The sequence below is a fragment of the Pholcus phalangioides genome, unplaced genomic scaffold, assembly GCF_987345545.1.
Source record: "Pholcus phalangioides strain wild (caught in Gottingen) unplaced genomic scaffold, Ppha-v1.0 ptg000007l_1, whole genome shotgun sequence".
Classification (NCBI taxonomy): domain Eukaryota; kingdom Metazoa; phylum Arthropoda; class Arachnida; order Araneae; family Pholcidae; genus Pholcus; species Pholcus phalangioides.
The window spans coordinates 46372711-46516889 of record NW_028301600.1 but is presented as its reverse complement, the minus strand read 5'-3'; the positions used below and the strand labels follow the sequence as shown (position 1 = coordinate 46516889).

Sequence of the window (144179 nt, the reverse complement as noted above, 5' to 3'; positions counted from 1 at the left end):
TGAATAACATTGAAAACTTTATGTTAAAAACTGACAAAAATCTAAATAAACATAATATCAAATCTCTCGGGTTTTTACATTCTATATCGTAGTACATATCAAAAACAGAAATATTTTGTGTAATGCATCGGAAAAAATTTTAATTATATGAAAACAAATGTGTTAGTTAAAAAACGAATATATAAATATTTTGATACTGTAATAATATTAAAAAAAACAGAATTTTGATGAATTTTTCAGAAATCGGTGTAATCAGTGGTTGCAAGACCGGCGCTGTATAAAGTGATTATATATATAATCACTGAGACAGACGTTTCAACAAAATAAATAGGGGAAAAAAGGGAAAAGTAGGAAAGTATTTTTAAAAAAGAAAATGCTGCTATAATCGAAAAGGATTCTAGAAATGTTGTGTCTGTGAGAAGCCAGAAAATTGCATTAAAAAGGTGAAATAAAAGAGATCATTTCAATAGAGTTCTAGAATTACAAAAATAGCCAGGATCTCTAGAGCAGAACTCTGATATAACTTAGTTTTACGTATTTTATTTATTTATTTGATGGAATCCAGAATTCAATAGATAAAGGTATCTAGACATGTTTTTTATTTTTCTCGACAGTTCCCCCCCCTTTTTTTAAAGCAGCGGCATTTAAGCTTTTTACTCGACCACGCCAGCAGTGAACCTCAATTCACATTCTTGCACTTTCTTGAACAATGTTCCGAACATCCTAGGAGATAAAATTAATTTCGAAACTATTAGTTGCACAATGCAAGTACATATTGACAAAAAATTCGAATAAACCTAGTTTTGGTGATGAATCTGGTGCGGTTTTGTCGTAATATAATTCAAGTTTCTGTTTCCATAAGTAAAAGTGACAGTGAATGATAAGAGCAGCAATGCTGCCTTTCTGTACAAATAAAAAACATTGCTGAAATTGTGAAATTGTCAACTGAAAATGAATTCTTTTTCAAATTTCATTTTCATACTTTCACACAAAATCACATATTCTCATGGGTCATCACTATAGCATCTGTTTCGTTTGGGTGCAGACATGAGCGCAAGCGAATTGTAATTTATTGGATACATTTTTAATGCGATAGTTTTAAATTTATTAAAAATATAACAAATAGGTGAATAACTATAATCAGTTTCAAATAACTATGAATCAGTTGAAAATTATGAATAACTTATGTAATATAACTTAGTTTACAAAAGTTACTTTCACCTATTGAACATAGTAAATAGGTTTCAAATAAAATTAGTCAATATATCATGAAATATTTTCTAGCTCGTGCAGCCTAAAATTGCGTTCGTGTATTTCTGGTCAAAAGCCACTGTTTTATAGCATCGTTATTTGAAATTTATGTTATAGAATTTAACATACAAGAAGTAGGTGGACGAATGAAAATTGTTCTAGTCGTTGGTCAAATCCGAACAGTTTATAGGGCATTCATCGAGTTATTCACAGAGTTTGATAGTTCGAAGTTTTGAGAAATGTTTCAGTAAGTATGTAAAATATTACTTCAAGAGACTTACTGAATACGGATATTATTATTAGAATATGAGTTAGAACAGGTCTTTGGTTAGGTTTGCGTCTCTTCAAGTGGCAAAACAGTAACAATTTTACGATTTAAAAAAATCGGCATTCTTTCTAGAATGTCAGAATCATGATGGGGGAATCCATACAGTACACCCATAACGAAGAACATAGCATAAGTCTATTGGAAATTCGAAGTTATTAAAGAAGTCTATTTTGCAACTGACGAAGAAGATCTCGAAATCGTTCTATAAACGTTATTTGACCATTTTATAAGTAACGTAAAAACACACACGAGATTTACCACGACAACCATTTTTACTATTACAATCGCGCGATTATCGATCAAAGTTATTAAGATCATGTACAAAAAGTAAAGTTATCATAGAATGAATGGTTTCTAATCTACAATTTATTTTATCTCCATGTATAAGATGTTGTTCAAACGGACAAACCTAAGTTTTCAGAACACCGCATAACACTATAGAAAGAGATGTCTGTAGTCATAGATCTAACTATATATTTCGCGTATTTCGACTAACTATTTTCCACTTTCCTTGGAACTTCTTCGAGGTTTTTTTCAAAGTTAGGGAGCTTGGCATATTACGAGAAACTCTTGGCCAAGCTGAGCATCTGTAACCGATTTTATGAAATATGTCGAAATTCACATCTGTTGGACTGAGAAGGTTCTAAAAAAATGTTCAATATTTCATCTTTCAAGAAATGTTTGATTTGATTCGGAATCGAAAAATCAAAAATCAAATCGGATTGTCTCATCATCCAAGTTTGGAACTTTTGTTTCTTCCTGATTATTTATATATCTCTCTCTCTCTCTCGGTTCACAAATACTTTTAGTCATGGACCCCTAGAAAATTTTGATTTCTACCATGTGTAAACCCCCCCCCCCCTATTTATATCAGCAAAAAACTACTGTTATCTATCAGCAAGAATGGTCTCAAACAATAGAGGACATTCATTCTATCCAGTACTAGTAAATGTGATGCGATAGCAATGTCATCTATTGGACTGCAAAAGAACTAAAACAACGTTTCCTACTCCTATCGAGAGAGCAATTTCACAAAAGTCTTGATTTTTTTAGTGATTGTGTTAAGGGTTTCAATATTCAGTATGAAAGGTATATAGACTGAGTCCTCAATATTTTTCCTCTCGTACCATTTTAATTTTTAATATCAAGAATGAAAATGCCTGGGTTTCCGGGTAGTAATGAAACATCAATGCAGTAATTAATTTTTTATAGGTATTGCTTATTCTCTTGAAAGGCTTTCAAGACACGCTGAACATTTCTATAGGTCAATGTCAAGATCCGATAGCGTGTCATGAGCATCACTGTCTTTAGTGAGTAAGATGGGCATTTAATTTAAAGGGCTTCACAACTATTAGGCCGTGTTTACTTTTTCTTTGGAAAGTTGACATTTTTGTCGAAAATGACAACTGAATAAACATAACGGAATAAAATATTTCGAATCAACTGCTTAGATTTTTCACAACAATATCTTCTTAAAATATCTTAGAAAAAATCTATTTCCATAACTTGCTTAAGGGTTTTATACATTTCAAATTTTCCAAACGTTTTGTAATATCGAAATTTATCAAAGCAATGTTATTTTAGAAATAAATTTATTAATTTAATTCAAACAATTTTACAAATTAGGGTTCCTTTTTTTTAGTGAGATAAATTTGTTTTTCCCCGACTTTTCATGACCGAATCTTTTTGCCACTTGGTGTTCTCTTTGCGTATTACCATAAGTTAAACTAAAAAATTAGAAGCTTTTGAAAGAACGTATCCTAATGAAAAAAAACTTTCCAAGTAATGAGTTTCTTTTTCTTTAGAACCTAAGTAATTCTATTGTAAATACAGTGTTTTGTTATTACTTTCTGTGGTATTAATGATAAGCCAGAAAGAAACACCCACATATTAACCAATGTCCCATCTCGCTTTAGACTTAAATATTCATTTCTTGTATCTTTTACTTAGAAAACCAACGAATTAAACACGCACCTAGAAAAAGCTGTGCGAAAAAAAATGCTATTTGTTGTTAAAGTCTGTAATTAATGTGCAAACTCGCATCTGCTTGTTACCCACTAAAGTAGTAATTTAATGGCCGTTCTACATTTGTTTGTTTATATTGACTGCGAGTTTAGCCATCGCTAATTTCGTTTAATGCGAAGGATAATCATAATTAACGTTACTTAAAATGCTTCCGTACCGATCAAGAAAATGAAAAATTTTATCCAGATAAATAATCTGTATTCTTCTACAGTAGAGAGTCGTTCATTTGTATCATCAGTTTTTTGTTGGTTTTTTTTTTTTTTTGCATTTATAAAATTTGATAAAATATAATCGACATACCAAATACTTAAGTTATATCTTAGAAAAAGTAATAGTAGTTTTCCTAATGTTAGCTAAGAAAAACAAATTATCCAATGCAAATGACATTAGCGCATTTATTCGCTAATGTCGTTCGAAGAACGTTCATTCTTAATAAATCACATAAATACGATGTCAACTCCTTGGTGCTAATGCCTTAGTGTAGCTCATGCACTGGTCGCTGACAAATTTTCTAATACTGGTTGGACTTTTCGGTTCGGTATTACAATTAGAATGTCACGGTAAATGTGATAAATATGCATAATCACCAGCAATCTTGGTAAGTTTGATAAATTTCATGACATGCATCACTTTCACCAGTGATAATTCTAATAAATCAGGGAAAAAATCATGTGGAAATATCACTTAAATTCAAGCATTTACCAGTATCTCCCGTACGCGACGGGTGCACTACACGCATTTGGCCACAAAAATTAAATTAAATGCAAATGAGTGTGAAGATGTTGAGGAGCTTATTTTCAAAGGGAAACATTTCCGCTTTTGCTACAGACGTAGAAAATAGCGCTACATAGGAATGTGGTATAGAAGAATATTTAAATATTATCTTATATTTATATATGAATATATTATAAATAAATAAAACAGCGTTAAATGTGTGGGTAAAACTATTTTAGAACTGTTTTTTTCCCAACTTTGCTCCGTTTTTCGAATTCCAATATCTCAATGAATATTGCATCTAGAAACGTACAAGTTTTTTTGCTGGCGTATCAAAGCCAGGGCAACAATTTTCTAATTGGGTTTTTTGAGCACATGATGATCGTATAAAACGTTACTTTTTTTATTTTAATAACTATATAACCCCTTGCAACATGAATGACATATCTGAGTACTACACGTTGTTCGGAAACTTTTTCTAATTGGAAGTATACCTCTACGATCAACGGTTCGCCAATGAAGTGTCATACCCCCTGTTTGCCATGCACCCTGTATACAGTATATACGTCATTTAGGGGTTGTGCAGTCATTAAAATATAAAAATAAACTTTTTATTCGGACACCCTGTCATCAAAAATCCAATTAAAAAGTTGTTGCCCTGTCTGTTCTGAGGCTAACAAAACAATTCCATCTTTCTAAGTGTAATATTCGCTGAGATATTTGAATTCAAAAATTGGAAAAAAGGTTGCGAAAGAACAGCATAAACGAGGGAAAGAAGCATTGTCCGTTATTGCTGTTCTTTCTCCGATTTTTTAATTCAAATATTTCAGCGAATATTCTACTTGGAAATGTGGAATTTTTTTTTTTTTCTTTGGCCTCAGGAGAGACAGGGCAACATCTTTCTGATTGAGTTTATGAGGACAGGGTATCCGTATAAAAAGTTAATTTTTTTATTTTAATAACTGAAGTACTCTTTGCAACATAAATGACGTATCTGGTATCTGAATTCGACGTTATTTTGACACTTTTTCTTATTGGAATTATTGCTCTAGGCATGGCCCCCACATCCTGGAGCAGGGCCGCTAGGCTAGGATCTTTTGCAGCGCCGCCCCCTTTCCTTAGACCAAACTTACACGGGCTCTTTTATGATGAATTTATAGCGTGAGAAAACAAAGAAAGATGAAAATCTTCCCGGGTCACAGGTGGGGGGCCATGCATCTAGGATCAACGGTTCGCCATTTAAATGCGGCCAGGGGGAATTATGGAATCTCATTGTATATGTGTGATGTATAATGCATTGTATTGATATCCAAAATAAGTATCGTAATAAATATAGTTTTTGAAATACAGTATCACAATAAGTATAACGTATACTGCAATCGTAAATATAAGAATAACGATACAATATAACTTGTCTAATCAGTATAAAAGCTGTGTGTGTGTGTCATCTGAACCATATTCGAGATTTTAGCACCTTTAGACTTGCTAAAAGATTTGTCAAAGTCCCTTGGGGTTACGAAGTGTATACGTTATATGTTTGTATGTATGTATGTGTTTGTATTTGTGTATTATATGTATGTTTGTAATGTGCTTTGTGATTCGTTTGTATTGGAAAAATATCTTACCGAAATGTTCGTTGTTTATGCATAATGACCAGCGATTATGCATAATCACCGAATTCATCCCATTTACCGTAACAAAAATATTTGGTGACTGCGAAAATATGCCGGATTCATTTAAGAAGTTTGATAAAAAATGTTGAAAGAAACACCAAATTTCTCGAATCATAATGGACATACCGCTATGAAAGCTTATACACGCATGAAATTATTTTATTTTATTTCAAACGAAACAAAAAAATTACATATAAACAACTATAACAACGCCCTTCGATTAGGTAGCGATAGACAGCAGCAGTCAGTCAAATTACTGAATCACCCGGTACTTGGAATTTTTTCCATTATACAATCCCATTGTTTTAATGCTTACTTTTGTGTCTACAATATTTCATCTTTTAAAATATTCTGTAAATTGTTTTCATGTGCAAATATAAAATTGAATGGAATTGAATACGGAGCATATTGAATCATTTACGGAGCTGCAAACGTACCACAGAGGCAGCATGAATGTACGGTGAGCGTTTCTTCCTCTCCCCCCCCCCCCCAGGTGGTTGTCCAATCCGAAAACATTTGCGCGCTTGCATCGGCAGCTGTGCGAAACGGGATCCTTTCTTGTTTCCCGGTCTGATGCACTGTGACGCAGATTTGCATACGGTTTCTTCTTCTTCCCCAGGTTACATTTGCATGCATGATGTTCTCTTTCTCCCAATAAATTTCAAGGAATGCCGTTTTAACGTTAGCGGCCATTTCGAAACGAGCTAGCGCGTTTGCGTTTCATGAAATATGGTTCCTACGGGATTTAGACCGTTTTGCGTGTTCGTAAACTGGGATTGGTTCGTAAACCAAATATTTTTTTGTTGTTCATAAACCGAATTGTTCACAAACCGAAACGTTCGTAAATCAAGGGCCGACTAGTTTAAAACGTATAGAATTCCCAGTCAAATATTGAATATCATGCAACAAAATGAATATCTTTATATATTTGTATAATAATGAGGGTGTTCGGTAAAGAGATATTGCGCCTGATGGTTATTATCTCAACTCAGTATGAAGCTTATTTGTTTTCCATGATGAATTCATTACATGTTTTCTGAAATTGTATTATTTTGATAGTTCCTATTTCCATTTTAATAATGTTAATGCAATGAACCATTGTATGTGTGTGAAATCGCGCCAACTCGCGAAAGTACGCAATGTACTTGTAGAATTATCCTTCAAGAGAAGTCGAGAGAAAATTTTAATACAACTTTGTTTTCCTTTCTCGCTCCACGAAATATGTTCTACACTCTAAACTGAGTATAAAGAAAAATATTTTTCGCCTCATTTTTTCTTCCAGTAGAACAATTCACAAGTGGTTTCAATTCCTGTATATTGATTCTATTTTAGAATCTGCAGAACTATATTTTCATTTTATGAAAAAATAAAATGCGAATTCAACGTCAGGTAGATTAAATTTAATAGTTTTGCTTATAGATTTTAATATAATCCATGTATTCGCTGAAGAAAAAAAAATATGGCTTAATGTTGATACCCTTCTTGCTCCCGTATTTAAATCATAGCAATTCAATAGCGTTTTCAAAAAAGTGAAGCATATTTCGGTGGATTTCTCAAAGTACGTTTATTGAAACTCTACAGAGTAAAAAATATATATAAACTCTTAAAATAGGTATTTGAGAAATGTAAGGAATGTTGCATATTTTCAACGAATTCTGAAGGAAATATAGAGGTGTGCGATAGGAATATTTTCTCTTCCTTTCTTCCGGAGGCGCCTGTTTTTCTGTGTTGACAGAGAAACAGCATTTGCTTAAATTCTGTGCCTTTTCCGCCTGTCTGTCATTTCTTAGTAGGCTTAAAAAGAAATATCTTTATATCCAAGGTATATTTTTTTTAAGCAAACACCATCTTCCTACACGTTATGTTATCCAGGTCTGATTTCTATGCAGAAAAGAAATGGAAAAAAACAAACAATTTTTTTTTGTGACATTATATTGTTTCAGAATGTTTTGACAGCTGGTCACAGTAAAATCGATTTTCTGCCAGGGGTGTCCGGTATTAAAGGCTGATACTGTCAGCGACTGATGTTAAAATACAGAGTCCATATGGAGACATCGATGCATTGGTGAAATGAACTGTCACATTTTGCGGGACAAAAAAAAGAGAACGTTACATTTTACTGAGGACAATAGTCTTAGCAATCTCACTCATAATAACATCCACCACGAGCTTTTGAACATTTTGTAGACGTAAATTGGGTTTTTGAGAGGTGGAGTAAATCAGAGAAAAAGCGTTTCACATATCCGAATTTTATCATTGGTTTTGAATAACACACCTACATTTTCTATTATAATATCTAATAAGTTTTCTCTTTTTATATACGCAATAAAAAATAAATAAATAAATAAAACCGAGAAAAATATGGCTTATGATTTTTTTTTATCAGCAATGACTTTCTTATGTTCAGCATTAGTACGCAATAGTACGGTAGGACCTCTTAAATTCAGACTCCACAGGACCTAAGTGATTCCAGATTAGGGAATATTCTGCATTATTGATCAACATTTGTTCATTTCCCAAGTTTTCATATTTAAAACAGTAATGAAAGGACAAAAACTGGTGAGGAATTTGAAGATAAATTGAATTTGATTTTGAGTGAAAAATAAAGAATATCATTATAGTGGTTTCGAAATATCCTAAAAAAAATATCGTTATAGAGAGGTTTATCGTGGTAAAGGATATCGTTGTATCGAGAGGAGTTTAACATTAGACTATAGGCAATTCCAAACAAGGTCTGAAAAATATCGTTGTGGCGAGGTTTCACTGTGAAATGGCCAATGTATTAGAAAAGGTCGAAACAGAATTTAGGTAAAGAAAACATCAGAAGTCCCCACTGAAAAAAAAAAATCGGCCGAAGTGTCCGGATTTTTTAGAAGTCTTATTGTATATTTTTCCATGTGAGTTTTTAGTTGTTTATTGATAAAATGGACAAAGTTATTGTCAATACATTTTAACTCTTTATTGATTTCACATATTTAGCGCATTCCCATTGTTTTGTCCCCGTTGTGTTTCGCTATCTGATAATTTTTCTCTCTTTGCCCACGATTCATCAATAATATTAATTTTCAATATCAGACAAATCTAAAACTTCTCTCGTATGAATTAAAATGCCGACTCTAAGTTGTACGTAGGCCCGGTGAAATTTTCTTTCCAATCGACTTTTGCACGATTCTCATCTCAAGCGATTCGCTTAAATTTCTGCTCACGGATACCTTATTGAACATATTGAATAAAACCGAAATATTATGTAAAAGAAAAAGAACTGGCATAAATTTAGCGAAATCTTCCGGTTTAAATTCGATATCGTAAGATTCAGAGTCATACAAAATGATCCAACTTTCGAAGGCAAAAAGAAAAAAAAACAAAATAAAGGATTCGTTGCTTCCATTTTTCGTTCACTTTGTCGGATTTATCACGAATACGTGACCGAAGAAGAGAAATATTTGGATGCGTTTTATTCCATTGCATGATATATCACAAATGTGTGAGGGAGGCTACTAAACTGCGATAAAACTGCACTTGATCCTAAGACAACGATTTATGCCGTAGATTCGTGAGTAATCGAACACAGAGAGCAAAGCCATTTAATACTTTCAAATGGATTACGTGACATCCGTTTAAAAGGAAGAATATTTGATTAAAAGCAAATTATGTAATAAATCCCATCATACGTAGCACAATCAATATCGACACTTAAGGAGCTACTCGTATGGAAAAAAAACCTTCGTTGCGAATAATAAACGTGAAGACGTTAAAACAAACAACAACTAAATGTAAATTTCTGTCTGGTTAAAATCGCTATTTATATACATGGGCACGAGCTTCATATTTTTATTTTTATTTTATTTTTTGCTGTTTGAAGGGAAATTATTTGCAAATACAAACAGAGAGAAATTCTTCTGACCCCAACTGTTGCTTGTCGTTTCAGCACCCATAAACTCTTCTGGGTTTGTTTTTTGAAAAGACGTAAACTGGGAGAGAAGAGATTTCTATGCGATTTGCCAAGGGAATCAAATTAGATGCATTTGCATGTATAATTGGAATGGAATTCGAACCAAGAAAGGTTGTTCTTCTATCGCAATGCAATGAAATCCGAGTATTTTAAAATTTGTCCCTTTAAATACGCGTCCTCTACATTTACGGGTTCTTCATAAAATAAATATACAAGGTGCCCTGTAAGTCCCAATTCGGATTTTACCTCATCAACCATTCGTCGTGGAAGTATGGTTCGAATTTAAAAAATGCTCAAAATGTGTTCAAGAATCACTATGTACCAGTATCGAGAATGAAAATGCATTGCGTCATAAAATAAAAATTCTCAATTTGTATACGATCTCCCTGTCCTCTTACTTCCAGTTAGAAAATTGTTGCCCTGTCTCTCCTGAAGCCAAAAAAATTCCATGTTTCTAAGTCCAATATTCGCTAAAATATTTGAATTCGAAAATTGGAGAAAAGGTGAAAAAGAACCGTTGTCCGTTACTTTATGCTGTTCCTTCCCAACGTTTCTCCGATTTTTGAATTCAAACATCTCAGTTAATATTTCGTCAAAGAACATGGAATTTTTTATTGGCCTCAGAACAAACAGTGCAACAACTTTATAATTGGAAGTTAGAGGACAGAGAAACCTGATAAAAATTCATATGTTTTATTTCATGACACCTTATTTCACTCTTGAAACTGGTACAGATTGATTTTTGAACACATTTTGAGAATTTCTTAAATCAGAACCATACCCCTCTACGATGAGCTATTGATGAGATAAAGGCTGAATTAGGACTTACAGTACACCCTGTATACAGTACATGTTATGGTAAAAGCTCGAATACAAGTAAAACCTAGGATTCACCGGAGCGAATAAGTAAAACCCCGAAGTGTAAAAATTAATAAACATTGTTATTGCTGATTAATAATTAATCAAATTTTTGGAACATATGGGCTTTATCATTCAGAGAATATATTATCAACTAGCGATTATATAATTTATCAATAATATCAACTGAGAGATAATATCAATATTTATTATTAAATAGTGATAGTTAGTGGGGATGATTTATTAACAGATTCGTAAAAATGCGAGCTAGTTGTCAAAACCACCAATATAACAAAATAAGCTTTCACCATGGGCGGCGATACGGGGCCAGACTTCCAAGTCTATCTCCGCCTATGGCTTTCACCGATAGGTTTCGCTAGTTGGTTTAGTAAAACCACAAGAATAAGATCGTTTACGAGCATTTTTTAGACTTTCACTAGTTTGCTTCGGTAAATTCTAGGTTTTACCGGTAAAATTTAGGATTTATCGTTCTTTGGGATTTTACCGTAACACACATGGTTAGAATCAACGGTTCACTAGTAAAATGTGGCAAGGGGAATTAAGTAATCACCATGTATATATTAATATATTTGTTTTCCAACTATGATAATCGACCATGAAATAATTTGGCTGTTAAACCAAATATATACTGATGCTTAATGCATGTATAATTAAACAGAATCTCGTTAATTTAAAAAAAAACACTGGATGTTTGAAGTAAAATAAAAGATTTTCAAAAATATATGAATATTTCATCATTTCTATTTCACAGTTATTCACACCTTCTTCTTTTACTTTAGTCCTTCTGACGCACACTTTTTCTACTTTAAATTCTTTTGTGAATTTCTTTTTCATAAATTTCAGAATCTCTAATCTTGCCCCGTAAAGTTACTCATCCTTAAATAAGAACTGTAAATATCGTCCCTGACCCCCATGAATTCGAAACTCACTGGTCCCAATAATGGAAATCAGTCATTTTATGTAAATTTCAAAATACACTGGATTTTTTTTATCTCATTCAAAATAACATAAAACGCTGTCGAATTCAATTTGTTTTCTCGAAAAGTTAACACGTTTCTCTTTCTTCATCCTGTTTCATCCATATACACTTCTGACGAAACGTATCGTTTCATTTCTTGTGTGTATGCTTTTTTTTCATACAGTAATACCACTGACAAAATTTCTGTTGACTTAAAAAAAAAATTCAGTTTATTGTTTTTCGCAATTTTTTTTTTCATTTTTTGGCTCCAACTAAACAAAAAATGAAAATTTAAGACTTTTCGGACATCTATTTTCCAGAAATGAATCACTTGTATGTATTTCCCAATTGAACTGTCAAATATCTCTCGTATCTCTCAAATATCTTACTTGGTATTTATTTTGAGATATTGCTGTCTCAACTCTCCGTATTTCATTTGCACTATTTGTTGAATCAAATACCGAAACATCCTTCCATATTGTTTTTCCCCCTTCAAAAGAAATATATAAAACCTGCAATATTTTTTTTCACTAGCATAAAAATGATAACTTAATGCTTGCATTCTGCGGGATTTCGATCTCAAAAATCTGTCTTAATAAAGCCTTCCTTCTAAGGAAGGCTTTATTTATAATGAAGGCTTATGATTTATAAATTTGAAACTAGTGTTTTAATGAGTTTATACTGGTATGAAAGAGTATATCAACGCTTTGCGTAAGTACAGGGCGTCTATAATTAAAAGACCCTATTTTAAAGTAGCCTACAGGCAAAACCAGCCATCAGAAAATCCGCACGCTATCTTAGAGGTTCCGTTGCATTCACCAAAAGTGAAGGTATGGTGTGGATTTACTGCATCATTTATTCTCGGTCCCTACTTCTACGAGGAGTTACGTTCAACACACACACACACACACAGGTACAGTAACATGTACAATCACCGGGGCATTGCTGTTACAGAACGAAATTGTTCTGCCTCTGCAAGAACGTCACTGCTTTGCAGACACAATCTTTATTCAAGACGGAGCTCCTCCACACGTTGCAGTATCGGTTAAGAATGTTCTTAAAACACATTTTACAGAAGAACGTGTCATCAGTCGGCACTTCTTTAATCTACGGCCTCCCCGATCCTCGGACCTTAATCCACGCGATTTTTGGCTTCGGGGGCATTAGAAACGTCTGGTAAGTCGTGACAATCCAAGAACTTTACCTGACCTTAAAGTCAGCATTCCACGCCACGTGCTGATCATTTCCCCGCACGCACTTCAGTCAGTTGTGGAACATGCCATCTTGCGATTTCACATGGTATCTGAAATGACGGCTATCATGTGGAACACGTTTTGTTGCAGTAACAATTGTAAAAGTGTTTAACAGTTGTTAAAATTGTAAACGTTTGCCAATGTGACATTTCTTAATAAAACGGCCTCTGGTGGCGACATGTGTAACTAATTTTTCCCCCCGGAACAAATTCCCATCACTTCCTGAAGTCCTCCACAAAATTTCACAATTTTCTGATGACTGGTTTCGCCTGTAGGCTACTTTAATATAGCGTCTTTCAAGTATGGACGCCCTGTATATTAAAGAAGTCACTAAAAAATAAGGCAAATACATGAAAAATACAAAAACTCGTAATGCATTTCGACACACAATGGGTGTCGTCTTCAGAGGGAAAATATTTAACCATCAATCACACACACACGCTGACCGAGGATCCCACTTGGGTTGGATACAAAATTTTAACTCTCGGTTGCTCAGCGGAAAAAAGTACGTCTGTTCACTTCAAATGTCGTGGTCAGAATGAAGCTGAGAACCTGCGTGTAAGACTAATGCAGCGACTTGATTGGACGCTTGCTGAATGGAGCTGCCCAATTAGTCTATTCGAATTTCCTTAGAATTCTTAGAATTAAAATTTGGGAAAGAAAAGCGTTAAATGAAGAAAAACCATTTCACTGCATATAAAGCTATTTTTTTCCGAATTTCCTTTGTTTTTCGAATTCGAATATCTCTAAATATTGCACATAGAAACATGGAATTTTTTTTTTTTTTTTTTTTTTTGGCATCAAGAAAGACAGAGCAACAACTTTTTAATTGGAAGTTAGAGCAGAAGGAGAATGTAGAACGTATAAAAATTTACATTTTTTTATTTTGTGACACACTGTCGCACTCGTAAAACTGGTACAGGGCAATTTTTGAAGACTTGTTGAGCATTTTTTAAATCGGAATCATACCTCTACGACGGACGGTTGATGAGATAAAGGCCTTGCTAGCACTTACAGGACACCCAGTATATGAAATAATACATGTAATAAAAAAATGTAAAAATACTAAATATACAGAAAAATATATATATAAATACACAAAATTTTGAAAAATTGCCCAATAAAATAAAAGATGTGCAAGGTATGACTCCATAATTCATTTAAAATTTTATATGTAATGTACACATAAATACATGAAGAATACTATGTACAGTGGCACACCGCGTGACAAATACTGAGGAAGAGTGTTATTTTTCGTTGTACAGTGAAACCTCCTTTAATGGTCACCTGCAAACAACGGTAACCTCTGAACAACGGCCACACTTTCATGGATCGCGACGCATCTCTGGATTTCCATTGAGGTCATTCTCCGAATAAGGATTTCCCAATAACGACCACTTTTTGACATGAAAATGAAAAGATTATGCATATTATAAGAAAAATAAGGCGCATTTGCGCCTTGAAGTTGGGAACCACAGAAAACCAACTTCAGCCGACCACCACTGTGGGGTTCGAACCCGGATCCTCGCATCGCGAGTCCGTCACTATAACCACTCGACCACCACAGCGGCATGATAGACATCTTCCAAAGAACTTAACCTATATTTAATAGACATCTTGAAGAATCTTTATTAAGCAAAATGGAATAGATACCGCCACATAGCAAAAAAAGATAAGCAAAAGAAAAAAGATGCTCCTTACGGCAATTGTAGTCAGTTACGAAAAGTGTTCGTTCTGCTGGATGTAAAGACAGATATGAGTTCGTTAGTATGAAGTGCGACCTCGTCGGACGCTGATGCACATTTAGCATCTGTAGTGCACACTGTCCACCAAATTGTTGAAAAGAGCTTGGATTTTGTCCCATTTATCCTTCAAGGTGATTTTGACTTCCTGTATGGTTCGAGGAAGAAAACGGAAGGTGAAAGTGTCTCGAACCATTCAACAACACCTCGAACACCTGAAGAGGAAAAATGTGTCAGCCCACTGAGAAAAGAAACAGAAATTCCACTCATGGTCTGGCCAGATAGCCGCAGACCTTGATAACGGTGCTGGTACTCGCGAATTTGCGAGAACCATTTCTCGATGATCAAATAATGCTCTCTTATATGCAAGAAAGTCTGCAAAATGCATTCTGCTACGAGCACATTATCGTCGAAAAAGATTACGTTTTTGTGGTGAGTATATTTGCTGGAAACAGCAACAGTGGTCCAGAGTCATGTTCTCGGACGAATGGCGCTTCAGTATCAACAGTGATTTTGGACACCAGCTACTATGGAGTAATGCTTTACTTATCGAGCCTGAGGCGACCACCAATAGATGGCGCCTTCATTTCCCACCCAACTTCACCATTTGGAAATTGTCATATGGCGATATATGACTGGAGTTGGTGTACGGTAAAGCAGCTACTATGGAGGGAGCCGGGAACTCGTTACCATCAGCAGCATGTTTTGGAAATTTATCGCTATGGCCAAATGTGTAATGGTGTGTTTGGTTATCATGACATGGCAGAACTTCACTTCATATCTTTTATGGAGGTATAGTAAAATCACAGCAGTGGACCACCGACTTTCTCCTGGGTCATGTCACCTGAGATGCATTCGGCAGACGTATTGCTCAAAGACGCAACCCTCCTTGATCCATGCAGGAACTCAAAACCACCTTGAAGGACGAATGGGGTAAAATTCCTCCAGCTCTCCTCAACAATTTAGTGGACAGCATGTGTGAGTGTGCACAACAGGTGCCAAATGTGCATTAGTGTGCGCAACAGATGCCAAATGTGCATTAGTGTGCGCAACAGATGCCAAATGTGCATCAGTGTGCACAACAGATGCTAAATGTGCATCAGTGTCCGAAGAGGTCACACTTCATACTCTCTCTGACGAACTCATATCTATCCTTATTTCCAGCAGAACGAGCACTTTTCGTAACTGTTTACAATTACTGTAAAGAGCATATTTTTTGTGTGTTTTGCTTATCTTGTTACCCCACGTGGCGATATCTGTTTAATTTTGCATAAAGAGATACTTCAAGATATCTACTAAACAGGTGCCGAGTTTGATTTCTTTTTGAAGAATGTCTACCATTAGATATGATGAAAAATAATACGGTTTCTTAGCATTTGTCAAGCAGTGTATAAATTTAAAATAAAACTTGATATATACTGTGTGAAAATAGACGCGTATATGTTCTATAAATATTTCACGAATTAATAACTTGGACAAAATCAAAAGCACTATTTAAGCTGTTACCTTTCTTTGTCTCCTCATTTAATTTGATAAATTGTTTTAATATAGCGTATGAATCGTGTCTCATAAATTCTTATCATATTTCCCATTCTGTTGATATTTCAAGCTTTCAATTAAACGATTTGATTTCCCTTCTGTTCAGATGACTTTGATTAAATTTATCCTTGCATGTTAACGTATTTTCTCGATAATAAAAAAAACAACAAAACGCTTCATATCTTTTTGTTCATAATTTCCTATTTCATGTTCGAACAATATAATAATACCACACAAACACATAACACGGACAGCTCTTCTGGAACTTCCAATTTATTTCCCCCGTAAAATTTTACAAAACTTCATTATCTTTCAAATCATTATTTCCATTAAACAAATCGGTTTAATTTACGACATTATTGCATGCTACATCTGTTCGTGATATGCAAATTCGACATGAAGTAATTACGTAATTTAAAAAACGTTTATTTTATTTTTATTTTTTCTCTCTTTCGATCCCGTCTGAAGCACGGAGGAAGGCAAAAGAAGATCGTGAATTAAATGAATAAATACGGCTCATGAGACGAAAGAGCTCATATGGAGAGACGTAATATCGCTCATTTAATAAACGAGGCCTCAGTTATTTCAAATATTGAAGAGCCGCATTTTTACGTTTCGGGGTTTTTTTTCTTTTCAAATATTCGTGAAATGATCACTACGTTTATAACTAAGCGAAGTAATATTTTCAATTGCCGGCATTCGGAACCTGTAAATTTAATACTACTTCCATTGTAGACTTAAACAAACATTTCAGTTTTTAGTCATAAAAAGAAAGGTCCCTTTGTTCTATTTTCAATTATTTCTCAGATACTGCATATTTGCCAGTTTTGTCGTTTTTTTCTGATACTGATACAAATTCCTTTCCATACCAGGCAAATCACCCGATAAAATGATGGAAAGAAATTATATCCGAGGATGATGTCACTCTCCGCTATCCATACGAAGGTTTTTTAACAGCTGGCTGATGCGAAGATATATTTTTTGGAAAGATAGAAAATTCGACTGCCCCTGCGGGGAATCGAACCCACGTCTTTGCATTTTCCGGGTGAACGCACTAGACTACAGACGCAACGAATATCTCAATCTTTCCTTGGAGCTCGTGTGCACTGAACGGGACCGTACATGGACGGTCGGACCTAACTCGGGTCAAAGCTCACAATTGCTGACAATGCCACCAGACGGTGACTTATCCGAGGATGATGTCACTCTCCGCTATCCATACGAAGATTTTTTAACAGCTGACTGATACAAAGAGTAACTCACCCAGAAAGTGAATGGACGTGAGTTTGATTCCCCGCAGGGCAGGTGAATTTTCTCTCTTTCCAAAAAATATATCTTCGCATCAGCGAGTTATTAAAAAACTTTCGTAAGAAATTATATAACTGCAGTAACAATTAATATAATTACAGCAACCCCAAAATAGAAATAAAACAAATGAGAAACTAAAAAATAAAATAAAAGGAAATATACAATGGAGACCATTAAAAATGTGGTAGTCGATTAAAAATGAATAGTTCTCGATTGTTCCCCCACATACATTGTAGACCTATTTCTTTTTGAAAGCGTCAATCGTAGTAGAATTCATGACAATTGAGGGTAAGCTATTCGAACTAAGTAATCTACAAATACTAACATAGTAATGACTATAAAACCGATTTCAGTTAAATTTGGAAAAATATTCTAATGCCTTGGTTTATCTCTGTACGCGAATTATCTTTTTCATATATACAAATACAAATAGAAAGGCCACAACCTTGCAAAATGTCCAACGAGGTGGCCGAAGAAAGAGGCCCATAGATGTCAAATACGTATAACTAAAATACAGCAACCCAAAATAAGAGCGATTACCACATATTATTTACTTGTATCAAAATATTTCAGTTAATTTTTTAAATCAATGCAGTAAATAGCTTTTAATATTTAAAGGGAGAAAATGTTTTGTATGTAAACAATATGTATCATTTGCGTAGGCTAACAAGTAATAACTGAGTGAGCAGAATATGTTAAATCAGAGTAATATTACGGGTACATATTACTGCAGCCTACCTGTGTTCAAGACCGAAATGTTTCGTATCAACTTGATTTATTTCCCTCTCTTACGAACTTCTCCAGCCCTAAAGCTATTTTTCACGGATTTGATACTGAATTTCATATGATCCTTATAATAGTTTATCCATGATAACAGTTTATAATATAGTTGAAGATTCATTGAGTAATTAAACCGTATGGCTTCGTTTCCTGCTCTATGAAGCTTCGTCGTTGAAGTCAAGAATATCCTAGAAAATTACGCATTCCTTAATTGGAGTTTGCCTTGAGCTAGAATGCGTTATACATAATGAAGCAGTTCGATATACCTGCAGCCAGCGCAATGACCATAATGTGATTAAATAAGGTAAGCAATGCATTGTATGGGAACGATGGCTTCCATGTGTTACCCTATATCTTTGCTGGTTTGTTGCGTCTCCGTTTCCGATATGAGAAGAATAGAAAATACAATGCATCATTCCTGTATTCACGTTAACATGTCGAAGCAGGAAACAGACGTGATACAATCGGACCCCGATTTAACGAACACACTCCAATTCAATAAATTTTTCGATTTAACGAATTTTTTCTTAAATTCTGGTAAAAATAGAGGTCAAACCCCTATTTAACGAATAGAAGCCTTGATATAACGAATATTTGTTGAACTATCCAAAAAAATTATTTTTCGTCACCCAAAACCACAACCCAAAGATTTGACTTCCCAGGAATTAACCTTAGCCCTTCTTTAAAGACAAACATTATAAACGGGGAATAGGAATCTATTCTTTTTTGAGTAAAAGAGACAATCAACCCATTCACAATACAAGTGGGGAGGTTTCAGTGGACAATCGGTGTGTACACCAATACCATAGAACAGTGTTTCTTAACCTTTTTCAGCTCATGGCCCCCTATGGATCACATTTTTTTTTCTCGTAGCTCCCCTGTCCTATCCAGGGCCCCCTCTACCCTCATCTAAGAGTGAGATACTTTCTATTTTTTTATTATGAATGAAATTTTAATAAATTACATCAATCTCTGGAATCCTGGCTAGGCACGGATTCAAATGGTGAATTATCATCTCTCCCAGGAGTCAAATTGTATTTCAAAAAACGGTCTGTGGGGGGTATATTGTCCCGTATTTGTCTCTGTCAAATACGGGACGATCCAACGAACATGCACGATAAATCGACCCTCTCAACACATCAATCGTTGTGCTGGCGGCCTTCCATACTTAGCTGGAAGTAACAGCTTACATATGAAAATCACAGTACCAGATCCCATATATAGTGCAGTCCCCCTCCCTCCATTATAGACATGAAGACCCGGGTCATGCCCCACATAGACCCAAAGGTTAAGATGCTCCTGATTGTATGGATGGATCTGATGAATTCTGAAAGTAGTAATATTTTTCAACCATGTTTCACTTTTAAAGCTTTTCTCTTCACAGCTCTCTATGACTCCCTTCACCACCTGTCGTGGGGATCACCTTTCTTCTGATTTTCTACCGTGGCCCCCCTAGAATATCCTAGGATCGCAAGGGGGCCATATGGCCCCAGGTTGAGAACCACTGCCATAGAACATAGAGTACTGTCCACATCTTTAAATTTCAATAAAAAAATAAAGTTTTTCGATTAGCGAAAAAATGATAATATCGACTGAATTAGATAAAAATGTTGAACGTATCAGACACACTTATATCAAGTAATTTTTCCAGGCATCCTGGCTTTAATCTTAAGTTTATGTTGTTGTTTTTTTTTCAATTGTTTTCAGAAATAAGTACTAACAACAACCCCCAAAGTAAGTAGCTTTTAAAATTTACCGTTTTGAATATGTTTATGCTCCTGATCAATTTGACCCCGATTTAGCGATTTGCTCGATTTAATGAGTAAAATTGTCGATTTCTTCCAGATCGCGGTTCGACTGTATATTATCCTCAATCTTGAAATACACTTCAAATTTTTTTACGTTTATTTTTAACTATAAAAAACCACATAAAATTAGTTTCTGTAAGCAAATCATTATGAATTAAACAGCTACCAAATGTTGACAACATCTAGAAATAATTTCGAGGTCTCTGTGAGCATTTTTCATTTAGCTAAGTGTAATTTTAAAAATGTGCTGTCTAATGTCTCCTGCAGGCGACGCAACGCATGACTGAGGAGGATGTGCTATCAATCTGATTTACTTTTATAGGAAATATAGCCAGCTAAGATTTTTCGGACTGATCTATATTAAAATAGTAATTTCAAATACTTTCCGCCCGAGACCTTATTTATTTATTTTATTTGTTTTTTTCTATATCATTTTTTCAATCGAGATTCTTCTGAAAATTTAACGACATCTTAAATTACCAGAAGAATATGGTTAATTACATTTCTCTTATCCACAGCTTTAAAACAAAGACTATGTCTTTATAAATAAAATTGTTCGGATTCTTAGCAAAAGAAATAACTTTTGAATTACTTCCAGAATTATTCACCCTCAGTTTCTTCTTGAAAAGATTTCACACCATCGAAATCATTTATACAGAAGCGGATACAAATTGCTTTAGCACAAAACACATCTAATCCTTTGAGTGATTTGGGGGTTTTTTTTTTTTTCTTATTTAATTTCTTTTTTCTATGTTCTTTGAGTTTTTATTGTCAGAAGCAGAAACTTCATTTCTGAGACGAAAAAATACGGGGATAAAGAAAGAGTGGATGAAATGTTTTTTTCAGAGCTATCAATCGATTACAGTTAGCCGAACGGAAAAGGGGAAATTTAATTTTCGCTAAGCTTCTTTCGTACTTGATACAAAACCACACAAGGAAAAACCTACAAAACCTCTTGGCCATAATGAGATTGCACCTCATCATTCGTGAGGGATATTTTACGGAGAAAATGAGTTATTATCCAAAAAGGAGTGCAGTGAGAGAGGGGTATAGACCGAATATTCGCACTGTGAAACATTCGATCAACTCACGAAAGCATTTATCAACTCCATGCTAGTGCAAAAAACAGCAATCAACGGATTTCCGCAATGACGTTTAGATTGATAGCTATCAATAAATAGATTCACAATTTCTGTTTGATCATAATGCACTCACTTGATCATAATGCCTTGATGTATCCGCTCCACCCACCTAAAATCATTGCGGCACGAGAAAGATTCAGAACATGTCCTGGCTTTCGTCGTACAACTCATAATGGTTTTCATTCGAAAATACCGGAACGCCCTGAAGGAAATTGTGAATGTCATTGACTGTTGGGACCATTAAAATCTGAAATTATAAACCCACTCTGACTAAAGCCTTGAACGAGTGGGTATAAAATGTGATTTTCTTTTTAAAACTAATAATCTGTAACAACAACAACGAAAAAAAAGACGAAAGTAGTTCGATTAATTAATACACGGGTGTTTTAAAAATTATTGGTCAAACACCGAGCTCTGAAAAAAAGGATTCGCTCAAGACAAAGTTAGATTTCCTGATATTATAAAACTTTAACTATCTAACTTTCTGATAAGTTCGTAAGTATCGAACATTTTTTACATACTGGAATTTTTGTTTTTACGGGCCCTTGGAAGGTTTCTCTAATATCTTCATTCGAAATTTTGTTTACAAGTACAATGGAGAGTAATTTTTGTCTGAGAGCTAATGATAGCTTGACAACTTAACAGAAGACAAATCATTCCGTGTTCATTATGTCATCGGTTTTGTTGCAAGACATATTCAGCAGCCATTATATTTATCGGGTAAAACTTTATGGTCTCGCAATCACAGAATTTCAATATAAAGGCTTCTTTTGTTATTTTTCTTCTGCCACTTAAAGATGGTTTACATATCTAATTATCGGTAAAATAGTGAAAAGTATATCCTATACTATCTAATGTTTTCCTTTGCTACTAAGGTTTCAAACACAACACAAAAACTATTTTAAAACACCTTCAACGTTACGTAATTAAAAACTTGATAATTAAAAAACTGACAAACTGAAATATTGAATTTAATATTTTTAGAATTTTTGTTTTAAGTGATGAAAAATCTTCCGCGTTCAAGATCTGAATTATTTAAAATTTAACACACACACACAGTGAGATAATCTATATATATACATATAAAAGAACATGTCCTGACTGATTCATCATCTCCGAACCGAAACCACAGAAGCTATGAATATCAAATTTGGTCAATATTTGTGCTTGATGACGTAAAGACTAAGAAGGGGCTTTTTCGAAATTCAACCCCTAACGGGTCATAAGAGGTTCAAATGCAACATAGAGAAATCACGCCAAGCCGAAACCGCTGAATGAAGTCATGCTGAATAGTCATGAAATTTGGTCAGAACCATGGGCGGAGATACGGGGGGCATGAGGGTCATTGCTTCCCCCCCCCCCAGCGTCGAAGGTGGAGTCGTCTGATCTAATATATATGTGTATATATGAATTGACATCATCATCATCGTGGCTTCCCCAGCAATAATGACCGTGCACCCTCCAGATTTTCAAGTCTATCTCCGCCTATGGTCAGAACTTTCACTTTATAACGTGAAACAAAGACTATGTCTTTATAAATAAAATTGTTCGGATTCTTTGCAAAAGAAATAACTTTTGAATTACTTCCAGAATTATTCACCCTCAGTTTCTTCTTGAAAAGATTTCACACCATCGAAATCATTTATACAGAAGCGGATACAAATTGCTTTAGCACAAAACACATCTAATCCTTTGAGTGATTTGAGTGATAGAATATTTTGATAGATAGATAAAGATAGATATTTTGAGTGATAGAAGACCAACTAAGAAGGGGTTTTTCAAAATTTGACCCTAAGGGGGTTCAAATGTAACAGAGGAATCACACCAAGCCGAAACCGCTGAAACTACGTGTAGTCATGAAATTTGGTCAGAAGTTTAATTTCAAAACGTTAAGAGCAACTAAGAAGGGACTTTTTTCGAAATTCGACCGGTTCGAAATTCGGGGTCAAAAGGGGGTTCAAAGGTAACAAATCCCGCGAAGCCGAAATCGATGAATCTATAATCATGAAATTTATCTGAAGTTTTATTTTATGGTGTAGAATGTAAGAAAGGGTTTTCGTTATTCTCACCCCTGAGGGGGGGGGGGGGTTTAACGGGTATCAGGGGTTAGCATTCATGAAATTTGTTCAGAAGTTTTATTTCATGACGTAAATACTAAGTAGGGGTTTATCTATATCCCTGATTCTCAATTGCCCCATCGTGGAGCCTAAGCCCCACGATGGGGCAATATGGTTTTGAGGAGGGCAATTTGATTTTTTAGTGGGAGCAGTAAGGATTTATGAAAAGTCATATTTAATGGAAAAATAATTTCTCAGAGTTGAAGAATTCATATTTAATAAGGAAAAATTTAAGAATCGACAAATTTTCATATTCAATGAAAAAATAGTTTCAGATTAATGAAAATTCATGTTTATAATGATCTCAGAATAAAAAAGTTATCCAATAGTATATGGCTCCCTATTCGGCCCACACTGTCTCAAAGGTTGAAAACCCCCTACTTTAGACCAGGTTGATAAATTTTTTTGCTTCCCCCACGTGTGTGTATAGGAGATTCATTTTCGAATAACAAAACTACGATAAAACCTCCCTCAACAAACACTCTCTTTAGCGGACACCTCCTGATAACGGACCGTTTTTTTACTTACGTCGACGGGCCTCAGTGTATTTTACTATCCGTTAACGGACAATCTTCGTTAGTGGACAAAACCTATGTGTGTCCGTTATCGAGGGGTTCAATTGTGTATGTCACAGAAAGGAGCGTAAGTAGGACCTACTTTAGGGGGGTGGGGAGCAACACAATCTAATTTGACGTTTGAGGGGAGTAGAGAGAAATGTTGAGTTTTTAACCTTGAAAACGCATTTAAAAATCATAGAAAATGATTAAAACAGCATTTAAAGTTGTTGTTTTTTTCAATAGCTTAACGTTTATACTTTTTTCTTCAATTTCTGATTGTCTTTGCACCCCCCCCCCCCTGTATGTCTCCTAAAAAAATGTGGCAGATGGATTTTACAAGATGCATAGGTGGGGCATGGCAAAAAAGAGGTTGGGAATCACTGATCTAAACTAACATAAAGGGGGTTCAATGGGGGGTCATATGGAGGAATCACGCCTTACTGAAACCACTGTAGCTATAAATATGAAATTTTGTCAGTATTTTTGTGATGTAGAGACTCGCAGAGAAGGGATTTTTCAAAATTCAACCACCTAATGGGGCCGGGGGAGGGGTTCAAAGGTTATACGGAGCAATCAATCATCACTGAGCCGAAAACGCTGAAACTCAGTATTATATTTTATAATGTAGATATACTCACTAAGAGAGGGTATTTCTGAAAATTCATTCCCCAAAGGGGTCATAATGGGTTCAAATGTTTTATGAGTAATCATCGCTGAGTCATTTTCAGATTACCAAATCCAGGCGAATGAAGCTGCGGGTAACAGCTAGTTATTTTATATAACAAAAACCATCGCTGACTTATGACTTGTCACGCATATATGAATTGTTTTAAGAGAAAATCGTTCAACATATCCTAAATCTATTCATAGCATGGCATTTTCTTACAGTTGAATATGATTACTTTCAAACACTACGTTGCTATGACTACTACTAAACCACGCATGTACCTCGTCCATATTCCTCTGCGGAACTTCTAACGAATTGGTACATGTTGGAATGTCCGTGTACGTGTTGTGAACCTAATCGTAAAGTTGCTTTTGTGTAATGCTTGTTATGTGCAGTGCCAACACCATCTATAGCAGAAGGCCTCCGCTCGAAGCTCTTGACGTCACTGAAGAAGGTCATTTCACCTATAGCCATTGGATACTGTAATCCGCAATCTTTACCCTTTTTTGTAGTATATCCAATAGCTATAGATGAGACGACCTTCTTCAGTGACGTCATGAGCTTCGCGCGGAAGCCTTTTTCTATAGATGGTGTTTGTAGTGCTGCCACTACACATATAACAAGCACTATACACGTCGCTATGACCGCAAAATATTTATTTTGGCTAATTATTTTCCATTTGTGTCATTAAACAGTTCGAATACAGCAAAACTGTAGTTTAACCTGCAACTTCAGCAAATCATTAAGGAATACACGTATATCGATCAAAAATCCGATATCAATATGCATGAATGCGAATTTTTCTTCTACTTATTGAAGATTAGAACCTCTCAACTGCTTTCTTCTGACTTTACGCTAGGCCCTTGGGCTCAAGTCATGTTGGCCAAAACTAAAAATTTTGTTATTCAGGAATATGTAATAATAGTTATTTAGATTAAAAATAGACCGATGGCTCGCGAAGTTGATGTGTGTTTGATTCTGGATTGTAGCTGAAAAAAGTTAAGAACCCCTGCTTTACGCAGAGCAAATTACCATCTGACACATTTTTGACTAACCACAATAAGAACAAAGATATTCTGAGGTATATTCATTAATGTTGCAACTATTCGCTGTTTTAAAAATACACGTATCCCAAATTAATCATTCTAAAAATTTCGCATTATCTAATTTACTATTAATGTTTCTAGAATTTTATCAATAAACATCAAAGGAAGTAGAAGACGTCTTCTGCAAAGAAGTAGAGTTGAAAATGCACGTATTCTTCTCTTCCTATTATCATTTCCGCTGATTTCTCTGATTCTTGAATTACATTGAAAAAAAATCTCTGAACCGAAAATTATTATTTGACATCAATTTCGGTTACATTCTTGTAAACTCTAAAATAAAAAAATTCTCGATCATTTTTGGGAAAGAATCATCAACTAACCAAAATGCGTTAAAACTTTTGCGAAAATGCCCTTGAAAAAGACGTTGAATGAGATTTACTCGAGAAGCTCTTGCCTCGGTAGGCTTCTAGAAGACAAAGTACCATTAAAAATGGAAGCTCATAATAAAAGTGATGCTTCTGGTAATTAGCATCATTAAACTCTAAAGTTATTCTAGCTTGGTTTTTTTCCCCAGGCTTCATTATTCAAATTATTCCTCCATCAGCAAAAAAAAGAGAGAAGAATTATACTAAAATAAGATATTGTGTCGGGAAGTGGTAAGTTCTTGCTCTGTCTTGAATATTAAGTTTCGGTTGGCGGACAAAAAGAAACTCGAGAAACACTTTATTCTAAAGATCCTGCTTCTCTTGAGAATTTTTTTTTTCATTGTTCCTATCGAAGAAAGGATCAAAAGAAAGCTATCGAATTCCATTTTAAATAGTAAGTTCAATTTAGTGCATTTAATTTTGCTTTTTTGTATAACAAAAATTACACAGAGGAAAATGCTTCGTGAAATTGTGTTCACTTTTACTCTGGATTCATCGTTTTTATGTTCTGTTTGAACATTAAATTTGAACATTATATATATATATATATAACATGATCCCCAAGGAATCAGCATGATCCGTCCAGGCAATTTGTTAATGTTAGTAGACATCCATGCCCGAACTGGGATTCGAACCCAGACCTGCACAGTGAGAGGGTAGCTCCCTAATCACTCGACTGCCAGGCGGCATTTTTACCCTAATTAATTCCTTTTTACTGAACTTAATTCAAACGATGCAATTTTTTTGATTGAGCGATTCATTATTTTTGAATACTTCAAGTCTTTTGAATTTCATTATTCACAGACAATAAAAATGAATGTTGAAATTTCAAATTTTTAAATTCAAAATACCTATTTCTTCGAATGTGGCATCTATTTTTTTGGATTTGTAACTTTCGAATGTTTCCTTTAGTTTCGTTTACAAATAGACTGCAAAACATGAAGACGGTTTGTATATGGAACATTTTACTAAAAATTCAAAATCTCCGTGAGTGAGATAAAATAAGCAACGGCAAATAGTACAGCAGTTAGCTTCGATTTTTTTAAATCTATTTTCTAACTTTTTAATGTTAAATAATCTTTTGATCAAGCTGAAGTCGTTACATTTGCAACAATCTACTGAAATATTACTTGAAGTGAAAAAAAAAAAAACTAACATTTTTTCTCCAATTTCGCTCATTCTGTATCTGTTTGCTTCGATTAGATCCTAACACTGCAGATACGTGACGGATACCCGATATGCCCATTATATTTGCTCAATGCCTTTTACGATTTTTCCCACGTCACCTTTAATTCTTGTTTTTTCTTGATAACCCAGTTTTCCCTGGAACCAAGTCATCGCAAATTTTACTGCTACGGAAGTCATGATCCACTTTTTCCAGCGCAGTTAACCGGAAGCCATACGATTCAATTCCGAAATTCAATTTATGTTCACCAAAATGAGAACATTTATCTGCTATTCTGAGACGATCGAATCCACGGGCGAAATTCGATAACAGGACCACTGCTTTGGAAATACTCATGATTTGGAAGCCAGAAGACTAATGAAAAGTTTAAATCACTGCATATTTCCTGAACACAATAGTTTGCTAAATGTTACTCAATCAGACGTAGTAAAAATCTACTTCAATCGACACAACAATATACGTCCCAAATTTTTTTTTCAAAAAAAAGAGCATAAGCTTCGCTGGTCATTCCCATGAAACATGTATGACTAACCTTTTTTCTTTCTCATTTTGAGTGGACATTAATGGCAAAATGTTACTGTTTGATAAATAATACGGATCTTACGAATGGTTTAAATTTTGTGTGTTTTATCCATAAAATATCTTTCGCAGTTTTACTATATCAAACATATATAATTTTTACTGCTCTTGTCACATGAATATGTACTTATAACTAGTACGCGATGTTAAGAAGTTCAACAAATATTGGAGAGAATCCCAACGTATGTACAGGGTGAATACCTAATAGTGAGCACCGGAAATTAATGATGAACCGTTGATCCAGAGGCATACTTCTAATTAGAAAAAGTATACAAATAACGTGTAGTACTCAGCTATGTCATTCATGTTACGAAGGGTTGTATAGTTACTAAAATAAAAATGTCAACTTTTATACGGAAACTGTTCAAATACCCGATTGCAAAGTTGTTGCCCTCTCTCTCTCTCTCTCTCTCTGTCTCCTGATGCCAACAAAAAAAATTCCACGTTTCTAAGTGCAATATTCACCGAGATTCGAAAAATGGAGGAAAGTTGGGAAAAAACAACATTAAATGCGAGTGAACCGTTTTACCCGCATTTAATTCTTTGTGGTCCAAAGTGTAGTAAGAAAAACATTCAGATTGCAAATTTCAAGGAAGGTAAAAAAATAGTAATAAAAGCAAACAAAACATTTTAACAAATTAGTGGAATCACAGCTATACATACAATGTAGCAAACAAAGAGTTTTCTTTACATATTTGCGACATCTACCACACCAAATTCAAAATATAAAATAGAAAGAATTATGACTCCTCATCTTATGTGTGAAAGCGACTCTGAAATTTTATGTTTAAACTGGCTAAAGTAATGAACGTTCGAAGAACCCCCTCCTTTGCAAATATACAAAATCTATGCATTTTGGTTGAATCCTTATGAAAATTTCATTAGAGAACTGAAACAACATTCATACCGATATCAAGCTGACAACGAAATTAAAAGTATGAACGTATCGTCTCCCCTCACACCAGAAACATCAATGTGTAAATTTCAGAAAATTGGGAAATGAAGTTTGAATGTTTACTCTATCCATGTTAATCTATAGATGTCATTTTCCTAAAATATTTTGTAACATGCTTTTCAATAGCGATACGCATTCGTGTTTTTGACAAAATTTAAATAGCAAAATAAGTTATCCAACCAGCTGATAAACCCAAAAAGTAAAAATTTGCATATTCATGTCATAAGGGGGACAATATACCATGCAATGATTAAAATTATTTACCTTTAGAAATAAATCATGAAAAAAATGTAAGATTACTATTTCTTTTTATTAAAAGCATTTCACCAAAATTTTGCATGACGAGGTATAAAATAAATCAAACATATGTGAAATACTCTTGCAAATTTTCCAAGTCATAAACGTGTTTTAGATGTCTTTGAGCACGATCAATCTTCTCACCACTGTTCTTTTACGACGTCAGCTTTTCCCAACAAACCTATCCGGTATCCAACTCCAATGCAGGTCTGGTTATGGATAGCTAACGAACAAACTTGGCAGCAAGAAATATCGACTACAAATTGAGTCAAAAATTTGACTATAACATACTTTATAGAAAGAAACGTAAATGCTTACAATTAGACACATAATAACGGTGCGTTCGATAGTGATAAATCTCTGGAGAAATTAATGGAGCAGAACTTGATCTCCAGCGAGGGTGAATAAATAGCAATTAAGTACAATAGATGCATTGCATGACAGCTGCAGCCATTACGAGAAAGCGACAAAGTAAAAGATAACGATTACTAATAGTCTGTCAAGCAAAAGGTTAAATAACGTTGTGCGTACAAAAAGAAATCCTTTCAATGGAACACGGCATCGCATTAGAAAACGCAAACCTCAGGGGAAGCAAATATAAATTAATTCAAACGAACCGTAACCTCTAATGAATTCTGCCAAAAGTTCGTGTTTTCTCTACAATTCAATGCAGATTTTTTTTCCTAAATAGACACAAATACATAGTCCTCTTGATACTTGTGTGTGTGATTTTCAAGTAAAAATATAATTTCACTAGCAAACAGCATCTGTTCTATATCAATTGATATATCAATCGTTTCTAAATACATTATCAGAATACAAAAACGTATTTTTCATATCAACATTTTAACAAACTATACTCTCTTTTTTTAAACTAAATTTCACTATAAAAAACAGTTGGGTTTTTCATTTTATATTGAAATTTTATGCACTATACCGGATGGTGTATGTCAAATAAGCAAACTAATCGTATTTAAAGTTTGATCAACATTAAATTTTGATCCGATTCATATCGAGCATACAAATTTGGTCTTTCAAACATTCGCTCAGATCACACACACGGATATCATAAAATTCCATTCCAAGATTCTTTCTCTTAAATTTCCAGTCTAAAGTTGTATTACTAGAGTTTATTATCGCGACGGGATCTCTTTTATTCGATTATATCTTTTCCGCAGTTTTCGGTATCACTTGGAAATGAAAATCAAACTACTTCACTACGTTTAATCGGCATTTTGAAGAAGGAATAATGCATCACTTGGGAATGCGCTTTATTCTTCAATACTATAATCATCTCGATTTGAGAGAGTTTTCATTTGATGAAGATGTATCAATCTCTCTTTTCACCGAAATAAAGTTTCGAGTAAAACGAGAGACATTTTTCCTGCTTCTACCTTTTCTCTCTCTCTCTCTCTCTCTCTTCGCCTCTTTAATTTTATTCGAGAGTCGAACTACTTTAGAAATGCTATTAATCGCTATATCAGGGTGGGGAAACGGAGAGAGTTCTTATCAATTTCCTCTAAAGAACCTAAAAACGAGCCGCGGCTCTTTCTGGATACACTAGAGGGCAATTAAGTGACGACCGAGCCATTAAGCCATCCGTAAATGAGCTATCAGTTGCAATTAAAATGATCTGTTCACTTTGTCACTTCGATAGGTAATCTGCCGAAGATCGACTCTTTCCTCGCTCTAACTGAAAGATGAACCTCAAAATAAAGTAAAATCGCGTTATACGCACACCACATCATGGGCCATCATGAATAGGACTTCATGCCCATTAGATGCGTAAGTGCGACCAGCAGGCAAAGATACTTTGACGATTGATCACTTTGCATTGCCGGTAACTATGCTAAAACGTACTGCTACGTATCTCCTATTACCCCCTTATATATCAAGCTCTTCCTAATGATTTTCAGAAATGGTTGAAAACTGATCCGACGATTGAAAAAATGCCCCTCTACTTATTATTTTAATCTATTATTTTCGATTGATAACTGTAGAATAGTTTTTTGACCCCTTACCATTTTCATATTTATTGTAAAATAATGTTGAACCTGCTAATTAATTTAAATTTCTATTGGGATATTTTACCATAAATGAATAACACCTGAAGGTAAGAAATTCATCTATATACAGTAAAACCTTCTTTAACGGCCACCTCCGAACAACGGTCACATTTTGTTGGAACCGAACACGTCCCATAGACTTAACACGACAGGTAACCTCCAAACAACGGTCACTTTGACCACGGAGTCGGAAGAAAAAATACGCATATCGCTATGAGAAAAATAATTTTCAAGGGAGTTTTTTCCCTGAACTCTATGGGAGGAGGGGAAATTATGTATGCTTTCTTTTCCTGGGTATAAATGATAGATGGGTATATATTGAAGGCAGTGGAGAGGGGAAAAAGCCACTGAAGTGATCTGTAGCTGTACGGAGGGCCATTTACGTGATCTTTAAATGTGCCACGGGTCACTTAAGTGATCTGGAACAGCGGTCCAGGTCACTGATGTGATTTGAGAATGTGCAGCTTAGTTCATTCTTGCAAAATTAGGTTTGAAATCCAGGCCACATCATATGACTCCGAGGGTCATATTTGGTCCGCGCGTCATGAGCATAGGAGAAATTTGCAGCCCTGTTGGTATTATAATATTACAGTGTCGATATAATCATACTTTCAAGCATAATAAATTATATAATTATCGATTATCGTAATCAGTTATAGAACGGATTATCATTTTACATGTTACATAGATCGCAAGGTGTTTGTTGTTCAGAAATTTGTTGTTCTATTTCCAAAAACGGTCACCTCCCAATAGCGGCCACATTTTCTCAGTCCCGTTAGTGGCCGTTATTGGGAGATTTTACTGTATATATATATATATTTATTTATTTATATTTATATAAATATAATAGCATGTCCGGACGGACTGATTCATCATCGCCGAGCCAAAACTCGAAGCAATAAATATGAAAATAGGTCAGTAATTTCATTTCATGATGTAAAGACACACTAAGAATGGGTTTCTAAAATTCGACCCCTAAGAGCTTCATAAAGGGGTTCAAAGGTCATATAGAGAAATCACGCGGGGCCGAAACCGCTGAAGCTATAAATATATAATTTGGTTTGTAGTTTCATTTTGTAATATAGGGACACACTAAGGAGGGGTTTTTCAAAATTTATCCTCTGTGGGGGGGGGTCAAGGGTTATATGGGCAATGTTCGTTGAGCCCATATCGCTGAAGCTGTAAATATGCAATTTGGTCAGCATTATATTTTATTATAGATGAATAAACAATCTTTTGCTTAATATATGAGAGGTTACCAAATCCTAACTTCATATTTCTTACCGGAAAATTTGCGTCCATGTGAATCGGATGTTGTGATCTGATTGGAACTGAAAGCCTGCATGTGTAAGTCTGTTGCAGTGCTGGAAATATTGCCAAAAACTGGCATGCCCTTGTCGGTTATTTAAAAATCTGATTTATTTGCATGAAACATAAAAGGTTAAAAATTTTCAAAAAACTTGAAACTTTATAAGAATTACAAAAATAAAAGAAAGTAATGCGTTCATTCAAAAATCTAAAATCAATCAAAGCGCCAATTATGTAAAACTTTCACGCTGTTGACGTCTGAAAAGGATACTTTCATATAATCAAAACCGATTTTATGGTACTGACTTAGACTAGTGCGTTGGGCGCAGCCGCACCCACGGTCATGCCCCCATATCCTGCAGCAGGGCCCTTAGGCTAGTATCACTTTGGCAGGCCCACACTAGGGCCTGCCAAAGTTCACGGCCCCCCCCCCCCATAGTGAATTTATAGCGTGAAAAAAACAAAAAATGTCAAAAATCCTCCCGGATCCCGGGGCTGGAGAATTTTTTGCTCACTCTTGAATCTCTCTCTTATCAGTTTTTTCCGTGAAAACCCTATCCCGAAGCCCACCAAACATCCTAGACTATGGGGTCCAGTTGCGGGATCCGATGCGACCACGGCCGTAAAAATAAATCAAAGTTGACTAAACACTGCATCATGAATACTTAACAAAGACTTTCTACGGAAATTCACTCGTTCGGCATGTAGTCGAAAAAATATATAAAGCTAGTCAAAATTTTTACATACCCCTTTCGTGTGTGGCAATAGATTTTTCCCTTCCCTGGTCTGTAGCAACGGTTACTTGCAAAATTTATTTATTTGTGTAATTCAAAATTTTGGGTGAATTTGTTAAACAACCCAAGTTGGATCCCCGGTCAGTGTGATGGCACCAAGGCTTTAGCCAGAGGTGCGGAACCGTCCACGAAATGTTAGAAAATGACTGCCATGTATGGAATCACATGGTTAACCTTCGGTCGGCACATCTAATCTGCGAGAATAAGTAACCATATGTTTTCGTGCCTAAGAGTGGGATTCACCGAGAAGCCGGTGGGGCCTTTAGTAGATTCCTGACTCCCCCCCCCCCCTAACACAAGGGCATCGTGAATTCTGTCTTTTCCGGGACGCTGTTGGTTTCGGTGAGGGGCACGTTAATCTGGTGGATGAGTTGTACCTAATTGCGTAAATATTTTTGATTTCCGAATTTTCAAAGTTTTTACGTCAATATTTTTTTCATATACCTGCAATAGTTCGTATACCTATGTTCCATCCCCCTGATTTATCATTATCTGAACAGGAGATAATTATATCGATCATTATTTCCTATATAATCTGTGAGATGAATTGCGCCTGATCATGTTCCTGAAAGAAATTGTGAAAACTCAAAATTTTGTTATTGGAAATTGCCAGGAAATATAAGTTACTTAAAAACGCAAATATATAATTTTGTTTGAGTAAAAAGGTTTAGTTTGATAAACTTTCCCTTAAGCCTCAGCAAAAATTTTATTTTCAATTTCACAGAGGAGTTTCGCTCGAACATTTTAGGATTTGTATTGCGCGGAGATACGGGGGAGGGCCACGAGGGGCATTCCCCACCCCCTCGCGTCAAAGGTGGAGTCGTCTGATCTAATGTATATGTGAATATATGAACTGACATCAGCATCATCGTTCCCCCAGCAATAATGACCATGCCCCCCCCCCGATTTTCAAGTCTATCTCCGCCTGTGATTGCGCCCGACCGAAGGTTAAGTCTATTGTACTGTTAGTTTGGTCATTCCTTTAAAATACCAGTTGTTCTCTTCCCAAAAACATTTTTGGCTACGACCGCTTAATGGCATCCAAATTAGTCATTTGCGAAAAAAAATTTCACCATGCACAAGTAGTTTTTCCCTTTTCATTCGTTAATCTAATCGTAAACATTTTCAAAAATTCTTACCTACACCTAGTCGTAGATGTTTCATACCTTTTAACAGGCTATGACCTCTCATGAGAGCCAGTTCACTCAACTGTGTGTGTGTGTGTGTGTGTGTGTGTGTGTGTTTTACCCAAAAAATATTAACCGTAATTGATCTTTTTCAAACTAGCGAACAATATTTTTAAAGTACGATATATGTAAACTGTTCAAGTTTTGTGAAATTTTAATATGAAAGTGTGTGTGTGTTATTAGGCAATACGTGATAATTAATTGTATGTCTGACCATATGTCATCAAGAAAAATACGGGAGACTATAGAGCACTGTCAATTCTCACCAAAAAAGACATCAAACGTTGAAAAAGTTGCTAATCATGGCTAAATTTGCTTTAAAAAAGGGAAATAAAGGGCTTTAGCGAATTGCTGTGATTTAAAATGTATTTGATGAAAAAAACGTTGAATATAACAAATATATGTGGGCTGGATATTTATACAGTGGAACTTCGGTTAACTAGTATCTCGGTTAACGAGCGAATAGCATAACGAGCAAAAAATTTGCACTTGGTTTACTCTGCCTGAGGAAAATCGGGCTAATCGTATTTTTAAACGTGCTTTTGAGTACCTTTTTAAAGTCACACGAAAAGAAAACGATTGCAGCGAGCCAGCAGATAACAGCAAGTAATTATTGACTAAATATCGTTTTTATCAGTCGTCTTTATGTGAATAACTGTGGAACGAATCATCCGAGTTTACATTATTTCCTATAGTGAAGTTTGGTTCGATACACGAGTGATTCGGATAACGAGCACGTACACTGAACGTAATATGCTCATTAACCGAAGATAACAGTGGCGTATTAAAGTCGGTCGAGGCCTCGGACTCAAAAGAAAATACTAGGGCCCCTTAAATTATAAAAAAGTGTGAAGTTTGGGTTTTTCGTTGCCCTCTAGAAATCGGGGTCCAGGGCGCTTTCCTGGTGCGCCCGTCGTTAAATCTGCCTCTGGAAGTTAAGCTGTATTATACTCAATATCACAATGTAACTTTGTAAATATATTAACATTATCATCCTTAGTTTCAATAAAGAATGTAAATTCAAATGAGCTTCTTAGAAAAACGAGAGGTATACTTTTTATAAAAACGTCGTGACGGCAGGAAAACACAGAAAGATCACGTTAAAATGTGGATCATATGGTCAAGGAGTATTTTATTCCGTTTTATTTCGCTTTCAGCCAGCTGCTGCCATCTTTTATTGACGAAATTGAAAAAAAAATGTGGGAAAAGGTTCCAAATTAATCCAAAAAAATATATGTACTTCTTTTTCTATTCATATGTTTAAAAAAATAACAAAGTATTATTAATTTTTAAAATGTTTTATTTCTGTTTACAAGTAAATTGACGTTTACATGTTCGGTGTTTAGTTGTAAATCTTTACATTTATACAACCTCTGCTTCGGCATTGAAAATGTACTTAATTTTTTTAATTTGATATTTTTGATCAATTTGAATACACTCAAAAAAAATAATGAAATACTGTGATTGGATATTCAAAGTGTGATAATTAAGATTGCAAGATTCAAAAACTTTGAAAGGAGGATGTGTATCTCTGTGCATCCTTAGTAATTTTTTTTATTTCCACAACAGATGGTGCCACTGTTCTAACCAATGAAACTGTGGCCACAACAATAATTTCCCCCAACTAAAACAGAACCACTATCTATAAAAAAGCAAAAAGAAAGAGAAAAATTCTGGGCATTTCGACAACTATTGGTCAATGCCTGTAGGGAAAAAAACGAAAACACTCATATCAATGAAGGAATGTTTCAAAGTGGCAAAAAAAAATTTCCCCAGGAAAAAAAAGATAAATGGTTCCTGAAACCCCTTCAAAGGAGCAAAAGGGGGAATTTTCCGAAACGTAGGAGGAAACTTGAAATAACATCAAAAAGGAGGAGATGTCCTCCTAGAAGAGGAATTCTGGTAACCCTAGTGATAATGGAATTTAAATATTATATATTTTTTAACTATTCTATTCTTTTCTCTAAAAAAACAGTGAAACTTATTATTTACTCGCATTTTTCTCAATACGTAATTGGGATTAAACTAAATTTTCGATGAACTTTTTCCTGTTCAAGAGTCACCCCGTGAAACTATATTTTTTTCACCTTTAGAGTCAAATAAATGCGCTTTCATTGAAAAAAAAATTCATAAAATATATATAAAGTTATTATGTGATTCCTCTCTCTCTCTCTCTCTCTCTCTCTCTCTTTCTCTCTCTAATAGGCTTACAATCCGTCCTTCTTTTTGGTGTCATTTCAAGTGTCCTCCTACGTTTTAGAAAATTCGTCTTTTTGTTCTCCTTTTTAGGTTTCCGGAATCATCCTTTTTTTCAGGGGATGTTTTTTTTTCACTCTCTGAAACGTGTTTCTTCATTCGCATGCGCGCGCGCGTGTGTGTGTGTGTGTGTGTTTCCCCCCTTCCCCCACACACACATTTTTTACACTCTTTGGCCAACGCCCTCGAAATTCCCAGACGAATCCAAGTTGCATTCAAGCAGGACAGATACTATTCTAACAGTGGCCCAGCTTGCCCTTGACAACATGAAAAAGACAGTCGGAAAAACAGTTCTGGAAGAAGAAAACCCGCAATATTCATTTTGAGAATACCATTATCTGTTCACCAACAGCAGATGCCGTGTACTAAAGTGAGGAGGGAGGGGGTTGCTTATACCATTCGGAAATGAAGAAAATAGGATGCAAACAGCACTCAATGCTTCTTCCTCTGGCAAAAAAAAATACTCCCAGAAGAGAAAAATCTTTTGAGTTTATAGAAAGGAAACCCCCCCCCCTCCTTGCTTCAGGCGAAGTAATAAAACTGACCAGGAGGTGGGTACAATTCATTAAAGGCGAGGGGAGACGGATCGTTATTATTTTTCTTCTTTTTTTGCTCCAACTTATAATCTCAAAATGTCAAGACGTTTTAAGTCCAAGACTATAGTATAGCTTTTTGGCCGTCATCATCCTACTCTTCTTTCGCCTGGTCTCAAATTCTAAAGGGAAAAAAATTAACCGTTGGAGGTAACATTAAATAAGCTCAATTATGCTCAATAAACTCATAACCACCGATCGTTTCCGTAAGTTTGATATATTTCTCTAAATTTGTCACTTTTACCGGTAATTGTGCTGAATTCCGATTGAAGTTAGTAAGTATGAAGTACAGTGGAACCTCCCCTACCTCTCGATATAGCGGACAATAAAATCGGGCAAACCACCTTTTTTTTTATGTACGGTAGAAATAACAAATATATATATTTTTTTATTTATTTATTTATTTATATATGTGTGTGTGTGCAAGCTCATAGAGAGATAAGAACATGTTTCTTTCTTTTTTTGAGTGACTGACAAAGATATATATGGGAAGCCCATTCAAGAGTCATAGAAAAGGGTGCCATCCTTTGTTAATTTGTTGGCGCATCTGACAAAAATTACCACCCGGTGTCTGGTTGTAGAGACAGTAGTTTTGCCATTCTCTGATGATTATCTGCGATTACTCACGAAAATAAGATGTTCTACACTCCCCCTCCTCACCTCATGGCGTTCATTTTCGCCCACCCTACTACAATGCGAGCGCATACAGTCTTGCCACCGAAAGGAAAACCAATCCATATGGCCATATTGTATTCAAACTGTCTTTTGACTGAGTTTAGAACAGCAGAGGCCTCCAAACAAGGTCATAAAAATTTAGCTAGATGGGAAAAGAGACTAACTGTATTCATTTATTTCAGTTTTTCTAGAAGCATCTTCATTTTTTTCCTGACGTGTACCCAAGTCATTTAGCAGTAACTTGGTGTCACTTAAAATGTCAGGTTCAACCTGAAAACAGCTTACTTTAAAAGACAAAATTGAAGTCATCCGTTCCGCAGAAGGGGAAAAAGTGAGTCTTCTTATTGCAAACAGATTGAAAATTCACACTCAGAGAAACATCACATACGTCAAACAAGTGAAACAAATTCATTTGACCGCTATTTTTAATTAATTTTTGGTCGTTTTAAAAATTATATATTCGGTAGTTATATATGATCACTGACCATTTTGTTAATTAATTAACTTTTGTTCACATAAACCGATAATTTATCATACTAAACGGTGATTATACATAATCCAAGATCATATTGGTAATTATGATAAATCGTCAATTAACTGCTAAAGTGAATGAACATAACTATGGTCCACGATGATGAAGTCAAATGGTAATGTTGGTTGTGTTCACACATGGTTGATGCGTGTGAAAGAAAGCCCACATTACCAGACTGATAATTATGGTTTTTATATTTTTTAATCTTCTTCATGCTTAATTTAAATTGTTTTTTTTTAATTTAACTTAATTTGCCGCTTTAACTTAATTTAACTAAATTTAATTAATTGGTTTAATGAAGAGACGAAAGATTATGTATACATTTTTCCATATTTATCAAGCTTTCCACCTTTGTTTGGGAATTAGGCACAATCACCGGTAAAAGTAATAAATGTAATGAAATTTAATCAAACTTTTTTATCGACACGATTAGTGATTACGTATAATCATCAGTGCATCACTTTTACAGTAACATATGCATTTCAATATTAAAACAAATTGCGACCGAATCCAAACGTCGTATAACTACGAAAGTCGTATAAAGGGGGTTTAGTTTATCACACCTCCCCATTAGCGGCCGAAATTTTTGGTCCCAAGAGTGTCCGTTATCGGGAGGTTCTGCTGTATGATAAATATGGCAGAAATCATGCGAAAATATCGCTTTAATTCAACCACATATCAGTTTCACCAGTACGTGATGGGTGCACTACACATATTTCGCCATAAAAACTAAATTACCGTATTTTAACGTGTATAGGAACTCCCTGATTTTTTGGGCTTAAAATTTTTAAAAAAAAGTTCAAAAGATATATCTATATATAATACTTTCCATGTATAAGAAACCCCCTCCTATCTTTCGGACCCAATTTTTGGCAGAAGGGTTCCTTATATTAAAATACGGTAAATGAAAATAAGTGTTACGAGAAAACGTAAATTATATTATTAGCAATTGTAATGTTACCTTTCTTCACATTTGTCAACATTTTTAAATATAAGCAACATCGTTGATCGGATCCATTTTCTCAGACTGAAATTGGAGCAAAATTTTCGGTAAATTTAAATAATTTATTGACGATTTATCATATGATATAAATCGTCAATATACATTTACTTTATATATATATTTTTTACCAATACGATCTGGGGACAGGGCCGTCTTAATGGGCCTCCGGGCAGTGCCCGGATAGGCCCATGCGTTAAGACGGCACTGGCTGAGGATACTCCATGGGGGGGGGGGGGCACCCCCCCCCCCAGCGTCAAAGGTGAAGTTGACTGATCTAATGTATATATGCATATATGAATTGACATCATCATCATCGTGCCCCCCCCCCCCAGAAATAATGACCGTGCCCTCCCCCAGACTTCCAAGTCTATCTCTGCCTATAGGATAATCACCGGTAAAGGTGAAAAACAAAATTTATTAAACTTACAACATTAGTTTGTAACTATGCATAATAGCCGGATTTATCAAATTTACGTAACATATACATAGCGGTTCTGTTTTATTTGGAAAAATTATTGCGGTGGCATTGAGAGATTGAGAGAGAGACGGTATATAAACCTCGTCTAGCAAAATTTCCCTTTTGACTAAATTTTTCCCACACATTTCAAAAATTGTGCTGTCATCTATCGGTAGAAGTTTGTAGTCAAATATTTTTCACAAGGAAAGTATTGTGTGTTTTTTTGTTTTGCATTTATATATTTTTTTCAATAAATTTCTTTTTTTTGATGAACTCAAAATTTCCCACAAACGCCATGAAATTTCCCATGTGGACCAATTTTTCCCACGAATAAGGGAAATTTCCATGGCCCCACGGGCCTTCATTTCAACTTTTTCCAGGGGGGGGGGGGGGGGGCAAAGTACATGTACTGAATGTATGTATATATATATTTGTAGATATATATACCATTTTCAGTGTATTTTCAAAAGCCGGGGGGGGGGCGCAACGGTCCCCCCCCCCAAACGACGGGCCTGGGCTCCCACAAAGGTGGGGCTGACAGGGCTCTAGCCCTGGGGTCCGGAACAGTTCTCATCATTTTTTGCTTTTCACGCTATAAGTTAACTACAGAAGGGGCCCGTGAAAAGTCTGACCGGGGCCCGCAAACGATTCCCCTATCCTGGGGGCCCCTCTCCAGGATGAGGGGGGCCCATGGAAATTTCCCACGAGTTACCGTCACTGTGTGGCAAAGCCGCTTGAAAGATACTCTTAAGAAAGAAACTCTTAATGCAGCTTTGCTTGAAAGTGACTCTTAATGCAGCTTTGCTGTGTGGTGGTGAGAATTGTTGTTGCGGAGGCAAAGTGGAGCTATCTGTTGTAAGAATTAAGGGAAATGACGTCATCAAAGGTTCGTGCACAAGATTCCTCCATTCTGTTTTCGAATATCGTGACCCTACTCTACAAGAAATGCTGAATATTGTACCGCCATCTATATGTCACATAAAAAACAAATCTCTTTGAGATATATACTTTTCCACACTTTTCGATTCTCTCTCTCGCTATAAACTCATGTTCACAAAAAAGTCTAAAGAAGTTCAAATATTTTTTTAATACTTCCAATTTTTTGCTTACTAAAATACATTTATGTGTCTGAGAGAGATATTCTTTCATTTTCTTATTCCTACAGCCTACGTAAATAAATACATGGAGATAAAATTCAGCACATTGCACTGAATATTTATTGAGGAAAAATTTAATTATATATTCTCAAGTACAAAAATGCTTTAGTCTACTGAAGCTGGTGTTGACGCAGCAGTTATTGTTGGTTGTTCACATAGTGTAAATTTTACTCTGTAATATTAAAGATCTTCAGTATCTCATCTTCCTATAAATTCCAATTTATCCAATTGTGAAGCTGTTCAATTTGTTCTTCACTTTTTTAATATATATAGCGCTCCTTGATGTTTTAAAAAGCCATCTTTATATTTTGGGCAGTAGCTGGAACGAATGAAATGATTTTCCATAGAAAAATAACTATGGAAAATCGCGTTTCCGCAAACGAACGTGATTCCGGAAAGAATTATCTTCGTTAGCAGAGGTATGACTGTACAGTACAATAATATCCCGACTCACGTCAAACCACATTTACGTCTCGTCACGTCCTAAAATTTTTTTCATTATTATTAGACGCATTTTGAGCAAAGATTGAAGTTCTTTGACGTCGTGTTCTTACAAAGAAAGGGTCCCGAGGTAACGTGTTCAAAAAGTTTTGAGAAAATTACTACTGGTTTTCTACTCATTTAAATATGCACAAAAATATAAAAAACCGTCGGAAGTATTTTGGGTCGGTCAAAAAAATCTGTAAATGTTGATATTTTGAACGCCAATAGAGGCCAATAATGACTTCAAAAATCCCGCAAACCTAGAGTGTTATTGTGACATCATTCAAACAGCGCAAGATCATGTACAGCACAGACAAAGAAAGAGAAATCTAGTAGTTTTTAGAACAGAGAAACTGGAGGAAAACAAGTTTTTTATAGATATCGCCAAGAAGTGCGAGAGGCGATGAGTAGCCATTTGTTATCATTTTTAATAACTTGTTTCGAATTTATTAACTGCATTCCGCCATTAGCTTTTTTGTTTTTGTGTTTCTAGGTGCAATTAATGTATTTAATTTTTTTCAAATTTTTTGAAGACGACACCTTGGGACCCTTTTCTTGTTAGAGGGAAATGTTTTCCCCACCCCGACTTTTTTGAGTCGTTATTTAATCGAAGTTTTCTTGAATTCGTTATTTAATCAAAAACGTTTATACAGGTAATTTTCAACGGATTGATTGAATACGACATTATCATACAGAAGTTCCGAAAATTTCATGAACTATCACATTTCGCTTGGGGGGGGGGGGGATCATCCAGTCTATCTTATATACCAAGGCTGTAGCGGGGACCAACTTGGGGGGGCCCCCCCCCGAAATGTGAGAAAATGCCTAAAAAGAGGGGAAAAGATGGCCCCTCGAAATGAAAGTGGTCCTCCCCTCCGAATGAAATTTCTGGATACGGGCCTGGTACATACTTTGTATGAGCAGCGGAATGACATCGTTTCTCTCTACCGGAAAAATGTACATAAAGCTACTTTTCTTTGAAAACAGAAGCTTATGTTTTTTTGATCAATCATAAGATACTATTTATTCGCGAACCGTATAATTGAAACAAAACAGTTTTTGATTGGTTGTCGTATCCACGCTGTCATCAGCGGGCAGAGCAGATAAATCTAGCTTTTGAAGAAAGAACATTTCATCGCGCGGGACGTCCGTCGGTTCGCGCCTGTGTGTTAACCGTAACCGTATAACGAGGATTATTGATGTTTATGTTGTCCACCAGCAGGTCGATGTAGATGTCAAGTGCTAATATTGAGATTTGTGTTATTAAATCATATTATTTAATAACTTTGAGCTCGTAAAAAAATACAAAGTTTTCCTTTATTTCTTTTACAATTTAAAGGTCTATTTCTTATTAGGTAAGTGAACAGTTTCAATCTCCTTATGTTTGTTCGGCAATGCAAAGTTGGAAATTTTTAAATTTGAAGTCATTTTACATAATTTATTATTTGCCTAGTAATAATCGAGTTCTTATAACGGCGAATGGAACTGAACATTTTTGAATATATGATCACTTTGAAGATTCAACATAAATCCTGATTTAAGTCTTTCAATTCAGAATTTCGGTTATGTTTAAAAAAAAAAAAAAGAGAAGTAAATTTAAATCATTTACAGCTGTTATAGACCTCCATAAGTTCATGTCTTAATAGATTTTAATGTTTCTTTTATTTCTATGCATGTCTACTTATTTGGTTGACTGATTTTTAAAATGGTATATTAATTACTTTCAATAATTACATGTAACTTGCTGTATTTGAAGGTGCATGGTTACACTGCAACCAACCCTGTGTGTGGTTACATTGCAAATACACTTTATTTTTTGTTTGCATTAATTCCAGTCAAAATTAAAGAACATCTTTTATTCTTATATGTGTTTGATTCCAACTTTGGAATAAGCGTATCTAATTCTACAATATGGATATGACTATTTTTATAATTAAACATATGTATTTTGTCAAATTCAATCTTACAGTAATTCAGTTTTGGCATTATTGTAAGTTTTTTTTATATTTAATGATAATAACAGTATGAAAAACATTAGACTTTATACTTTGTTCTTGATTCTTTTTTTAATCTGATATCATGAAGACAAATAATGTAAAAAATGTATATGCTTTGTCTTTTTTTAACACTTTCAAAATTTTTAGATTTATTCAATAAAATTTGCTACTGAGGTTAGAATGTATTTCAGAAGTAATTGTTTTCAGTATTATTTTTTGTTCTTATCACACATTATTCTTACTGAAAATCCAGTAGTTTTAGTTATTATTCCTGAAAGAAACAAAAATTTATTTCAATCATGGGCATGGTTATGTTTATTTAAAATGATTTTACACAGCATGTTTTTTAAAAAATCTTCTGATTTTGTCTTTGTTTCATATTGTTTTGCTCTAGGTTCATTAATCAATTCTTATGAAGTCAAATTAAGGTCTTTCACACAAAAAAATACTCTGTAATAGTCACAGTGAATTTGATGACGAGTCAAGATGTCAAAACGAAGAAAGGTAATTTATTTTTTAAAATTTGTTTGTCGAAAAAAAAAGTTCCTCTTCTGAGTTAAAAATTAACACTTTTGCAAACTTTTCTTGTCTTGAGTGTTAGGAACAAATCTATATTTTGCTGAGATACCGAGTTTTTGTCATTTTTAATTCTTGCATAAACAGTTTTCTTTACATATGAGTTTATAAGGAAAGAATAATAAAATATAAAAGTGATTTTTTAGATTTCTTATTTTTGAGAAATATAATTTAAAAAATTGGATCAAATGTCAAATCAACACAGGAATTGCTAACTATGAATATTTGTCTTGAAGTTCTGTGAAAATGATGTATTCAATAAAACTCAATTTAAAAACAACTGCAGATAATATTTTAAAATACAGTGAAATCTGTCCTTTCAGAGTTTTCTTTTTTCTCAGTACATTTCTCACAGAATTAAATAAATATAATTGCACAACAAAAAAGACGTTAAACTTTTTTTCATACTAATATTAAAATGTTATCAATTGTTTTTTATACACACCATATCACTTTGAGACTGATGAACTTGAATATTTCACAATTGGAATGAGGTTTCCCTTTTGAAAAAAAACTAAAAGAAATTTCTAATGCTAACAATAAAATGACTTAACCATGATAAGAAAACAAGCTTGATACAAAATTCAATTATTTCAGGTGAAGGGTTTTGACCTTAAAGAGAATCATTTCATCTGTCTTTTATCAATCTGGTTAATTCTGAATGGTCTACTACTATCTGTATCCTAATGACATTGGGCTGCATACAAACTCTGTTGTATTGATCTTCATTTTAGAAATTATTTCACACACTGTTGTTCAAACTTTATATTAATTTTCTGCATAACATTAAAGATTGTATTTCTTTTTCTTATTCCAAACTGGTCATGTGTGATCCGTCTTCATATAATACTGAATTGTTCACACACATTGTTTTTCCTTGACTCTAACTATTATTTTTGCTATAACCAACTAATTTTATTTTAAGAAATCTGTTATTTGTTAAATATCATAAAATAAATGTTATGAATATAATAGGTGTTTGTAAATACAGGAGATAGACTCACCTCAGTCTATATACCTATATTGGATATATTGGTGATATATTGGACCGATTTAATTTTTTCACAACTAATGTCTCAGATTTATTACTTTTTTGATATTTATAACCAAACAAGTATGCATCAATGCTGGCTGGGATCATGAAAAAGATGAGAGACAAAAAAAATGAGTGGGATGTGCTGATATATAACTATGAATGCTAAAATTCGGAATCGGTGATTTTCCGAACCTAGACAGCATTCGAAATCACTAGTGGTCCGCTGGTCCAAAACTACTGATTAAACGATCGGACCACCGAAAAAACAAATGTAGCGGGACGCGGGACCGGTAGCTGAAAATCCCCGAGTGGCGTAGTAGTAAGATGTTCGTCTACCACTGTGAAGGTTGCTGTCGTGGTTCCAAGTTCAAACTCCGAAGGAGGATATAGATAAGATATTTTCCCTAACGAGCTTGAGGCGACCACCCATAGACACAGCTCCTTCATTTCCAACCCACTCATTAATGGCAGTAAATTGCATTATAGTGATGTGGCCAGAGTTGTGTTTGTTGTAGTAGTAGCTGAAAATCCCCCTCGCCCCGTGATACATTGATCGCGGAAGAATCTCCAAGGGGAGAATCGCCGATCCTCAGTCGTTTTATGTTGTCGCAGCCATTTAAATGTCGAATGATAATCGTTTATTTGCTGTAAAAAATATTTAGTACACCGTGTCTGCCGGAATTAAAAATTTATGAGTGAAACTGATTTTGATAATCTGTGCATTTTACAGTGTGTGTACTAAGTAGGGCATGAACCCCGTAGCATCCATTCGACGAATCAATATTTTTCCGTCATCTGCACGCCATCCTAATCTCTTATGCCCTCATAGATTAAATTGAATTTTTGTTTAAAAAATATCATCCTACTAGAATATCCTTTGAGTTGTGAATATCAACTGATTCTCAATCCTTTAGGATCTATCTGATTAATTTTTTATCATTTCTGTATGACAAAAATGTAGGCGGTTCCTTTCGCCCCTTATTCCTGGGGGTGCATAGATAACACATTCCATAGTCCTTTTTTGTTTGTCTTGGCAACCCTGACACCTGAAAATGTCTTATTTTTTTGCTGAATATGCTAAAAAGTAAAGACGTGCATTTATGAAGATATTTTGTTCCAATTATGTCTTAAAATTAATGTTGCTGTTTGAATCTTAGCAAACCATTTAGTATATATCTTCTTTGAATTATATAGATTAGAATTATAGATATCTTAGATTATTATATCTTCTTAGAAGAGAATATCTTTTGCAGAATGTTTTCTGAAAATGCAATTTAAAAAAGAATGCATCTTTAAACTTCCACACTTGTTTTTCAATAAAGCCACAACACAAAATCAACTGTTGTAGTTTATCGGACCATTCATGATGTCTGCAAACCATTAGGTTCTCATATTCACTGGTCCGCGGAACCAGTGACTTTAATTTTTAATTCTAACGCTACTAGATGATAAAAGTAAAAAAAATACAATTTTGCTGTGTATGAAACTTGAAAAGATTTTGTGTCAGCTCCCCGCCTATAATTCATAGCAAACTTTATTCAAATCTTATCATATCTTATTTTGTGTTTTAGAATCAAGACATTTTGAAATTAGTTCCTGTTATTGGCAAAATTAAATAATTAAAAAAATTTTCTTATCATTTATTTATTTTCCATCGTATCACCAGTGCTAGAACTAGAGGGGGGCGCAACTACCCCGGGAGAAAAATTTCGCGGGAAAACAAAAAAAATCTTGTAAAAATTATAGAATTTTACAGTGGAGGCATTGGGAAAATCACATTTGCCCCTCCCTCACAAAGGTTCTAATTATCACCCTGGTATCACCGAATACAGTTTTCAAATGTGTGTGCAATTCACCCATACATCGGTATGCCGTGATTTCCTGCATAAAATCCGTGCATGCAAATTTCTGTACTTTGAGAAAAAAATGCCTATTTTTCCACTTACACTCATACGCCTTTTTTTCATCTTCCAACCTTCTGAGAAAAAAAGTGCAGAAAATACGCACCACTAAATTCGGATATTTTTTAACATACAATCCGCGGATTATACGCACTAAATTATGGTACATAACATGCATTATAACCTTTTTTTTCGCCAAGCATTTTCATTTTCTTATCGCGCATGGCCATTTACATGTATACAGTGGTTTATGAACTGGTTATATGTTTTCTCTTTTATATGTCGTTTGAGATAGACCCCGATTTATCTTTACACTATAATTATTAGTGTAAAACTTTTCGTTCGTTTATACTTTTTTTTTCATCGTTTACATCAATTTTTTTCAATGTGGGCAATATCGCCCTTTTGGTGGGAAAGCAATGAAACGGATTAGGAGAGGGGCGATAGAAGCAGCAGAAAAGACGTGGTATCCTATGGGGTGTCTTAGCAATAGGGAAAAGTATTTTCTGAGGAGGGTGAGACAAATAATTCTAGAAGACTACTGTGGTTTACATCATGACCGAGCCTCCGTATAATAAAGTTGTTTCTTGTTATCAAAAAATTCGTTATGGAAAAATGATTTTCAGTGTAGCGTAAATTAGCGAAAATTTTAGTGTTGCGGTAAAAAAAATTCTTTCAATTGAAGTTCGTTATATAGATATTTCATATACAGATTTGCACCCTGTATTAAACATACCATATGTATCAACCTAAAGTGCACAAATTATCAGGGCCGGTTCTGGACATTTTTCAAGTTGAAGCGAATAATGTGTTGGTGATAAAAAGTCTTCCCTCCCTTTAAGTTGACGCCCTAAAAAATCGGCCCCCCCTTCAGTTGGCGTTTCTGCTACCGCTGATTTCGCAAGATTCAAGATCCGGCTCTAGCTATTTTTGGAAAAAAAATTATTTCAATGTTATATTATTCATGAACGTGCCATGTTCATTTACTACATTGATATTTCACATTAGTATTAGTGGATTTGAACTACATTTCGTACGTAATTCAGATTTACGCGAAATTTTAGGTAAAACTTAAATTGTCCTTTTTTTAAAATGCAGAGGCATACGTAGGAAGGGTGGTCAAAAATTTAGATAAAGTTTTTGTTTTTCAATGAAAATGCTAAAAGAAGCTATGTTTATACACTGTTTTTCAATAAATTTTCTTCAGCTAATGCCAGAAAACTTCTTCAAAATAAGTGCATATGATATTTTATTAACTAGTTTAGAACAAATAAATAACTATTATAGCATTTTTTTAGAATTTGGTCTATAATGAATTATTCCTACCCAGGGTCGGAACTAGAGGGGGGGGGCAACTGCCCCGGTCGGGAAAATTTAGGGGCGGCAGTTTTAGGTGAAAGCAAAGAACACCGTTATAAAATTATCGAATGTTAAAGTTGTGGTGGCGGCAAAATCATGTTTGCCCCGGGCATCAAAACTCCTAGTTACGGCCCTGTTCCTATCACAATCACAGTTTCGCGTCTTTATCATTTCCATATTTACTTTTTTCAAAACGGTCCCTTTAAAAAACATAAATTTCAATCACGTAAATTCCACTCTATTTCAATCGCGATTTTCGTACAATGCAAAAACGATTTTTTTCTTCCCTAAATAAGTTTAAAATTTGAAGCAGAGAGAGAGAGAGATTAAAGTTCCCTCCTCCCTCCAAAAAAAGAAACTCTTCGCGGCGTTCATTTTTATAATTTACTGCATTATTATTTTTATTATTTTCCAGTCTCAAAAACCTTTTAAAACCTTATAACATCAATCTCAACTTCAGAACATCTTAATGAAGGGATTGTGAATTTTTGAAGACCGAAAATCTCCGCAATCTTTCATTGCAGTCTACATTTTATGATTTATTACCTTTTTAAGCCAGTTTGAGGATTATCCATGATTTTGTTATCCGCGAACCTCAAGAAAGTCTACTTCATGGATAATCGGGAGTCCATTGTATTCCACAAAAAGAGAAACCGAGACGGTTTCTTTTATTTAGTGGCAATGGTTCTCAACCTGGGGCCATTTGGTCCCTTTGCAGTCCTGAAATATTCTAAGGGGACCGACCCACGGGTGAGAAAATCAGATGGAAGGCGGGCCACGACAAGTAGTGAAGGGGCCATAGAGAGCTGAAGTGAAGTATGGTTGGGAAAAAATGGGACTACAATCAGAATTCAGCAGAGTTATCCATAGAACCAGGGCTATCTTAAACTTTGGCTCCGTGTAGACATGTCCCGGGGCCTCATATCCATTGGGGGGGGGGGTCTATATGATGAGATCTGGTACTATGATTTTCAAAAGTAAATATATATATAGGCTGTCACTTCCATCCGAGAATAAGGCCCCAGAATATCACTTTGCCCCGGGACCTCTGATGTTAAGATGGCTATGCATAAAACCCCACAAGAACGAAGCTTACTGAACTCAAGCCCAAGGTAGGACAGACTCGAGGGTGATTGGTCGATTCGATGGATAGTCCCGTATTTTACAGACCTATTTTTTCAATATAATTCGGTTCTTGGGAACAATGATCACCTATCTTCTAGATGGCCAGAGCCTTGGGCCAGGCACGGCCCAAGATCGATCTCTAGAGCCAGGCACGGCCTGGCCCAAGGCTCTAGAGATCGATCTTTTTTTTTTTTTTTTTTTAAATTGTTCATTGTAAATTTCGTTTTGACTAAATTAAATTCAATAAGCTGAAATAGTCTGGCTCTTAAATAAGGGTTGGGGGACCACGAGAAGAAAATGGGATCCAAAGTGGGCCCATGGACTAAAAAAAAGGTTGAAAAACACTGATTTATTGCTGCACATGTGGGTTTCTTTCATTGATGGGAATAAACATTAGAGAGAACCTAGCTAGTTCCATATTATAGTAGTTTTGAATTATAAAATCAGAAATCTGATGTTTTTGTCATGTGCTCATCGATGCGTTTTGTAGCAAATACATTTTTCATAAATATCTATCCATATTTTCATTTTATTTATTTTATTTTTTTGGCCTCAAAGTTCACTGAACCGGCTTCTATGTTACTTTTATTATAACTTTGTGTTGAGGGGGGGGGGATATTTAACGGCATAATCGTCCCTCCTTTTTTGCACCATCTTTGAATCTGAATGTCTCATTTTTTACGTCCTTCTACAATTTTTGTGTTGTCAGTATGGTTGTTGTTGTCGCCCAGTAGCATTGAATGGGTTTGATTATGTCAATCTACTTGATTGCTGTGTGTGCCCTACGGTGCCGGTGTGCTATTGCTTATTTCAGACTCACGCACATATGTATGTATTTATGAGTTGCCCCCAAAACCTGGCGACTCTATTGTCCGCTGACACTGATTCACCGAGTTTCGTTTGTTAAATGATGAGGGATGGCCGTCGATCACATGACCCAACCTGTTGGGACCATTTCTCTTGCCGCCTAGCTGAAAATAGATGTGTTGTGTTTGTTTGTTTCGCTCCGTTTGCGGCGAAGGCATGCTAAAATTGATGCGGCGGCTTTACCCTGTCGTGCGATTCCTTTTTCAGCCGGCTATGTTTCTCCACAGTAAGTGATTTTTATCCCTTTCACTTGAGCTCTTTTCAAGATGCGTTTATCTGGATTTAAATTTTATAGAAATGATATACTAGTAATCGCCTTTTTAATACGTTCACCGGTTAATTTTTTCACCCCTTTACATAAGAAATTATGTTTAGTTAAATTAACTGATCTTGCATGAAATGCTATTTTAATGCTCAATTTTTTTTCGCGCTGATAATTTTTTACATAGTTAATGACACGTATTGAAAGCCGGAAAAATCATTAAAAAAATCTATTTGGAATTGTACTACTTATACAGGAACCTTATTGAAGACGTACAAAGCCTCAAAAATCGCGTATGAAATAAATGTATTAAAGCATTGGCGTACGCAGGATTTTCTCGGGGGGGGGGGGGGATTTTTTCTTCTGAAGGGGGTTTTTCCATTTTCTCCTGCAAAATAACACTATAATCTTGGCTGGGGGGGGGGGCATATAACCCCAACCCCTTCCTGTGTACGCCAATGTATTTGAAGTAAGTATTATTACTTTCCAAATATATAACTACCTTCTTTGTGATTCAAACTATAGCATGAAAAAAAAAATTCGAATCGCAATCTTTAAGGTAAACAAAAAATCAATGCAAACAAAACATTTTAACAAATTAGTGAAATCACAGCCACACATGCTCTGTAAAAAACAAAGAGTTGTTGTTTTATTTGGGACACATCCACTAGCAAAAATATAAAATGGAAAGAATATGACCTCACACACCTTATATGCAAAAATTATTCCGAATTTTTATCTTCACACTGGCTGCAGTAATGAACGTTTAAAGAACCCTTTTTTCACATATGCAAAGCTACGCATTTAAGGGTTAAAAACTGCGTGATAAATACAAAAATGTTTCAGGCGTAACTTCATCTACGTTTGATGAAATAGTTCTGAGGTGAGAAAAAATTAATAAATCAAGTTCACTTAATTTGGTAATATAATTTTTTTTAAAAAGCGAATAACACTTTGTACTCAATTTTTTTTCAGTTTTTGATACATGTTACAGTATAAGGCTATCTCAAATATGTGTAGGTCACGCATATACACACGACACTTTCCGGCGTACACCGGTTCGTTAGAAATTCCCAAGAGGAATGTTTACTAATACAAATACAAAGCCACAATACTCAAAATGACCAACGAGGTGGCTGAGAAAAAGATGCCCATAACAAATATGGCTGTCATATATATTTCTAAAATACAGCAACCCAATTAAAAATGCAATTAGAAAAACTATATATACATGATAAAATATCATGCAAAATGCCCATAAAAAATATTTATGGTTGTCTTATTCTTCTAAGTGCGTCAATTGTTCCGCATTAGTATTAAGTCGTGCTGAAAGTTCCGATCATTTTTGTAGGTGAATTCAGCTATTGAAACAAACATTTTGTTGCCACACGGGGGAATTAAAATTCATTTTGTTTGACTCAATCATCACAATGTGTTTTAGTATTTATACAGGGTGTTCATTGTGGCTGACCATACATATTTTAATGAAGGGGTAATGTTTCTCAAACTTATATAAATATTTATTGAGTGTGTGTAGAAGGTACTAAAGAGAATTTCTGTCTGGAGCAGAGTTTACGAAATTTTTGTTCTACCCTTTTCAGATTTTTTTCCCTTCTCGCCCCGCCCCCGAACTCAAGTCAACCTATAGGATCCTACATTATATCCAAAAAGCTTCTACCATCTCCCTGATTTGTTCCATTGCCCTTCTCTGGAGTAGGAGCGATATTGCCCACTTTGGGAAACACTGGGTTAAAGCAGTAGGCCCCAACCGGTGTTTCACGGAGCAATCAAGGCTCCGTGTGCACTTTCGAGGGGCTCCGTGGCCGCTTCAGGAAATAAAATATATAGCATTGAATAAATAAAAAAAAGAGGCCTAGCTCCGTGTGTAAAGTATAAAGCAGTGTTTCCCAAAGTGGGTAATATCACTTCCTGGGGGCTGTAGAAGCCACAAAAATAGCATAGAATCCTATGGGTTGCCTCGAATTGGGGGCGATGAGAGAAAAAAATGTTAAAGAAGGGGGCGATAGAACAAAAAGTTTGGGAAACTCTGGTCCGAACAGTTTTTCCTTTTCCCCAACCCAATACGTATATATTTGAAGTTTGCTTTGAGATTACTGCGTGATTTTTTTTTTCTTCTTGGTGTACTATAAATACTGGTGTAATACGAAAAACTTATGGCATTCAATTAAATATCAAATAGAGTCAAAAACTTTTTGGTAAATTACTAACACTAGGCTACCCTATAGCTAACGGCGTAGTAGTCTAAAGTGTACGACAGACAGTCAGACATGAAGGCCACCAAAGAAATAGATCAGCTGATGAAGTGTCTGTCCTTGAGAAAACTTTCTTTTTCATTTGTCGATCAATGACCGTAATTTATCGTTTACGATAAGCAATCACTGATATCTGTTGAAATAAATATCAGCGTGATAGCTTGTATCTATATTAGTTAACCAGCTTGAGTTTATTTATTTTTCTTATTAAATCAGTGACAATCTCTCATTCATTCAAATTTTTGATTGTGTGAAATAAGTGTTCTGAGTAATCAAAGTAGTAATTTTTCTTTGCTATTTCCCGTTAATTCTCAGTGCTATAAACACGTCATTGTTATTGTTACAGAAGCACCATGAAATCAAAAATTTACGATATCATATTTATATTTCAGATTGCTTTATTCATTACTTAGAAAATAGTTGACCCTGAAATCCTTCGTTGTTTCAAACTTTTTTTGCATTGCCGGTCTTTCATTGAAGAAAATACGTTTCTCTACATATTTTCTTTTTCGCTTCGAACTTCAGTGATAGGTATTCCGAAGTGCTTCTCTCTTTTATAAAATTAAATAATAAATATACATGTTGCCGCGCTAAAGGTATCCAAAAGTAAGAGCTTACGGAAGAGTAGATGACTTTGCTTAATAATCCTCAAAAAATCGTCAGCGAATAAGGCAACTACCAGGAAATACTAAAAAATCCCTAATGCATTTCGACACGCTATGGGTGCGTCTTCAGAGAATAAGAGTATCACGCTGACCGAGTTTCCCACTTGGATTGAGTACCAAATCGTCAATCTCGGTTGCTCAGCGGAACGAAAAAACAATACGTCTGTTCAAGTCAAACATCGTAAACTGAGCAACCGAGATTGAAGATTTGGTACTCAATCCAAGTGGGAAACTCGGTCAGCGTGATACTCTTATCCTCTGAAGACGACACCCATAGCGTCTCGAAATGCATTAGGAATTTTTTAGTATTTCCTGGTATTTGCCTTATTCGTCGACAATTTTTTTGAGTAGTAAGAGCTTATACTGAGAACACCACTCATGCTTACTTATGAAAATGCTGCGCCATTAATAGGAAATTGCTCTAAGATTTTTATACCCAAGTTTTCTACCACAGTCAGCTGCTTTGAGACGCTTTTCACAGCAGCCGCGCCTTGACTACCATTCAGTATGTGGACGCCACAACGTAAGGTTCAGTGCGTTTTTTAGCTAACTGAATCAATGACGCATGTTGCTTCCCACAAAATTAATGAGGCTTTTCATAAAAATAAGGAAAATTTTCGCAATACATTACCCTAGAAAAAATGTCTGGACAGACCCCTGCTTCAAGAGTTGTCCTCTTTAATGCAACTAATATTTTCGATTTATTATGGATGATTCTCTCACTATAAGTGATTACTTTCGGATACCTTCAGCCCGAACACCCTTTAGTATTGAATGTATTGTTTCTAGAAATATCTGAATCAAAATGCGATAGTGATTTGCGTATGACAAAAAAATATTGCTTGTATGCTCAAATAGGGTGATTCGGATATGATTTATTATATTAAAAAAGTATTTATTTTTTTCAACTATTCTATCGTGCTGCGATTCCGTCATTTTTTTTTCCATCATCAATTAGCCTCTGATGACCATGGAGGGCACTGTAGGTGTTGTGCGATTTAGAACACACCGAATTAAAGAGTGATGTCCCGCAGTATATCTATCAACTGACCTTAGTTGCATTATGGGCTCCAGAAAAAAAGAGTGCAGGTGCTGTAACAACATTCACGCATTTCCGTGTGAGTTGTGTGTATTCAGCTTCGGATGGCATACGCATTTATTTTTCCGCGGGATTTACGCAATTATTTAATGCATGCAACTTCCGTTGCTTCTGCTGGGATGATATGAATCTTTGATATCTCTGTAATAGAAGGTCGAAATATCTTGCTTCAATGTTATTTGTGAAAGAATATTCATTTAGCAAGGATATAAGCAGTTTGAACTACTCTCTAGTAGTAGTACTTTTTCTTTCTTTCAGCGAAATCTATTTTTTTACCCTCACCTGTTGCTTAGATTAAGTATTTTTTGCTTCTTTTTATTATTCAGTTGGCGGTTCGTTTGTGGCTTATGACAGCGTGACGAAATGAGGTGTCGATGTTATATGAACGAGGAGGGGCTGGGCAATCCGCGCAAATCATTTCGACGGCCCAGTATATTTTGGGCTTTCCTTCATAGAACAATGTGTTGATAGGATTTAATGTTTAATGCTTGCTGAGTGGTTTATTTATACTACGAATGCGATTTATTTCGAGGATTTCTCATTTTCCTGGTCTTGTTCATATCAATTCACCTTCTTATTTATCTTTAACGATTCTTAGCACCCGCGAATCGTTTCCCGGTGTGCACTAGTCCGTAATGGAAAGTCTTTATTTCTAATACTTCCTTGTTTATAGTGTTTATCCTTTCCCATTCTTCTGTGATTGTCTCCTAAAAGTCATAAAAAGTTGAATTCTGATAGCCAGTGTGTCTTGCCATGTTAGGAGTAAAACTTCACTTGAAAATGGGGATACTGCGATAATTTAACTATTCTTGAATCCATTGTACAGCAGCTTCAATGAGATGTTTAATCGTTTTCGGTATTTCTCCCCCACCAACCTATACTAAAGATATACAGTGCAACCCTCCCATATTTGCAACGACTAGAATAATTTTTGCATGTGAATATTCAAAGATATGTGAGAACTGAGAGTACTAATTTCTTGTAAGGTCAGGTAAATGTCCTTTCATTGTGTTATGAAATTCATAATAGTGTTTGTAAGTCATGTGGAATATTTGGGGAATGGATCCACGATAAATTCGTATCAACTGGGTAATTAGTTGTAAAATGAAAATAAATCGCCAAGAAAAGTCATATTGTTCATGACGATGATTGATAATGACAGGACTGGAAATTTTTGTTCCCTAATTTTACCAGCTTGATGCAACCATTGGACCAAGGCCTTTAATTTTAATATCTATAAAAATTCTTATGCAACCTTGCGGAGATACTTATTCATAACCCAATATTTTTTTTATCCGAAATGTGGTTTCAACTTCGTTTATTTCAGATAGAAAGGTAGAGGATAGTAGATGGAACGACTCAATTACAATATATCTTAACTTGTGTTATTTTATTCAATATTTGTTTTCTCATGATGCGGAGTGATTTAGTGACGTATACAGGGTGGTAACTATCGACCTCCTAATAATTACACTCGTGATTACTTGTGAAAAACTAATATAGAAAAGTATTTTTTGTTTTAAGGATCGGACGAATATTAAGGGAGCTATAACGTTTTGAAATTTTGTGACGAGTCATTTTTTAACAGTCAGTTACGCGCCAAATACCGAACGAAAGTAAATTTCTCTCTCAGCAGGGTTCGAAAAATGAACTGAAATATTCAATCCCGTTAGAAGTCGAGTTCGCTAAAGCTAAGTTTCCTTGTGACTGAAATTTATTTTGATCGCTCTGAAATGTTAATAAATTTACTTTAAATTTTTAGAAAAAAAATTTTGGTACGACTTCGATATTTATTTCCAGTCTACATGATTCGCTCGCAGAACTTTGTCATTTTTTTTCAGATAAATTTTCATTCTGGGACGTATTTATAAGGGGACGGTTGCCCGGGCGCCTCTTAGCAGAAACGGGCTTCAGGCTCTTGCTACCCTAGGCACTACTAATTTTATCGTCCCTTTAAATTTCTAATTTTTTTTTTCAGAAAAATTATAATCTCTACCCCCCCCCCCCTCCTCCTTAGTTCTCAATTTTCAAAATGAAAGCCATCTCTTTACTGTTTATTTTTCTAAATATAGTTTTGAATATTGTTTCATACACGCACTCATAACATAAATGAGATGCAACAAAAATTTTAAACTGTAATTGCTTTATAAACAATTTGTAACTGTGATTGATTTCATTCAACAAGCTTATTGTGTTAATCGAGTTAATTATGTTGCAGAAGTACAATCATAAGCTGTGATGCAGCATATAAATCTTCAAAAATTTCTGAACTGGAATTGGAAAAAGAATCTCATCTCAAAATTATTGGTGATACTTTATTCATTTAAGAGATGTCACGACTCCTGAAAAGTCGATTTTTTACACATTTTTTAAAAATATTTTATTAAATTTAAAATCAAATGCGAAAAATTTTGAGTCAATCCGGCTATTTTTTTTTTTATTTTTGGTACAAAATAAAATAAAAAATTAATGAATTTTTGAGAAAATATATTTTGTACGCGATTTTCTCAAATTTCAGTTTTTGAGCTCAAATACTTCCCATCGGTTAATTTCTAAAACAAAATCTGAGGTTCATTTTACTAATACGTGGCGAGTAAACATTTTTGCAAAATTTCACAATTTGTGCGGCAGTATTATTTTTTAAATCTCGCGAATAAACTCAAAAACTGCAATCTGTGAAAATTGTAACCGCGTAAAAATTTGAAAAGTAGGTAAAAAAAACACACACACACAACTAGAGAAGAAGAAAAAAATGGTTTTTGCTTTCTCGATTTTCTCTCAGGGTTAATAGAATATTACCACCTTCAAAAACGCCAAGTTATTCCTTTGGTGAATTTGACAGGATTATGAAGTAACGTCATCAGTTTTTAAAGCATAATTAATAATATAATAAATAATATAATTCGTAAAATCAAAAAACTGAAAGCACTTACATTCTAGTTTTTCACAAGGAATCACGTGTATTATTATTGGGCGATCGATAGTTACCTCCCTGTATAAGTCATTATTTAAGCCTAATATGTGTGTGTAGATGCCACAATTTCTTAGGAGCCAAGCATGGTTTTTGCTTAAGAAAAATGATCCTAAATAGTCTGGTTTTTAGCCTTTCTTACAACTTGATAACTTTTTCCCATGTTAAATGACTGACTGTGATGAAATCATAAAATTTTGTAAGCAATCATTTTCAAAAAAAGGTGCCAATACCGATTTTCTAGTCGCCATGTTGACCTGGCGTCTGGGATTTTTCAAGCCTTGTCTCAGAGGTTCAAACCTTGGAAACAGAAAAAATTTCAACTCCAGCATTTATTCAATTCTTTTCTCTCTTTCATGGGAATGGGTGTCTGCCACCCAAATATTTATATAAACTGTATATATCTGTTTATACGTGAAATTAGGACGTGAATGTCTTACGCTGATTTTAGAAAATCTCTTAAGATTTTGCACGTCCCTATATACGATGGAAAAATATTTTTCCCCTCACCTTGAATGCTATCCCAATTGAAATGTGGCCCATCCACCCTTCCTTAGATATCCTTGTTAACTGTCACTTTGACCACGGTTCACTGATTGTAGAGACGGCAGATCCTATGTTGTTTTTTTTTAAATATAGTATATATTCACGATAAAATGAACGAAACGTAATCCTGATACCACAGAGTATGTTTAGTCCAAATTTTTACAACTTCACTGAAAAAATAACACTGAAAGCAACTGAATCGTTTATTTTTTCCCTTTTTTTTCGGTCTGTAGCTCTTAAAATACCAAAACTGTCGCAACATTAAATGCGTAAACCACAAAATATTGTAAAGGAAAAAGATCAAGGGGACGGATGGCTTTAGGACGCTGTAAATGGAGCAGAATTCCGTTACCTCTAGCTACTAAAGTTTTTGTGAAACCAAATCCGTGGTTTGGTTTAACACGGTTTATGTTTTGTTTGGGTTGAATCAAGAGATATATATTAATTTGGCTGTTTAATTTAGCAGTCCTTGAGGGAGTAAAATCACCGTGATGTGGGTCTTGAAATTAAGTGAGTTCAGTCATCCTTGATCGTGAAAAATAAGATATCGTTATATGCATAACCGTATCCACGTGACTGGTTTTCTTACTGACATACTTAAAAGAATTTTGCGGAAAGAAACTTTGTGGGTTTTTTTTTAAAGTTTTATAAATTTATTTTTCATTGATGTACGAAAGAGTTTCCCTTCAAAAATAGCAAGATTAATAATTTTGAGAAAAATAAAGGGAAGAACCATGGAACGGAGGTTAGTCTTCTCTAATTGAAACACACAACGAATGGTACTGATAAGAAAGCCGAATTGAATGAACCTTCATATACAATATATAGGTACATGTATATATCTCGTGTATTTTGAGACTCCGTGAACGTTCTTGTGCTGTTGTTCATCGTTTTGTTATTCCGTCTTCTCAATTAGCGAAATCCCGGTGAAGATCATTACTCGAAAACAATATGAATGAATTGAATTTTATCATCTTAAGTGTTCGCATCACACACGCTTTTTCTTATTAATGTTGAACACCCCAGAAAGCTATTGTTGTTGGTTTTTTTTTTTTGTTTTTGTTTGTTAAAAACATGTGGGACAACCAAGAGCTGAGATAAAATCACGCGGCAAATGCATCTGTCACGCCAGTGTCACTTTTAGAGCAAAGTAGTTTTATGTAGGACAACGTGATTGAATTTTTGAGACAACACAGAAAATAAGGTAAATTTGTATGTATGCATACATATGAGTATGAATGTCATCGGGACAATGTACTCGTATGCACCATCGGCGCGATGTCACGAAAATAAAAACATCTTGCTTTTCCAGTCGCAAAGGAACGACGAATGAAATAAAGAAAATAAATGTGTTTTCCATTTTTTTTTATTATTATTATTTACTTAGTTTGGTGGTTTTACTGTTGTATTGATTTTTTTCCTTTTATTTTGGCTTAAAATAGCATTGAGAAAAAAAAACCCAAGACGAAGAAGTACAGATTTCAAATATATGTGCCATTACAGAAGCAGTTATAAAATATTAACCCTATTCCTTAGCCTATTCGCCGCGGCTATGCTTCGGTTTTTAAGAACATAATTTTCAAGGTTTGCGGCGGCTACGTTTTTATTTCAAAAAACAGTTTTCAAAAAATGTACTATGAAAATTATAGTACTGTGAAACTTCGATTAACCGTCACTCGTTTAACCGTGAATTTCTGTTATCCGTCGTCATCTAAAAAAACACGGGAAAACAGCCAAGTTTTACGGTCCAAAAAGATCAGATTACTGCTATGGTCTGTGCAAATGTCACCGGCAATCGCAGACTGCCCTTGCTTGTAATTGGTAAATCCAGAAAACCACGTGCTTTCAGAAATTTAAATATGAACACATTGCCTGTGAAGTATTATGCCCAAAAAAGTGCTTGGATGGACCAAACAATTTTTTCAGAATGTTTCCACAACGTTTTCGTGCCTCAAGTTAGAACTCATATGACCAAAAAGCAGTATATAAAAGCAGTTTGCCGCAGAGCGAAATTGCTGTTAATGGACAATGCCCCAACTTATCCCTCTTGTGAACTCAGAAGTGATGATGGAAAAATAGCATGTCTCTTTCTCCCAGCTAGTACAACTCCACTTATCCAGCCTATGGACCAGGGCATAATTTAAAATATGAAGCGACGTCACAGAATAGCTTTTATCGAAGGCTTGCTTTCATATGATGATGAATGATATGACTGTCAAAGAATTTTGGAAGAGATACAACGCAAAGGAAGCTATTTTCAATGCCGCCTGGCCTTATACTGACGTTAATGTTGATCGTTTTGTGTAAAATTAAATGCAATATGTATGTATTAATAACTTTTAAAGGATTTCATTTTCGTCTCAATGCCGCAGTGAAATCACGTTACTGTACATATGTATTAAGAGATTTCTGTTATCCCTGTTCGATTATCTGTCACAGCCGTGGTTCAGACGGTGATGGTTAACCGAAGTTTTACTATACAACATTCAAATATCAATTATAATTAAATAGTATTTTAAATGCTCAAAATTGACTTTGGACGTTAGCAAGCATTTTTTAGCAAATGTTTATTTGTAGAATACAAGTTGATACATACAAGTATGATGACCCTTTATGATCTGGTGTATATTTAAATGTACATGACAAATTGCATAGTCGAAAAACTTGCATCAATTTCTTTGGTATTATAGAAAGTACACCTTTTAGAGTTCGAAAATACGGCTATATAAGTACAATTCTTTTTTATCTAGAAAGTGTTTATTCCTTATAGGTGTCATTTTTTGAGAGCTGCTTTACGTCTTTAGAAATTTTTAAAATCGCACCAGATTGACGGGGAATTGGAAATAAAATTCAAGAAAACAAATATTCAATTTTACTAAGCAAGATTTTATCTGTTTTTAGATGACAGTAAAATAAAGGAAAACTATATTTTATCCTTAATTGGTCATTGTAACTAATTAACAAAGCCACTATAATCAAATTGTGGTGTTGATGTATTATTCCAATTAAAAATGACTAATAGAGCAACCATTTACATCCGTATTTGAAAAAAAAAATGCAAATACGTTTTCATGGGGTGAACCATAGTGGATTAAGTTTCATCTTGGAAAAGGGCGGCAGATGCGGTAATATTATTTGAATAATTATTTATTTCCTCTTTTTTTTTTTTTGCCGACTGCGGTGCTTTCGCCTATGGCTAAGAGATAGGGTGCTAAAGTAGAAATGTTCGAGTCGTGAATTGGGGAATGATGAAGCCATTATTTCTATCAAAAATGAGAGTGATGGACGAGTCCTATGAATATATCGTAAAATATTCTCTCTTTTTTTTTCTTTGAGTGGTGATTCTTCTCCGCCCTTTTTCACATTATCATTGAGATTAATGTGTAATTGTGAATTTGACATGGACCCGGTGGAAAGATCCATGCATGTTGAATCACCTACGAGATTATAATTATCTGCGAGAAATTATATCAATTAAAAAAAAAAGGCGGGTATTCTCGTTTTTTTTTTCTCTCAATTTTCTGTTGGTCATTATTCATATTCTTCATTATCTATTTCGTCCTAGTTTCTTTCAAACATCAGTTGAAACATTCATTCTACGGTTCTCTTTATGTATAATGAATTCTTAGCTGTTAACTAGAGCTGATATTGCGTACATTCGAGAAATTTAGAACTCTGAAAAAAGATTGTACGACCGGCTGACAAATGTATAACAGTCTTTGCTTTACGCATGCATTATTTAAGAGTTTTCAAAAGCTTTATATATTCTCAGTGGCAATATTTTTCATTTAATTTTTCGAATTGGCGCATTGCAAATCAAATAAAAGCTTTTTGTATTATTTTGCCAACCATCTGAATCATCAGAGAGTATCTTATATTCATTAGGACTCTAGTCAAATCTAAACAGAATTTAGCCATCAGCCAAATTTTTTGGATTGTCAAACATAAGTTTTTCAAGAAAAACGGTCCAAAATTAATGGTTTTTTCCTAGACTTGGTGACCTTTTCTATGTGGGTAGACACGCTGATATAATTTTCAAAAATTTTGTATTGTATTTTGTATTATTAAATTGGTGTCTAAAAAGACGCCAATTTAATAATCGCATAATATTTCAGATGCCCATTCCAATTTTTTAGTCACCGTGGTGAGCTGGCGCCTGGGATTTGTCAAGCCCTTATGAAGAAAACCTTATGTTTTCATATGCATTATCACAGTATGAGACGCCTCACAGTTACAAGTTATTCTAGTTTATTTTCTTCGCTTATACCGCGTATATAAATTCGATTTACATGTCTGGAATTGTTACAAGGAGATATAATTTTCTATTCCTCCTTTCTTCTTTTCTTGAGCTTATCATTACCACAAAAGAAATTCATTATCTCGTTGTTATAAGAATTCAATTTATCTGTCTCACACTATCTTATCTGTATTACTATACGAGTGGTGCATAAAAATGAAATTTTGTGTACCGAATAAGTGATTCTTAAAAGTGATAATGCAAGCATTGTTTTTGTGTGTGTGTGAAACTTTGTTTTGAAAACAAACTCGACTTCTTTCTTTTTCTTAATTGGTTGGTTTAGTCGCACAGACTTCAAGTAGGTTCATCATGTACTTATTATTTATTTCACGGTCACTTTGATATGGCGCATTTCTTTATTCTATTCATTAATGTCCTTCTGGTCGCTCACACATCTTCGAGAGTGATGTTCCAAAACGATTAAGAGGCGCTATTGGAGCGTGGAGCGTTCCCATTATTCGTATGGCCTGCGGGTACGAAAAGCTGCAATCATTTTGACAGTCACCGAGTTCACTGTCACGCAGTTGACGTCAAGAGCTTCCGGCAACACAAGTCATAATGCTATTTGGCTTTTCCGTGGCGTTCAATCATATTGTATAAATTTTAAAAAGCCGTCTTTTCGACTTACTTACGCATAAATAGAAGACTAGCGTAAATTATTCTTTCCACGGTTCTTGCTTCGACTGCAAGTCAATCATAACTTTCGTTGCTCATCCTGTATTACTCACCGTATCGTAATGGTGTTGCACTCACCGAAAGTGTCGTTAAATAATCTTTCTATTGTTTGAGAAAAAGAAAAAAACGGTGTGTTAAGAAAGCGTGAATATATATCACGTGACTTGGTTTAATTTATGTGACTCTAATTTGTGAAGCTGTATTTTTAAGTTTCTACCCTTAAATTTTGCTAATGATGACGTTTACGCAGATTTGTCAATTTTTAAAATTCGTTTATAAATTAAAACGCACTTAAAAAAATTTCCTACTTTGATTTTATTGGCTTCGTTGGAAGATTTATTTCGCCATGAGCTAGCTCAACGTAGAATGAGCTCAATATTCTGCACCCATTTTTAAAATTACTCTCTGGGTGGAAGTAAACAGAACCGCAACTAGAAACGAAAATTTACTCTGTCGCCCGGGCCCAGTAACCATTTCTGTGCACTTCCCCGTAGTTTTTAATGGAGAAGGAGTAAATTCAGTGTCCCTCCTGCTCCAGCGCCCGGGACAACGGACCCTCCCCTGCCCTCGCTTAGTTGTGGCTCTGGAAGTACATACGGTTTTAATCATGAATGAAGCAAGAAAAATTAAAAATTCATCAAATATCCTCGCTTCGACAAGGGGACAAAATATCGATTGACGAAGGACAACTCCAGGTTGTGGTGTCGCTGGGAATTTTTTTTCTAGTATGGTTGTTAATAAATGGAATAACTTCCCTCAGGTGTCGTGAATTTTACCATAATTGTCACGTTTAAAAAGAAATAAGATATCCACATTGGGATAAATCGAGAGGCTATCCATACTTAGATGAAGACAACCATAATTTCTTTAGGGTAATGTATTGTATATTTATCGTAGTTTTTAGTTTTTTCATGAAAATTGCTTTTTTGGGTTGCTGAAATGTTAATTCATTTGAATCCATAATTTTTACGGGCATTTTTTTGTCAGCCATCTCGTTGGGCAGTTTGCCTATTGTGGTATTTGTATTAATGAAAAATTTACAGATCTGCATTTTACATACAACGACTGGTAAGATTTCAAGTACAGGCATAACCACAGTAATGTCAAACCGCGGTTTTCAATTCCTGGCCGCAGTGCATAATTTCATTAGACAAATTGAAAAAAAAATCCTTCTCTTCAAGAAATAAAACTTTCGCGAACGCAAAAATATTTTACAAAGGCATAATGTACGGCAGCATACACAGATCATGAAAATAATTTAAAACACGAGAACTCCCAACCGATCAGTTTCCGCTTGACCTATCTTGAATCCATGATTCATTCTTCGGATTATACTGAAATAAATTTCTTTGCGCAAACTCCTGTGATCAAACGTGTGCAAAACTTGAAATGCCGGAAAATCCCTTCAGACCTAAAAATATTGCCTTATTACATTCCATCAAATCTTATGAAGGGCGTTTTATGTTAGAATCCTATGTTGTGTGTATACTGTCTGCTATTTATATTCATGTATGTATTAGAAGTAGTACCGGGGTCGAATCAATTTTTCTTTATTATTATTTGCCGTTATCATAGTTCTACGTTGGAAAGTGATGGAAAAAAATCTCATTTCCAATTCGTATGGCCTGTTTTCTTTACTATCAGAGTTGACACTATGCTAAAATTTTATGGTTTCTGTCTAATATCAGATGTTTCCATCTACATTCCGGCTTGAAAATATCAATCTCCATAAAAATAAAATCTAAGCAATAGAAAAAAGATCATGTTCTTGCAAAATGTAGTGAAGCAAAATAGTCACCCGTTACGGATGTGTAAGACAATAATGAGATACTGCTCACGGTCGACGTTCTTACTGTGGGAATACATAAATGGAATATTTTTATTTATCTCTTTTTACCCTACCTTCGTTTACACATCACGAAAACTGAAAATTTCCATATCACGCTCGATGCCATTCGGCAAAACACATATTGAAAATAATTTTTTACTTGCACACAAAAATGGCGTATAATTCATATATTTTGCATGCATTTTACATGTAATGTGTATCATTTGATAACGTCTTAGGCTATGAGGCCATTCATCCAACCGTATATATACTTTAAATCAGAGATTCCCAAACTTTTTACTTTCGTGGCGGCCTTGGAAATTATAAATATCTCGCGGAACCCCTATTCGTTCTCGAAGCACTTCGGTAGCACCCTAAATATCCGTGACACGCTGATTGAGAATCACAGCCTTTTACTACGTTCGATATAATTTTATCCCTAAAACATACACCTCAGCATCGTTTGGGAATTGCTGCTTTGAATTATGAAGATTTCAGATGCCTGAATATTAATAGTTTTCAAAAAGTGATCCAAAAATCGCAGTGGATATAATCGGATAATCAATGAATATTAATAAACCACACAATCGGGCTTAATTTCAAACTCTATAACAGGCAAGAATAACTTGATGAAAATTGCCTGTTACAGATGTTTTCAAACCATCCCTGTCTTCGTATGTGATGGTTTGCTGATTGATTTGTTATACAATAGCTTCGCGGAATTGAACATGCTTCTGCAGGGCACCACTTGCACCTAAAGTTGAGCCAATTTGTTACTAAAGAGATTCTTCGGTAAGTGTGGTCATAGTTTGCTTAGAAAGAGCTGTGACGGCTCTTTTGTCCCAAAACTGTTTTGCATTTCAGATCTTGAACACTCCTACGCTGTATATACTTAAAGATCACTGACCCTCTCCTGTTATGACATCGGAGGTAGTAGTGATCTTTTATTGTATGTTTGTGTCGCTAACTCACTTTGATGTCTTTTTCTCTTACTGGAAACTCGAGGTGAGTAATCGAAGGAAAACTGGTAAAACAGGAAACTTGGGGCTAAATGTTGGGAGGCGACCACTTTATCTTTCTTATTTCATTCTCTTAGCATTTCAGAATACTGCTCTGTGTTAGTTTTTTTGTAGATTAGTGCTGTGTTCTCAAAGTAAGTGGTGAAAAAAATGTCGTATTTGATGGTCCTTCATTCCTATGCAAAAATTATGTAGTTGCTTTCTCTTCTCTCTTTTCACTTTCTTTTTTTTCTCTCTGACATTTTCACTGCCGTGGTTTTCAAAAATCCCACGTTTTCTGCAAGTCTGTATGCCTATTTTGGAATCTCTCATTTGTTTAACAAACGAAAATATGTTTTTTCCCGTTTTTGCGTATTCAATACTGATGAGGTCTAGCAGGAATATATTATTAAGCAAATTGTCTAGTAAGTGAAACAGAGGTGCCGAGATGAAGGAAACATTTGGGAGTGCCGGAGGAGGGTGAGGCTGAAAGGTGCCAGTCGCCCCGTATAAACGGGTCTTAAGCGCGTAAGCGTGGGAGGGGGGAGCTCAAATAGCCTCAGCCCCATGGTTCCGGTGCCCATGCAATGAAACCAAGTTAGGCGGTCTCTATTCAGCTGCCAGCTTCCCTTCACTCAGTTTTTCTCGGAACGAACAATAATCTCTAAAGACCAGGATGTGACAAATCCCAAGCGCCAGGTCACCATGGAAACTAAAAAATCGGCGTTGGTATCTGAAATTTTCTATGTAATTATCAAATTAAATGTGAGAATATAACACGAAATTTTTGTCAGCATGAATATCGGAATTGAAAAGGAAACAGCTAGTCCCGGAAAAGTAGGAAAAAATTATTGTCTCCTAAAAAATTTGGCTGGCGCTTAATTTTTTTTTATTTGTCAAGTCCTACTATAGAAAAAATATTAAATTCACCTCCATTGAACTCTACCTTTGCAGCCGATCGACGACCAGCCTGTCCGTAGCCACATTTTCCCAAAAAGGGACCAGAAAAAAATGCTTGTTTGGATTACATGTAAGAAATATTTTTCTTGTTTTTCATGATCCAAAATTCCCACCACCGATCGGACAGCTAAAGAAGTACGCGATTTTGGCTATGATGGAAATTAGTAATTATAAAAATTTATGTTGTTGGAAAAGGCCCTATACAGAATGATTCAGAAAAGATGAGAAAAACTTTAAGAGGTGATAGTACACACCAATACAAACAATTGTCATCAAAAATGCATGGTCTAACATGAAACGGCCGCTCCGCAAACGTTAAAACGGCATTCCTGATGAAATTTATCTGGAGAAAAAAGAACATCATTCATGCAAATGTAACCTGGGGAACAAGAAGCCGTATGCAAATCTGCATGACAGTGAATAAAAGGCGCGGACTCAGTATTACTAAAGTGCGCCATTATCCCATACATTACAACTGTTGGAACTCCGTTACACGCTGGAGTAACTTCACAGGGCTAGCGTCCGCGCCTTTTATTCACTGTGACGCAGATTTGCATACGGTTTCTTCTTCCTCCCCAGGTTACATTTGCATGCATGGTGTTCTTTTTCTCCCGATAAATTTCAACAGGAATGTCATTTTAATGTTTGCAGAGCGGCCGTTTCGAAACGCGCTAGCGCGTTTGCGTTTCATGTTAGACTATGCATTCTTTGATGACAATTGTTTGCATTGGTGTGTACTATCACTTCTTAAAGTTTTCCCCATCTTTTCTGAATCTCCCTGTAGGCTTGGTAAAAGCCTGAAATACGCGCGCGCGTGTGTGTGCGTGTATATATAAACTGAAGAGCCAAAAAAACTGGTACAGGCATGCGTATGCAAATAAAGAGATATGGAACCAATCAGAGTACGGCGCTGCGGTCGGCAACGCCTATATAACACAACAAGTGTCAGGCATAGTTGTTAGATCGGTTACTGCTGCTACAATGGCAGGTTATCGAGATTTAAGTGAGTTTGAACGTGGTGTTATAGTCGGCGCACGAGAGATGGGACATAGCATCTCCGAGGTAGCGATGAAATTTGGATTTTCACGTACGACCATTTCACGAGTGTACCGTGAATATCGGGAATCCGGTAAAAAATTAAATCTACGACATCGCTGCGGCCGGAAAAAGATCATGCAAGAACGGGACCAACGACAACTGAGAATCATTAAACGTGACAGACGTGCAACCCTTCCGCAAATTGCTGCAGATTTCAATGCTGGGCCATCAACAAGTGTCAGCGTGCGAACCATTCAACGAAACATCATCGATATGGGCTTTCGGAGCCGAAGGCCCACTCGTGTACCCTTGATGACTGCACGACACAAAGCTTTACGCCTCGCCTGGGCCCGACAACACCGACATTGGACTGTTGAGGACTGGAAACACGTTGCCTGGTCTGACGAGTCTCGGTTCCAATTGTTTCGAGCTGATGGACGTGTACGGGTATGGAGACAACCTCATGAATCCATGGAGCCTACATGTCAACAGGGGACTGTTCAAGCTGGTGGAGGCTCTGTGATGGTATGGGGCGTGTACAATTGGCGTGATATGGGACCCCTGATACGTCTAGATACGACTCTGACTGTTGACAGGTACGTAAGCATCCTGTCTGATCACCTGCACCCATTCATATCCATTGTGCATTCCGACGGACTTGGACAATTTCAGCAGGACAATGCGACACCCCACACGTCCAGAATTGCTACAAAGTGGCTCCAGGAACACTCTTCTGACTTTAGACACTTCCGCTGGCCACCAAAATCCCCAGACATGAACATTATTGAACATATCTGGGATGTCTTGCAACGTGCTGTTCAGAAGAGATCTCCACCCCCTCTTACTCCTACGGATTTATGGACACCCCTGCAGGATTCATGGTGTCAATTACCTCCAGCACTACTTCAGACATTAGTCGAGTCCATGCCACGTCGTGTTGCGGCACTTCTGCGTGCTCGCGGGGGCCCTACACGATATTAGGCAGGTGTACCAGTTTTTTTGGCTCTTCAGTGTGTATATATATATATATATATATATATATATAAACGTTTTCTCTCTCATTTCAGTCATTTACCAAGTTGAAACCTGTTTTTAATGAATAAATCAATCATTATAAACTCATTAGTTCTTGAACTTATCAGTTCCTTATTAATTAATAATTATTCAATAATTACGACTAATTAATAATAAACAAATTAATTAATTAACTGCCATGAACTTATTCGTTTCTGACTCTAATTGAACAATTGTTAAAATTATTTACTCCTGATGCTGATTATGAAATTATTAATTACCTAATTAATCTACTCTGACCATCAATAATCATCATGACCATTGGTCAATTGGTTCATAGAAAACCGGTTTTAACTATTCAAATTAATTAATTTTCTTGGAACAGTATGAAGTTTCAATTAATTAATTAATGATAATTAGTCATTTCATTAGTATCAGGAAGTATTGAGTTCTAGATAGTTGATTAATTCAATAGCGTTAATAATTAAGTTATTATAGTTGTTATATAATTTAATTATAATTAATTAATTAATGAGAGACAGGAATTTATCCATTAAAAACATACTTTTACAAGTGTATTTCACACAGGCTTTTACCAACTCACCTTTTGGTAAAAAACCTAGATTTTTACCAGTCAGTCTTTGAGCTTTTACTGTAACATATACAAGAGAATATGTTGTTGGTGATGACACCAACAACGATAGTGTTTTCATTTTATAAAAGTTCAACAATCAATCAATGTTGTAAAGACAGTAATCAATGCCTTGATAAGGTTTTCATGGCCATCATTCGATGAAAATTGTTTGTTCAGGTTCGAAGACCGTCATCCGTTTGAGTTAGTTCTCAACGCTTCCCCAACACTAGTGGTTGGCATCATCAGGAGAATTGATAAAACTGGATCAAAGTCAAGTTTTCCGGAGTCTCATGTTGTATTTACATACATGAGTGGCTTGACATACACTATTATTTTGTGATTGGTCAGTTGATCCTATGTCTGGCAGTGAATTGAAAACAGTTCTTATGCTGGGAGAATGGCCAGGTATATATTGGAACCATAAAAAGATCTGTGGCCACGAGAATAAAAGAGCATGAACGATGCTGCAGAATGGGCCAAACAGAAAAGTCGGCAGTGGCGGAGCATGCGCTTAATGACAATCACAGTGTACAGTTCAGCAAAACACAGGTAATAGCTAATGTTGACCACTTCTTTCCATGAATCTACATAAAGTCTATTGAAATACAACCTCTGACTATAAAGTTTGGTGAATGAAGTCAGAACAGCCGATCTGGCAACACTGGCGAAGCAAAATGCTGCACATGCGTAGTGGCAGGTGTTGACTATCTGCCACCACCGTTGTTCAGTTGAGCGTCGTTTGTGTTCCGTGAAAGACTTGTTTTATAAAGTGCTTGTTTAGTGCGCTGGTTCTTAACTGAGAACAGGAAAATCCACAAGGAATTTCTACCTGAGGGAACAATGATGATTGCTGCAACCATGTGATTTTGACCCGTTTCATGAAACGTCTACGCAGGGTACGACCTCAGTACGCACAACAAAGTTCATGGTTTCTTGTTCACGACAATGCTCGCCCTCAGACAGCCAATATCGTCAAACAGTTCCTGGCAAAAAAGGGGGGTGGTGCAAATTGAACATCCACCATACTCGCCAGATCTCAATCCTCCAGACTTCTTCCTATTCCCATGACTCAAACTCGCTTTGAAAGGAAAGAGATATAACGATATTCCTGACATCCAACGAAACATGACAAGGTTTTTGAACTCCATCCCAAAAGAAGACTTCTTGCAAAGTTTCCAGGCCATGTATAGGAGATCTCAGCGGTGCATAGTAATGGGAGGTGACTATTTCGAAGGACAGTAAGGTAACTTTCGTTAACATTTCATCTACGTTAATGTTACAGGACTTTTCACCAAACTTTATTGTCAGAGGTTGTATACAAGCACAAAAACAGCTATAATAGAAGAGAAGAAACTTTGAAATTGAGCAGATCCCGGACACCAGCTCTCAGAAGAACAAGAACCTTTCCCTTCAAGATCCAGCAACAGAATAACGACAACAGCCAATCAGATAACTCCACATCTCTCGACCAATCAGATTTTCCCAGCATAAGAACTGTTTTCAATTCGCTGCCAGACATGGGATCAACTGACCAATCACAAAACAATAGTGTATGTCAAGCCACTCATGTACGTAAATACAACCTGAGACTCCAGAAAACTTGACTTTGATCCAGTTTTGTCAATTCTCCTGATGATGCCAACCACTAGTGTTGGGGAAACATTGAGAACTAACTCAAACGGACGACAGTCTTCGAACCCGAACAAACAATTTTCATCAATCAATGCCTTAGTAAAATCTTTTTCTGAGCAGTGAGAGTTCCAACTCTTCCTCCATCAATATGTTGGGAAGCCTTTGCTCACAAGTAAAAAATGAAATCATTAAACAAAAAATTGGAGTAGACTAAGTACTGTGATACAGAATACGTCTTTACTGCACCAAAGCCTTGTTACTGTACAAAATTGCAGGGGGGGCACCAGGGGCTCATCCCCCACCAAAATGCTAGGAAATGACTGATTTTTATGAATAACATGGTTAATTATTTTATTCTGTCACTTCAGCCCCCCCCCACCCGAAATACTAGTAGTCCCCCCCCCCTCCAAAATAAATTTTTTGGCTATAGCCCTGCAACATGGCCCTAATGCATTTAGATTAATGGAGTACCCAGGGCTCCCACTTGTCATACTTTTCCTACTTTCTAGGTTTTGTCCTACTTTCCTCCCCCAAAGCAGAATGTTTTGCGTTGTTCTGCAACGATCCCTCAGCTGACTTAAAATGTTCTGCTGTAAAAATTCACATCTACATAATAGCGCTTTTCTACACTTTTCTTAAAACTCTTCCAGATTGTTCTGCAACAGCACTGGTTGTTCTGCGACGTACGTCGCACATTTCAGCATATAATGCTTTGGGGCTTTCCTCTACCCTTTTACCATATCCTATCAACAAAATCTGTGTTTAATTGAGGAGGAAATCATTGATATATTGCCAAATAATACAGATGTAGTATATTGCAATTAATGATTCTGCTAAAGCAGAAATTGTATAATTTTTCAGGTTATTTCGGGGAGTTATGTAAACCATTTGGTTTATTAATTTTTCTTTTGCTTAGTTTCAGGGTTCAACAAGTAGAGTAGTCATTAAAAACTGTCTGGATGGGAAAAATAATTTTGTATTTACTACTTCATGGTCTTGGACAGTAACTAACATTCATCATTCAAAATTATGATGCACATTTTGTGTATAGATGAAACAACAGTTTGCATAGCAAAGTATAATTCTGCATTTTACAATGAAAATAGTCCAGCTTCATCATGCTGGAGCTACATGCATTCAACCTTTAAAATATATTACATTAGCTTTAAAACGTCTTGTATATTAAAAATTCTAAAAATCCACAACTAATAGAATGATCAGGTGCTGCAAAAATTTCTTCTTTTTCCTGTGGCAATACTTGTAATAACCGAGGCCCGAATGTTGTTGCGCTAAAAAATCTTGCAAAATTACCTTAAAAAATGCCTTAAAAATTACAAAATAACAAAAGAAAGTTTTTTAAAAACAGGTTATGTTGTTAGATAAGTGGAAAGGAAGAGGTTTTGAAAGCGTCAAAATAATATGTAATTTTTTTTTCAACATTAAGATTTCATAAAAAATAACAATTTTTCTAATAACTGGGTTATATTTCATGAATCGGTTAGAAACACTGGTGTTATGACCCCCACAAGGGTGGGACTGACAGGACTCCAGCCTGTTAACCTGAGATGATTCTCTTATCATTTTTTTTCACGCTATAAATTCACTATTGAGAGGCCCGTGAAAAATCTCACTGGGAGCCCACTAAAGATCCCAGTCTGGAGAAGGGCCCTGTTGCTAGATGTGAGGGGGCCATGGCTGGCATACATAGAGGGTGGGGTTTTTTTTGCAGTAAAAAATTAACCCGGCCCTGCGAAAATCCTGTGTATGTCTATGGTCAGGAAGCCACAAAGCATCTTTTTTTATTAAATTTTCCAAGAAATTCGAGCGTATTTTTTCATAAGCGCTCAATGCAAGCAATATTCATTTTTTCAATCCTTTCCATTGTCAAAAATTTAAGAAGTCAAAAAATATCTTGAAAATGCCCCAAAACCAAAAAGTGCAAATGTCATTAACATCTGGGCACTGGTAATATCAGTAACATTTCTTTTCAAACAGTATTCTTTGAGATAGCTTATCTGTGCTGTTCCAAGAAAAAATTTCAATATTTGAATGAAAAATTTATACCTATACATTAAATATAAAATTGTTGTAAAAAACAAAAACAATGTGTAATCATCCCCATTACATCTGTCTCGCCCCCCCCCCCATCCGAATTCATGCCTGGCAATGAGTGTGCTTACTTGAGTTAAAGGTTCAGTTGCTGTGCAAAGGTTGCCAAGGATATTAAGGGATCTATAACTATGTGTGGGCATAATTAGGAAATATAGTAGAAACTTCTTGTTAATAAATGTTATATATGAAATCATTGGATTTTTGCTTTCATAGGCCTATCTCTGTTTAAAATGCTGAACTTTTTCTTTAAAAAATAAAGTATTTCATATTGTACGTAATTAGTTTAAAAAAAATTTAAAGCAGTTTTATTTTTTCTAATTTCTGTATGGGTGATGTAGTGTAAAAAGTTGAATTTTTTTGCATTTCAAATCATCTGTAATATTTTGAAAATATTCTTCATTCCACCCTGTAAACTGATGTTTCATTCCTGTGTGTTTTGATATTTTAGCAAACAGAAGAAGTGCTGTTGAACGACTGGAAGAAACCAAAGCTAATTACGTGAAAACTGAAAGTGTTTTGGATTGTAAACAAGAGTTTGAACATAGTTCAACCTTACATGTCAGCACTGGACCTCAGATTGATGTTTTGCTGAGAGGTCCAATAAAAAGCATTTATAGTAGCCAAAACTCTATACAATATGTTCATAACATAAATCAGCATGAAAATTATAACAATGACTCAGTATACATGAAAAGATCATCAATTCGATCATGTAATATTTTTGAGGCAAAGCCCAAATCAAGTAAGCAAGAAACAGATGCATGTAAAAAACTGTTTTCACGAGACTATGAATATTGTCATGTCAGGCATCCTGAGGGTGAGAAACGATTAAAAACCACTGCTGTCATTCCAAAGATAAATGATAGTATACCAGTGTTAAAGCCACTTTCTAAAGTCAGTGATTGTTCTGAAGTTGATTTCGTACAGCGTAACAAAATTAGCTATACCTCTCATGCTTTGGAGTTGCCCAGTGTTGGCCCTGAAAAAAGTTCTAGTTTGATAGATATTGAATACCTTTCAAACCACGAAGATTCTGAAGGGGAAGAACCATCAACTGATGACACAAGGGATTCCTTATCAGCTGCTGATGTTATGGAATTCGAAGAAAAATGTCATGGCTCAAGAACATCAGATTATGTTAGTCGTAGCTCATCTTTCAAATGCTCATTTCCGTCTGATCGAGTTCGCAATTTGGTTAACCGATTTGAAACACAACTCAACAAAAATAAGGAGCCAGTAAATTCAGATGCAATTGTTGAAACAAAAAGAAAATCAGTTAGTCGTTCAAAATCAGATGTCAGTCATCGCTTTCCAAGAAGTCTTGGTATTGTTTCAGAAAAGAAAAGCTCCACTGATGCAGAACTTGAAAGGTTTTTCAATACTATGGGACTTGAATCATCCTCATGGAGTAAAGTTGCATCACCTCCAACTAGCCCAGCTCACTTTTTTGACAGCATCAGCTCACTCAACAGTGATGACCGTCTTTCCAGTATGTGTAGTGATGATTCTGTTGAAGAACCAGCAAAAGAGGGCCTTACAAATCTTGATCTTCAGCGACATGCACGCACAGAAACATCTATTGTTGAAAAGAATGCCAGAGTGGTGAAATGGCTATATAAATGTCACAACGCTTGGAGAGAGTCAGCGGCATAGTCATACAAGTGGCAAACATTTACTTGCCTTACAGTTATTATGTGAGTTTTTGTTTTTCTTTTAATGATTTACCTTTTTATATGAAAGATATATCAATTATTATGTGCAATTAGAAAATCAACTGTTTGTTTTACCAATGTGCATATTTATGCATGAATAACCTCTTCATTTATAGGAGTGGCATTTCAAAAGTAAGGGCTGTTTGGCTATAAAAAATTTGAATATGTTAATGTTATATTTTCTCCAGTAGATTTATATTGTTGTTGAAATTTTGATACAAAAGTTTGAGTGTAAAAATAAATAGTCTCATTAGTCTTCTCAATCTGATTTTGCACTGGTAGAAGACAATATCCATGTAACACGCCAAAAACTGAAAGGTGTGTTTTTTGTTGACTCATGCTTTGTTGGACAATGCTGATATTGTAAGCCCACTGTGAAAACGTATTTAAAATTACTACATACAATCAGAAACGTTGTTGAAATGGTATAAAAAATTATGCATGCACGATGTAAAAAAAACTTGCTCAAATTCTTTTTAGTTAGTGTGCATAATTTAGCCTTGGGTCTGTTTAAACCAGTGTTTCCCAAAATGGGGATATCGCCCTTCAACTAAACTAGTACATCACTAGGATACATATGCAACATTGGATCCTATTCTTTGAAGATCGAGCTCACAAGTATTTTTTATTGAAGAGGGTAAACACTGAAACAAATAAGTTTTGAAAACTTTGATCTAATCCAAGGATTCTTAACCTATGGGTTGCCAAGGCTTCCAAAATGAGTCATATATCACTTGTTCTGCCACTGATTTTATTAATTTCGAAGACCAAACATTTTGTTAATAAGGAATATCTAATATGAATTTTAAATTCAAAATAGACCCATGGGTCATGAAGTTGATCATGTTCTTGATTTTGGGTCATGGCTAAAAAAAGGTTAAGAACCTGTGGTGTAATCTGATGGCTTTATTTGCTGTGCATTAACATCAGTTGTGCGTTCTAAGTCTTAGTTTCAAATGTTCATTGAGGAATTGATTATTTTAGTGGGTGAGTACATGTGCCAAGAGATTCATGCACAAACTTCTTGGTTTTTACACTTTCTGAGGACGTTTTGCAGTCATCTTTGCACCAAGGTTGTAATTTTAACTGGTCAAAATTTGTTTTGACCAGACCATTGGCTAAAAGGAGTTTTAACTGACCAAAAGGGGTTAAACTGGTTGAAACTATTGAAATACATTGAAATCATCTTGAACTGATATAGTAATATTTTTAACTGTTTTCTTTCATATTAAATTTAAAATTAAGATTGGTTTTTACTTTTAACCTTTTTCAACTATTATTGGTTATAAAAGTTAACCTTTTAACTATTACTTTCGTTTTATTTGTTTAAAAATATATATTCCATTTATATACACTGCTGGCCACCGTAAATGCAACACCCTGAAGGAAGCATGCAAATAATATGAAATTTACAACATGCATTAGCGGAGGTGAGATATGCAAATGATTAGAATTTCAGCGCAGATGCACATCACGCGCGCCTATGGCGCCACTTCAAAGCGCTATTTAAGGCTTGGAGATTTCGACGATTTGAAGTACGGCAATTGTGTTTTTCTTGTGGTTTTTCAAAAAAACGATCAATTATGCCTCGTAGAAAACAGCGATCATCTTTTGATCAAGTATCCGAGTTCGACAGAGGAAGGATAGTGGCCTACCGAGATTGTGGATTATCTTTCAGGGAAATCGGTAGTCGTGTTGGACGAAACCAAACAACTGTAATGCGGATATATGATCGTTGGATGCAGGAGGGTACGACGGACAGACGTACCGGATCGCATCCACCTCAGTGCACCACTTCACGTGATGACAGGCGTATTGTGCGTATGGCAGTGACGGATCGCTCAGCCACATCACGAACCATAGCACAGCACATTCAGTCTGTACCGCATCATCCAGTGTCTGCGCGTACCTTTCGACGCCATTTACAGCAGAGTGGTCTGTCCGCAAGACGTCCATTGCTTCGTCTACCCTTGACGCAGAACCACAGACGTCCCCGCCGCCAATGGTGCGATGAAAGAAGGATGTGGACGGCACAATGGAATGAAATTGTCTTTATTGACGAGTCACGCTTCTGTCTGCAACACCACGATGGTCGGATTCGAGTCTGGAGACACCGTGGAGAGAGGATGCTGAACAGTTGCGTTATGCACCGCCACACTGGTCCTGCACCGGGTATTATGGTATGGGGCGGTATTGGATATCACTCTCGCACTCCTCTAGTACGCATTGCCGGTACTTTAAAAAGCCAGCGCTACATCTCCGAGGTGTTGGAGCCAGTTGTCCTTCCTTACCTTCAGGGCTTGCCCACAGCCATATTTCAACAGGTTAATGCGCGACCACACGTGGCACGCATTGTCCAAAGGTTCTTCGTCAATCGCCAGATTGAATTGCTTCCCTGGCCAGCTCGCTCTCCGGATCTTTCGCCGATAGAAAAAATGTGGTGCATGGTTGCTCAACGATTGACCCAGATTACATCCCCAGCTGCCACACCAGATCAACTTTGGCAACGCGTGGAAGCTGCTTGGTCTGCTGTACCCCAAGAACACATCCAAAGTCTCTTTGAATCAATGCCGAGGCGCATGGCAGCGGTGATCTCCAACAATGGCGGCTACTCTGGCTACTGATTTTGGCAGGAACCACACTTCACAGAAGTCTATAAATTTAATCATTTGATGCTTGGTCAACATGTTATCTACAAAATAAATATTGTTGCGATATCTCTTGTCTTTCTTGGTGTTGCAATTTGGGTGGCCAGCAGTGTATATAGATACACTTAATTTTTTTTGTTTTTAATTTTAGTGTTGTTTCTATGTACACGAACAAGTCCAGAAAACATACAGGAAATTTTTTTTTCTTAAACTTTTTGGTCAATATCTCTAAACTGAAGGATCAGAAGGGGAAATAAATGGAGAAAATTTTTTTTAATCGATTCAAATCTGAATTTGGCCAGTAAAAGATTAACAAGCATCAGAATATGTTTTTTAAAAAACAGGGTTGCATTCACTTTGACCAAGTGTGGTTCTAACCATGCAGAAAACCTGTTTCAATCATCCTGGTTCATTATCAGTTTTGACCATTTTAAGTGGGTTATTGACGGCTTCAAAAGTTGTTATAGATGACAACAGCAACCAATTTTCCATTATTAATCTTTTAATCATTAGTTTCACATAAAGCTCCCAAGACTGTAGTGAGAGGGGGACTTGAGGGTCTGGTCCCCCCTCAAAATGTGAGAAAATGACTGAAAAAATGGGAAAAGACAGCCAAATCTATTGTCCAACCACTTTTGTTCCCTGCCCCCAAAATGCAAGTGGTCCCCCTCCGAATGAAATTTCTGGCTATGGGCCTGAGAGCTAGCTCCCGTAGTTTTTTATCACCTTCTCACAGTAGGTAAGGCTGCTTTGACAGCAGGTTCTGCTCAACTACTAGCCTGTTGCAATTCATTTAATTATCACTTGATTACCTTATTACTTATTGATTATTCTAATAAAATTAAAATAATAGGAAAAACATTTATAAAATTATTACTAAATCAGTTTCAAGACCATATTTGACCACTTTTGAATGCCTAAAACCACTTTCATCCAGTTTCCTGGTCAAAATTTCAACCCTTCCTCTGTTATAAATAATAATCTTGAATTTTATTTATAACAGAGGAAGGGTTGAAATTTTGACCAGGAAACTGGAGTTAACTATAAAGTCTTGACTGTCCAAAACCTCAAAGTGAAAATCAATTGAATTTTTTCTTTTGATTTTATACTAACATACTATTAGAGAACCACAAGCAGTCAACTGTAATTCTGAAATCTGCCCATATAAAAGTGCCATTTGATTTTTGTGCTTTAATGGCCATTAATTTGATTTTGTACTGACCATTTTGTTAAGCTGGTGGTTAATGCCATAGCTAGGGGGAATTTGGGAATATGGTCTGTTGAAATGTGGGTTCATGAAGTGAATGTAGGATGTAAAGAACAACTCATGATGAAAACATAACAGGTTATACTATTAACAAAGAGATTAAAGGTTACATGGCTGGAGAATGAATGCTTTGAACACATCTGAACATCAAACTTATATACACAAGCTAATTTGCATATTCAGTCACTTGTGTTGCCTGATCACAACACCTCTCCACCCTAGTTGGTAAATTCACCAATTCCGTAACACAGTGGATGCACAACAGTTCGTTTGGGTCTTAAGCAAATTTCTTATGGAACCTCTTCTTTCAAACAGTCAGTAGAGGAATTGAAGACAACGGTTCTACAATGTCCGGTCTGTGATACGGTAGGAGTTGCTTCGATATCCACTGCTGTGGGGATGGTGGTCGGCTGAAGTGGGTTTTCTGTGGTTCCCAACTTCAAGGCGCAAATGCGAGCCAATCTCCCCTTTAAAAGTCTCGCCACATCGGTCCCGGTCATCAGAAAAGTGTGAAATTTTGTGGAGAACTTCATGAAGTGATGGGAATTTGTTTCAGGGGGAAAAATTAGTTGCACATGTTGCCACCAGAGGGCGTTTTATTAAGAAATGACACATTTAGGCAAATGTTTTACATTTGTTAACAATTTTAACAACTGTTACTGCAACAAAACATGTTCCACATGATGGCCATCATTTTCAGATACCATGTGAAATCGCAAGATGACATGTTCCACATGATGGCCATCATTTTCAGATACCATGTGAAATCACAAGATGGCATGTTCCACAACTGACCAAAGTGCATGTGAGGAAATGTTCAGCATGTGGCGTGAAATACTGCCTTTAAGTTCAGGTAAAGTTCTTGGATTGTCACAACTTACCAGACGTTTCAAATGATTTCCTGGGGGTCGGGGAGTCTATAGATTAGGGAAGTGCCAACTGATGACACATTCTTCTGTAAAATGTGCTTTTAGAACATTCTTTACACTGCGATGTGTGGAGAAGCTCTGTCTTATATAAAGATTGTTTCTGCAAGACAGTGACATGCTTGCAGATCCGGAACAATTTCGTTCTGTAACAGCAATGCATATTTGCTTCCTGGTGATCTGACATGTCACTGGACGTGTAGAATGTAACTCCTTGTAGAAGTAGGGACCAAGAATAAATTATGCAGTAAATGTACACCATACCTTCACTTTTGGTGAATGCAACGGAACCTCTAAGATAGCGTTCCGATTTTCTGGTTCCTAAATTTGGCAGTTGTGAGTATTGACTGCACCATCCAAGTGAAAATGCGGTTCCTCTATCCAGAGGATATTCAAGGCCATTCTGGATCAACCTCAACGCGAGCTAGAAACTGCAGTGAGAACCAGAGTCGAGCGTCATAATCATGTGGAAGCAACTGTTGCACGAGTGAACGTTTCTACGGATAATATTGGAGGACATTTCGCATGATGTTATGGCCAGTTGAACATGGCCTGGTCAACGCCTGTGCTACATGCCTGACACTAGTGCTACCATGAGAATTTGAAGCTCTGTCCTCTTCTACCTGAAGCAAAACCTCCTGTGCTGCGTCTATAGATACGCGAGTGTTCTTCTTCCAGGACGAATAGCCAACGATCCTGTGGTTTCAAATTTTGTTATCATACTCCGAAGGTTTATAACATTCATTGGACCTTTTTGAATCCTCTTCCAAGTCGATATTTCTGTAGAGCCATTACTGTGGAATTGCTGTCTTGGTAAAACAATTTGACCAAGAAAACGCAATCTTGTAAACTTATTGTCATTGTGAGCAGCAAACACAGCAGAAACAAGATCTCTGCGAATGTTTCTAGGTTTTGTAACAGCTGTTGTGTAATATCACATAAATTTGCATGTTAGTATACATGCGGTATTCAAAGTGACACGCCCTCTAGTGGCGACATGTGCAACTATTTTTTCCCCCGAAACAAATTCCCATCACTTCATGAAGTCCCACAAAATTTCACATTTTTCTGATGACTGGTTTTGCCTGTAGGCTACTGTAAAATAGGGTCTTTTAATTATGGATGTCCTGTATTTTGTAGGAATTAAGTATAATTAACTTAAATTTAAAAAAATGAATTAATGCCCATTTTTTTTCAAATCTATCAAATACATTGTTTAAGGTATCGATAATTAATTAGTCGAATGAATTAATCAATTTATATCAATTAAAAACTTCAAATTGATACCCAATTGGTTTCTTTAATCTTTTTAGAAAATTGGTTCAAAAATTTCAAAATTGGGCATTATTCTATGCCCAATTCTATTCTATTATTTTCTCTTCACTATTTAATATAAATTAATTAATTGTGCTGATTAAAGACTGATTCCTTCAATGACATGTTTGAGAAATTTCAAAAAATTGAGAATTGTTGGATGTTTTTTTTTAATTTTTTATTAATAAAAATTAATTAAAAAATATAAAAACATCAAATTAATGCCCAATTTTTTAAAACTAAAAACGTTCAACTGAAAGATCAGTAATCACATACAGTATAGAAAAATTGTGCAATGGGTTCACCAATTCAAATAGTGGAGATTGGGTAAAAACAGTGATTATCTATCATTATTTGATGAATCATTAATAGATTAATCATTGAATGCGAGCTGATCTCCCCATTAAAAAGTCTTGCCACAGAGAGCAATCAGGCCTAAAACATTTAAAAAATGCATGCATGACACGCCAAGCAAAAATAAACCAGTCAAATTGTTTGCTTCCAAATTCAAAAGAGAGATGGCAGCACTATTTGAGAACACATAAAAAGCATTTCTAAGTAACAAACTTCACGTTAAGTTCACAATACTTACATGCACATTCCAACATGTACTCATTTATTAGAAATTCCATAAAGGAATATGGAAGAGGTGTGTGCATGGTTTCGTACTGGTAGCAGCTATTGTTATGCAGCATAAAATAGAATACAAATAGTACATGAATGCAGTAATAATCTAAATTGATTTTGCATGCCACCTAGCACTAGCATTGTTCATGAAAATTTTCTAAATGGGATGGGTTGTGTGATTTTTCTCTACTGTGTGTGAAAGGGTTGGCAGAAGCGGGTGTACCCACCCCATTCATGCTGGAGTGAGTTTCATCTGCTCCATCTGAAAGAGACTTACCTAGGATACAGAGATCGATTTTTGAAAAGCACTGTACTGTTATAGACATTATAATGAAATAAAACTCAAAACTCTTCAATTTAAAAAAGTTGACATTTTTAAATTGTTCTTTTGGCAGGTTGAATTTTATGAAAAAAATGTATGCACATACGAGGTCTGAAATTAATTTCTCATATTAACCAAGCTTCATATTTGAATGCTCATAAAAAACATGGAATATGGGTGGCAATTGCATAGAAAACCAAAAATGATTTTAGATATATTAGTAACCCCTATGATGATGGGTTTTATTTAACTCTATGAGAAAGCTCTGGAAGATTTCCAGGTACCTCTTCATACCACTGAAGGGGTTAATAGCTGTGATCTCATATCACTATGGTGATAACAAGTACATTTATATAATTTTTTCTTTCAACTTTTCTTCAGTCACCTGAGGAAAATAATTTGATAGGCTTTTTGCCTATTGTGAATGCTATACACATATTTGTTTTACTCTTATATTTCATAGAAGAAAAAACTATGCATTTCCAATAATTTTGAATGTTCACTTTTTTTTAGCAGAAACTGATTCCCAGCCTGGCTCAATTCTGGATCAGTGATAGTGGAGAATGCTTCATGTTCTTCATATGAGCTTTAGCTAGAAATTATGAAGATCTGGTGATATTGATGTTTCTAATGTCTCTTGCATGGATTAGGTTGGATGTCGTTGCATTTTGTGTTTCCTGCATGGTATTTATTTGCATTCAACCTTTGGAAATCTTTTCATAGAATTTTTCAGCATGTTAGTATCAGCCCTCTTATTTGTAAAAAATTATTGTGAAATTATGCTGGGTGTTTTATTTAATTACTGTTTAATGAAATTGAAATGAAAACTTTTTGTACAACTTTGAAAATTTTTTGAAATTCTTTTTCTGAGGCTCAAGTAACATTAATGAATAATCAATGTGATAGATATATTATGATTGTTGAGAAGGCATCCTCATTAAAATGTGATATGGTCGCAAAGTTTATTGATTGGCTTCTATGAAGAATTTGTATCAAATATATAGAACACCCTAAAATGAAAGTGATTGAAAATCTAGGTATTTTCTCAAAAAAACTGTGTAGTTCATAGCTATAATATTTTTACAATGTTACTGCAAAAAATGCAGAAATCAGTTGTAGTTATATGAAGTGGGTTTGAAAAATTACTGCTTTGAAACTTAATTAAATGAGAAAAAATAATTGCTGTGACCTCCTGATCTTTCTTGACAGTGTTTTTGTATGACTGCACTGCAGTGCTTATATTTTATTCCTCATCTTGATATTGGTCATTGTATGTTATTGATAGTACTTTTACTATAGTGTTGGCTTTGTTGAATTATCATGTTCAAGAAAACTAGTGCTTCCATTTACATTGATATATTCTTAATATTTAAACAAACACATATATTAGTTCACCTGTTTTTATAGGTTTTCCCAAAAGCAAATAAAATATACATTCTGGCATAAGAGTTGTGCAGGAGAAATTTTTGGTACTCAAAATTATTCATTTTATCGTTTTGAAGCTTCTAATTCAATCAAACATATGAAATGTAACATCATTGCCTTGTCCTGCTTATTATGCATTTTCATACATCAGCATGTATCACATCATGTTGATTGCATTTGCATATGGAAAAATCTCATAGTAATTGGATATAAGTGATGTATATCAATTAAATTTTCCCTTGATCTGCCAATCATAAAGCTTTTGACAGGTTTTTCTACATAGTTATATTAAACATAATGACAATTTATAGCTAAGAAAAATTACAGTTATGAAATAACCAGACGTGCTCAAAATGTTTGATTAATTTTTTTTAGAAAATGTATAAATTAGTATGTTTTGATTTATAGCATAGTTTTTTGGGGAGGAGGGGGTTTTCTCACCAATTTTAAAAACTTTTTTCAAAATAAGGGTAGCTTGATTTTAATAAGATTTTTAAATTATGGCTAATATGTTAAATTTATCACTGTACAGATGTCAAAGGAAACTAATATATAAAGGAGTTTTATCTCTTCCCAAAAACAACATTTAAAAACACTAGTTTTATTCTATGTTGACATACAGTGGCCACTCAGTTTTACTAACCAACACAGTTTTATGAAATAGTGCTTTGGTTCTGAACAATATGCCATTTCATTGAATGTTTTTTCTATTTAAAAACTTTCGATTTTAAAATTGTTCAAATCTGTTTAAGGTCGTAAAAATGAGTGTCTACAGTAATGATATAACATAAATCGAAATATACTATTCACTAGTACCAAATATTTTTCTGCTTAAGTAATTTGACGTGTTATGTATAAGGAATTTTTGCTTTGTGTTTTTCAGAACTTTGCCTGTGTTCTGTGTTCCAATTACTAACCCTTAAAACTGTGTGAATGGTCAGGTACACTTTTTCATACATGCTAGGAAAAAAAATTTCTTTTCCCCTGCCCCTTAAAGTGCAAATCATCAATAAGGGATGTTGTCGGGAGGACAGAAAAAGAAAAATGCCTCCTCTACTCTTGTTGTTTGTTCATTTTGAATTCAACTCTTTTGTCTGCAACAGCTAGTAACTCCCGCTATAAAGAATTTTTATAATATTTTCTTTATTTCTGCTACTGATGAAGGAGCTTCATATAGTTCCGAAGCGCATGTAGCTGTGGTTCCTTTTGCAATATTGGGTCTACTAACATCATTCATTCAATTGTATTATCTAACCCAAAAGGTAATTAATTTCCATCAATAAGGGATTCAGCAGCCTACTAAGCCCATTATCTATTTGCAATGGGATCAGTTTAAGGGTTATTAATTGACTCATCTATTTCATTATACTCGGGGCTTGACAAATTGACTCCCAGGTCCCAGATTTGCCTTGGTGACTAGAAAATCGGTATCTATGCCTAAAATTCTCAGTCTCTGGTTGCTCAATTAAAGTATTCATGACATAGGAATATGGTATAGGCCTAATGTTTTGAAAAAGTTGAAAAACCATTATTTTGAACTTTTTTCCTGAGAATAAAATCACACTTGGCTCCTAAGAAACTTGGATGGAACCTAAATTTTTTTTTGATTTGTCAAACCCTCATTATACTGATATACTCACATAGTGATGGTCTGCCATTATTGTAGTTTTCAACAAAAAGTTTATATTCAAAGATAATAATTTTCATTCATAGCCATTGATTAAAAAGCAAATATGAATTGTTCTTGTAAAATGTATTCTTTCTTCATAAAATGTGCCTCCCTCATGATTAATTGAGGTCATCAATGAAAATGTGAAAACATTGGGCTAATCATCAATAATTGTATGGTGAGCAAGAGCTCAGTTTGCTGTTATACAGCACCAAATTTGTGCTTTTAAAAATCATGTAAATAGCTTAAAATAGAGGTACCAGCAGCAAAGTCAAATTATAAATACAATATTTTTATCCGAATGCTTTTTTTTAAATGTAACCATTTTTTCTCATTAAAGGGAAATAAATAAGGTACGCATAATATATATATTTTAGCATATGATATGTGCCATTGAGAGAGATTATATGTTCATAGGCCTATATATAATTAAATTCTCAAAATTACATTTTCTTATGAACCTATTTTGCTTCTCACATTCATTTTGATTTCTTTCTTTCTTGATCAAATTTCATGTTTTTGCCTCAATTCATAAATTTACTGCTAATAAATAAATAAGATCTATGCGTAGGGCTTATGCTTTGTAAATACCTGAAATTAAAATTCTCTCTGTGAGGTTAACAATAATAATATAGCTTCACTTTCAATGATTTTGCATATGTTCTAATGTAATATTCTATTATTGACAATTATAACACATAACTACGTTTTAAGAACAAAATTGGACAAGAATTAAAGTACGGAAGAGTATAAAAGTACTCAAATTTTATTGAATCCATTTTCAAAGCACAAGCATTTTTTTAGTCTAGCCCAGCCAATTAAAAAAATAATTAGTATAGAAAATGCATGATATTCTCTACTCACACACACACAAGTTTCATTGCCATTTTTTTCTTTTCTCTGTTAGAAAAAATTACATAAATTGAGATTAGTTTACTATTGTGTATTTCTCAAATTTAAAGATCTACTTTTCAGAGTTTGTGATAGGAGTTAAGCACCACATCCAATGTTCCCTCCAAGCTACAAATGTGAATGGTAGCACATTGAAAAAAATACTTCTGTGCATGCGAGATTACCAAGTATACCATTGCTGTATGTGGTTTCTTGACATTCCACTTTCATCTTGTTTTGGTGCATTTTGGCCTTATTGGCCCTTGCGCCATTAAACCCAAAATCCAATCCAATCCAATTGACATTCCACACACACAAAAATTGGGGCTGAAAAAAAAAATTAGAGGGAGCATTGATCACAGCAGTTATTTTTTAAAATATATCATTATAGAACTGGTGGCATAAGCCTACATCAGATTGGCATTGTTGAAAATAAAGTAGTTTGTAATTTTGAAAAACTTCAAAGAGAAAACCTCATTTTTATTTGATTTATATTTATTTTTATTTTTTTACTGACAAGCCCATGTGTACTTATTCCAAGATATGGTTATAGGATCAATATACAACAGCATGTGGAGGCAATTTTATTAGTTCACAAACTATATATATATGCTATTACGTTGCCCTTCATTAAAAAAAAAGGCATTATTCAAAAGTTCACATCAAATTATATGAAGGATATCTCTGTGGAAGGGTTGTAATTGATTAATTTGTATGGTATTTCATGCATTTTCTAATAAACAAATAAGCAAAAGCTCAGTTTTAAGAGGAAAAACAAATTAGAAAACTAAAAAAAATGTATATTAAGAAATCAATTATTTGGAATTTTTTTTCCATTTCAGAAACCTGAAGTAAATTGTATGTATCTTTTTCCCCCCTTGTTTTTGTTTTTCAAAATTTTCTCTTACCTAGCATTGTATATATATTTTTTCCCATTTTTGTCTGATTTTTCAGGCATATGCATATGAAGTAATGATATCCAGGCTGGACCTGACTGGTTTTTTTTTTTTTTACAATGACACAATCGTAAATCTATTGTAATTTATCAGTGTTTTCTTTTCCATTTAATATGATATTTTTGAATTTTTCAACAATTTTCTCTCATCATTATCTCTTACTTCTTTGAGTTATTCTAATACTTCATTAGTTTTCTCACTAATAATATCTCTCTCTAACGTAGTTTTTCATCATAATACTTCCAGCGAACAGAAAATGTACTCATAGTGAATATTTGGAATTTGTATTTTCTTAATGAAGTTTTAAGTAATTTCTTAATAAAGTTTTACAATGTTTATCCAAACCCGGTTGATAGAATCTAATTTTGTAATTATTATATGATGAAGGATCATATTCCTTAATACACTGTAATACTCACATATAATACTACTCAAAATCATTGTATATTAACATTTTTTCTTTCTCATTTCTCATCATATTTTTCCAGAAGATACTTTGTGATAGAACTTTCTAAAACCATTTATTAAATTCCACCAGCTCTTACATAAAGTCACTTCATGGTAGCAGACAGTGTGGATCTAGAATTTTAATATTTTCTCATGTATTATAAAACATTGTTTATATTATAATTGGAAAAAAATTATCAATTTTTTCATTTTTCAATTAATTGTTTATTTTTTTACTTATGGTTCATTAAATTGTAGGAGGATGTTCAACATGTGTGCTTGATATAGTAAGCACCTGTGTGAAAAGATGCCTAATGCAATAAAAAATCTTTTGTTTATTTCCCATTTGGAAAAAAAATAGTTTTTTTTAATTTTTTTACATTCTCCAAAATTTTTAATGAAATTGAATTCAAAATGTCAAATATTACATCAATTATACTGCAATCAACGCCATTCATTTCATTTCTTCAAATCTTTTTTTCTTCACCTTAAATCTTTTACCTTAATAGTTGAAATGGATCTGGGTTGTTTAAAGTGCTGGCTCACGTTGAATGACTTTTTTTTTTGTTTGATCATATTGATCGCACCATGTGTTAAACAAGTCAGAAGCAAATTATTCAAATTGTTTCACCTCTTATCAGTAGCTAAGTAATGGCTAAAATATTAATGTGAAGAATTTGATTCCAAATGTCTCATGAGAGAATAAGTTATGTTTATTATGTTATATTTCATACTTCCAGGCTTACTGAACAAAATTGTGTTGTTTTTTTTTTCATTTTGCTAAAATGTACACTTTATACTGTGCTGTAAACCACTGAGAAAGATACAGCCCATGTCTAAATGATGATTATTATTAATTTTTAATTATACAAAGCTATGTATGAACAACTTACATGTTTCTTTTATAAATATTTTCATCTTAAAAGATATTTGTAAAAAGTCAATTTTTTGAATGAGTATAGATCAAAAATACTGTATTATTTATCAGGTACTTTTTTAACTATATTTAACTATTTTAACTATTTTTTGTATTATTTTTCAGTCATAAAATTATCAGAAACGAACGTAGTGCAAGAAAAACATTACTTGATTGGTATTTAAAAACTTCACAAATGAGAAAATAACCAGTATGAATAGTTAAATCATAACAAAAAAAGTTACAGATGTGTGATATTGTATCAATATTTTGTGTTAATCTAGATCATAGTTTCCCAAACTTTTTGTTTTATTGCCCCTTCATCAAAATTTTTTTGCTCTTATCCCCAAAGCAGAATATGCCAAAAACAGCGACATACATTGCAGAACAATGTTGGGTAGAATTTTAAGAGAAATGTAGAAACTACTATTATGGGAACTTTTACTGCAGAACATTTTCAGTCAGCTGAGGGATCATTGCAGAACAATGCAAAACATTCTGCTTTGGAATTTCTCATTCCCCCCCCCCACCCCAACTCAAGCCAACCCATACCATAGAATCCTATACTAAACCCATCGCTTCTACCGACCCCCAGAGGTCGATATTGCCCACTTTGGGAAGCACTGATCTATATCAACTTTGTTTATTAAACATATAGAAATTATCTATTTAGCAGGAAAATACATATTACATTCTGATAAGTTTAAGCTACATACAATCAGAAAATATTTAATTCACTTTAAAACCTTTCGGGAACTAGATTTTGATAGTTACTTTTTTAAAACTGCTTCTGTGTTCTAGTAATATGTATTTTTTTATTGTAAAACATTCTACGTAATTCTAACACTGATACTTGATCTATCTAGAACAAAGGCATGCACAGAAACAATTTTTCGGGGGGTGCAGGGAGTCCCTTCCAAAAACATTTTGAGTTACTAACCTCTACAAACATTTTAAATTAGCAAAAATTGAAAAAAATGGAATATAAAAGTGATTTCTTTCGATATTTAATTTTGTTAAATTTTTTATCATCTTGGGGTACATGCCCTCTATTCCCTTCCCCCCATTGTTTATGTCTCTGATCATAAATATTATATTCTTGATTCATTTTTAGTTGGCAATATATATGTAATATGTGTGTAAACATATGTATTGCAATTCTCAAAAGATATGCAAAAAATGTGTTTGAGGCCACATTTTTTTAAAGAAAAACCAGCAATTTCTCTCATTTTTAGATTTAGGTCTAATTTCCTTCTCTTTTTTCTTTCTCTCTCTCTTTTTTTTAAAGATATTTTAAATTTTTACATTTCTGTTTTTGTGATATTTTATATGGTTCTATTGATGTGGAGGTTTTTCTTTTTTCTCGTTTTCATATTATTCATACTTCATTCATTGTTTTTCATATGGCTGATGTAAGTGGTTTGTTTTGATTGTACATATATAAGCTAAACTGGTCTGTATAATTTGATGTTAAAAATTTGTCTTTATGAATGTTTCAGGTGCTTAAGTGTTTATTGTGTATGATGGTGGTGCTTTCAAAAGTGTTTTCCCATATTATTGTTGCATTTGTGGTGGTTGTTAGCACTTATTCATTGTAAAAGAAGCCATTGATTGTATGGAAGGTACAACTGAACATTGCATGCTGGGCTAGTCCTCTTCTATTTTTGCTCAAAATGGAATTTTAGAATAGTTGTACATGCTTACAAATAGAAAAAGTACTTAAGGTTGTTGGTGTGTGTGTGTATTTTCTATGTAATAATGTGGTTATCTGATTGATTGAGCGATAGGCATTCACCTGGATGATTTGCATGTATTCTTGTAAATATGTCTTTTTGGAGTCTACTTTCTGTGTTGGAGAAAAATTAAAATTTTTACCATGAAGTGTTCTTTTATGCATTACCTGGTTTTCAATATAGGTATATATAACAAAACTCGTATATAATGATGCTCAAGAGACCAGAGAAAAGTGTTGCTATACAACAGCCTTTCTCAACCTATGGTTCGCAGACCAGAGGCGGTTTGTGATGGTGGCATAGGTGGTGTGTAGGCAGACTTGATCATTCAATTCTAATTGAATGAAAAATATTCAATTGTTATAATTGATACAGAATAAACAAAATCCGTGTGGTTTCAAATAAAAACCACATCCTCAGATTTAAGGTCACTCCATCTCATCCAGGAAATTGTGATTATAAATACAGGATATCACTAATTGCAGAAAAAAATGCAGCTGCAATCAAAGTAAACAAAAACATGTTTCACAAAAAAAAACATTCATCATGACTTGGTGACTACATTTTGTTCAGAAAAATATGGAAAACTAGGATTTTTTAAATACAACAAAATGTGTGGCATCATCAATTGCCACCGAAAGTGTTGCCATAAGTCCGCAAAATCACTAAATTTTGCTAAAATTGTTGAAAAATAACCATGGATGTGATATGAAGGACAACTGGAAATTCAAATGCAGTTCATGGAAAAGTATTTTGAACATGACATATGTTAGATGAATATTTGTAGCATAATTATCATAATATAATTCATAAAGTGTGAAAATTATCTTCATTAAAGATTACAAATGAGCTTCATTGAAAAAATGGCCAAAAATACAAGAATTTTCCATAAAATATGGGACTTATGGTCACTATTCTCCTGCTGTAAGTTAGTGGTCCATTGAGTTGTTTCAGAAATTTTACTGTTCCTTGGGCTCGGGAAGGTTGAGAAATGCTGTTATACAGAATTCATCGTTACAGATAAAATATGTAAAAAATGTGGGAAATCTTTTGTGACTGGAGTGTAATATTTTTATATAGGCAAACAGGATTTTCACTGTATACAGGGTGATTCAGAAAAACATTGCTGAAATGAAAGGGCAATTCAGGCATATAATAACAATCCAAAATGACATAGAAACATAGGTGCGTAAATGCCATCTGGAGCCACTACAAGGAGTTGTTGCATCACACACTTATAAAGCAATTCCAAACTCAGCAAGTATGAAGTTGCAATGATAACATAAATACATTAGGGTCACAATTCCACAGAAGAATGTGGACGAAGTGCATGTATGGTTAAATAGTAGTAACAAGCATGCAGTCCATGCGGAATATCTAACGAATCAGTACATGTCGGAAACGAAAACACTATAATCGATAAGTAGATAAGAGAAGTACACAGTAAATTTCTCTTTTCATCCTCGCCCCTTTATGTTTTCTTTCGCGCTTACATTTATAGAGTGGAAAGATTTGGGTGAATCACTAATAGGAGTATAGAAAAAATGGAGGAGAAAAAACAACTTCGGTTAATAGGGTTACAATAAAGCTTCGCGATGTTGAGGAGAGAAGAAAGAAAACAGAACTGGATTGAGTTTATTCCACTGACGTTTGGACGAAATATTTCGTCCGTGATCGTAAAGGGGTTACGTTATACTGAAGTGTGAATTGACCTTATTCAGGAAAGATTTTGCTATTTAAAAGAAGCAGTCACAAAAGAAAATTGATTTTTTGTGCGTGCCTGACTATAAAAGATTTACACTCGTATGCAAAATTAAGAGAATTTGCACATTTGTGTCTATTTTCACAAAAAGTACTGAACCAAAGGTACTAATAATGCCACCGAAGAAAATTATGCAAATATTCAGTGTCGAATGCGTAAGCGTGCACGTGCGTGTGGGCGGAACTGTGACCACGGAGGGGCTGATAAGGGCACGAAGCGTTTTCCACGATTCGTGTGCTCTTACTCCTCGGCGACATTCGCTGCGTTTCTCGCAAGAGTTTGGTAAATTTTATAAGCTGTCAGGTAAACTGAGTAGCCACAAAAGTATGGATGACGGAATGAGATGGAGAATCGTCGGTAGATTGGAGGCAGGGCAATTACAAGTGCAGGTGGCTACAGAGCTCGATGTTTCGCCCAGTGTCGTCTGCAATTCGTGGAAACTGTTTCAGAAGACTGGATCCATATCGCGAAGACCTGGACAAGGTAGTCAAATAGCCAAGACGACCAATGAGGATCGTTATTTGGCACTTTCAGCGCGGCGCCACAGGACTGCTACAGCATTACAGCTCTCACGTGAGCTGCATGCTGCCACTAGAACTCGAGTTTCACGATTTACTGTTGCCCGAAAGCTTCATGAGCGAGGGCTTTAAGCCAGAAGACACGCTGTTTGCGTCCCTCTAACAGCAGCGAACAAGAGAGTGCGTTTAGCATGGTACAGCCTTGAACCAGACTTCAGTGGAGCACCGTGCTATTCACAGATGAGTCGAGATTCAGCCTGGACACTGATTCTCGACGTACACTCATCTGGAGAGAGCCTGGTACCCGATACCATCCCTCCCACATCAGGAAAATGGACCACTATGGTGGTGGAGGTGTCATGGTCTGGGCAGGCATCATGCTAGACGACCCACACCCCCTCCATGTGTTTGGCAGAGAGTCCGTGTCTGCTAGAAGGTATATAGACAGGAGATCTTAGAGCCCTGTGTTCGACTTTTCAAGGGCGCAGTTGGCCCTTGATTCCTGTTCATGGACGACAACGCTCGTCCACATCGGGCTCACCTGGTCAACGATTATCTGGAAAGTGAGGATATTCGGCGTATGGATTCGCCCCCCCCCCAGCCATATCTCCTAACCTAAACCCTATAGAACATGTCTGGGACGCTCTTAGGAGGGCAATTGCATCTCGCCATCCCCCTCCGAGAACCATCTCGGAACTGAAAACTGCGTTGCAGCAGGAGTGGGACCGATTGCCATAGGGACTCCGCAACTGCCTCGTGTCCAGTATGCCGTCTCGCTGTGCGACCTGTCTGACTGCGAGGGGACCATACCCCCCCCCCCCCCCATATTAGACTCATTTTCGGTTCGGTCTCGCAACGTGTATTTTGGACATTCCTGCAATGATGAGCTATGACAATCATGCGTGCGTAGTATGACTTTTGTATGGTACATCTCTTTTTTTTTTTTCTGTTATAACTGTGAATTCGTACCAAATTTCATTAAAAATCTTTCCACTAGTTTTTCAGAAATTTGACATAACGTGCTAATTCTCTAAATTTTGCACACGAGTGTATTAACTCTCATAGACTTATTTCTTGATTAACACTACTCCAGAAAATCCTTTAGGCTTATTATCTTTTGTTTCAAATTTAGTCTCTACTGTAACCGATTGAAACAATCTCCTAACCGGAACCAATATTTTTGATAGTCCTATACATACAAAAAAGAATTATTTTAAGAAAAAGGGAAAAAATTGAATTTCATGAGAAAGTGAAATAGAACCTATGCAGTGGGTCGTCGTCAAGGGGAACCCCATGCATAGTTCGAAAAGTGTAGGCGTTTCTGAACTGTGGCTATGCCAAATCGCATTAAAAATACCACAACCATTCATTCAAAAGATACTTTTTCACTCCTCATTCATTTTATCTTCATGTCTCTTGTATTTTTATCCTACTATATATATATATACACACACACGATTCCTGATTTTATTTGTAATGCCAAACATCACCTATGTCATACTTCTTTACCACATTCATTTTTATAGGCTTTTGCTAAACAATATTATATAACCAAATAAATATGTGAGAAACAGACTAAATGAAAAGCATTCGTTATTTAAAATTTTTGTAGATTCAGTATTTTGAGCTCTCTGAAAACCAGTGGTGCCTTCAGCCATAATTAAGATCAAAAATATAAAAAAATAAAATGAAAACAATATAATTATCAATCATATCCATTGGTAAAATATGTAGGAGGGTATTTCATGAAGTAAAGGCAATTTGCATTAGCCAATGATTTCCAATGAAATGCTACCTGTTTGTTCCCTGTTATTCTGTCTTGTTTAGCTTTCCTTTCTTGACAGTCCAGTAACTCTCATCTATCACCATTGAGGCAATTTACTAGGTTTTACCATCAAAGAGAAGGTAAAAAGTTTCTTTAACCAAATATTTTGTTGGGGGAAACCTGACAGTATGCGTGTGTGTCTAATGTTGTGAGTGGTAAGTACTGTCTTGTCATGTTCTTATTGGCATTGAGTGAATGTCTTTTTGTGCTATGGGTCTGCCGCTTTTTTCATAGAGGGGAAGTTTGAAATTGAAACACCAAATCTCTGAACCAGACTTTCATGATGAAAATTTAGAAAAGAAGTAGTTCTTGATGTGCGCGAAATTAATATTTGGAAAAGTCGAAGCTGCATGTTTAAAGATCATTCCCACACACACATAAATTTTTTTTAAACTTTTTCACATCAGTCTTCTAAGTAGCTATACTGTATTGTGCTTGATATTTACACAACATTTATTTCGTTGATTAAAAATGGAATTTTTAATCATCTCAGTAATGACAAGCCTCTCTTATTGCTTCCTCTGCTTTTATCGCATCAGCGAGTATATGGGGTAAACTTCTATTCATCAAAATAGATTTCCGTTGTTTTGCAGTTTAATTGCTTCGCACTGTATTACGCTTCCTGCAAACCTGTGCAACATGCGGAAGAGACGAAATTCAAGCTTCCGGGAATCTAATGTCAATCAAAGAGGCTAAGCAATTATAAATAGTTATTTAAGTTTTTCTTCGTTTAACTATGCGAGAATACTGCATATTTATTTTATTCATTTGAGGTTAAAATTCTGGAATTGAAAACATTTGATTTCGTTTCTGCTGATAACGGTGCTTATCATTCTAGAAATGGCTCTATAAGAACACACTATAGACTATTGCATATCATTGTACTTCGCGGTATAGGCACCGGAACCTAGGGGCTGAGGCTATTTGAGCCCCCCCCCGCAACAATAATTTCTGAAAAAATAATATAATGCACCTTCCCCATATCCTATGTATGCGCTTGAGTACCGTATGTACGGGACGACCAGCACCTTTTAGCCTCCCACTAATGTTTTCTTCATGTCGGTGCCTCTGCTTCGCTGTATTTATTTTACGTTAAAATAGTAAAACTGGGCCAATCAAGTAGTTTATTTATGAAGGAATAACCTAACGCAATATCTCCAAGCTTATTAACTCTTTAAGCGGCATTGACCAGTATCCCGCCTCCTTTAAAAGCCTCTCATTTTAGCATTGCCAAACCCAGATAATTTGTAAAGTTGATGTCTCAATGGAACACTTTTCCCTATACCAGTGGTTCTCAACCGGCGCTCCGCGGTCGCTCGAAGAAAATATAAAACAAAAAACAATTAATTTGAAAAAAAATAATCGTAAATAATTTTAAATAATAAAAATGAATGAGTAAAAATGAATAAATAAAAAACAGGCCTACGGGGCTCCGCCACAGAAATTACATACCAAAAAGGGCTCCGTGAGTCAAAAAAGGTTGAGAACCGCTGCCCTATACCTTTAATTTGCACCTGCTGAAAATCGGAAGAAAGCTTTCTTCATTAAAAAAGGTATGGCATTTTGAAGGTTTACTGGATTTGTGTTGCCCATTTAGACGAGAGAGAATGAGGAATTTTAAAAAAGTTATCTGCAAATAGAATCACTTAATAATTCATTGTCACATGGTTTGAAATCATTGCCGATGAAGCCATACTCTTTGTGAACGTATTTTGTATTTCAAAAAACTGCAACCGTGATTCATAGAAAGTTTATTTCCAAAATACCGAATATGAGAATAAAATCAGACATTGAAAATATATATGAATCCATAAATCACTTCCTATATCTTTCACAGGTGGTATCACCTGAAACTATTTACTCAAGTGTTCAAATGACGTCAAACATTCGCTTCATGACGTTTATAATCGGGTCTTACGCTAAACGTCAAACAGTAAAAACGTGTCTGAAGATTTTTCATTGATATCCGTGAAGTGTGTGTGTGTGTGTCTGTCACGATTATTTTGACTTGGATTTCATGAATACGGTTCTGTTGTCACAGATGTAAATGTGGTTACCGATTGCAAGAGTAAACTATAACAACTTTACCGTAGGGCAGTAAGTTCGAAATTATTAAAAAAAACTGTTTTGCAAAAATCTCCATTTTCAGCTATAACCCTAATTGTAAGGGAGGCCACAGAAAAAAATCCTTGAAAACAAGCCTTTTCTTTCATATGGCTCCTGCTTTTCAAGAAACTTTTAGAAAAATTTTGAGAAGCCTTTTATTCAGATCGTGTCATTTTTAGTATATGGCTAAAAGTGTCCGCAAAGGAATATGAATTCTCCACTGTTCATTTTAAAATTCAAATAAAATATGAAAAATGACCAGCAAAGACAGCTGCAGCCTCCTCTCAATCGAAATGTTAATGAAATGTTAAAGTAAAATTTGCGCCTTTCTTCATAATACCAAAAGATTACACTGTAATACATTTGAGTGAAAATTCAGAGATATTGATGATGAAACTTTTGTATTATCGTTACTTTTTATAACGTTTTCTCCGCAATCCTTTGAAACTTGGTCATTTTAAAGCTTTCAAAAGTAGGAAAAATCAAGATTTTCTATCACCGATATATCTTATCGAATATCTATGCAATTTTCACGATATAAAGTTCTTTCGGTTTATAGTAGAGAAAGGCACAAATTTCACTAGTTGACAATTTTTTGATTGGGGCCGTATGAAAAATCTCTAATTTTCATATTGCCCCTTTAATAATCATTTTTGTAAGGTTCAACCATCACATTGAAATTCTCCTCTTTTCACTGATAATGTTTCATATCTTACTTGAATTTTTAAATGAACCACAGAAAATACTGTATTTATACTTCGGGCACACTTCCGAAACACCTCGTACGGTATATGAAAGTTTCGTAGAGATTGGTAGAAAAGCGCATGTTTCCATTGAGAACATACAGGGGTTCCATAATGAATTTCTGATTGTCACGCTCTGTGTATGTACAGGGCGTACATAATTAAAAGTACCCTATAGGTGAACCAGTCATCAGAAAATTGTGAAATTTTGTGGAGGACTTCATGAAGTGATGGGAATTTGTTTCTGGGGGGGGGGGGGGGGGGCCGCGCGGGCGGATTAATTAGTTGCACATGTCGCCACCAGAGGGCGCTTTATTAAGAAATAACTCATTCAGGGGCAAACGTTTACAATTTTGCCTGTTAAACACTTTTACAATTGTTACTGCAACAAAACGTGTTCCACATGATGGCCATCATTTTCAGATACCATGTGAAATCGCAAGATGTCATGTTTCACAACTGACCGAAGTGTGTGCGGGGAAATGTTTAGCACGTTACGTGAAATGCTGCCTTTAAGGTCAAGTAAAGTTCTTGGATTGTCACGACTTACCAGACGTTTCAAATGCCCCCAAAGACAAAAATCGCATGGTCTGGGGATCGGGGAGTCCATAGATTAGGGAAGTGTCGGCTGATGACACGTTCTTCTGTAAAATGTGTTTTATGAACATTCTTAACATACACTTTAATGTGTGGAGGAGCTCATTTTTGCATAAAGATTATGTCTACAAGGCAGTGACGTGCTTGCAGAGCCGGAAGAATTTCGTTCTGTAACAGCAGTGCATATCGCTTCCCGGTGATCGAACATGTCACTGGACCTGTAGAACGTAATTCCTCGTAAAAGTAGGGACCGAGAACAAATGATGCAGTAAATCCACACCATACCGTCACTTTTGGTGAATGCAACGGAACCTCTAAGATAGCGTGCGGATTTTCTATTTTCCAAATTCAGCAGTTGTGAGTATTGACTGCACCATCCAAGTGCAAATGCGCTTCGTCTCTGTCCAGAGGATATTCCAAGGCCATTCTGAATCGACCTCAACGCGAGCTAGAAACTGCAGTGAGAAAAGGAGTCGACCGTCATAATCATGTGGAAGGAGCCGCTGCACAAGTGAAACTTTGTGCGGATAATATCGGAGGAGGGCGAGCGGTAGCCCAGGTCAATAAGATACTCGCCTAATGTGCCAAAGGATGTTTAGAGGTGTCGTGAGTTGGATACCAGGTTCGTCCTTGTTAGAAAACTTTCAAATACAAATACAAATAAAATACAAATACAACGCCACAACAGGCAAATTGCCCAACGAGGTGGCTGACTTAAGAACATCATGGATCCCCGAGCCATTTTTTGGAGGCCCTACCTACTACTGCTACACCACACATGCACCCCCCCCCGCGGAACCCCCCAACGAATCGGTACATGCGGGAATGTGCGTGTACGTGTAGTGCAACCTGACGTAAAGTTTGTTTCTGTGCAATGCTTGTTATGTGTAGTGCTGTCATCTGCCCCCAGTTTTTCTAACTATGAGTGAAGTGTTATGGTTGAATGATTTACCGTTGTAGGACTGTTGCTCGCTGTAGCGAGACTTTTTAACGGGGAGATCGGCTCGCATTTGCTAACACAGGGGTACAACAAAAACGGCGACATGACCACAGCAAAAAATTGCTACCGCAGGGAGTCCCCCGCATTAACCTCTCGATGAGTCTAAAAAACAAGCCTGCCGTTCGGAGTCGGCAATAAATTGCAGGTCCCGGTCTGATTAGCCCTCGTGTGCAGAAAATGACCGTGGTGCGACAAAAATGATCAAATATCGGAGGATATTCCGCATGATCTTATAGACAGTTGAACGTGGCCTATCCAGCGCCTGTGCTACACGCCTGACACTACCACGAAAATTTGAAGCTCTGCCTCTTCCACCTGTAGCGAAACCTCCTGTACTGCGTCTACAGAAACGGATTTTCTTACTCTTCCAGGACGAACAGCCAACGATCCTGTGGTTTCAAATTTTGTTATAATGCTCCGAAGGTTTCTAACATTCATTGGACCTTTTTGAATCCTCTCCCAAGTCCGATATTTCTGTAGAGCAGTTACTGTGGAATTGCTGTCTTGGTAAAACAATTTGACCAAGAAAACGCAATCCTGTAAACTTATTGTCATTGTGAGCAGCAAACACAGCAGAAACAAGATCTCCGCGAATGTTTCTAGGTTGTAACAGCTGCTGTGTAACATCACATAAATTTACATGTTTACTATACAGGTATTCAAAGTGAAACGCCCTCTAGTGGCGTCATGTGCAACTAACCCCCCCCCCAAACAAATTCCCATCACTTCACGCAATCCTCCACAAAATTTTAAACGCCCTCTAGTGGCGTCATGTGCAACTAACCCCCCCCCCCCCCGGCAAACAAATTTCCATCACTTCACGCAATCCTCCACAAAATTTTCTGATAACTGGTTCCGCCTGTAGGCTACTTTAAAATAGGGTCTTTTAATTATGGACGCCCTGTACATACACAGAGCGTGACAATCAGAAATACAGTCAATGCTCTTATAACGACCATCATTGTCCCGACCCTCCATCGTTTTCAAAAACCGACGTTATATCGCATGGGCGTAAAATCGAAAGGAAAAACGTATAGGATACTCGTTATGTGAAAGCATATGGGATCACCCTACCGGTCATTACGATGGCCCGAGTGGCGTGCGCGCGGTGGTAAGATGCTCGTCTACCGCCGTGAAGGTTGTTGTCATGGTCCCGGGTTCGAACCCGAGGGAGGATATGGATAAGATGTTTTTCCTAATGAACTTTCGGTGGTAGATAGTCCACCGATAGACAGCGCCTTCATTTCCAACCCATCTCATTAATGGCAGTAAATTGCATTATAGTGATACGGCCAGAGTTGGTGGTCGTTATAACGAGCATCGACTATTATATAGACTAGTGGTATCCAACTCGGTGAAAAGAAATACTTATCCCCGGCACACAGTAGTCCATATAGAGAATTTAGCAGGAAAAAAATATTAGAAGGAAATAGAGAATTTAGAAGGAAAAAACTCATCTCTGCCTCTACCGGGAGAGGCAGAGATGAGTTTTTCCTTCCTTAAAAAATTAACATCTCAAATAATAAATATCTTCACGACATCCAGTCTTCTGTATATCTTGTATTAACAAGTGGAGAGCGACATTCATGTCATATAAAAATTTACTGTTTGCTCAAGCACAATGTAGCAAACGGTGAATTTCTAGCATTCCCGTTCATTTTTTTATTCATTTTTCAAATACTCTCGTTAATTTTGGGATACCATGTATGTTACAGTTAGTATCGTAGGCGTTTTTGGCCAAGATAAGATTATTGTCGCTCTATGTTACTATTGAAAAATTATAAGAATCATTCAATCCCGTGTTTTTGAAATGCTGTGTAAAAAAGCATTCTTTCCTATATTATATTTCCAGCTTCTGACTGTGCGGGTCTGGGTTCGAATCCCGGTTCGGGCATAGATGTCTACTAACACACTAATAAATTATCTTGACAGATCGTAAAGATCTCTTGGGAATACGTGGTGATCACGTTATCATTATTTATCATTAAAAAAATTATCAAAAATCACAATACTGTATTGTGGTGCGAAAGAAAAACCCAGCTTGTGTTCCGTACAATATTGAGATAATAACTGTTGTTTACGCTTAATAACGATGGCATTAATTACTAATTACCAGCATGATAATTAACTTATTTTCCCTGGTCCACACCTTCATAACTAGTACATATTTCATAACGGAAACCGGGACACGTAATGACCTTTGGGCATACGTATAATTTCAGTCAAGTTAGTTCGAACAGCTTGTACAGGCTTGATTAAAATTAAAATTAATTTGAATGCCATAACAAATCAGCCTACTGTTACAAAATACTATCACCGAATGACCCGATTCCGTTAATTCGCATCTTAATTTATTTATTCGGATCCACAAATCCTCTAAACAAGGGAATTTATTGTCTTTTTAATTTTAACATCGTAATAAGTAGAGCAATAGATGACTGATCAACGTCGATGTTACAGTCACTGGATCGTAAAAAACGACTTGTAGGCCATTGGGGTGTTTGCATCGCATCGTATTCATTGTCTGTTGACATTGGCCGTCACACACACAGTACATGACTTGTGATGTGACCGTGGAAAGGGTTAACGGATATGTTTTGTCGACGTTATGGGTTAAATCGGTATCTCTTTTGAATCGATAAATTGGCAGTTATTTTGTTTTCTTTCATGTAGTGAAATCATCCATGGATTCCTTCACTTGACAGAAATTCTTCAACTTAATACGGATATAAAATGTATTATCGACAGTGAGGTGACCATATATATATGACCCGTATTTCCAGGAACATTCCAGTATTTCCTGGAATTTTGGCCATCCCGACTTTTTTTTGTAAAAAGTGGCTCGTTTTTACCTATTTGATTTTTCATTCTTTACTAAAATCACGCACGCACGCACGCACAAAGGATTAAAATTAAAGTCAGATTATAATGACCTCGGTTGTAACGATACTGCAGCTATAACGTCAATAACTGGTGATCCCGGGTGATTCCCATAGAAAATAATGTTAATGAGACTTGCTTATAACGTCGATGAAAACGCGATGATCTCGGATATAGCAACACATTTTCGTCGCCTTTGCTTCCGGTTTTTTATTATGTTTTCCCAAGAAATTCCTAAAACTCATCATATTGAGGCAATGTTTTTTTGCTTGTTGTCCTATTCATACCTCTAGAGTGACCATACGTCCCGTATTTCCCAGGACAGTCCTGGTTTTTCTGCTTTTTTGGCCGTCCCGGTTTTTCACGTATTTTCCACGAAGCAAACTTGACTTTTTATTCTTCAAATCAGCGATTAAAGTTATCTTTCCAACACAGAAATTATATTACGATAATTACGACTACAAACAAGAGAGAGAATATGCACATTTCATACATTTGTCTTTTTTTTTAATTCACTGCAATTGGAAGTGGCGCTTCATTTCCCGGGATTGGTGACTTTTCTCTGATTTCAGCACGAGTTGGCGACTTTGCTTACTTTAACATCATTTTTGGCAATAATTGGCGATGTCCCGTATTTTCCCGTTTCGAAGATCAATTTCCTGTATTTTTCTCGAGTAAATATGGTCGGCCTATTCATATCTTACATCGTAACAAAAATATTTATTGCATGCTTGATGCTCCGACTTGCTCATTGACATGATCCGTGTAGGCAGGTTATGAGGGGCTGCAGCTTAGACTTTATAATTTCACTTATCCAAATTTTTAAAATTACCAATAGTAAAAATTCACATGACATCACGTGAAGGATTCACACCTTCACGACGAAATGTTGAGAAAACTTGAGGGAATAGACAAGGCCTAGAACCGTAATACCAGAAATAAGAATGTACTTTGTCACAAGGGGAGCAAGTGTGCATTTTGGTGCCCCAACCCAGTAATTTTTCCGGTCAAAATAAAGGCAAAAGTAAAATTTTAAATAAATTTTCTTAATATAAGTCGCACGTTATGCTTGCATTTCACAGGTGTTTTTAAAATTCGTTTACAACGAAATTAAATTTTTTTTTTTGAGTTTTCGAAAATTAAATTGAAACTTTCATTAATTCGGCATTTTCATCAAATAAGGATTATTTTCTTTCATTTATTCTGAATTTTCATGGGTGCTGGGGGAATTTATCTCTGACAATTATTTTGTTTAATTTCGAGTCATCAGGACGGAATTTTCATTAGTTCTCAATTTCTATCATTAGGCCCTAATTTCAATTAGCCTTGAAATTATTTCTTTCATGAATTTAAAATTTTCTTCAGTTAGAAATTTTCATTAATTTTATTGCGCCTATTTCTTTTTTTTTTTTTTGTATTTTGGTATTTTCTTTTTAGCATTCCTGTATATTTTGCAATGATGTACTGAATTTTTGGATGTTGATTTCCCTCCCACATAGAATATATAAAATCAAGGCTAAAGGGGGTCCCCGAAATTATTAAGACATAATGGCCCCGTTGTTATTATCTCCTCATTGGGCCCACGTCTTGTAAAGGCGGCCCTACCCAGCACCTCCTACCCCTCAAAGTTCCAACCCTTTCGGTTCATTTCATTAGGGGGCGCGGTAGCCCAGGTCGATAAGATGCTCGCCTAAAGTGCCAAAGGGTGTTTGGAGGTGTCGCGAGTTCGATACCCGGTTTGTCCTTGTCAGAAAATTTTCCTGGCACAGAGGTACAACAAAAATGGCGACAAGACCGCAGGAAAAAATTGCTACCGTAAGGAGTCCCCCATCGAGGGGTTAGCGCACCAACCCCTCGACGAGTATGAAAAAACAAGCCCGCCGTTCGGAATCGGCAATAAATTGTAGGTCAGGTCTAATTATCCTTCGTGTGCAGAAAATGACCGTGGTGCGACAAAATTGATCAAATTGATCATTTCATTAGGGTTACCAACCGTCCTCTTTTTTGATGTCATTTGAAGCGTCCTCCTACGCTACGGAAAATTCGGCCATGTGTCCTACTTTCCAGGGGTTTATAGAATTATTTTCCTTTTTTTCCGGGCAAATGTTTTTCTCCACTTTGAAACATTTATCTCTTAATTGAAATGAGTGTTTTTGCGTTTTTTCTCCATACGCATTCACCAATAGCCGTCGAAATTCCCAGAATTTTTTCTGTTTCTGCTTTTTTTAGCAATTTTGTTTTACAGTTGGGGAAAATTATTGTTGTGGACGGTTTTTTGTTGCTCGTAATAGTGGCGCCATCTACTGCGGAAATTTGGAAAAGTGACTTCATTGAGGATGCGCGCAGGCGTCTTCCTATATCAATTTTCGAACCTGGCAACCCTATATTTCATGCCTGTCATTTGGGGGGGGGGGGCGGCTTTAGAAATACTTTCCTACTAGAGAATTTTCACCCACTGTTTTCTAGTGGGTGTTGATTAGAGACGCTTCAGGGGGGTCGTAGATTGCAAGATTGACACGATAGTGTATACACGCCTTTACGAGTACTCGATGGTTCATACAAGAGAATTAAGACTTGGAATTCTTATTTCTATCCGCATCCATATTTATCTTATTTGACTGAAAACAAGAATCATTTCCGTAAAATAAGAAGAATTAAATAAGAATTAATTCAGCCTGAAAATTCCATTCTTAATTTTCTTGTTTCCGTTTTTGAAAGTTTATATTTCAAAAAATATCCTTTTTTTAAATTATCCTCATTTCAAGGACCTTACTCAGTGGTGGTAACGTCTTCCAGCAAAATTTCCTCAAAAATTTCCCTTTTGACTAAATTTTTCCCAAGCATTCTTAAAAATGTGCTGCCATCTAGCGGGGACAATACTTAATCAAGTATTTTACAATAGAAAAGTATTTTGCGCTGCATTAATTTCTTTATTTTTTTCAAAAAATTCTTTTTTTTCATGAACTCTCAAAATTTCCCACGAATGCCAAGAAATTTCCCACTTGGCCAATTTTTCCCATAAATATGGGAAATTTCCCACGAGTTACCATCACAGACCTCACTACAAACGATATTTACGTCTAAATATCGAGAAGAATCTAAAGAATCTGTGACGATCGATGTGTGGCGCCATCTCTTGATGTAAACAAAAGTTCTTACAAACATTATCTGTGAAACCACTAGATGTCAGCACCATTGATTGCCGAAGTACTTTTTTTACGCGATTTTTTTGTTTTATTGAAACTTCTACATTCTACATCAAGGGTGTTTAACCTTTAGGAGAGTGTGGGCCAATTCTCGTGATTTGAAAATGTGCCGCGGGTCACTTAAGTAATGTATAAATATGCCACAGTTTGCTTGAGTTGTCTGCAAATTTGCCACGGTTCACTAGGTGATCTGCAAATTTGCCACGGTTCACAAGGTGATCTGTAAATTTGCCACGGGCCACTTAAGTGATAGGTGAATGTGCCGTGGGACACTTGAGTTATCTGAAAATGTACCGCGGGCTGCTTGAGAATCTGTAAATGTGCAGTGAAAGAGTGGGACACTTTAGTGATCTGAAAATCAGCCGCGGGTCGCTCAAGTAATCTATGGGAAGATTTGCCGTAAATTAAAGTGTTCTGTGAAATGTGCCGTTTGACGCTTAAGTGATCTGAGAACATGTCACGAGCTGCTCAAGTGGTATAGAACTACACCGCGAGTCACTGAAGTGGTCTGGAAATGTGCCACTTAGTTTATAGTTTTGAGGTCGCGGGCCACATTTGGTACGTGAGCCATTGGTTCAGCATAATAAGGTTACCAGACGTACTCCTTTTTGATGTCATTTCAAGCGTTTTCCTACGTTTCTGAAAATTCGCCTTTCAGGTTTCCAAGATTTTCAGGAATCAAATTTTCCCATTTTTTTCGGCCTTTATCTGAGGAGAGGAGAAATAACTGATTCCGAAACTTAGAAATGAGGACACGTACGTGAACACTCTTGGCAACATCACTTACATATTTTCCAACAGATGGCGCCTTTGTACCAACAACTGTTTTCCAATCGAAACCAAGAAGTATTTAATATGTATACACTATTTATTCTTTGGTGGGAGGGGGAGACTTTAATGGAGGATAAGTATAGCTCTAGGTTCTCCCAAGATTGTAAATATGTGCGAAAAAGAAGCCAAAGAATTGCCACCTGGCAGTCGAGTGGTTAGGGAACTAGTTTCTCACTGTGCAGGTCTGGGTTCGAATCCCGGTTCGGGCATGGATGTTTACTAACACTAACAAATTCCCTGGACGGATCATGCTGATCCCTTGGGAATACGTGAGGATCACGTATTTATAAAAAAAATAAATAAATAAAATAAAAACACAAACTGATGAACAGAATTTTGTTTGACAGTGCAGTTTTTTTTCCTGGAAAGAAAAAAAAGGACAGAAATTCCGGAATCCTGAAAATGGATACAAAAGGGCGAAATTTTAAAAACGTATAAGGACACAAACTGGCATCAAAAATGAGGACGTATGGGGAACCCTATTTATATAGCACAATCCCTCCCCACCACGTACACTATTGAAATACATACAGGGTGTCCCACAAAGGGCTCCCTGATTTTAAAATGAAATAATTCGGAAACGGTAATCTATAGAAGCATAAAGAAAAAGCAAGTGGTATGTTTATTTTGAAAGCCGTGAAAATCTGATACGGAAATGTCAAAATTAATTACAAATGTTGCCGACAGGTGTCACTGCACACTGAAGTACGGAGTCCTAGAAATAGGCTATAAACTGTCCTTTGCAAGCAGTCGTTGCATCACAATCGATTCAAAATGTGACTGGGTTGGATGATCGACGCGGCACTTCGTGGTTTATGCAAAGTGGGGACTAACCTTATCGTACCTCAACGGTTTTTGCCTTTCTTGAGGAACACTTCGGGAAAAGAATCATTGCATTGAACTGTTCCACATTTATTGGAACAGCCATGGCCCCCACATCCTGGAGCAGCGCCCCTAGGCTGGGATCTTTTGCGGGCCCCTTTATGATGAATTTATAGCGTGAAAAAGCAAAAAAAATTTGAAAATTGTCCCGGGCGCCAGGGCTGGAGCCTTGTCAGCCCTCTCCTTGTGAGGGCCAGGGGAACAGCCATAGATTGTTCTCCATACTCACTCGATCTTACCCCTTACCCGACTACTTTCTGTGGGGCAAACTGAAGAATATTGTTTTCCGGAACAATCCTGCAACACTGTGTGAGCTTCAAGATTTAATCTGTGAAGCATGTGCGTCCATTTTCGTTGAGATACTACAGAGGGTGACTGAAAATTTAATTCTTCGTTTGCACCCTCTGTGCTGCGAAAGGTGCACATTTTGAAAATTGATTGTGATGTGATTGCAACAACTGGTTGAAAAGCACATTTTTATAGCCTATTTCTCGGACTCCGTACTGCGACTACAGCGTACTGCACCACCTGTCGGCAGCATTTGTAACTAATTTTGAAACTTCTGCATCAGATTTTTACGGCTTTTAAAATAAACATACTACTTGATTTATTCTTCTTTCGATCACCATTTCCGAGTTATTTCACTTTAAAATCAGGTAGTCCTTTGTGGGACACCCTCTTACACAAAATATCTGGCAACCCTAAAACTTCTTCCCCCTACGTTTTCTTTGTAGATAAAGTACCTCTTTCTATAGATTCTGGGAAACTTGGAACACTAAAAAGAAGCAAACTATAGTTTTCTTATAGCCCAATGGTTATCAAATCTTTAGTTCTTCGTGATTCTTTTGTCCTAGAAATCTCTTACCTACGGTTACTTGCGCACGTAAGGAAGGAGGAGGAAGGTTTGAGCCGAGATTTTGGTGTTTTTGCATTAAAAATTGGCACCTCTTCCAAAATGCCTTAAAACTTGAACAAAAAATGCCCTGACAAACAAAAGAAAAAGAGAATGAATAAAAATTGCAACTTTGATAAGCATGGCCCGCACATCCTGAAGAAGGGTCCTTAGGCTGTAAGCTTTTTCCCTTGGTAGGAAATAAAAAGCTACAGCAAGTCTGCAATGTGAATTAAAATGTATTTCACGAAGAAAAAAAAGAGTTGAACTTCACAAATACGCGAACGGAATGCAGTGAAACTTCGCTACAACGCTACTCGATATAACGACAAATCCCTGTAAAAAATAATAATATAAATAAAAATAATTATAAACTAACGTGTAAAAATACGTTTTTATAGAACGAAAATTTTCAAAATTTCGTTGGTGTGACGCGGGGACCCCCAACGGGACCGTTGTTTAGCCGTCAAACCTCGTTAGCAGGTCACCCGGGTAATACGCCACTCCACTTACCGGGTCAATTTTTTGAAATATTGATTGCCTTGCCCTTTGTGGCGTTCTTATGTTGTTGAACTCCTGCTATGTCTCTACACTCCGCTTAGAGATCACTTTTGTGAAAGTAAGTAATTGCAAATTTTCATGGAAATCGAAAACGCTTTATACAATGTACACAATGAGCTCAATGCCTAGTTATTGGTGGTTTTCCTGCTGCTCGACACAGCATGCGCTCATGGCTTCCACATCCTGCACCAGGGCCCCCAGGTTACTACTTTACCACACACCAGCTCCGGTCATATCACCATATAGCAATTTACTACTGATCGAGTTGGGTCAGAAATAAAGGTGTCACCTATCGGTGGTCGCCTTAGGTTCGGTAGGGAAAGAACTTGTTATCTATGTCCTTCCCCAGGATCAACCTCGTGGACCCGACGGCAGCCTTCATGGTGGTAGACGAGCATCTTACCACTGCGCCACTCAGGCGCAGGGCTCGAACGCTGGCATCTTTGGCGGGGCCCCTATCGAGACTTTTCGTGGGCCCCCCTTTATAGTTAACTTTTTGTGTGAAAAGACAAAAAATGATAAGAATTGATTCGGATCCCCGGGCTGGAGCATTGTCAGCCCACCCTTGTGGGAGCCATGCATACTCCCCTACATCGCCCGGCTCTAACATAAGAAGAAACCCTGCGACAGAAACTCCCAATTTTTATGTTCATGCACATTCTCCCTTCTTACTAAATTTTAATTGTCGGTCATCGATTATTTAGAATATTGTACGTTGTATGTCCCCGTGGGAGCAGAGATGAATTTCCTTCCTTGTAACCATCATCTCCAAAAATATAACCAGTCTTTCGAGGAATCTTGTATAATTTTGCTCGTTGTTATAAAATTAAACATTGTTATTTTTTAAATTTTGGCTCCATTAATACGAGGTCCCTATATGCTCCTACGGCCTCCAAGCCATACCCAGGTCGCCGTATGCGTTAAGACAGCCCAACAAGTATGGCCAATGTCACCCCATAGTAGGATTTTTCCTTTGTTAGCATTTAATTTTTTTATATATACAGGGTGAATAGCAAACGAGGGGTATGGCATTTTACTGGCTAACCGTTGATCCTAGAGGTATACAGTACTTCCAGTCAGAAAAAGTTTCCGAATAACGTGTAGTACTCAGATATGTCATTCATGTTTCAAAGGGTTGTGTAGTTATTAAAATAAAAAAAATTAACTTTTCTTACAGTCCCCGTGTGCCCCAAAACCCAATTAGAAAGTTGTTGCTCTGTCTCTCCTGATGCCAACACAAAAAAATTCCACGTTTCTAAGTGCAATATTCGCTGTGATTAATTATTATTAATCTCGATATAACAATAACCCCTCTAAAACAATATGTTTTCCTTGGTCCACACATTACATATATCGTAATATATAACCTCGATATAACCGCGTTATATCGAGGTTTCATTGTATTTGAATTTGTATAGTCACATTCATTACAACATAATTTATAAATTTTACAAATTATCTTAATCCCTGATTTTAGTAAAAAATTGTGAATTAAAGTGAGCTTCATTGAATAACGAGCCATTCTTATTAAAAAAAAAAAAAAATCGGCAATGGTCTGTATAAGTTTCATACCAATAAGCAAGTCAAACGTATAATAAATTAGTTTCTCCATCTTCAGGAGCTATTAATAGAACAATGAACAAACATTTCCTGAACTCGATAAACTCCAATTCTAGAATTTCTTGGGTAAAACGCCGTAAAAACGAAAGCAAAAGCGTCTAAAAAGTGTCATTATATATCTGAGGTCAACGTGGTTTCATCAACGTTATAAGCACAGCTCGTTAACAATATTATCTAGAGGAATCAGCCGGGACCGACAGTTATTGATGTACAGCAGAGTTTTACTCATTACAACCTAAGTAGTTATAACAGAGTTTGAATGTAAGTACATAGGTGGTTCGAAATTCCCATTTAAAAAGAAAAACACCAGCGAATGTGACCATAAAATCAATCTTTATTTCTCCATATTCCGATTTCATTTTCCTATATTGTCCTATATATCGCTTCTTCAGTGAGCATCGTTCTAAAAATATCCACAGTATTCACATTCTTGGGCAACTAAGCGCTCCAGTTGATCCATTCGAGATACATCTCATGCAAGATACAATAAATCAATCAAAAAATTAGTTCGATTGTTAAATCTTTCCCAGCAGAATGGGTACAAAAGCATCATATATTAACTGGAATTTTTAGCCACCTCAGTAAAGTTAGTATAAAATATCTCTCAAATCAAATTCTAGAGTACATGCATAGATTTTACGAATACTGTCAGCATTCTTTTTGCTACGCAAAGTTTAAAACAAAACAATTGTGATTATTCTACCTGAGTAACGATCAAAAGCTCAATAGAAACGTGATAGATATCCTCAAACAAAGAGTATCTGTTGCTTCAAATAGGTTGAATATCAATTATTATTCTTTTTTAAATTTGCAAAAAGTTTCCAGTTCACTAATTTTATTTTGATATCTTGTTCGATGTTTTTTTTTTCAACATATTTACACCATTATCATGTCAAGTTACTTTGCTTTCATACTCTGAAGCTTTTACGATGTAAAGAAAATAGTTCGTCTTGTAATATAGCGCGAACATAAATTATTTGCTCTCCTTTAACACGAAGAAAAAAAAAGTCTTTTGTCTGTACATACAGGATGTGCCATACGAAAAAAACAAAAGCAAAAACACCATTTATAGCAGAAACTGAAACTATGATCGCTTTAGCGAATTCGCGGAGCTTGACTGATTATCTCTAATAGTGTTCGATGTACGTACGCCCCCATTTTGAAGCACATGGAGCAGCAGCTTGTATATAAATAAATAAAGAACAATTTTTTTTTTTTTGAAGATCCGATTTCAAAGATAGAAAGCTCAAAGAATTGTATAATCTCTATAAAACAAGAACAGAAATGTCTGGGTTAGTTGTGTCTGTTAAAATACACAGACTGTTTTGAATTATAAAACAAAAAAAGCCTCATATCGTGAAGCATAATAACAAGAGGATTTAGACTTTGCCTTATGCAGGGTCATGTTGCCTTGAAGTAGCGACAAACTCAGAGGGGTGATATTAGGCATCAAGAGGAACAAATCTGCCATAGAACATGGTATCGCAAACCAAGTTTAGTCGGTGAAAATCGCAAAAATACTTATGAAAGGTCTGACGTCAAGTAGAACAAAAAGGCCAATAATAAGTACAAGAAAGTAAAATAAATAAGTACAAAAATCATTGACAACATGATTACAATATAGCCCGTGCAGCACAGTTCAATGTCAAAAGTAGAGGAAGAGAACTGATTACAACAATTGTTGGAAGGTCATTGCACAGCCGACAGAAATGGAGAAACGGTTGTCGGACGCGCTCAAAGATACCGGGTGTGCTGGCGATGTCTGTCCCCTTCATAAGTACTTTTGTGATTTTCACCGACTAAACGTGGTTTGTGATACCATGTGTTGTGGCAATTTTTGTTCCTCTTGATGCCTAATATCACCCCCCCCCCCGAGTTTGTCGTCACTTCATTCACTGTATACACAAAAACAAAACTATCATAAGGAGTGTTTTATAAATTTCAAGTTATTGAAACAAAAGATATGTATATCATCATCAATATCGTCATTTTTAATGCACCGCTGAATTAATATTAATTAATATTGGATTATTCTTATAAAGACTTAAAGAGAAGACTTATTAGAAATAAACTTAATTACTCTTAATATTTTCAATATTTAACAAATAATATATAATGTAATCCTTATTTTCCTGTGTCTGTGTTTTCAGATATGAAGCTAAACTGTAAAGGGGCCGTTCAAGTATTACGTCATCATCGATGGGGGGGGGTGAGGGGCAGGGTTTGCTGACTTTTGATGACAAGGGGGAAAGGGGGATTTGGATAATGCTTACGTCATCAACCACCCTTTATGAAAATATGAGTTAGGATTCAGAGGGGCAGAGCTGATGACGAAATTTTGCTGACAAGGGGGGGGGAGGGGGTCAGCGTTTTGCTGACTTTTGTGGACGGGAGAGGGGAGTCAAAAATGGCTAAAAATTTGCTTACGTAATACTTGAACGGCCCCAAAGGTACTGCCAGGATTACACTATAAAAGTTTGGTAAAAGTCCTTTTATAAAACTTAAAGTTAATAAAGTCACCGGTTGCATTTTCTAGAATGTAACCAATAACCTTATTGATTAGATTTTTAAAGTTTTATAAAAGAACTTTTATCAAACTTTTATAGTGTAATGCCGGCCTAAGTCCGGTATTACACTGTAAAATTTTGATGTAATTTATATGATTATTGGTTGTTTTTCCTAAGTTTTATAATAGGACTTTTATCGAACTTTTATAGTGTAATACCGGCCTAAGACACATTCTGTATACAGAATTTTCATGCACGCAACGATCCCAAAACTTAATTTTTTTTTTGTAGACATTATGTTTTAGGGAATGCCTCCTTTTTCTATCGAGCAGCACTTTGACATTTATTAATTGTCTTTCTTACAGCAAAAAACAATGGCAGAATATTACGGTGGTATCCCACACAAAAAAGTTTTTACTTTTTGTTTGAAGTTTCGAAAAATATTCGCACTAGTGACCCTGTGTGACATTGGCTTATTTGATTTCTGTGCAGATCCGTTTGGGAGCGTTTCAGGTCATTAAATTTTCAAGCGACAATATTGTCTTATATAACATTCAAACTACAATAAATAAAATAACGGGGTCAGCAGAAGAGTCCTTATGAAATCGTATTTCAATTTAAATGTATCGTATTTTTCTTTCTAAATAAAACGTTAATCTTTAACAAGCGAATCTTTGTGTATCACGGTTTGTCTTAATCAAATCCGGTTTTGTTTATCCTGTAGAACTAAATGATAACATTACCGGAGATCGCGCAAAAAGGCATTGTTTGTTCTGTGAAGTCGAACACATAACTTACGCGGATTTAACATATTCTCATACAATCGCAGATACACCATCGATTGTCATTGAAAGAATAAATACATTGATTCTACATTCATTTTAGCTTTATTTGTTTTAATATATTTTTATAGAGTAAAGGATAAAGAAATAAGCCAAAATTTATTGAGTTAGCTACTTTTTGAGAGAATCAACATCGAAAAAACTACAAAATAGCCTCAAAAATTTTTTTGTTAGGTTTTAAATCTGTAAATGTACAGAGAGTATATATGTTCTACTAACTATAATCAAGGTGGCAAAAAATTTCGGACATTTATAAAACTTTTTCTAAGGTCTTAAGTACCAGAAAAAGTGAAGTTTTTGGGTGATGTTTATTTTAGAACATGATTTATAATAATGAAGAGTTCAAGATACCGTGTTAGCCTCTTGAAAATTCACGAATATTTCAATAACTCCATAACTAGAGCGGTGAAACATTCTGAAGGTTTGAAAGATATTGTCGAGGAAAGGTGAAACTTGAACTTGTTTGTTATGTCTAAAAATATATATACTGTATGAATTTAAATTTTCAAAAACTCTTCTTTATTATTATATTCACATAATTCTAAGGAAAGGTCCGAAGTGATAAATGGTAAATTAGTGTTGAAAGGGAGACATAAAGGCATATGCCAACTGAGGACACTCAGTAATCTTCTTACTGTCAAACATGCACCAGAAGAAGAAAAAAAAGTCATATAATCGGATTTTCTAACTAAATACCTACTTTTCAGTCAAATTCCATGCCGAGTTGGTTCCATATCGTTAGTCACTGCGTTTAGTGACACGAAGATTTTTTCCTTTTGGCGCCCTTTACTGTCACTCATTTCAAGAAAATATATCATCAATTTTAGCGAAGTTTATAGTTTAATAAGGGAAACTCTCATCGCGTTATTTAATAAGTTACTCAAGTAATATATATTTATATATTTGCTGCTCGACAATGCTGTTAATTACGATTTGAAGGAGAAAAGCGATCATGGAGTAGAATGAGTTTTCTCATTTATTCGGAATACTGGACATCATGAAAGACGGATGAACATCGTCGTTAATGTTATTTATTAACATCTCATCAGATTAATGAACATAAAAAGAATCGAAGAAATAGTGAAAAAAATGTTGCAAAAGTCTATGAAATGCGAGATTTGTGAGCAGTTTCTTTTTACCATTAGCAAACAAACAAAATTGTTAGAATTATTAATAATATTTTGATACATAATTGTTCTTTTTGATTTATAATTCTGAATAGATTTTCATCTCACCATCTTGCTCACCAAATTCGGACATTAACATTCTCTTCCGTCCTTCGTTTTAATTAAGGATTAAACTCCCGGAAGAGAGTTCATTAGAAATCAAATAATTCTTCACGTTAATCCACAGCAAGTGTCGTGCGTTTTAGAGGTCACCATTTTAACAGTTCAAATCTCATTTCTGTTTAGATACATCTTCGATGATGTAACCCTATTTCCGATAATCGGCTTTCATTTCTACACTAGCTGGAGGTCAAAATCAAGTCTTTTAATGGGAAAGATATTTTGAACTACATTTGAGAGAATACCGTATATAAGTATCAGATATTGTCTCGTATATTGCTCGAGTTTCACGATTTAAAACTTCCAGAAATTAGAGGAGAGGATTATCTTTGCTAATGTTATTTTCAGAAGCAATAAACAATAATTATCGATTTATTAATAGATACTGTGAGAGCGAAGAAAACAGTCTTTAATTTCCGGTGGTAAACGAGTGTGATATATTCCAGCTTCTCTGGACACTCAGAATGGACTAATTACTGTCTTAATCTCAAACACGAAATTCTTAGTTTTGCTTAATCTCGATATTTTGATCGAAATCTTGCTTTTTAAAATAAGTTATTCGATCGGACGTGGTTTGAACGCTCGTTAAAGACATATTGATTAATGCATTTCATTTTTTTTTTCTTTTTGTCATGTCTGTCAAAACATTCTTTTTTTTTCAATTTAAAAATAGTTAGATGCGGTGTTGTAAGTCAACAAAAAGTTCGAGAAGACACTAATAGATTTGAAGGCCATGTAAAAAACCAGTTAGAAGCGACTGGAGACAAGAGTCCTCCCAGTTGGAAGTCAGTGCCACCGTCTGTTGGTAAAGAGAAGCAAATTACGAGCACCACCTTTCCGCAACTTTCTTGAGAAAATAAATCAGTTCCGCAAGGCGTTGAATCGAAAAATGAGAAGCCGAGTGAACCTTTGCATTCGGCACAGTTTACGCATTTGTAACCTTTTCCGTTTCAGAAAGAGTTATTTGTCTGTTTAACGTCGACCTATTCCGTTGTTGACTTGGTCTTTGAACTTTTCAGGAATTATTTTTCGACCCAAAAAGAACAATAGAACGGCGTCATTTCCTAATGAGTTAGTTTGTGGAGAATATTTTCTTTTTTTCTCTCAAATGCGTGATGGAGCTGAAAGTTATTCCGCGTGAATTCCGTTTGCAAAAATAATTAAGTGAAATTAAAGAATCAGAAATTTCTTAATTGTTTATATTTATCCCACATTTTTCTTCAATTTTCATATGAAAAATCATTCAAAAATTTAAAAAAATCGATCAATCTTCTTATCCAATAATAAAAATTACAACCCCTGCTAGAAACGTCGGTGCCACATTCTCACTGGATCAGAGAATAGCATAAATAAATGGTAAGCGGCATTATATCGTGAAAAGTCAGGTGCAGGACTGAAAATTTTGACATTAATCTTCATCTAAATCAGCGTTTCTCAACCTATGGACCGCGACGATGGCATAGGTGGTCCGCCGGCACCCTTAATAATTCGATTCTAACTAAATGAAAAATTATTCATTCATTGTAACTGATATTAATACTATCCATATGGGGTTCAAATAAAAATTGTAGCTTCATATTCAGGTTCACCATACATCATCAAGGAAAACGCTGGAAATCGCAATCCTAAATTCCGGAAATGCCGGCTGATGACACGTTCTTCTGTAAAATGTGTTTTAAGAACATACTTAACAGACTGCAATGTGTGGAGGAGCTCCGTCTTGAATAAAGATTGTGTCTGCAAGGCAATGACGTGCTTGCAGAGACAGAACAATTTCGTTCTGTAACAGCAATGCCCCGGTGATAGAACATGTCACCGGACCTGTAGAACGTAACTCCTCGTAGAAGTAGGGACCGAGAATGAATGATGCAGTAAATTACACACCATACCTTCACTTTTGGTGAATGCAACGGAATCTCTAAGATAGCGTGCGGATATTCTGGTTCCCAAATTCAGCAGTTGTGAGTATTGACTGCACCATCTAAGTGAAAATGCGCTTCGTCTGTCCAGAGGATATTACAAGGCCATTCTGAATCGACCTCAACGCGAGTTGGAAACTGCAGTGAGAACCGGAGTCAAGCGTTATAATCATGTGGAAGCGACCGCTGCACAAGTGAAAGTTTGTACCGATAATATAGGAGGATATTCCGCATGATCCTATAGACAGTTGAACGTGGCCTATCCAACGCCTGTGCTACACGCCTGACACTACCACGAGACTTTGAAGATCTGTCTTCTTCCACCAGAAGCGAAACCTCCTGTACTGCGTCTATAGAAACGGGTTTTCTACCTTTTCCAGTACGAACAGCCAACGATCCTGTGGTTTCAGAGATTTCGTTATCATACTCCGAAGGTTTTTAACATTCATTGGACCTTTTCGAATTCTCTTTCAAGTCCGATATTTCCGTAGAGCAGTTACTGCTGAATTGCTGTTTTGGTGAAACAATTTGACGAAAAAAACGAAAATCTTGTAAACTTATCGTCATTGTGAGCAGCAAACACGTTGAGAAACAAGATCTCTAATGTCTGCTGCGTGACATCATATAAATTTACATGTTTACTACAGGTATTCAAAGTGAAATACCCTCTGGTGGCGACATGTGCAACTAATTTTTTTCCCCCGAAACGAATTCCCATCACACACACAACACTTCATGAAGTCCTCCACAAAATTTCACGCTTTTCTCATGAGTAGTTTCGCCTGTAGGCTACTTTAAAATAGGGTCTTTTAATTATGGACGACTTGTATGTAAGATGAGTATTTGTATTTACAGTTATAGTAGTTATCATAAGTTATGAAAACGCCGTTTATTCACTATTTTTGTATAAACATTGCAAATTCAAGTAAGCATCATGGAAAACACGGGAAAAATGTTTAAAACAATTCGGAACAACTAAAAATACAGGAATGTCCCATAATATGGGACACAAGTCGTCCGTCCAATTGTTTCAGCCATTTTACTGTTCCTTGGATTCAGAAATGTTGAGGAAAGATGATTTAAACCACAGGTGCATAAACTTTTCACCTTGCGGGCGAAGATATTTCACCCAGGAAATTATTTTTCAAGCCGTATAGAAGCGGAATTAATTCTTAGAAAGCCGAATAAAAGTATAATTAATTATTCGAGAACAGTATTGAACTAAGATATGGATGAGTTTTTCTCGGCCCACGTTACATCAAATCAAGATACTTTCTGAATACGTATAATGCTGAGGTGAACTTGAGAAGAAATGTTTGTTTTCTCCACCGGGAATCGAACCCAGGACTTTTTTGCAAACCGGACAAGCGCACTGAAACGAAGAAAGGTCGTGTCTCGGTAGTCTAATGGTCAGTGCGCTTTGCCCGGTTTGCAAGAGGGGTTTTGGGTTCAATTCCCGCTGCGCGCGCGCAGACAACAAACTTTTCTTCCCAACTTCACCTCAGATAATATCCAGAAAGTCTCTTGTGTGTGTGTGTGATTTGGAGTATTAAAAAAAGAAATTTGAGTGGCATAAAAAAAACTGAATTATTCCATCGATGGCAGTATAAAAGCTGAATTAATGTTTTCGAGAGCCATTTAAAAATGCTGAATTACTTTCTTGGAGGACCGCATTAATGGGAATTACTTCTTTGGGTGCAAAATAGTTGTCGGAAACACTGAGAAAACCAATTTAGATGTATTTTTATCAAACCCTTCGCCAGGCGGATATAAATTTCAAATAACTATATAGGAATTCATGCACTCACATAATTTAAACTTTAAGACGTGTTTTGCTGAGATTTCGACAAGAGTTACATAAAATTTTGAATATTTTTTGGATAAAAAAACGAATTTAAAAAAATATTACAGCTTGCCAGTTTTTATCTGTATCTCATTATGTAGCTACATGATTTACTACATGAAATTAAAATCTGTCGCAACAGGCATTATATTGTAATAAGTGAAACTCACACGAAAAAAACCATGTCATTTTTAATCCGAAAGTACTAGGATATGATTGTTATAACTGAAACAGTCCTTGAATCGTTAATTATATAGACTTGTGTAAAATGAAATTGACTATAAAGTTTACGTAAAAAATTCGACTGCAACATAAGGATTTCGTTAAAAAAAAATTGCTTGTTAAAACATTGAGAGAGCCAAAATGCATTTAAAGGAAAAAGATTTTCCTATTGTCATATGATTGAGCTCCGTAAATCAACATCATATTGATTCGAAAGTTTTAATGGCATCTACACAATTTTTTTTGTTTAGCTTCTTCGTTCAGATGACCAATTTATAAGATCCAATTTTCTCTGAAAATAACCCTAACGATCTTCATCAAATGCCAAACAAGTTAATCTTCGAAGCATTATAGAAGGAAAAAAACACCTAGTTTTTCCGCACGATCAACTATTTTTGGTGGACTGCAAACATACAATTTCTCTGTTGTTTCAACACCAATTTCAGAAAAAAATCGGGAAAAACTGCAAGTCACGTCAACATAATACGACTAATTTTAGCTTGTATTGCTCGTAACCTCTTCGAAATTAACGAAGCAATTTTCTTGGGATCTTTCACGACTCCTCAAACATCAGTTGTATTCATCATCTTCTTATGTCTTGTAGTTTTTTGGTGGTGGTGTTTTTGGTTAGAGGCTTTTAGATTTTCGCTTGGTCTTTAGGTCTTTTTTTATGTCGATGATTAATTCCTAGGCTGTGGTAATAGTAGTCGGAGAAATGCTTCTCTCAAAACGTGTAAAAAATTCCATTTTTTTAAGTTGTCTTTTGTGAAAGATAGATGGCACTCAAACTCATGCGCTGCAAATACGTGAAACCTATAACCTATCTAAGACGGGCACAGTATGAGATGGAAACCTGTCTTCATTGATTAATGCTTTTATGTACACCTTTTTAAAACGGAAACCTGTCTAAAATGGAATATTGTTTCAGTCTCTTGATGTTCCGTTTCGAAAAAGGTGTGATGCAAACAGAGAATCTTCTGGATTCGAACTCACTATCACCGACAAAATACCGATTACTGGCATGCAGGTACTCCTGCACTACAAAATAATGCACACTCATCCTGTATAGTAGTAGCAAATCTGTTAGAAAATAGAGAAGTGCTGAAAAAAAATTGCATATAGAGGATATACAGGGCATAGGAAACAGGGGGTATGTCATTTTACTGGCTAACCGTTGATCCTACGGGTATACTTCCAGTTAAAAAAAGTTTCCAAATAACGTGTAGTACTCAGATATGTCCTCCGTGTTAGAAGGGGTTGTATAGTTATTAAAACAAAAACATTAACTTTTTATACAGTCCCCCATGTGCTCCAAAACCCACTTCTTGCCCTGTTTCTTTTGATGCCAACTGCAGTCTCACTGCAGTTTCCAGCTCGCATTGAGGTCGATTCCGAATGGCCTTGGAATATCTTCTGGACAGACGAAGAGCATTTTCACTTGGATGGTGCAGTCAATACCACACAACTGCCGAATTTGGGAACCAGAATATCCGCACGCTATCTTAGAGATTCCGTTGTATTCACCAAAAGTGAAGGTATGGTGTGTATTTACTGCATCATTTATTCTCGGTCCCTACTTCTACGAGGAGTTACGTTCTACAGGTCCGGTGACATGTTCTATCACCGGGGCATTGCTGTTACAGAACGAAATTGTTCTGGCTCTGCAAGCACGTCACTGCCTTGCAGACACAATCTTTATTCAAGACGGAGCTCCTCCACACATTGCAGTCTGTTAAGTATGTTCTTAAAACACATTTTACAGAAGAACATGTCATCAGCCGGCACTTCCCTAGTATATGGCCTTCCCGATCCTCGGACCTTAATCCACATGCGATTTTTAGCTTCGGAGGCATTAGAAATGTCTGGTAAGTCGTGACAATTCAAAAACTTTACCTGAACTTAAAAGCAGCATTTCAAGCCACGTGCTGAACATTTCCCCGCACACCCTTCGGTCAGCTGTGAAACATGCCATCTTGCGATTTCACATGGTATCTGAAAATGATGGACATCACGTGGAACATGTTTTGTTGCAGTAGCTATTGTAAAAGTGTTTAACAATTGTTAAAGTACCGAACGTTTGCCTAAATGTGTCATTTTTTAATAAAACGTCCTCTGGTGGCGACATGTGATACTAATTTTTTTCCCCCTGAAACAAATTCCCATCACTTCATGAAAGTCCACAAAAATTTCACAATTTTCTGATGACTGGTTTCGCCTGTAGGCTACTTTAAAATATTGTCTTTTAATTATGGGTTCCCTGTAGTATATAAAAAAAAAACAACGTGCAATACTAACAAATAAAAATAAATTCATATCCGATCATTATTTCGGTACTCACGAGTGTCGTTTCCCAAGAGAAAAATTCCAATTCACAAAAAATGAACTTTTATAGCTGGGAGAAACATTCATAATTGGATACAAATTTATTGCTACCGTATCTGCTACGTGGTTTTTACTCCATTTCAAATTTTATGTTTAAATCTTCTGTGTTTTATTTATGTATTTTTTTTCACATCTAAAGTCGTCCAATATAACTGTTCAAGAACAAAGTATTTGTATTGTTGAATAGTGAAATAAAAGATGTTTCACTTCCGCATGTGAATAATAGAGCAATTATTTCTGTAATTCATGAATGATATAATTTTTCTAATTGGATTTTCCGTATGGCGCTACCATTGAAACGAATGTAAGTTTTCGATCTCTTGTACGTGTTTTTATTTTTGTTCTCTTCAACAAAAGAGTGTTAACTGGAAACACGTTCGTTTGTTGTTCTATGTAATTATGAGAGGTGGATTCAGATCTGAAGAAAAATGAAACCAACAAAAATACACGTTCGTATGAGGGTTAAATGTAGCGTTAACTTGATACGCGCCAAGAAACGTATGCGTGGCTAAAGAACGCAGTTCAGTCACGCACCTTTAGACCGGTGAAACGTTACGCGTGATCAGTCGTGAAGGTTTGTTCTAATTACTGTCAGTACTTGGATGACCACTTGCCAAACCGAGATGAGATTCTTTGACCTTTCTTCATTCAAACGCTTTCACGTTCAATGAACGTCATGTTTTCGAGAAAAAATTAACACCTGATACACGATGAGGTTTTAAAAATTCATCCAAAACAGCATCGGTCAAAAAACTATTTGTAGATTATTTTAGTATATATACAACAACAGTACAATTGCTACAAAGTATACAGATTGTTCAAAAGGGGGAATAAAAATTCTACAGTATATTCTAAAGTTAAAATACCTGAAAAATTAAATGGGTAGAAGAGATGGAAATTTAGCTGTGGTGGGCAGCATCAACTCCTCAAAATAATAATAGGAGAAATATAAAATTAAAACTTTTGTACGAACTCCAATGAAAAAATATGTCACACACAGACGTTATATATATAATTTTCCTCTTTCCTCTATTTTACCCCAATTTATTTACCCCGTAAAATTTTTGTAGGGGAATTTTTTTCCCGCTGGAATATCAGTTGATTGTGACATTCTTGATTTTCGCTACTTTTGTCTCACAAGGAACCTAGAGCAGGCGCAGATCCGGGGGGGGGGGCGATCGACCTTCCCATGAACCGCGAATAACAGGAAAACGTGGTCTGTCCGTCCCGTTAAATACGGGACGTTCCAACGAACCTATACAATAAATCGCCACCCCCGACACATTACTCTGTACTTGCGCCTGATCTAGAGACTCATAAAAAGTACAAAAATCAAGACTTTTATCGCAGATATCTCGGAAAATATTACGGGGTAAATTTATTTCGGTATAATAGTAAGAGATGCAAATTTTATTAATTAGTACTGTATTTTTTTCGGCTTGAGAGCCGTATAAAAGTAATAGTTTTTATTCTCTCCCAAAAATTATAATTTCACAGTGGCACAATGGCAGATGAAATTTTTTTTCTTTGATGATCATATTTTTTCTGTACCACAACTAATATACAAAATCGACCGTATTAACAGAAAATTTATTATTTCTTTGGACATTGTATGTCTAGCGGATTATTTAAGACGTGTTCAGAATTCTTGTTCTTCTCGAATCAAACATCAAATCATTTATGACTATATACCTCTTTTAAATTAATAGTTTGATTTTTATATGATAAATTTCCATTCAATTTCCTTATCTCAATAAATATCTGAAGAAATCACTTTTCGTAATCGATTCATTGATAACGATTGACTTATATTGCTTTTGGAATAAAAATTGCAAATTAATTTCTATTCAATCGTTCGGCTTAAGGACAAAAGCTCATTCTTTGCTCGGTTATAATCAGTTCAGAAGCGAATTTAAGACATGATTATTTAGTGATGCAAGTAGGACAACTGTACAATAATGGAAGAAATTATGATTAGCAAAAAAAGGGGTTCTGTCCGGTCATGTCTTTGTTTATTATGAATACCTCGAGGTATTCAAGAAACGAGAATAAATCGAATACTCGTTAATCAGAATCGCGTTCTGTCGAATCCCTTCTAATGAATATTCATATTTTTTTTCTCCTACTTTACATAAATGACAATATGTAATGACCTTGAGGAAAGAAGTAGCATGATTATGCGCAACAGAATTAATGAGCAAGTGCAACAAGGCACTGCTTATAGAAACCTGGATTAGCCAGGAGGATACCCGAAAAATATTGTACGAACCCATTGTTAGAGGAACTAGGCCAGTCATCCAGATCCTGTATGTAGTTGCTTGTCTTGCCTCGAGTTCCGAAATGATAGTTAGTAATGATTGATTCCGCGAAGTGCCATCACTCACAGTCAATGACTGGATAAATGGACTTGGGGGTTAGTCATTTTTTGGTATGTGATCAAAGGCGGAATGTTTCAATACGATATTCGATCGTTATTTTCACACAACCCTTCAGAGTATTTCATTTCTAAAAGTTTTTAAATGAGATACGATGTATAAGTGTATCTTTTTTTTCTCAATATCTATGCAATAATATAGTACAGTTTGGTTAATTCGAACTTCGGTAATTCCAACTTATACAATCTCCTTTTGAGATTTCTATCTAATTTAATGTTAAAATTTCTTGTTTAATTCGAATTTTTCGGATAATTCGAAGTTGGAGGAAAAAATCATGGTTTATATATATGTATATGTATATAAAATTAATATTACAATTAAAAATATATATATATAATTTGTGTGGTTTTGATTATTTTATTTATTTATTTTTTTTTTGGTTAGAAAAAGTTTATTTTTAGTACAATTACACACACTTTCATCACTATTAGGTAATAAGTTGACTTACTTAAATCACAGTTTTAAATTATTAATTCTAAACAAATTTTAAGAATTACGATTTTGCTTGTGGGGGGGGGGGGGCGTATATATGGGAATTTCCCTTGTATTTCCTAAGAATGATAAGCAAAATTTGGAAAATAGTTTCGTAGCGGATGATCATGAACTATTTCTGAAAATCAGACTTTGAATATGGTCAAGAAATTCTGCAGTGATGTGATTCCAGAACAGTGGAATAAAGCCAGTTAAGATCAATTATTATAATTATAAATCATTAACATTTGGGAAAATAGCTTCGTAACTGATAATAAAATTTTAATAATCGATGATTGTTATCTTATGTGAATGTTGATGATTTAGTTGCAACTAGTAGTCATTTTACGGATCTAAGATAGAATAATTGGATAATTCGAACTTTTTTCCAGTTTCTTTGGACTTCCAATTAACCAAGTTCGACTGTATATTTTTATGGATTATAGTAAAACAATCAATGATTACACTGCTCAACATCGATTTTGTTCTCAAAGTGATTTTAGGGCACTGATTCCGAATCTGGCATTGTTTTTGTCTGATCGGCTGTAGTTTTTTGAAATGAAGTGAAAATTAAATTTTAGTGTGGTAATACATAAGCAGCATACAAATCACATTCGAATTGTGCGTTATAAATAAGTACATTGAATCGCTGGCAAAGATATTTCAAAGCTTATAGAGTGATTTTGGGGGCGCTGATTTTGAATGTGACGTTGGTTTTGTTCGATCGGTTTCAGTTTTTGAGATAAAGTGAAAATTAAATTTCTCAGTGGTAATACATAATCTGTATATGCAAATCACATTCGAAGTGTGTAAAATGCAAACCAATAAAATTAATATCAATAAATAAAGTCCACTGTTATCTGATCATGATATAAATGTAATAATATGGTGAATAAAACAGGAAAATAAATAAAAAATTGAAAGTGAAAATTCGTAGCAAAAATTAGTGGCTGCACACTATATTGAAATGTTGGCATTCAAATGTTAAGCATGCATTATCTCAAAAACTAGAACCAATGCGGCAAAATCAACACCAGTTTTAAAATTAGCAGCCCAAATATACCTTAACACCGTTAAAATTTCCTTAGGAACATGATTTTTTTTCAGCAGTATGTTACTGATAAGAATTTCAAAGTTAGAGGGTTTAAAGAAATTACTGAAAATACAAAGGGGGGAAAGCTAATTTGGACTATTGAAATCATATTCAAAAAATTAATGTATAGAATATAAAGACGGGATTACACTATAAAGGTTGGGTAAAAGATCTTTTACAAAACTTCTCGAATTTTCGTAACCGATACGCTTATTGGTTGCATTTTTCATGTTTTGTGAAACATCTTTTATCAAACTTTTATGAAACGAAAAATGCAACCAGTAAGAATATTGGTTACATTCGAGCAAATGCAACCGGTAAACTTATTGGTTGCATTTGTCAAGTTTAATAAAAGAATTTGCATAAAGCTTTTATATAAAGTATAATACCGGTCTAAAACATGTATAAAAGTTTTAGACATTCACATCAAAAAAGGAAGATAGTGAGTGGTATGATATAGTTTTTTTTAATCATCTTGCAGAGTCTTGTGATTAGCACACCAACTTCTGGCTGTGCAGTGGATTCGAATGTAAGTTGGTCTATCAGTAGTATCGGGCCCGGTATACCGCCGGAAGTGACGTCACACTTCCGGTGTTGAGATATAGTACGAGGTGTCTTATCTCTTTTCCGGTGTTAAGTGGCAGCTGTTGTTAATTAAATGACTTCCGGTGGTGAGATATAGTACGAGGTGTCTTATCGCACTTCCGGTGTTTAAGTGCCATCTGTTGTTAATTATCCGACTTCCGGTGTCTTATCGCTATTGGCTGTTGCTGCCTTATCGCTATCGACTTCCGATGTTTATTAAGTGGCATATGTTTTCTATTAAGATACTTCCGGTGGTGAGATATAGTACGAGGTGTCTTATCGCACTTCTGGTGTTTATTAAGTGACCTCTGTTGTGTATTAGGTGGCCTCCGTTGCTTATCTCTACAGAATGCCGACATCCGGTCATTAAGTGACATCTGCTTTCGATTAAGGGACTTCCGGTGTTTTATCTCTACAGAATGACGACATCCGGTGTTTATTAAGTGACCTCTGTTGTGTATTAGGTGGCCTCCGTTGCTTATCTCTACAGAATGCCGACATCCGGTCATTAAGTGACATCTGCTTTCGATTAAGGGACTTCCGGTGTTTTATCTCTACAGAATGACGACATCCGGTGTTTATTAAGTGACATCTGTTGTTAATTATCCGACTTCCGGTGTTTATTAGGTGACCTCCGTTGTTTATCTCTACAGAATGCCGACTTCCGGTGTTTAATAAGTGACATCTGTTGTTCATTACGCGACTTCCGGTGTCTTATCTCAATTCCGGTGTTTATTAAGTGATATCTGTTGCTCATTAAGCGACTTCCGGTGTTTATTAAGTGACATCTGTTGTTCATTAAACGACTTCCGGTGTCTTATCTCTACTATTTTCTATTAAGAGACTTCCTGTGTCTTATCGCCATTATTTTTTACTTCTGTGTTGACTTATTTCTATTGGTAATTAGGGACTACGGATCATTGAGGACTACGGACGCTGTAAATATTTTTGACAAGCTTCTAGACGTATCGAGTGACTATATTTTGAAAAAACGGGACATTTCACTCCCGAGCGTTTCCACCATCTAAGAGGGGGCTTTTGTCCTAATTTCCGGTTTTTGCCAGAATTCTCACCTTGTCTCGGCACTTCCCGTCTCTTTCCTTCCCCCAATGATATGTGTTTTGACGACGTCATGTTACGACTTTAAAGCATGTCTTTACGCCCCTGTTATCACTGTTATTCGCTGATGTATTTATGTTCTCTTACTTATCCCTCTAGCTGACAGTGTTCAACCACATAGAAGGCATCCGTGCAAAGAAAGGATCCGAAAATTTTAGCAGTTCCTTTTATTCCAATTTGATTGTATTATGATTTCAAACGTATCCTAAAACAATGTATTTAGAAAAAAGAAAAATATCTAGTTAAGAATCTCAAATTTATTTACAAATCAAACTTCTATTTATCTCAGACTTGTCTCAGTAAATAGTTTGCATTATGTTGTTTGTCAGTCGTTATAACTATTTTTTCCAACTTGCTTCTCACCATACAATTTTTTTTCTAATTCGCTGTCGATCTACTGTATTGCCGTTAACGCTGAATCGTTTTAAAATAAGAAACATTGTAGAAAAATTGAGAATTAAAAACGATTTAAAACAAATTTTAAAAAAGTAAAATAAAAATGACGTTTTATATAAAAAAATTAATCGAAATAAGTCTTCAAAACAATAAAAATAAGATATAATTACAGAAATAAATAATTTTGAACGACTAAAAATAATAATCTAATATAAATAAAATAACAAAAGTAATGAAAAAATGAAACATGAAATAGTAACGATGAAAAAAAATGAAGGAGTGAAAAAAACTAACAATGAAAATAAAATGATTACACAAAGATAATAAAAATCAAATAGATAAAATAATTACGATGAGTAAATTAAATAAAGAATTAAAAAATAACAAAAGAACGAATAAAACTAATGTTAAAATTTGAATAATTAAAAAATTAAATGAAATAAAATAAAATGATAATACAAATAAAATAACAAAGACAAAAATCCAATAGATAAGATAAAGACATGAAAAAAAAAAATTGAATAAATAAATGCAAAAACTATCAATAAAATTAACATAGCGGTAGTAAGAATAACAATGAAATTAAAATATTAAATGATTAATAAAATGAAGCAAAAACAAATGAAAATAAAAAATAATAATACTATGAAATAAATAAAATACAAACATAAATAGCTGTATTAACAACTGAAAAAATAAAACAGATCAAAATAATTAACTATGAGATGGTTGTTTGAATATATATTCTTACTAAATTTAAATGTATTCGAATGTGTTTCTCACCAAGCACCCTCGCTGCATACAACGATTTCAATATAACATTACTGAATTCTTCAGCGGAAACTTCATAGAGATTTTCATCACCACACTATAAACATTCAATTTTTCCTGATTTGAAGAAAGATTTTGCTGATTATATTCAAATACAAATACAACGCCACAACAGGCAAAATGCCCAAAGAGGTGGCTGAGAAAAAGATGCCCATAAAAATATTCTTGCAGCATTATTCCTTAGATATCACTGTTCCATACCATACATATGCACAAACATCTAAAGTGCACGCAGTCAACTGCTACCATTCACTGAAACGAACATTTTCTTAAAAGACAAGAGGAGAGGTTTCGGTTACTGATGACAATGATAAAGGCTAAAAAAAAATAAACTGCGGTTTCTGTTATGATGTGTGTCAACTAAAGAGTGGACATCCTTCATGACATTGGTGCGAGAAAGAATAAAAGTTACAATGTTCTCAGAAGCAAGTGTGTGTAACCAATAAAATAATTATACTCTAAGAAAAGGGATAAAAAAACATTAAAAGTGATAAAAACGATTGAAAAAAAATTCAATATGAAAGTCAACTACCAATATGAGTCTTTTTTTTTACTATTTCTAAATCGCATGTCATATCATAACTTAGAATGACTATATTATTAACTGAGCATTATTTCTCTCTAAATTATTTAGTAGGAATCTTTCATTCATTATTCCTTTCGTAAAAGTTCTCAGTGAATGCTTTCCCAAAACAGTTTTTGGTTTTCAATCTTTGATTCGGTTATACTCGATTTTTTTTTCTTGATGAAGGACTGAATTCTCAGTGGTTATCCTCTCATTCAGTTTACTATCTTTTACTAATTTTGACACATTCCACTTCAAATCAAATTGAATTTGTTCTTTTTATACATGCAGAAAAAGGTGAATTTATGAGAAACATGTTTACCATCTAGAGGCACCGAAGATTAAGCAAATTACGTTATAATTAAGGAAATAAATAAAATAAACAAAATATTAAAAAAAACGCACAACATTAGCAAGACAGAATTATTAATGTCAAATAAAAAATATAAAATAGACAAAGAAAAACACATACAAACACAACATAAATAAGACAAAATTCTTATCTTATGATGAAAAGTGCAAAAGAAACAAGGCTTTAAACATTGAAACAAGACAGATTTTACATTTACTTTCACACAAAATTACAAGATTTAACGAAATGAAATGATTTTTTATACATAAATTATTCTTCTTAGATTATTTTCATTTTTTCATATATTCAACGGAATGGGTTAAATCTCGTTTTTCTAGTTTTTCATAGATTTCACAGCGATGTTCAAGGCCTCACCTAACCGTTATGCTTTAAAACGAATCAATTAATTGGTTTGTTCTCCGACTACCAAACAAGAGCAGCAATACTAAAGTTAAAAATTTCCATATTTATCTAATATTGTAAAATACACTTTGTTAGAGTTTTTTCAAATCCGGAGTAACTACGTCGATTGCATGTATTCTTTTCAAACAAATCAAGACGAATCTTCCGTATTAATTCTCTTCTCATACGGTGGTTATGAATTCATTTTTCTCTCATCTTTGAAATTACATAGGTTTCGATGTGATTCGCATATGATGGTTAGCTATGTATTTGTTCTCATACATTTCTGCATTTGTTTTGTCCATAGCTTTGATATTGCAATCATTTGCATCCATACTGCAATTTTCAACTTCTCTATTCCCGCGAAATCAAAGGGATTTTACTAAGATCATCGATTCATCCAACGTCTTTTAACTCATACTCTGGCTTGTTTTTTTCTCTACTCCATAATATATTTTCCACTTTTATATTTAAACCCAAATTAACTTCCATTTTCTAAACTAAATTTTTCAAATGGATTTGGATTCATACAATTTTCGAATGATGTTCAATATGATGAGATTTAATTCAGCTCTTTCACGTGACATTCTTTCAATGCATTAATTTATTTCCATACATTTTACCTGATTTTTCAAATTACCAATTTTTTTGATAAAAACACACTTATGTATAACTTTTCTGTATCATCTTTACCAATTAAAACAGAAAACCTTGATCGTTTTGAGTTACTAAAATACGGATTCGATTATTTTACTCTTTGTAGGCCTATACAAACTCAAACTTATATTTGGATCTCATCATTCGCTATGTTTCAAAGAATTATTTTTAGATAAAACTTGCATTTTCGATAAAAACAAATTTGCGTCGAGGTTTCTTTCTGCAATTTCTCTAATGTTTATTATCTCTGTATGGTTTTTTATTGTAAGCAAACAAATACACACACATACACATTACACAAATACGGGCCAATAACACACGAAAAGGAATTCAGAAGAAAAAAGAAAAAAAGACATACACATATAACGAATATACACCATGTGGCCTCAAGGGACAGAATTTGAGAGTTTTTTGTCATGAATTTTATGAGTCTCAGCTATCAGCTAAATGACATCGAGGCTTGATAACTCCCATCTCGAACATCATATCAATTACGAAACACCCATATCATTAAATACACAGTGATTCTCACCCATATGACCATTAATGCTGGGGATTATACTTTGATTAAGACAAATTTTATCACTTTAAATTCACTTGAAACGTATATGCACCTGGTAAAAAATTTAATTCCCTCCTTCCCCCGTACAAGACTATTGAAAAAGACGATTAAGTCAGCAACATTTGTGCGTCATTCTTAACTTCAAGAATTTTGAAGTCCTATATTACGACACGATCTTAACCATTCGATGGGTTTATCATCCAAGATTGTCGTTTAGGACAGATACAAATAAGGTGAAAAAAAGGCGTATCATCAATATAGTGGAAGAGAAATCATTAACTACACAAGTATTACAGTGGGTTTATTCAGTAAAATAGTTAGTATGCTTTAAAAAAAAGGAATAAAAGAAAACATTAAAAAATTATAAAGAAACGCTAAAATTGGCAAAATCATTGAAAATGATCAAAAATACACTGAAAATTGAAAATTATAGAAAAACATTAAAAGTTAAAAATATGATGAAAAATTTCAATGTCTTGGACAAAAAGTGTGCTTGCCACTTGCTACAATTACAATTTGGATTACCAACAAAAATAATTTTTAACACAATAATTTTTGTTCGTAATCCTTTGCAAGGATAAGGCAAACACACTTTTTGTCCAAGACATTGAAATTTTTCATCATATTTTTAACTTTTAATGTTTTTCTATAATTTTCAATTTTCAGTGTATTTTTGATCATTTTCAATGATTTTGCCAATTTTAGCGTTTCTTTATAATTTTTTAATGTTTTCTTTTATTCCTTTTTTTTAAAGCATACTAACTATTTTACTGAATAAACCCACTGTAATACTTGTGTAGTTAATGATTTCTCTTCCACTATATTGATGATACGCCTTTTTTTCACCTTATTTGTATCTGTCCTAAACGACAATCTTGGATGATAAACCCATCGAATGGTTAAGATCGTGTCGTAATATAGGACTTCAAAATTCTTGAAGTTAAGAATGACGCACAAATGTTGCTGACTTAATCGTCTTTTTCAATAGTCTTGTACGGGGGAAGGAGGGAATTAAATTTTTTACCAGGTGCATATACGTTTCAAGTGAATTTAAAGTGATAAAATTTGTCTTAATCAAAGTATAATCCCCAGCATTAATGGTCATATGGGTGAGAATCACTGTGTATTTAATGATATGGGTGTTTCGTAATTGATATGATGTTCGAGATGGGAGTTATCAAGCCTCGATGTCATTTAGCTGATAGCTGAGACTCATAAAATTCATGACAAAAAACTCTCAAATTCTGTCCCTTGAGGCCACATGGTGTATATTCGTTATATGTGTATGTCTTTTTTTCTTTTTTCTTCTGAATTCCTTTTCGTGTGTTATTGGCCCGTATTTGTGTAATGTGTATGTGTGTGTATTTGTTTGCTTACAATAAAAAACCATACAGAGATAATAAACATTAGAGAAATTGCAGAAAGAAACCTCGACGCAAATTTGTTTTTATCGAAAATGCAAGTTTTATCTAAAAATAATTCTTTGAAACATAGCGAATGATGAGATCCAAATATAAGTTTGAGTTTGTATAGGCCTACAAAGAGTAAAATAATCGAATCCGTATTTTAGTAACTCAAAACGATCAAGGTTTTCTGTTTTAATTGGTAAAGATGATACAGAAAAGTTATACATAAGTGTGTTTTTATCAAAAAAATTGGTAATTTGAAAAATCAGGTAAAATGTATGGAAATAAATTAATGCATTGAAAGAATGTCACGTGAAAGAGCTGAATTAAATCTCATCATATTGAACATCATTCGAAAATTGTATGAATCCAAATCCATTTGAAAAATTTAGTTTAGAAAATGGAAGTTAATTTGGGTTTAAATATAAAAGTGGAAAATATATTATGGAGTAGAGAAAAAAACAAGCCAGAGTATGAGTTAAAAGACGTTGGATGAATCGATGATCTTAGTAAAATCCCTTTGATTTCGCGGGAATAGAGAAGTTGAAAATTGCAGTATGGATGCAAATGATTGCAATATCAAAGCTATGGACAAAACAAATGCAGAAATGTATGAGAACAAATACATAGCTAACCATCATATGCGAATCACATCGAAACCTATGTAATTTCAAAGATGAGAGAAAAATGAATTCATAACCACCGTATGAGAAGAGAATTAATACGGAAGATTCGTCTTGATTTGTTTGAAAAGAATACATGCAATCGACGTAGTTACTCCGGATTTGAAAAAACTCTAACAAAGTGTATTTTACAATATTAGATAAATATGGAAATTTTTAACTTTAGTATTGCTGCTCTTGTTTGGTAGTCGGAGAACAAACCAATTAATTGATTCGTTTTAAAGCATAACGGTTAGGTGAGGCCTTGAACATCGCTGTGAAATCTATGAAAAACTAGAAAAACGAGATTTAACCCATTCCGTTGAATATATGAAAAAATGAAAATAATCTAAGAAGAATAATTTATGTATAAAAAATAATTTCATTTCGTTAAATCTTGTAATTTTGTGTGAAAGTAAATGTAAAATCTGTCTTGTTTCAATGTTTAAAGCCTTGTTTCTTTTGCACTTTTCATCATAAGATAAGAATTTTGTCTTATTTATGTTGTGTTTGTATGTGTTTTTCTTTGTCTATTTTATATTTTTTATTTGACATTAATAATTCTGTCTTGCTAATGTTGTGCGTTTTTTTTAATATTTTGTTTATTTTATTTATTTCCTTAATTATAACGTAATTTGCTTAATCTTCGGTGCCTCTAGATGGTAAACATGTTTCTCATAAATTCACCTTTTTCTGCATGTATAAAAAGAACAAATTCAATTTGATTTGAAGTGGAATGTGTCAAAATTAGTAAAAGATAGTAAACTGAATGAGAGGATAACCACTGAGAATTCAGTCCTTCATCAAGAAAAAAAAATCGAGTATAACCGAATCAAAGATTGAAAACCAAAAACTGTTTTGGGAAAGCATTCACTGAGAACTTTTACGAAAGGAATAATGAATGAAAGATTCCTACTAAATAATTTAGAGAGAAATAATGCTCAGTTAATAATATAGTCATTCTAAGTTATGATATGACATGCGATTTAGAAATAGTAAAAAAAAAGACTCATATTGGTAGTTGACTTTCATATTGAATTTTTTTTCAATCGTTTTTATCACTTTTAATGTTTTTTTATCCCTTTTCTTAGAGTATAATTATTTTATTGGTTACACACACTTGCTTCTGAGAACATTGTAACTTTTATTCTTTCTCGCACCAATGTCATGAAGGATGTCCACTCTTTAGTTGACACACATCATAACAGAAACCGCAGTTTATTTTTTTTTAGCCTTTATCATTGTCATCAGTAACCGAAACCTCTCCTCTCGTCTTTTAAGAAAATGTTCGTTTCAGTGAATGGTAGCAGTTGACTGCGTGCACTTTAGATGTTTGTGCATATGTATGGTATGGAACAGTGATATCTAAGGAATAATGCTGCAAGAATATTTTTATGGGCATCTTTTTCTCAGCCACCTCTTTGGGCATTTTGCCTGTTGTGGCGTTGTATTTGTATTTGAATATAATCAGCAAAATCTTTCTTCAAATCAGGAAAAATTGAATGTTTATAGTGTGGTGATGAAAATCTCTATGAAGTTTCCGCTGAAGAATTCAGTAATGTTATATTGAAATCGTTGTATGCAGCGAGGGTGCTTGGTGAGAAACACATTCGAATACATTTAAATTTAGTAAGAATATATATTCAAACAACCATCTCATAGTTAATTATTTTGATCTGTTTTATTTTTTCAGTTGTTAATACAGCTATTTATGTTTGTATTTTATTTATTTCATAGTATTATTATTTTTTATTTTCATTTGTTTTTGCTTCATTTTATTAATCATTTAATATTTTAATTTCATTGTTATTCTTACTACCGCTATGTTAATTTTATTGATAGTTTTTGCATTTATTTATTCAATTTTTTTTTTTCATGTCTTTATCTTATCTATTGGATTTTTGTCTTTGTTATTTTATTTGTATTATCATTTTATTTTATTTCATTTAATTTTTTAATTATTCAAATTTTAACATTAGTTTTATTCGTTCTTTTGTTATTTTTTAATTCTTTATTTAATTTACTCATCGTAATTATTTTATCTATTTGATTTTTATTATCTTTGTGTAATCATTTTATTTTCATTGTTAGTTTTTTTCACTCCTTCATTTTTTTTCATCGTTACTATTTCATGTTTCATTTTTTCATTACTTTTGTTATTTTATTTATATTAGATTATTATTTTTAGTCGTTCAAAATTATTTATTTCTGTAATTATATCTTATTTTTATTGTTTTGAAGACTTATTTCGATTAATTTTTTTATATAAAACGTCATTTTTATTTTACTTTTTTAAAATTTGTTTTAAATCGTTTTTAATTCTCAATTTTTCTACAATGTTTCTTATTTTAAAACGATTCAGCGTTAACGGCAATACAGTAGATCGACAGCGAATTAGAAAAAAAATTGTATGGTGAGAAGCAAGTTGGAAAAAATAGTTATAACGACTGACAAACAACATAATGCAAACTATTTACTGAGACAAGTCTGAGATAAATAGAAGTTTGATTTGTAAATAAATTTGAGATTCTTAACTAGATATTTTTCTTTTTTCTAAATACATTGTTTTAGGATACGTTTGAAATCATAATACAATCAAATTGGAATAAAAGGAACTGCTAAAATTTTCGGATCCTTTCTTTGCACGGATGCCTTCTATGTGGTTGAACACTGTCAGCTAGAGGGATAAGTAAGAGAACATAAATACATCAGCGAATAACAGTGATAACAGGGGCGTAAAGACATGCTTTAAAGTCGTAACATGACGTCGTCAAAACACATATCATTGGGGGAAGGAAAGAGACGGGAAGTGCCGAGACAAGGTGAGAATTCTGGCAAAAACCGGAAATTAGGACAAAAGCCCCCTCTTAGATGGTGGAAACGCTCGGGAGTGAAATGTCCCGTTTTTTCAAAATATAGTCACTCGATACGTCTAGAAGCTTGTCAAAAATATTTACAGCGTCCGTAGTCCTCAATGATCCGTAGTCCCTAATTACCAATAGAAATAAGTCAACACAGAAGTAAAAAATAATGGCGATAAGACACAGGAAGTCTCTTAATAGAAAATAGTAGAGATAAGACACCGGAAGTCGTTTAATGAACAACAGATGTCACTTAATAAACACCGGAAGTCGCTTAATGAGCAACAGATGTCACTTAATAAACACCGGAATTGAGATAAGACACCGGAAGTCGCGTAATGAACAACAGATGTCACTTATTAAACACCGGAAGTCGGCATTCTGTAGAGATAAACAACGGAGGTCACCTAATAAACACCGGAAGTCGGATAATTAACAACAGATGTCACTTAATAAACACCGGATGTCGTCATTCTGTAGAGATAAAACACCGGAAGTCCCTTAATCGAAAGCAGATGTCACTTAATGACCGGATGTCGGCATTCTGTAGAGATAAGCAACGGAGGCCACCTAATACACAACAGAGGTCACTTAATAAACACCGGATGTCGTCATTCTGTAGAGATAAAACACCGGAAGTCCCTTAATCGAAAGCAGATGTCACTTAATGACCGGATGTCGGCATTCTGTAGAGATAAGCAACGGAGGCCACCTAATACACAACAGAGGTCACTTAATAAACACCAGAAGTGCGATAAGACACCTCGTACTATATCTCACCACCGGAAGTATCTTAATAGAAAACATATGCCACTTAATAAACATCGGAAGTCGATAGCGATAAGGCAGCAACAGCCAATAGCGATAAGACACCGGAAGTCGGATAATTAACAACAGATGGCACTTAAACACCGGAAGTGCGATAAGACACCTCGTACTATATCTCACCACCGGAAGTCATTTAATTAACAACAGCTGCCACTTAACACCGGAAAAGAGATAAGACACCTCGTACTATATCTCAACACCGGAAGTGTGACGTCACTTCCGGCGGTATACCGGGCCCGATACTACTTCTATCCTTGTCTTTGAGCCGTATTCACCGACATGGTTTAAACTGTAGTCGTAATTTTTGGTTAAGAGATCAACATAGATTGGTTAAAAACCTGAATTTAACCAATATATCTGTGTGGATCTCTTATCTCTCTCTTAAATAGAGCTTTAAACTGTTATTTTTAACTAAACTTTGATTAGTTCATTCAAAGTGAAATGTGCGCTAAAAATAAAAACCTCCTAGATTTGTACTAAGCAGTTGGACATCGGGTATGTTTTAGACCAGTCTTTCAAGTGGGCAACCCCCCCCCCCCATTGGGGGAGTTGGGAAAGTCTGGGAGGGGGGTGGTAGAAGCTTTGGGTTTAGTTTTGGATTCTATCGGTTGGCTTGAGTTTGGCGGAGGGGGGGGGCGATGAGAAAAGAAAAAAATCGAAGGGGGCGATGGAAAAAAAGTTTGGGCTACCATGTTTAGGCCTTGCTAAAATATTATGTGAAAAACTAAGTTAAAAGTCACAAATTTATTCTGTTATGTTCATATTTATTTCTCAACGTTAATAACTAGAAACCTGTATTGCATATTGTATTCTACCAAAAGTGCTCTATACCAATACCAACCATTACTATTAATACAGTATTATCTATCATAATACTGTCGTCGTTCAATACAACGACCCCCATCACTTCACGGAAAATGGGTGCTATATTAGGAGGTCGTTATATCCAAAGTTTTTTTAAAAAAAAAAAGCTTTTGGAGAGAATTCTTATCTGGACGGAATAAAAAATTACATTTTTCATTTTGTTATAATGTAAGCAGTTTTAGTGAAAATGCAACAGGTTATAAAATAATATCGAATTATAATAGTTACAGCAATAATTACATGCATGCACCTATGTCAACGGCAAACACAATTTGACAAACGAAAAACACAGATTACGTTCATTTCATTGCAAAGAAAGAGTCGAGACAGCTGAATTCGGGAGTTACATGGGATTAATAGTCTTCGTGAGTCGTTATATTGGATGGAATATAACATGAGACGAATAGGGACACATTTGGGACTCATCGTACCAATGATCGTTACTAACGAGCATCGACTGTATTACGTATATGAAAAGTGCAATGTTATAATACTAATGCGGTTATTACGAAATTGAAGTTAGTGAAACACTTTTTATATACAGTACCAGAAACGGGACCTTTATTTTCTTGCTAATTAGAAATTTTTCAATCGATTCAACTACGATTAAATGCGGAGTTTGTTTTCAAAAGGGAACTTTTCCACTTTTGCTAAATTTACAGTAGAGGTATAAAACGTATTTTTCCAAAATATGTTTGTTTTACAAAAGTAGAAAATAACTCAACAAGTAGCATATAGGAATGGTAGAAGAACATTTAAATACTATATACCTTGAGCAACATTCGAGAGTGTTATCCACATTTCAATTTTGGAAATGTTTTGTTTTGAAAGAAAATTAGTGTAAATGTTGCCTCTTGATTAAAATTTGAGATGGTCAAGTCTAAAAAATTGGAAATTTCTACGTCACCTGTTGTTTCCAGATAGTTCTAACTAGCCCAAGAAGGTGCCCTTACTACCCTCTCATCATTTAGATAAGAAACACGATCATTCTACAGTGGAACCTCCCATAACGGATACTCCCGTTAGTGGACACGGACGGACACAATTTTGAATTACCTCGACGGGACTCAGTGTATCTTGCTGTCCATTAACGCGCACCCCTCGTTAGTGGACAAAATTTTCGGTCCCATGGGTGTCCGTTATCAAGAGATGAAAAATAACGAAGTTTATGAAAAAGGTGGATGTGTTCTCTTTTGATAGAAACGACTAACTTTACATTGTAACTTCTACCAAAAATATTCCCGTTTGAATAATCCCGGTTGCATAATCTGATAGAGCTTATCCCAAAGATTCATAAACCGCTAAAAAGTGCATTTCGGAAAAAAAGTGGAAATGTTCCCTTTTTCGAAAGTAAGTTCTTCAAATATCAAAAAAGCCTTTTATAAGCAATTTTTTACGATCCGTTAGTCACTAATAGTGACGTATATATCATTTCAAAAATCAAAAAACACTGTTTAAAAATATTCTTGATACTAATTGCTAAAAAAATACACTGTACATATATAGAAAGTCCAAACCAGAAACAATTCAAATGCACCAAAAATATTGATAGTGAAAGTTTCGAACAATACTTTTGCCAAAATCCCACATTATCTCGAAGGATATCAAACACTATTTCGGGCGCTCAAAACTAAATCTTCGGGAAAAAAGAGGATTGTGACTATTCATAGAATTGTATTCGGTAAGCGTAGACACACATTACGGAAAACCACATTCAAACATCGCGTCGTCAGTTTCTAATTCTCATCCATATTCAATCGAAAAAAAAATCGCATAATATTCTCATGAGATGAAGGGTCAAAAAACTGACTTGTGACTCGGTCACTCAGATATAGCATCCGCGGTGAACCAAAAGGTCTTGATCTGTGTCAGCAACGACTTATTGCTTTTTCTTTTCGATAACCCCTTTCTTATGTACCGTATTTACACACGCGGATACGGTCACTCATTCATATAGTGTCTTATCACGTAATATAGTCAGAATATACAACAGTGACGATCAAGTTCAACGGTGAAAATAATAAGGTTATTATACCACCGATGCTACTTTGCCAGTAGGACTCGACCAATAAAACGGAAACCATTGCCCATTTAGCCTTTTTTTCCTTTTAACTACCGGCTGGCTGTTCAAAGGAAAACCCAAAAGGAATTCGTATAAGGTTAAAAAAGAAACCCAACCAAAGTCCGTGGCTCTTGACGTTTGCTACTTGCTTGTATATGAGTGAGTGACCCAGTTTGGTGTCTTTTTTTTCACTTAACGTCCGGGTCTCGCCTACTAGCTAATGCTGAGAAACCGCAGAATGAACTGACTATCCACCTGCTCGTTATATTACTTTCCAGTTGAGAAATAAAAATAAAGTAAATAAACGTTGTTCACGATTTTTTTAGCATCAGACGGGATCTTTGTCGTTGGGGATTAATGCCAATTTCGCCAATTTACGATGCAATAAATACTATTAAAAAAAAAAACTTTTTGGGTGATTCGCATGGGAAACATTTCACGAGGTGATAGAGCAGGGGTGCATAACCTCCGGCCCGAGGGTCAGATGCGGCCCGTGAAATTGTCCAGGTACAAATACAAATACAACGCCACAACAGGCAAATTGCCCAACGAGGTGGCTGACTTAAGAACATCATGGATCCCCGAGCCATTTTTTGGAGGCCCTACCTACTACTGCTACACCCCAAATGCATTAGGTAGATAAGTATCAATTTATACAGCACGATAAATACCTAATCATATTTCCTTCATAAAAATAGGGGATATCACCGAAAAAAATGTCAAACGCAAGCAAAGTTGTTATTTACAGAAGAAAAATTGTCAAAAAAGCGGAGTAAATTTAGCATTTACAGCCAAAAAAATTGTCAAAGTAAAAAAAAAAGCAAGTCGAATTGTCAATTACAGCCAAGAAGTTGCCAAAGGCGAGTGAAGCTGTCAACCATCGCTAAAATTGCTGAAAATCACCAATCACGAAAAATGATGGGTACTGCAAGTAAATTCATCAAAAAAACGTATATGTTTGACGAATATGTGAAATGAATATATTTATTTGACCAGAACTAATTACAATAGAGCAATAATTATAAAATAATTTATAAGTCATGAAAACCGTCTTGATTCTTGATTTCAAAAATTCAGCTAAGCCTTGTTGAAAATAAAAGGAAAAACGGGATATTTTTTCATTTTTAAAAAAAAGTTAGTACGGCCAAAATTATAGGAATATTCCGTAAAATACTGGTCATATGATCACTCTTTACATACAAGTTTCGGCTGCGAGTGGCAGAAATAGCGCATATCTGGCCCGTGGACTGAAAAGGTTGTGCACCCCTGTGATAGAGCATACTAAGATTAACTTTTTTTTGGCACAACAATGTATGGGCACAAGTGACGCGTTTAGGTGCTAAAGACGTATTTAGTTGCAAATGACGCGTTAAAGCACAAAAACAAGAACTTCTCGAGAAATGAGACGTAGCCTCTGTTTGTTTTAAATGTCCAATTTAAAATGTCTTATTTGCAAGTTTTTATTTACAATGAATTCTCAAAAGTGTGACCATCGCCATATACCGTCACATCTCGGTATAATGTCGATGGTTTAAAAAGTCAAACACACTTATAACGTCAGTTTTCAAAAGTTTCAGCTGACAGAATGTTTTCCCATGTTTAGCGTCTTAACCCATTATTTACCACTGGCACTTTTTTGGGACGCTTATTTTCATTTCTAATTAAGCAGTGGAATTTTCAGTTTTGACTTTAGTACCTAAATTTTGAACTGACTACTATAAATGTTACAAACTCAATAAAAATATTCAAAAAATTTTAATGTAATAAAACTTTTTCCCAAATAGTTTTTCTTTCGTATTTCACATTCATGCTATCATTTTCATGTTATTTTTTTTAAAAAGTTGAATAATGCAGTTTTGGCATGTAATGGGTAAATGCTTGAATTCCAAAACCGCTTAAAAATTTTTGCTGCGAGTAATGAATGGTTATAAAGGTTCAAATTAAGGTGACTCAAATTTTCAGTAATATTTGGAGTAAAGCTACCTAAATGAAATCGAATATATGAAAATGGATAGCGATTTCATCACTTTTTCTGAGGCCTCTTTAACAGAGATTGTTGCAAGGGTAGCAAATGAAAGCGAATTTTCGAGTGATAATGATGAAAGTGACTGCAAATCCAAAATTAGAATCGTATCAAAGTCGGAAGATCTGCGTTGAATATTAAGTCAACATCATCACAAGTCACAACATCCAAGTTCACCGAAGAACATTTCAACGTTATTAGGAAATCAGGAGAGTTGGTTCAAACTATTAAGCCTGAAGAAAAGTTATCTTTGTATAACAGATTTCTTCAAATAAGTAGTGTGAACATAAGTTCAATGAATGTCTATTTCTACATTTTTCATTAAATCACTCAATCATTTTTAATTAAACTGTCTGCTTTTTTTGTTGTTTTAATGAGTAAAATCTACATTTTGATAAATTCTGATCCAACCGTCTGTTTCAAGCATAAAATGAATGTTGAACGGGAATTTTCATATGCATACGTTTCCAGAGCGCACTTCGCTTGCTAAATCAGACTATCTCGTTATTTTCAATCTGCTCTTATTCTCACCCTGCTTATAAAGTCACTTTTATTCGACCCCCAGCGGTGACGCTAATTAATTAGAGGTCCGATTGTACATACTTGATGCTCCTATCAAAAGATTATAGGGACACACACGAAAAAAGAAAAGAAACTTTACAAATGCAAGAAAGCCATTATTGCTCGACAACAGTGACAATGGGATCCATGGTTGAGGTCCAATCCAGATCTGTGCCAGAGACTTATTGTCTTGATGAATAATATCGAGGATTAAAGCCTAGGATAGACGCACATACAATGAACACAATATATTTTTACGATATCATCCCATGTTTTCCAATACCATCGGAGCAAATGCACGCGTAATTTTGGGTTTGTAGAAATTTCCTCTTTTTGTACTAAGCCTGCAAATTTTTACTACCGATGTGTTCAAGAATAACGTCTTAGAAGAGGGAAATGCGAATTATACAGCCATATTGTGAATTTGGGCTTTCCAACTTGAGTATTTCAAGAACTGGGCTCGTAAAATTTTTGGGATGTTCTAATTTTTTGAAACAAACATGTATTTGTCTATCACCGTCAATGCAGTGATATGCTTACAGTTTCCAAGAATCTGACAGATTCTTCCAGCGCATTTGCAGAAGTAATTAAAATCCTAGAGAGGAGGTAAGTCAATGATTCTCAAACTTCTAACGCTCACGGCTTTTCCCCCTGAACTGTAACCTATGGCGCCCTCATGAAAAAAATTAATGTATGGATAGGGTATGTAAAATCTGGTGTCTTCCAACAACTGAGTATGTATACTAATATGCTCTGCCTGACGCGACTCTCCTGGGAACCGTGACGCACATTTTGAGTACCATTGAAATAGGTCCTGGAAAGAGTCAAAGAAAGTCTCGTTAACGTGAGCTTTCAGATGTGCACATAAAAAGAAATCGCTCATAGATAAATCGTAAATAAAGGATTAATAAAAGAAATTTGAACGAATATGAATCAAAATAATAATTTGTTTAGTTTTTCGAGAAACTCTTATGTTTGTATCTAAACGCATCATTATCCCAGAGTTAGTAAGTCATTTGCACCCATTCATTGCCATAAAATAAATATTTGTTTTAGTATGACCTATCACTCTCCTTCAAGTTCATCTCACGAATTTTAAAAATCACCCTATACATTATCAATAACCAAGCACTTCTCTTATACCGTATTCACGCACACACACATCTTTTATTTTTGAAAATGCCGTACCTACTTCAAGATGATAATGAAAACATATTGAAATTATATCTTCAATTAACTACTTCCAAGAATAATGACTTTTTTGATTATCATCAAAAATTATTTTCAATAATGATTGTCATTAATTATGTAAATTATTTTTATACTAAACTCTCTTTTCTCACTTATTCTCTAAAAAAACTCAATATCGACAAAAAAGATTGAGTTTTAATTCATATAAAAATATTTTTCAACGAGAATTTATTTACATTTAAATGTTATTCTTATATTTCAGCCAATATACCCTATTTACCGGTGATTCACCTTTTCCCTTATAAAGTGCTCTTTATACGCCTGTAAATACTGTAGTTCATAATATCAATTAATTTTCTACATATTCTGTTAATATTACCTTATAGATGGAACTAATAATAATAGTTTCGTAACAGCTTATTCAATGTTGCATTCTTTTTCGTGTTTTCTTTTTAGTATTGTTAATCCTTTGCATGCTAATAATAATAATCACAGCAGAGCGGTGAAGTTCGCAAGAATGACGATGGCCTGACCTTCACATTGTTCCATCGAAGAGTCTTGATGTAAATGAGGTGTCAGGTCTAATAGGTCACAGGGTAAAGGTGTTTTCTGTTGGAAAATCTATGACCTTGTTTTTCATACACGGTCATACATCGAATTTCAATTTCTGAAGAATAATTTGTTGTGTGTGTGTGTGTGTTTGAACTTTATTTTTTGATATATTTTTCTTTAAAAAAAGGATCAATTGTGCGTGTGTGTGTGAAAACTTGTGGATTTCCCGTAAAATAAGATATCAAAATTTAATGAACAATCTACTTCTAAGCATTTCGCGACTATTTTTAGTATTATGGTGGAGGGATTTCGGAATGTGTTTGGCCGTCTTTTTCCCTTATTATTTGATTTTAGTTTTTTAATTGTTAATCAATAATTATTATACTAAAAATTTTCAAATTTTTAAATTTGAAGGCGGAATAACATATGACCACCTAGAAAAATCTAGAAAAAAAAGTTCTGTGTAGTCCGAGCAGCAAAAAGATGGTCTGGAGGTGGCATAATAAAATGCTGGAAGGTTTTACATTTTTACATCCTAATACACTGTTGTCCATTCAAATGCTAATAGAAAATTCGTAGCATAATATTCATAAAGAGAACGACGAATCGATCTGTGTCCTAATTTGCTCGATTAGGTTCAAGTCTGGAGAATCGGGGGAACCAGAAAAATACTTAGAAGTCTCAGTCATGCTCTTTCTACAATATTTAAACATTTCAGGGCCAGGCGCACCAGGAAAGGCAATAAATATTTATTGATATGCATGATTTGCAAGGATGGATTCATAATCATAGCAGTTTGAAGTGGCTTCAAGAAGTGTCCGTGGATTATGGCACGATAACATTTTTCAGACATTTCAAGACCAGCTT

General features: G+C 35.1%; 2 protein-coding genes across 4 annotated transcripts; both read left to right on the top strand.

Annotated features, from left to right (window-relative positions):
- Window positions 1-42880: 42880 nt before the first annotated feature.
- Window positions 42881-90558, top strand: LOC149085378 (uncharacterized). Of its 3 annotated transcripts, XM_089233368.1 has the most exons (4): window positions 42881-43047; window positions 44084-44193; window positions 74006-75251; window positions 82890-90558. In XM_089233368.1, exons 2-3 carry the CDS (start codon window positions 44163-44165, stop codon window positions 75208-75210), a joined length of 1236 nt encoding a protein of 411 aa, XP_089089494.1. In that variant the 5' UTR covers window positions 42881-43047; window positions 44084-44162; the 3' UTR covers window positions 75211-75251; window positions 82890-90558. The 3 variants fall into 3 exon arrangements, with proteins under 3 accessions (XP_089089494.1, XP_089089493.1, XP_089089491.1); XM_089233367.1 differs by lacking the exons at window positions 42881-43047; window positions 44084-44193 and adding an exon at window positions 50510-50779 and having other exon boundaries at window positions 82887-90558; XM_089233365.1 differs by lacking the exons at window positions 42881-43047; window positions 44084-44193 and adding an exon at window positions 50512-50779.
- A 1940-nt stretch (window positions 90559-92498) lies between these two features.
- LOC149085377 (uncharacterized) lies at window positions 92499-92822 on the top strand. The gene has a single exon (XM_089233908.1). The coding sequence runs from the start codon at window positions 92499-92501 to the stop codon at window positions 92820-92822; it is 324 nt and encodes a 107-aa protein (XP_089090034.1).
- The last annotated feature ends 51357 nt before the right edge of the window (window positions 92823-144179 follow it).

What these genes read in the sequence shown, in the direction of transcription:
- LOC149085378 (XM_089233367.1), top strand. Translation starts at nt 50,668, where the DNA reads ATGTGTTGTGTTTGTTTGTTTCGCTCCGTTTGCGGCGAAGGCATGCTA. An exon ending in GCCGGCTATGTTTCTCCACA is followed by an intron (nt 50,780 to 74,005) that starts GTAAGTGATTTT and finishes TTGATATTTTAG; the next exon opens with CAAACAGAAGAAGTGCTGTT.
- LOC149085377 (XM_089233908.1), top strand. Translation starts at nt 92,499, where the DNA reads ATGGATGACGGAATGAGATGGAGAATCGTCGGTAGATTGGAGGCAGGG.